At 40.8% G+C, this 127,360-nt stretch overlaps 2 protein-coding genes and 13 non-coding genes across 15 annotated transcripts; 8 read left to right on the plus strand and 7 right to left on the minus strand.

The window, feature by feature from the left end:
* Positions 1 to 13,526: 13,526 nt before the first annotated feature.
* si:ch1073-13h15.3 (inactive all-trans-retinol 13,14-reductase) lies at positions 13,527 to 27,761 on the minus strand. Its single transcript, XM_063003574.1, has 11 exons — positions 27,605 to 27,761; positions 26,495 to 26,677; positions 24,501 to 24,742; positions 24,202 to 24,397; positions 22,840 to 23,037; positions 20,960 to 21,079; positions 20,714 to 20,852; positions 18,710 to 18,819; positions 16,663 to 16,829; positions 15,654 to 15,813; positions 13,527 to 15,356 (listed from the first exon to the last, which is right to left on the minus strand). The coding sequence occupies exons 1-11, from the start codon at positions 27,759 to 27,761 to the stop codon at positions 15,199 to 15,201; spliced, it is 1,830 nt and encodes a 609-aa protein (XP_062859644.1). The 3' UTR covers positions 13,527 to 15,198.
* A 14,923-nt stretch (positions 27,762 to 42,684) lies between these two features.
* LOC134321604 (E3 ubiquitin-protein ligase TRIM39-like) lies at positions 42,685 to 47,560 on the minus strand. Its single transcript, XM_063003411.1, has 7 exons — positions 47,494 to 47,560; positions 45,061 to 45,617; positions 44,885 to 44,980; positions 44,571 to 44,804; positions 43,768 to 43,930; positions 43,590 to 43,625; positions 42,685 to 43,244 (listed from the first exon to the last, which is right to left on the minus strand). The coding sequence occupies exons 1-7, from the start codon at positions 47,558 to 47,560 to the stop codon at positions 42,685 to 42,687; spliced, it is 1,713 nt and encodes a 570-aa protein (XP_062859481.1).
* Positions 47,561 to 55,184: 7,624 nt separating this feature from the next.
* On the plus strand, positions 55,185 to 55,267 carry trnal-cag (transfer RNA leucine (anticodon CAG)). Its single transcript has one exon. It is a non-coding gene; the product is annotated as a tRNA-Leu (tRNA).
* Positions 55,268 to 59,104: 3,837 nt separating this feature from the next.
* Positions 59,105 to 59,177, minus strand: trnak-uuu (transfer RNA lysine (anticodon UUU)). The gene has a single exon. It is a non-coding gene; the product is annotated as a tRNA-Lys (tRNA).
* Positions 59,178 to 63,257: 4,080 nt separating this feature from the next.
* Positions 63,258 to 63,330, minus strand: trnak-uuu (transfer RNA lysine (anticodon UUU)). The gene has a single exon. It is a non-coding gene; the product is annotated as a tRNA-Lys (tRNA).
* Positions 63,331 to 66,887: 3,557 nt separating this feature from the next.
* trnal-cag (transfer RNA leucine (anticodon CAG)) lies at positions 66,888 to 66,970 on the plus strand. Its single transcript has one exon. It is a non-coding gene; the product is annotated as a tRNA-Leu (tRNA).
* A 25,168-nt stretch (positions 66,971 to 92,138) lies between these two features.
* trnah-gug (transfer RNA histidin (anticodon GUG)) lies at positions 92,139 to 92,210 on the plus strand. Its single transcript has one exon. It is a non-coding gene; the product is annotated as a tRNA-His (tRNA).
* A 1,967-nt stretch (positions 92,211 to 94,177) lies between these two features.
* trnal-cag (transfer RNA leucine (anticodon CAG)) lies at positions 94,178 to 94,260 on the plus strand. The gene has a single exon. It is a non-coding gene; the product is annotated as a tRNA-Leu (tRNA).
* A 2,044-nt stretch (positions 94,261 to 96,304) lies between these two features.
* trnaa-agc (transfer RNA alanine (anticodon AGC)) lies at positions 96,305 to 96,377 on the plus strand. The gene has a single exon. It is a non-coding gene; the product is annotated as a tRNA-Ala (tRNA).
* Positions 96,378 to 101,445: 5,068 nt separating this feature from the next.
* Positions 101,446 to 101,528, plus strand: trnal-cag (transfer RNA leucine (anticodon CAG)). The gene has a single exon. It is a non-coding gene; the product is annotated as a tRNA-Leu (tRNA).
* A 1,217-nt stretch (positions 101,529 to 102,745) lies between these two features.
* trnak-uuu (transfer RNA lysine (anticodon UUU)) lies at positions 102,746 to 102,818 on the minus strand. The gene has a single exon. It is a non-coding gene; the product is annotated as a tRNA-Lys (tRNA).
* A 2,260-nt stretch (positions 102,819 to 105,078) lies between these two features.
* Positions 105,079 to 105,151, minus strand: trnak-uuu (transfer RNA lysine (anticodon UUU)). The gene has a single exon. It is a non-coding gene; the product is annotated as a tRNA-Lys (tRNA).
* A 10,584-nt stretch (positions 105,152 to 115,735) lies between these two features.
* trnak-uuu (transfer RNA lysine (anticodon UUU)) lies at positions 115,736 to 115,808 on the minus strand. The gene has a single exon. It is a non-coding gene; the product is annotated as a tRNA-Lys (tRNA).
* A 952-nt stretch (positions 115,809 to 116,760) lies between these two features.
* Positions 116,761 to 116,843, plus strand: trnal-cag (transfer RNA leucine (anticodon CAG)). The gene has a single exon. It is a non-coding gene; the product is annotated as a tRNA-Leu (tRNA).
* A 1,472-nt stretch (positions 116,844 to 118,315) lies between these two features.
* On the plus strand, positions 118,316 to 118,397 carry trnal-aag (transfer RNA leucine (anticodon AAG)). Its single transcript has one exon. It is a non-coding gene; the product is annotated as a tRNA-Leu (tRNA).
* Positions 118,398 to 127,360: the final 8,963 nt, after the last annotated feature.

Below are 127,360 nucleotides of genomic sequence, written 5' to 3' on the forward strand. Positions count from 1 at the left end.
CAGTGAAAGGAACTCTTAATGCCTCAGCATACCAAAAGATTTTGGACAATTTCATGCTCCCAACTTTGTGGGAACAGTTTGGGGATGGCCCCTTCCTGTTCCAACAAGACTGCACACCAGTGCACAAAGCAAGCTCCATAGAGACGTGGATGAGTGAGTTTGGTGTGGAAGAACTTGACTGGCCTGCACAGAGTCCTGACCTCAACTCGATAGAACACCTTTGGGATGAATTAGAGCGGAGACTGTGAGCCAGGCCTTCTAGTCCAACATCAGTGTCTGACCTCGCAAATGCGCTTCTGGAAGAATGGTCAAAAATTCCCATAAACACACTCCTAAACCTTGTGTAAAGCCTTCCCAGAAGAGTTGAAGGGTGGGCCCACATCATATTAAACCCTATGGATTAAGAATGGGACGTCACTCAAGTTCATGTACGTATGAAGGCAGACGAGCGAATACTTTTGGCAATATAGTGTATTTGAACCACTTTCTATTTGAACCCCCTTCTAACTGGCTCTTATTTGAACCCTCTAATGGGACTAATGGTCCATGGCTGCTTGCTGTTTCTCTGCCCAGCCCACCAGCAGCCCACTCCCATACTCTAGGCATGGCCTAATGAAAGCGCTATACAACAAGATCAACAAGATCTTTAATAGCAAACTTGTTTCTTGCCAAGACAGTAAGAAGGTGCAGCTGCTTAGAAGCTTCTTTTACTGCCTCCTTAGAATGAGAATCTCCACTGAGTCGATTGTTCAGGTGAAAAGCCCAAGTATTTTGTGTTAATTACAACAGTCTGCATTACCACCATTGGTTAAAGGAGAAAGTTGGAGAGGATCTGTAATGGTTTTACACACTCGTAACTCGTAACTGACTTCTAGCTATTGAGGATCATGCCATTTGCTCTAGCCCATACTTTTGGTTTCCAGTAAGGTGTAACTGCCAGTAATGTTGCATACGACAGCCCTAAATAAAAGTTTTAAGATGTGCAACAGTACGGGGTCGTCGTTGTCGCTTTTTTTGTTTACAAATTCTCCACACATTCTTTATTGTTATCAGGTCAGGACTACAGGCAGGCCAGTCCAGTACCCGTACCCTGTTCTTCCGCAGCCATGCCTTTGTAATGTGTGCAGCATGGGGTTTTGCATCGTCTTGTTGAAAAATGCATGGACGTCCCTGGAAAAGACGACGTCTTGAAGGCAGCACATGTTGCTCTAAGATCTCAATGTACTTTTCTGCATTAATGCTGCATCACAGAAGTGTAAATGACCTTTGCCAAGGGCACTGACACACCCCTATACCATTACACACCTGGGCTTTTGGACTTGTTGCTGATAACAGTCTGGGTGGTCCTTTTTTCGTCTTTGGTCTGGAGCACTGAGCACAGTTTCCACTGTGTGATGGTCCATCCTAGATGCCTCCGAGCCCAGAGAAGTCGACGCCACTTCTGGACATGGTTAACATAAGGCTTCTTTTTTTGCACAGTAAAGTTTGAAGTGGTATTTTTGCCAAAGTAATCCCTCACATGTGGTTATATCAGCTATTGTTGAGTGGCGGTTCTTGATGCAGTGCCATCTGAGGGATCGAAGATCACGGGCGTTCAGCTTAAGCTTGCACCCTTGGCTTTTACGCACAGAAATTCCTCTCGATTCCTTGAATCGTTTAATAATATTATGCACTGTAGAGGGAGAAATATGCAAATTTAAACATTTCAAACATTTTCTCACACATTTGTTGACAAACTGGAGATCATCTGATCATCTTTGCTCATCAAAGACTCAGCCTTTCCTGGTGCTGCTTTTGTACCAAACCATGATTACAATCACCTGTTTGGAATCACATCATTATTTAGCTTTTTCACCTCATTACTATCCCTAAATTGCCCCCGTTGTTAAAAAAATCAGTAAATGAATAAATGAACAAACCAACTAGCTCCATGATGCTATTAGATGTGGTTAAACTGTCACCCTGTGAGCACTGTGAGTGGGTTTATGAAGGATATCAAAGATAATACGCAGGAGGAGAACCTAAATAGTGTAAATTTGTTTAACCACGTACTAGAGATCAAAAGCAGGAAACCATTTTTGCATCCCATGGCCGAGGATATTCATTTCTGGTGGAGTTGTGCTGTTTGATAGTACTTATTTTGGCCGTGTATAGTTCTAACAGAAATAGTAGCGGAGAAGAGTGTAGGAGGATGATCCTCTCCAAACACAACAGGCACCGTCTTCGGGTCCAGAATAAACATGGTGGCTGACCAGAGGGCCTGCAGGCATTAGAAATGTGACACACATACACACACTTTCTTTAGTGCTTCCCTACTGGGGGCAGTAAGTGAGTGGTAGACCGAGTTGGCTGATCAGATACAAGAAGACAAACACAAACACACACACTTGAACTGCAGCCTATATAACTATATAGGAGGGGTTTAGCACGGACCGAACCTTCTGCTCCCGATACGTAATGCTTCCCCGTGGCTGCCAGAAAATTAACGTGGGTAAATAAGGGCTTTGCCAGTTTGTGCATGCCTGCACATGCACATGCCTGTCTGTGGCAAAGTGAATACTGTGGACTACAATTAAATAGAACTGTGTCATGCAAAAGTTTGGATGCCTCTGATCAGCCATAACATTAAAACCACCTCCTGGTTTCTACACTCACTGTCCATTTTATCAGCTCCACTTACCATATAGAAGTACTTTGTAGTTTTACAATTACTGACTGTAGTCCATCTGTTTCTCTGCATGCTTTGTTAGCCCCCTTTCATGCTGTTCGTCAATGGTCAGGACCTCCACAGGACCACTACAGACCAGGTATTACTTGGGTGGTGGATCATTCTCAGCACTGCAGTGACACTGACATGGTGGTGGTGTGTTAGTGTGTGTTGTGCTGGTATGAGTGGATAAGACACAGCAGCGCTGCTGGAGTTTTTAAACACCTCACTGTCACTGCTGGACTAAGAATAGTCCACCAACCAAAAATATATCCAGCCAACAGCGCCCCGTGGGCAGCGTCCTGTGCCCACTGATGAAGGTCTAGATTCTAGAAGATGACCAACTCAAACAGCAGCAATTGATGAGCGATCGTCTCTGACTTTACATGTACAAGGTGGACCAACTAGGCAGGAGTGTCTAATAGAGTGGACAGTGGGTGAACACAGTATTTTAAAACTCCAGCAGTGCTGCTGTGTCTAGTCTACTCATACCAGCACAACACACACTAACACAGCAGTGCTGAGAATGATCCACCACCTAAATAATACCTGCTCTGTGGTGGTCCTAAATAATGATGTGATTCCAAACAGGTGATTGTAATCAGGGTTTGGTACTAAAGCAGCATCCAGGAAAGGCTGAATCTTTGATGAGCAAAGATGATCAGAGGATCTCAAGTTTGTCAACAAATGTGTGAGAAAATGATTGAAATGTTTAAAAACAATGAACCTTAAAGAAAGATTGGAAGGGATTTGCATACTTCTCCCTCTACAGTGCATAATATCATTAAACCATTCAGGGTATCGGGAGGAATTTCAGTGCGTAAAGGCCAAGGGTGCAAGCTTAAACTGAACGCCCATGATCTTTGATCTTCAATCCCTCAGACGGCAATGCATCAAGAACAACCACTAAACAACAGCTGATATAACCACATGGGTGAGGGATTACTTTGGCAAACCTTTGTCAAGCACAACAATACAGAGTTACATGCACAAATGCCACTTAGAACTTGACTGTGCAAAAAAGAAGCCTTATGTTAACCATGTCCAGAAGCGGCGTCGACTTCTCTGGGCTCGGAGGCATCTAGGATGGACCATCACAGAGTGGAAATGTTTATTGTGGTCAGATGAATCAGCATTCCAGGTCTTTTTTGGGAAAAATGGACGCCGTGTGCTCCGGACCAAAGACGAAAAGGACCGTCCAGACTGTTATCAGGAACAAGTCCAAAAGCCAGGGTCTGTCATGGGTCTGGTATGGGGGTGTGTCAGTGCCCATGGCAAATGTCATTTACACTCCTGTGATAGCAGCATTAATGCAGAAAAGTACATCGAGATCTTAGAGCAACATGTGCTGCCTTCAAGACGTCATCTTTTCCAGGGACGTCAATGCATTTTTCAACAACCTGCACACATTACAAAGACATGGCTGCGGAAGAAGAGGGCACGGGTACCTGCAGTCCTGACCTGTCCCCAATAGAGAACATGTGGAGAATTTTGAAATGAAAAAACGTCTTAAGTGTGGTGAAAAGGAACGGCAACATTACAAAGTGGTAAATGCTTTACTGTCCCAACTTTTTTTGGAATGTGTTGCAGACAAACCATGAAATATCTCAGGTTCATCTCTTAAAGGTTAAACGGTGATAAGGACTAGCTTGTCATCAAGTGTTTAGGTGTAGAGGGAGATTTTCTTTCCTTCTAGTGGTGTATGTTTACTGGGGAGGTAATTTGCAGTGTTGGAGCATTAAGGCGGGGTAAAGGCAGATTCCATCCTAAGGTTCACGGACTGACTCTTCATAAATCACCCCCCCCCCCCCCCCCCCCCCCCCCACACACACACACTCTCTCTCTCTCTCTCTCTCACACACACACACGCACAATACATTTTACTTTCCATTTCACTACCATTGGTTCTGCACCAAATGCCACGTAAGAAGCATCCAGCAAAAACGGATGGACATAGGATCAAACCATTTTATCGTCTTATTAACCACAAGGCAGCACAAAATAAAAGGTCATATATAAAATGTGATAAAGTCTTATGTCTTTTCTAGTCAGTCAGTCTTATTTGCCTGGATAGATTTGATTTTTACATTAGAGTTCACAAAGCTTGCAGTTCAAAAGTGACTCACTTTTTCTTTAGCTAAGCAGAAAGATCATGTAGCTGATGTTAATATCCAGTGCACTGCACATTGCTGTAGGCTAATAACTCTTTAAGCTGAAAATGGAAAAAAAGAGCCGCTGCCAAAAGGAATTCCAGTGTAGTGAGTCGGCCGGAGAGGGGGAGCTGCGCTCGGTTCCGTCCAGACTAACAGATCTCCATGATATAATGGTTAACACCATGTGTTTAAGAGAATAGAAAGTACACTGCTATCGCTAGCTGACCATATCTGCAATAATATAAGTACAGTTGCTAAAGAAAGTATGGAATGATTGATTTACTGTTTTACTGTTTAATCAAAGTCACCAATCAAAATCTCTTGATGCATGCTCAATAATCCACAAAGTTGAATCAGTTCATCTGGACACAAGTTTGCACAAACAGAAACATGGGTGTGCTATGGGGTCCCCAGTCTCACCTATTGTTGCAAACCTGTACATGGAGGAAGTGGAAAAGAAGGCACTAAGGTCCTACTCAGGCACACCACCGAGTCATTGGTTCAGATATGTGTACGACACCTGGGTTAAGATAAAATCCGAGAAAGTACCAAATTTCACGGACCACATCAACACAGTGGACAAACACATCAAGTTCACAAGGGAGGATGCAAGCAACAACAGTTTAGCCTTCTTAGACTGTGAAATTGCAATTCAAGATGGGGGATGTGTACCGCAAACCAACACACACGGACCAGTTTAACTTAAGGTTTGACTCCCATCATCCATTGGAGCACAAACTAGGAGTCATCAGGACGCTGCACCACCGGGCGAACAGCATCCCCACAGACACTACGGCCAAGGATAGAGAGAAATCTCATGTCAAGTAGGCCCTGGGTGAATGTGTTTATCCCAACTGGGCATTTGTAAAAGCTGTAAAAATGCCCAAACACGGCTCCAGTGGATCGAAGGGAGGAGAAGGACAACCGGGTTCTAAGCGCAAACCAGTGGTGATTCCGTAGCAGCAGAACAATTGAGACGGATATTCTCCAAACACAGCGTTTCAAAACACGCTACGCCAGAAATTAGTTCACCCTAAGGACCGGGTCTCTCGACACAAACAGAGTAACGTAGTGTATGCTGTTAGGTGCCGGGAGGATTGCCGGGAACTGTACATCGGGGAAACTAAACAGCCACTGGCTAAACTGATGGCCCAACATAGAAGATCGACCTCTTCTGGCCAGGACTCCGCGATTTACCACTCATTTAATGATGATGATGTGCAGCTCCTCGACAAGGAGCAACACTGGTTTGAATGGGGAGTCAAAGAGGCCATCTATGTGAAGAGGGAACGACCATCTCTGAACCGGGGAGGGAGCCTGAGAGTACATCTCTCACCATCTTACAACGCCGTAATAGGAGCTATACCCCAATCATGTGTGAAAGGCACACATGGCCATTGTAATTAACGGTCATTGTGATTTGCATATGGACCTGATCATAGGTTTCACTGTTATGCAATGGGGGGTGATCGGTCGTTATGCAAATCGTCTGCATATAAGGTTGGGGTATTCACCACCAGCTCAGACTGAAGAAGTCACTTGGATGAGTGGCGAAACGTATCTCTACAACAAACTTGTGTCCAGACGAACCGATTCAACTTTGTGGATGACCAATCAAAAGGTCACCACACTTTCACTCATTTACTCATCTACTCACACCTATAGACACAATAAGTGGACAGTCAACATTCTACATGTTTTGGGAGTGCTTGGAGAAAACCCAGTTCCATGTAATACCAGTGAGCCCTTGGCCAGTATGAAATGTTAGTGGTGGTTAGTGGTTAGTAAAAATAATTGAATGTTTCCAAAAAGCTCTTTATGCTCAAGCATTAATCCTTGATGCCCATTTCATCATGCATTTAAGATTTGATTTTAGAAGCACCATGAAGCTATTTTTTGTGGTTCTGTGATGATTTTACCCTTTGGATCATTTTTATCCTAAAGTTTATTCTAAAATTGTGCTTGGGGTGTGATCTTTGTGGAACTTCAAGAACTGACAAACATCCAAGTCTAGAGAAATGATTTGCATAAATCTCATGTCTGAAGGAAAACATCTTTATAATTTTAACAGTTTTTTTTTCCTCAGAGGAGTAGACAGGGAATCTTAACAACCTACAGCCTTTCTTTAGAAGAAGTCAGTAGACAAGAGGTAAACATTCATTTTAGGAATGATTTGAGAGTGATTAATCAACATTAGTGATTAATCAACAGTAAATAAGGCAATTCAAATGCCGTGCTCTTATTTAATTACAACTTGGTATGAAGTTCCTTGTAACTGTAAATGCAGGGAGGTGAATTCTACTGCTACAGAAGCTACTGGCTATTGTTACAGTCTAAATAGACATTTATAAGAGACATGTACACTGATCAGCCATAACATTAAAACCACCTCCTTGTTTCTACACTCACTGTCCATTTTATCAGCTCCACTCACCATATAGGAGCACTTTGAATTTCTACAATTATTGACATGACCACTACAGAGCAGGTATTATTTAGGTGGTGGATCATTCTCAGCACTGCAGTGACACTGACATGGTGGTGGTGTGTTAGTGTGTGTTGTGCTGGTATGAGTGGATCAGACACAGCAGTACTACTAGAGTTTTTAAATACCGTGTCCACTCACCGTCCACTCTATTAGACACTCCTACCTAGTTGGTCCACCTTGTAGATGTAAAGTCAGAGACGATCGCTCATCTATTGCTGCTGTTTGAGTTGGTCATCTTCTACATTTACATTTACATTTACAGCATTTAGCAGACGCTTTTATCCAAAGCGACTTACACAATGAGCGGAACACGATGAGCAATTGAGGGTTAAGGGCCTTGCTCAGGGACCCAACAGTGGCAACTTGGTGGTGGCGGGGCTTGAACCTGCAACTTTCTGCTTACTAGTCCAGTACCTTAACCACTGAGCTATCACTGGCCCATCTTCTAGACCTTCATCAGTGGTCACGGGCTGCAGCCCACAAGGTGCTCTTGGCTGGATATATTTGGTTGGTGGACTATTCTCAGTCCATCAGGGACAGTGAGGTGTTCAGGAGTGATCGTATCTGACTTTACATCTACAAGGTGGACTAACTAGGTAGGAGTGTCTAACAGAGTGGACAGTGAGTGGACGCGGTATTTAAAAACTCCAGCAGCGCTGCTGTGTCTGATCCACTCATACCAGCACAACACACACTAACACACCACCACCATGTCAGTGTCACTGCAGTGCTGAGAATGACCCACCACCTAAATAATACCTGCTCTGTAGTGGTCCTGTGGGGGTCCTGACCATTGAAAAACAGCATGAAAGGGGGCTAAAAAACATGCAGAGAAACAGATGGACTACAGTCAGTAATTGCATGTGAGTGTAAAAACAAGGAGGTGGTTTTAATATTATGGCTGATCAGTGTATATTATGGAAGCTTTGGGATTTTAGTATTTAGGCTTTTTTTGCATTTTTCTAAAAACACACACACACACACACACACACACACACACACACACACACACACACACACACACACACACACACACACACACACACACACACACACACACACACACACACACACACACACACACACACCTAGAATACAGACCCCTCCACAATTATTGGCACACCTGGTTAAGTTCAGGAAAAGGGGTTATAAGAAATTCATCTTTTGGTTGAACCTCTAACTGAAGTACATTTATTCCGAATTTAAAAATCTAAATTTGTCTGCCTCTGCTAAGATATTATAAATAGGTCATTATTGGATCTTCCAGCAGGACCAAAGCATATGTCCAGATCAATACAAAAATAGTTTACTAAATACAAGTAGTCTGCCATGGTTATCTCAGGCACCGATCTAAACTCCATAGAAAAACTTGGCCCGCCACATGATTTTACATGAGCTTAAAAGACGTACGATTGTTGTGATGGTTCGAGTAGTTACAGAGACGCACTTATAATTTAATGGGACACCTGCGGCTTTAAGCAGCAATCGTTGACATCGTAGTCATGCCAACTGACTTTGACTTTGCTAAGAAGCCATGTCACTTTTACGTTTTAGTGGCAAAAGAACGCGGGGTAAATAAATTCAGTAGCGTAAAAAATAATCTAATAAATAGAAGTTAATTCTCCTGCAATCCGATACAGAAGCATCGCTTGTTAGTAGTAGACGTTTATATTCTCAGTTGTTTAGCGAGTATGTTACAGCGTTTCAGTTACGAATTTATCGTAATTCCGTAATTAAATACGCTTGTTACGTTACTATAGCAATTAACTCGTTAGTGCTATTTTATAAAACCGACGTAACTGTATTTTGGAGGGAGTTGTCTGTCTGTCTAGCTGAGGGCAGAACGTTTGTCTTAAAATACCCTGTAAAATCGTACATAAACTGCATCTCCCACAATGCATGCCGATTTTGCGACCCGCAAAGTGACCGTATCCTGCCTTTAGATGGCAGTGTTTCCACATCAGTGTTTAAGTGAGGCGGTTTTCCAACAAGTGATGTTGAGAAATATTTACAAATAATCCCAACATGTACAGGTTTGTGCTTCAAGAAGAAAAACCTGTACGTCTCTTGTGTTATGAGGCGTGTCTGTGGTAAAGGAGTACAATATAAATATAGATTTACATTATAAATATACAGTATAAATTTGGCATTTTGACACCAAACTCAGAATTTAGCCTCCAAGAAAAACAAAAAATTGCCCCTTTGAGGACCACCATAATGCAGGTGTGGCCATAATGCAGGTGTGGCCCTCCAATTGACCTGACCTGACTGTGGGAGGTAACCAGAGCTCGCAGAGACAGTACGACAGTGCTACTGTGCTGCACAAAGTAAACCAATAAAACTAAATGCCCCTTTTAAATGATATATAAGAACTAAGCCGAGGTCAGACAGTTTACTTGTCTTTTACGGTCAGGCCCTTTTTCCATTCAGCGCAAACAAGGAGAAATTATCGTTTGCTGAACGTTACAGTATTTATGAAACCTCAACACAGACTCACTTAATATACTTAATACACTTAATATAGAAACAGAAAGAGAGAGGAATGAAACAGATGCAGGATGTGCAGTTTTGAGAAAGAATGTGAGAGAAAAAAGGAGGTGGAAGGAAGATAAAACATACAACCCCAAATCAGAAAAAGTTGGGACAGTATGGAAAATGTATTAAAATAAAAATGCAGTGTTCCTTATATTTACCTTGACATTTATTTGATTGCAGACAGAATGAACCCGAGATATTTCTGCATTTCAAGCCTGCAACACATTTCTAAAAAAGTTGGGACGGGAGCAATATAGGGCTAGTAATGAGGTGAAAGAACTAAATAATGATGTGATTCCAAACAGGTGATTGTGATCAAGAGTTGGTACAAAAGTCTTTGATGAGCAAAGATGATCAGAGGATCTCCAGTTTGTCAACAAATGCATGAAAAAAATGATTGAAATGTTTAAAAACAATGAACCTTAAAGAAAGATTGGAAGGGATTTGCATATTTTTCCCTCTACAGTGCATAATATCATTAAACCATTCAAGGAATCAGAAGGAATTTCAGTGCGTAAAAGCCGATGGTGCAAGCTTAAGCTGAACGCCCGTGATCTTCGATCCCTCAGACGGCACTGCATCAAGAACCGCCACTCAACAATAGCTGATATAACCACATGGGTGAGGGATTACTTTATCAAACCTTTGTCAAGCACTACAATACAGAGTTACATGCAAAAATGCAACTTAAAACTTTACTGTGCAAAAAAGAAGCCTTATGTTAACCATGACCAGAAGCGGCGTTGAATTCTCTGGGCTCTGAGGCATCAAGGATGGACCATCACACAGTGGAAACGTGTATTGTGGTCAGATGAATCAGCATTCCAGGTCTTTTTTGGAACAAATGGATGCCGTGTGCTCCGGACCAAAGACAAAAAGGACCATCCAGACTGTTATCAGGAACAAGTCCAAAAGCCAGGGTGTATCATGGTATGAGGCTGTGTCAGTGCCCTTGGTAAAAGGTAACTTACACTTCTGTGAAGGCAATGCAAAATCACATGCTGCACACATTACAAAGGCATGGCTGCAGAAGAAGAGGGTACGGGTACTGTTGCACATCTTAAGACGTGTTTGCAGGAAGAACGAGACAAAATAAAAGCTGAAACACTAAATCACTTGGTCTCCTCGGTGCCAAAACGTCTTTTAAGTGTGGTGAAAAGGAATGGCAACATTACAAAGTGGTAAATGCTTTACTGTCCCAACTTTTTTTGGAATGTGTTGCAGGCCTGAAATACAGGAATGGATGTTTAATAATAAATGAAATACATGAAATATCTCGGGTTCATCCTGTCTGCAATGAAAAGTCGAAGGAGAATCGGGTTTCAGTGTTGGGCTGCTTGATCTTCTGCTTATGTTCGGCCGACCTTACAAAGCGAGAATGTTTTCTTCTCCTGCCTCTTATCCAGTTCTCCCTCCCAGCCTTCTTCCCATTCCCCTCCCCCTACCTTCCTATTCCTCGCCCTCTGTCTCTGGCTTTGCTGATTGAAAACATCTGGCTCTGCTGGCCTCCGCACAGCTGAGAAACTCGGAGAGGAGAAGAGCAATGCCGAACCCTGCGAATGGGAGGGACATCTGGAGGACAGAAAGGATGAAGGCGAGAGAGAGAGAGAGATAGAGGGATGGCAATGTTCCTCGAACGACACCTTGAGTCAATCACTCACATAGTTTCATGGTAGAACAACAAAAGCTGACCATGTTCTTCAAGTTTTACACGCTAAAAGGCCTTTTTTATTCAGCCACCATTTTATTTTTGCGTACTATGTTTTGCTGTTGTTTAGAAAATCTAATTATCAAGAGTTTATGACATTTCCATTCCCTGAGTGTTGCTCAACTCCTTTTGAAATGTGAACCGTGTTTAACCATGTTAACTATGACATGACTATGACTACGACACCATGTACACGTCTCTACATTAGGACCCAGCAGGCTTATTCACTGATCAGCCATAACATTAAAACGACCTCCTTGTTTCTACACACTCCATTCCATTTTATCAGCTCCACTTACCATATAGAAGCACTTTGTAGTTCAACAATTACTGACTGTAGTCCATCTGTTTCTCTGCATGCTTTGTTACCCCCCTTTCATGTTATTCCTCAATGGTCAGGACCCCCACATGACCACTACAGAGCAGGTATTATTTGTGTGGTGGATCATTCTCAGCACTGCAGTGACACTGACATGGTGGTGGTGTGTTAGAGTGGATCAGACACAGCAGTGCTGCTGGAGTTTTTAAACACCTCACTGTCACTGCTGGTCTGAGAATAGTCCACCAACCAAAAATATCCAGCCAACAGCGTCCTGTGACCACCCATGAAGGTCTAGCAGCAGAAGATGAGCGATCCTCTCTGACTTTACATCTACAAGGTGGACAAACTATGTAGGAGTGTCTAATAAGAGTGTTTAAAAACTCCATCAGCGATGCTGTGTCTGATCCACTCATACCAGCACAACACACACTAACACACCACCTAAATAATACCTGCTCTGTGGGGGTCCTGACCATTGAAGAACAGCATGAAAGGGGGCTAAAAAAGTATGCAGAGAAACAGATGGACTACAGTCAGTAATTGTAGAACTACAAAGTGTTTCTATATGGTAAGTGGAGCTGATAAAATATAGTACCTTGTACCGTCATCAAAGTGCGAATATGAGAACATTTTTTTTTTAATAAAACAATAATAATTAAATAACTAATATTAAATAAATAACAAATAAATAACAATTTTAAAATACATTTATATATTACACAATATTATATTATATATAATACATTATAGTATTATACTAATTATATATATAATTAATATAAATTAGTTTAAATTATAAATAATAATAATAGTAATAAAATCCCCTCATTTTCTAGCTTTATGGATTTGGCTGGGAATGGTTTTAACCATTTTATTCATATTAACAAATTATTAATTATCTTATTAATTGGAGCACCTGTATCTAAGTCTGCAGTGGTCACTTGTATACATAAACTGCATGAAAAGTTAATTCAGAAGAGCAGCGAGCTGGACGAGAGCCTGAATCTGACTACAACCTCAAACAGTGACTGCATTCATCCCTCCATCGGGGGTTGTTAGGCCGACAAATCTACACAGTTTTCCCAGAGGATGTGTCCACTTTGTGTCGGAAGTCTGAGGTTTCCCACAGTCTTTGATTTTTGGTGGTGAAGAAAGCGAGCAAGGGATGAAACACAGGTAAAAACAACACATTTACTTAAAAAAAGAGGGTGGGGGGGGGGGGTCTACTTTGTTTCTGACGACGTTGTTTCTGAAGATCTCGATGTACTTTTCTGCATTAATGCTGCCATCACAGAAGTGTAAATTAACTTTGCCAAGGGCACTGACACTTCCCCATACCATGACACACCCTGGCTTTTGGACTTGTTGCTGATAACAGACTGGATGGTCGTTTTCTTTGGTCCGGAGCACACGGTGTCCATTTTTTCCAAAATAAGACCTGGAATGCTGATTCATCTGACTAAATTGCCCCTGTCCCAACTTTTTTTTTGGAATGTGTTGCAGGCCTGAAATGCAGGAATGGACGTATATTAACATATGAAATTAAGTTGAGCAGACAAAACATGAAATATCTCAGGATCATCCTGTCTGCAATCCAATAAAAGTCAAAGTAATTGTAAGGAACACTGCATTTTTATTTTATTTGCATTTTCCATACTGTCCCAACTTCTTCTGATTTGGGGTTGTACATGGACCATTCATATCTCCCACAGCCAAAGAAGTTCAATAGCAAAGTCCTGAAATTGTTCGCAAATGGTGTGTGCTGAAGTATGGTGATGACCTGTATCCTGGCATCATTACAGATTACACATACTGTATATGTATTCACATACAGAAACATTCCTGTTACCCAGTGTTCAATCCTGTTACTAAATAGTTTTTTCCCCAAACAAAGACAAACCACTTTTTTGTTCAGTTATGTTTGTTCCATCGTTTGTTCAATTGTATAATGGATTACGGTGGATGGATGACAATGGATGGATTACGATAGATAGATAGATAGATAGATAGATAGATAGATAGATAGATAGATAGATAGATAGATAGATAACAATGGATGGATGGATTACGATGGATGGATGACGATGGATAATGATGGATGGATGACGATGGATAATGATGGATGGATGGATTACGATGGATGGATGGATTACAATGGATGGATGGATTACAATGGATGAATGACGATGGATAGATGGATGGATTACAATGGATGGATGATGATGGATAATGATGGATGTATGGATTATGGTGGATGGATGGATTATGATGGATGGATTACGATGGATGGATGGATGACGATGGATGGATGAATGACAATGGATTACAATGGATGGATGGATGGATTACGATGGATGGATGGATGACGATGGATGGATTATGATGGATGGATACATTACGATGGATGGATACATTACGATGGATGGATACATTACGATGGATGGATACATTACAATGGATGGATGGATTATGATGGATGGATGAATTACGATGGATGGATGGATTGCAATGGATGAATTACGATGGATGGATGGATAGATGGATGGATGGATTATGATGGATGGATGGATTATGATGGATGGATGGATTACGATGGATGGATGGATTACAATGGATGGATTACAATGGATGGATGGATGGATTACGATGGATGGATGGATGGATTACGATGGATGGATGGATAGATGGATGGATTACGATGGATTGATGAATTATGATGGATGGATAGATAGAGGATGGATGGATTACAATGGATGGATGGATGGATGGCTTACGATGGATGGATGGATAGATAGAGGATGGATGGATGGATGGATGGATGACAATGGATGGATGGCTTACGATGGATGGATGGATAGATAGAGGATGGATGGATGGCATTATTAATCTCAAAGGGAAAGTCAAGCATTACAGCAGCTCAAGGTACATTAAAAAATATTAAGTACGAAAAAGGCTCAAGGTACTTTATAAATGTACAAGATAAAAAATATAAACTTGATGTTAGAATAGCCTGCATTTGCAATAATATTAATTATTCAAACAAGCAACCAACCATTTATTTGTTTGTTTGTTTGTTTTAGACAATGTGTGTGTTCGAAAACCTAGCAAGCTTCCCTGCTGTCTACTGCTTACATAGGCAGCTTTCTCAGTAGAGAGGATTCCAATAAGGCATCGACTTATAAGTCAGGTTATTCGGATGCGCTACTTAGACAGCGATTTGGATTCCAGACGGCTGTTATTTCCATGATCACATAATTACCGGCTGCTATAATCATTGGTTCATTCTCACTGCCGCTTTTTTGAGAGTTCTCTCACTTTTCTTCTCTTCAGCTTCTTCTTAAGCAGGAGGAGATCTATATAAACAATGTGGTTAAGTACTGTAGAGGCACAGAGGAGACCTCCATGTAACGCCCCTACAATACCACAGCTGAACACGTCCTGACCTACAAAACAAATGCACAAACAGAAGACAAGCTGAATGAGCTGGAACACAAACAAACGTATCTTTATGGATGTAATGATTAGCATGTAAGCTTAAACTGACTTCCAGTCAAATTAATGTGTTATTATTTAATGGGTTCATGTTAGGGATAAGGGTTTAAGGCTGAATCCTCGGTCATTGTAAATCATTTAAAATCATGGTAACAGTAGTTCCAGAATTGTTTGCACCACCTCAGTCTACCTCATATACTGTAGCATCTAACATTTAGCCAGAACTAAATCTGAGGATCTGGCGATACCTGAAATGAAAAGATTTTTGACAGGAGTGTCACAACGATTTGTGGCCAGCAACTTCGTCTGAAAGCGGTCCAGGTTATGCTCAGCCGAGTACATGGCTCCCAGGTGAGCACCAAGATAGTGGATGTTAGACAAGGGTGTGGCAACTTCTTGATACACCAACTGGAATAGAAGAAAAACAGACTTAAATAACTAAACATTGCATAATCTTATTTAGTTAGCGATAATAAAACACACCTACACTGATCGGCCATAACATTAAAACCAGCTCCACTTACCATTTAGAAGCACTTTGTAGTACTACATTTACTGACTGTAGTCCATCTGTTACTCTGCATGCTTTGTTAGCCCCCTTTCATGCTGTTCTTCAATGGTCAGGACCCCCACAGGACCACCACAGAGCAGGTATCATTTAGGTGGTGGATCATTCTCAGTACGGCAGTGACACTGACATGATGGTGGTGTGTTAGTGTGTTGTGCTGGTATGAGTGGATCAGACACAGCAATGCTGCTGGAGTTTTTAAACACCTCACTGTCCCTGCTGGACTGAGAATAGTCCACCAACCAAAAATATATCCAGCCAACAGCACCCCATGGGCAGCCTTCTGTGACCACTGATGAAGGTCTAAAAGATGACCAACTCAAACAGCAGCAATAGATGAACGATCGTCTCTGACTTTACATCTACAAGGTGGACCAACTAGGTAGGAGTGTCTAATAGAGTGGACAGTGAGTGGACACGGTATTTAAAAACTCCAGCAGGGATGCTGTGTCTGATTCACTCATACCAGCACAACACACACTAACACACCACCACCATGTCAGTGTCACTGCAGTGCTGAGAATCATCCACCATCTAAATAATACCTGCTCTGTGGTGGTCCTGACCATTGAAGAACAGCATGAAAGGGGGTTAACAAAGAATATATGGTAGGTGGAGCTGATAAAATAGACAGTGAGTGTAGAAACAAGGAGGTGGTTTTAATGTTGTGGCTGTTGTAATGCCCATACCTTGTCTCTCAGTTTGGGGTAGTGAGTACAGGCCCAGTTGAAAAGGTGGTTGGCGAATCTCCTCTTGTACTCTAAATAGTCATCACCTCTTTTTCTGACGGTAGTGTCCTTCCACTCTTCGAACCATTTATAACTGACCATTGCTAGAATGGTCATGCAAGATTTACCTACAAAAAAAGAGAACTAGCTTGTAAATTAGGTACAGAAAACAAACTGTTGTGTATTGATCACACCAATACACCAATGCTGCGGTATCATTCATTTGACAAAAGGTATATCAACCTAATCAGGCTTTGGCTAGTCATAAATGGCTGTCTATCCTTTTATTGGTCATTACATGAACTTCAAAATCATGTGCTTGTGAACATTTGCATCCCAAATCATATCCTACCATACTAAACACATGTAACACATTAATATGGCCAAAAGCCAAATGAGATGTCTAACAAGCTTATGGTCAGGTATTCACAGACCATTGGTCATATAGTGTATGTAGACATAGTATGTGGTTTGAGATGCTTAACAGGAAAGCACATTTATGCATTTTGTTATAGATATCAAGAATATCAAGCCCATGTGTTTTAGGCCAGTCCTAAAATTCCCACTGTAAAGCATTACATCACTTTGGTTTTAACTACAACCCCAAATCAGAAAAAGTTGGGACAGTATGGAAAATGCAAGTAAAATAAAAACAGTGTTCCTTACATTTACTTCGACTTATTTGATAGCAGACAGTTTGAACCCGAGACATTTCATGTTTTATCTGCTCAACTTCATTTAATTTTTTTTAATATAACTTCATTTCTGTATTTCAGGCCTGCAACACATTCCAAAAAAAGTTGGGACAGGGGGCAGTTTAGGGCTAGTGATGAGGTGAAAGAACTAAATAATGCTGTGATTCCAAACAGGTGATTGTAATCATGGTTTGGTACAAAAGCAGCATCCAGGAAAGGCTGAGTCTTTGATGAGCAAAGATGATCAGAGGATCTCCAGTTTGTCAATAAATGCGTGAGAAAATTATTAAAATGTTTAAAAACAATGTACCTCAAAGAAAGATTGGAACGGATTTGAATAATTCTCCATCTATAGTGCATAATATCATTAAACGATTTAATGAATCGGGAGGAAATTCAGTGTGTAAAGGCCAAGACGGCACTGCATCAAGAACCACTCAACAACAGCTGATATAACCACATGGGTGAGGGATTACTTTGACAAATATTTGTCAGGCACTACAATACAGAGTTACAAGCACAAATGCCACTTAAAACTTTACTGTGCAAAAAAGAAGCCTCATGTTAACCATGTCCAGAAGCGGCGTCGACTTCTCTGGGCTCTGAGGCATCTAGGATGGACCATCACACAGTGGAAACATGTATTGTGGTCAGATGAATCAGCATTCCGGGTCTTTTTTGGAAAAAATGGACGCCGTGTGCTCCGGAAAAGGACCGTCCAGACTGTTATTAGGAACAAGTCCAAAAGCCAGGGTCTGTCATGGTATGGGGGTGTGTCAGTTCCCTTAGCGAAGGTCATTTACACTTCTGTGATGCAGCATTAATGCAGAAAAGTACATTGAGATCTTAGAGCAACATGTGCTGCCTTTAAAACGTCCATGCATTTTTCAACAAGACAATGCGAAACCACATGCTGCACACATTACAAAGGCACGGCTGCGGAAGATGAGGGAACGGGTACTGGACCGGCCTGGCTGCAGTCCTGACGACCCCGTACTGTTGCGCATCTTAAGACGTGTTTGCATGAAGAACGAGACAAAATAAAAGCTGAAACACTAAATCACTTGGTCTCCTCGGTGCCAAAACGTCTTTTAAGTGTGGTGACAAGGAACGGCAACATTACTAAGTCGTAAATGCTTTACTTGTGCCAACTTTTTTTGGAATGTGTTGCAGGCCTGAAATGCAGGAATGGATGTTTATTAACAAATAAAATGAAGTTGAGCAGATAAAACATGAAATATCATGGTTTATCCTGTCTACAATGAAATAAAATTTGGGTGTGTACAAAGTTTAAGTCACGTTTGAAGCTATACCTGGGTGACGGATCTGTGAAGTGGGGTCTTTGGCAGAGGGAAATGTGATCACCATCATGGGTATGTTTTCTGGCGCGTCATCTTTTCCCATACTAAAAAACTCATCCATCCTACAAAAATAAACATTTTTAAGAGAAGCAAAGAACTCCAAAACTTATTACAGTGCCGCTTTACCATGTATTCAAGTGCAACTATGTATAACATTAGTAAAGAATACAAATGCTGGGTTCAGTCATGTTCTTCTCAGTGCCTGTAATAAAACTGTTCCAGCTTGAACGCAGAGTACAACAAAATTATGTCGAAATGGAAGAATGGCAGGAAGCCCAGAGTGGGGATCCACTGTGGTTATGCTTGCTGCAAGGTTTAGGCAACTGCACCACCCTGTGTAGGCTTTAAGCAAGAACAAGTCTGAACAGAAACCCATGCAATGATTCCATAATAATTGTTTCTCTGCTGACCTAGTCGGGACTAAAGTACAACCCCAAATCAGAAAAAGTTTCTTACATTTACTTTGACTTTTATTTGATTGCAGACAGGGATGAACCTGATATATTTCATGTTTTATCTGCTCAACTTCATTTCATTTATTAATAAACATCCATTCCTGCATTTCAGGCCTGCAACACATTCCAAAAAAAGTTGGGACGGTAAAGCATTTACCACTTTGTAATGTTGCGTTCCTTTTCACCACACTTAAACGACGTTTTGGCACCGAGGGGACCAAGTGATTCAGTGTTTCAGCTTTTATTTTGTCTCATTCTTCCTGCAAACACGTCTTAAGATGTGCAGAATTCTCCACACATTCTCTATTGGGGACAGATCAGGACTGCAGGCAGGCCAGTCCAGGACCCGTACCCTCTTCTTCCGCAGCCATGCCTTTGTAATGTGTGCAGCGTGTGGTTTTGCATCGTCTTGTTGAAAAATGCTGGACGTCCCTGGAAAAGACGACGTCTTGAAGGCAGCACATGTTGCTCTAAGATCTCAGTGTGCTTTTCTGCATTAATGCTGCCATCACAGAAGTGTAAATGACCTTTGCCAAGTGCACTGACACAGCCCCATACTATGACAGACCCTGGCTTTTGGACTTAACAGTCTGGACGGTCCTTTTCGTCTTTGGTCCGGAGCACACGGTGCCCATTTTTTCCAAAAAAGACCTGGAATGCTGATTCATCTGACCACAATATACTGTATGTTTCCACTGTGTGATGGTCCATCCTAGATGCCTAAGAGCACAGAGAAGTCGACGCCGCTTCTGGACATGGTTAACATAAGGCTTCTTTTTTGCACAGTAAAGAATTAAGTGGCATTTGTGCATGTAACTCTGTATTGTAGTGCTTGACAAAGGTTTGCCAAAGTAATCCCTCACCCATGTGGTTATATCAGCTATTGTTGAGTGGCAGTTCTTGATGCAGTGCCGTCTGAGGGATTGAAGATCACGGGCGTTCAGTTTAAGTTTGCATCCTTGGCCTTTATGCACTGAAATTCCTCCCGATTCCATGAATGGTTTAATGATATTATGCACTGTAGAGGGGGAAATATGCAAATCCCTTCCAATCTGTCTTTGAGGTTCATTGTTTTTAAACATTTCAATCATTTTTCTCACACATTTGTGGACAAACTGGAGATCCTCAGATCATCTTTGCTCATCAAAGACTTTTGTACCAAACCATGATTACAATCACCTGTTTGGAATCACATAATTATTTAGTTTTTTCACCTTATTACTAGCTCTAAATTGCCCCCGTCCCAACTTTGGTTGGAGGTATACTAAAAAATTAAATGAAGTTGAGCAGACAAACCATGAAATATTTTGGGTTCATCCTGTCTGCAATCAAATAAAAGTCAAAGTAAATGTAAGGAACACTGCATCTTTATTTTATTTGCCTTTTAAATATCGTCCCAACGGTTTCTGATTTGGGGTTGTACTTCTACCACTAAAAGGCCAAATTAACTAATAAAGAAAAAAATGTATGCATGTGGATCTGAATTTGCATTGATACTAACATTCCATCCATATCATTAGACTTAAAAAGCCAAAGGTTAGTCGAACTGATGCCCAGTTCTTCCTGTGTGGCATCGAAACCCGAGAACACTAATAAGGATCCTTGTCCGGGTGTCATGGAAGTCAGCCGATTCTGAACCTCTGCAAGGTAAGAATCAGATTTAGAGATAAATGTAATGTTTCTAACGTTCTTATTGTACTAAACACATAGATATTGATGTTGTTATGATGTATAGTGGATAACTGACCTGGTTTGGCACTTATTTCCGGTGGTAAAAGCTTCTGAAAAGTGTTGAAGACTCCACAGTTAGAGATGATAACAGGAGCTCTCACTTCCACATCTTCTTGACCTTTCCTTACAGTCACACCTATTAAGAAGCAACAAGTACGTCTGTTTTAGCACTGATCCATCCACCTCAGGGTCACGGCAGGTACAAGTCATCAAGCTAAAAGCAGGAAACACCCCGGACAGATAGCCAGTCCATCACCAGGCACACACGTTCACATCTAGGGCAATTTAAGTATGTATCTCCAATTAACCTGACTGCATGTCTTTGGGTCTTTGGACTGTCGGAAGAAATCAGAGCTCCCACATGGACAAGGGGAGAACATGCAAACTCCACACAGTAAGGACCTGGACTGCTTTAACTGGAACTCAAACCCAGGACCTTTTTGCTGTGAGATGACAGCATTACCCAAAGAGACGTGTTTAATTAATGCCAGTCCTGTTGAATCTAAACATATTTAGCACCGCTCAATGGTTAGATGTCTGTGAATACACTCACTAGCTAATACCACCACCGAGATTCGAACCCCAGATCTCAGCTTAGGTGTACTAGCAATATTTACAGCAGCTGTTAAGGCAAAATAAGGCTTTTGTTCAATGTAAATAACTGATGAATAAATTCACATCAACTAAATAATTGTTAATATAATAAACTTATTTGTATAATATATATAATTCCTATCCAGTAATGTAACATAGACTAAAAGGTCTACAACACTATGCTTATGAGGAAAAGATAAAGGATATTAAGATATACACCGATCAGCCATAACATTAAAACCACCCCCTTGTTTCTACACTTACTACCCATTTTATCAGCTCCACTTACCATATAGAAGCACTTTGTAGTTCTACAATTACTAACTGTAGTCCATCTGTTTCTCTGCATGCTTTGTTAGCCCCCTTTCATGCTGTTCGTCAATGGTCAGGACCACTACAGAGCAGGTATTATTTAGGTGGTGGATCATTCTCAGCACTGTAGTAACAATGACATGGTGGTTGTGTGTTAGTGTGTGTTGTGCTGGTATGAGTGGATCAGACACAGCAGCGCTGCTGGACTTTTTAAACACCTCACTGTCACTGCTGGACTGAGAATAGTCCACCAACCAAAAATATCCAGCCAACAGCGCCCCATGGGCAGCGTCCTGTGACCACTGCTGAAGGTCTAGAAGATGACCGACTCAAACAGCAGTAATAGATGAGCGATCGTCTCTGACTTTACATCTACAAGGTGGACCAACTAGGTAGGAGTGTCTTTTAGAGTGGACAGTGAGTGGACACGGTATTTAAAAACTCCTGCTGAGAATCATCCACCACCCAAATATTACCTGCTCTGTGGGGGTCCTGACCATTAAAGAACAGAGTAAAAGCAGGCTAAAAAAAGTGTGTAGAGAAACAGATGGACTACAGTCAGTAATTGTAGAACTACAAAGTGCTTCTATATGTCAAGTGGAGCTGATAAAATGGACAGTGAGTGTAGAAACAAGGAGGTGGTTTTAAATGTTATGGCTGATCGGTGTATATCCATTCAAATCCACAACACAATGAAGTTCACAAAAGGAAAGAGGACTGAATACTTTGTAAATCCAATTACAAATCCAATTATGGGTTAATTTTAGCAGTGCAATTGAATAGAGCAGTTTATAAGCTGAACCAGGTAAAGACTGACTAAAAAAAGCTGGAAGGTTTACAATCAAGACAGTTAACAGTTTTAACAGTTCAGTAAATGTATTACACTTCATTGAAAATAGTTAAGGGATTTGTTCTAAAGAAAATAAAGGACACAGGAAAATAGAATGGTTTTCTTGCCTTGTGACATCAATGATGGATCTACAAACTCACCATATGCAGCTCCATTGTCGTCAACCAGGATGTGATTCACGGGTGCACGGACGAGCACGTTTCCACCAAACTTTTTAATGACTTTGATGATGTGGAATGGGATTTCGCTGGCACCCCCTTTTGGGTAGTACGCGCCACGCTTGTAATGGTGCAGCAGTAACGCATTGATCACGATGCTGGAGTCTCTGGGAGGAACGCCTGTCGGAATAAAAATAGCTTCAATCAAAGACTGCTCCCCAATGTACCGATTACGTCTCACTATCCCGAGCCATCTTTTCGAAATATTATCTTGATTCTTAATTATCAACAGCATACACAATAGAAATAATAAAAACGTGTGGACTTTCCACTTTTGAGGATGTTCCTGAGGCAGAAATAAGAGTGTAAATCCCAGATTGTGATACCTTGTTTAAGAGTTAAAGTAACGACAAGAAAAATCATTTTAAATTACGTTTACAAGTTTAACAAATTTTCCATGACTTCCTGTTTCACTGGTTTATAAATACAGTGGCACAGAGACCTTATTCCCTGAGTCGTTCATTAACATGTTGGAGATTAGAGAATAAAAAATAAATTATATACATAACATATTTCAAGTAATAATGATTCAATTAGCCTGGAAAAACATGCAGGTGACTATAGTGAGATCTACTATCTACAAATCCCCATACCAACAAAGTTTTAGAATTTACATGCCAAAAGGAAGCCATTGGACCCTGATGTCACAAATAAGTTATACAGACAAATTGACAACACACAATTAAGGTGGGTTGGTGTAAAAAGACAGATAGTAATGATCTAACACACTTCCTTTCTCCAAAACCACTGGGATCCTTCTTATGATACATGGCATTACAGACTCAATCAAGTATAAGGATTAGAATTATTTAATTTGAAATAAAAATCTTTTGTTCTATGCCAATTACTGTAACAGGGACAGGGTTGGATCTGCCAACAGAGCGACAAACTATGCACAGAAAACCTAAGATCAGATATTTTTAAATGTTTTATTGAGGAAGACTCTATGCTATTATGCTGGCAGTGGGGGAAAATGGTCCACAACAAAATTAAAGCAAGCAGTGCCGATGTGGGACTGTGTCATGTGGGGGGAGTATTGGTGCATGGACCAAAATTGACTGGACCAAATACGACTTAGGTCCTGCACGCAGCAAGTAGTGCTGAGGGAATCATATGAACGCTTATATGAATGGAAACATTGTAGAAATAAAAAATTATCATTTATAAACATAGTTTTAAAAACAATGCGTTGACTTAAAATATTGACAAATACGTCAACGTCATGGACTAGGTCAACCGATCGTGGCAGCCCTAGTTGCAGGGATCATAATCTATTAACCTTACCATAAAAAATATAGGAGAATATCATTTGGAGATCCTTGTTGGAGGTCAGACTGTCGGCGACTGTTTTAGCGCTAGTGCCTACAAGCCGAAAGATAGAGGAGCAGAGATCAGCAATGCCACTTTTTAACAGGAACAACGCCACCCACTGGGGAATCAGCTTCAGTGTAGCCAGGTATTGTGTTTGTCTAGCTGAGATCTTCAAAGATCCAACAAAAAAAAAAACATTTTTAAGATTAAACAGATCTTTCAAAGTAAGGGAAGACCACTTTTGAGGATACAAGTGATAAAAAGTGCCTTACCTTCATGAGCTTGAAAAACTTCTCTAAAGCTTCTTGGTCATTGGGAAACTGCTTCTTTAGGTGTTCTTCCATCTCATGTTTGCCACTCCAGACGGTGTATTTCCTTTGTTGCTCTCCACTACCAATCACAATGGTGTCAAAATGATCGTCCAGTTTTACAAACTCCACTTGGCCTTCAGTAATTTGATCAAGGATGACCTTAAACAGACTGTTCTCATGCAACTGACCGACGTAATGAAGCCCTGCAAAATAACATTTGATAACATTTCCGAATTTGTGCATGAAAAAGCTTATTTTAACTATTTAAATATACAAAATTGCATTTATGTTACACTATATGGACAAACCTATTGGGACACACCTTCTAATTAAAGAATTCATGTGTTTCAGCTAAAGAAAAGCTCGATTTGAAGAAACTCCAGTCAGCTTTGGAATGAACTGGAACATCAGTTGAGGCTTTTCTGACCAACATCAGTGCCCAGCCATACAAATGCTCTTTTAACTGAATGGGCACAAATTCCCAAATACATTTAAGTCTTTTTTAAGCCTTTTGAAGTCATTTTAAAGATCACATAAAGGCCACAATTTTTTTTAATACCATTTGTTTTTAAAATGGGATGGTAAGGCATCCAAATACTTGGTCAGATAGTGTACTTTTGTGTTTCACCTTTGGAAAGAAATTTATGTACAAGCCCCATTTTCAGAAAAGTTGGGATATTTTGAAGAAAGAAAAAAGAAAGAAAAAAAGAAAGAAAGAAAGAAAAGAAAGAAAAGAAAGAAAGAAGGAAAAGGAAAGAAAGAAAGAAAGAAAGAAAGAAAGAAAGAAAGAAAGAAAAGAAAGAAAGAAAGAAAAAAAGAAAGAAAGAAAGAAAGAAAGAAAGAAAGAAAGAAAGAAAGAAAGAAAGAAAGGGAAAAAAGGAAAGAAAGAAAAAAACAGAAAAGAAAGTTAAAGAAAGAAAGAAAAAAGAAAGAAAAAAAGAAAGAAAAGGAGAAAAAAGAAAGAAAGAAAGAAAGAAAGAAAGAAAGAAAGAAAGAAAGAAAGAAAGAAAGAAAGAAAAAAAACAGAAAAGAAAGTTAAAGAAAGAAAGAAAAAAGAAAGAAAAAAAGAAAGAAAAGGAAAGGGAAAAAAAGAAAATGAAGAGAAGGAAAAAAGAAAGAAAAGAAAAAAGAAAGAAAAGAAAGAAGGAAACAAAGATAAAAAGAATGAAAGAAAGAAGAAAAGGAAAGAAAGAAAGAGAAAAGAAAGAAAAAAATAAAGAAAGAAAAGGAAAGAAAAAAAAACAGAAAAGAAAGTTAAATAAAGTTAAAGAAATAAAAAAGAAAGAAAGAAAAGGAAAGAAAAAAATAAAATAAAGAAAGAGAAGGAAAAAAGAAAGAAAAAAACAGAAAAGAAAAAAGAAAGAAAAGGAAAGAAAAAAGGAAAGTAAGAAAAAAAGAAGGAAAGAAAGAAAGAAGAAAAGAAAGAAAAGGAAAGAAAGAAAATAAACAAAGAAAAGGAAAAAAGAAAGAAAGAAAGAGAAAAGAAAGAAGAAAAGGAAAGAAAGAAAGAAAAAAACCCAGAAAAGTTAAAGAAAGAAAAAAACAGAAAAGAAAGAAAAAAGAGAAAAAAACAGAAAAGAAAATTTAAGGAAAAAAAAAAACAGAAAAGAAAGTTAAAGAAAGAAAAAAAAACAGTAAAGAAAGAAAGAAAGAAAAGGAAAGAAAAGGAAAGAGAAAAGAAAGAAAAAAGAAAGAAAAAAACAGAAAAGAAAGAAAGAAAAAAAAGAAAAAAACAGAAAAGAAACTTTAAGGAAAGAAAAAAAAACAGAAAAGAAAGTTAAAGAAAGAAAAAAAAACAATAAAGAAAGAAAGAAAAGGAAAAAACAGAAAAAAAAAAGAAAAAAAAGAAAAAACAGAAAAGAAAGAAATAAAAGGAGAGAAAAAAAGAAAGAAAGAAAGAAAGAAAAAAGAAAGGAAACGTGTGACTGGACAGCACAGTCCTCGATCCTCCTTACCTGCGTCAAACTCAAACCCTTTCTCAGTGAAAGAGTGACAGCAGCCTCCAGCTTTGTCATGTTGCTCCAGTACGAGCACTCTCTTGCCCAGTTTGGCCAGCGTAGCTGCAGCCGTCAGGCCACCAATTCCACTGCCGATTACTATAGCATCGAGATTCTCTGGCACCTTTGCCCTGGTGAAGCCTATACGAGTAAATCAGTGACAAAGGACTCAAATGTGTAATTTAAATTTTCATCACCGCTTTATCCTCATCACAGTCACGGTGGGTCCAGTTTTACCAGCAACACTAGGCACAAGAAAGAAATGCTGGAAAGGGCGCCAATCCGTCCCCCTTGATATAGTTAATACTGTCTGTGTAGACAGCTGATAGCTGAGAGTATTAAACTTTTAAACCGACATCTCTCCAGCCAGTAGCCCAAAGCTCTACCACTGTTCCTATATAATACTTACAATATAGTATGTACACTGATCAGCCATAACATTAAAACCACCTACTGGTTTCTACACACACTGTCCATTTTATCAGCTCCACTTACCATATAGAAGCACTTTGTAGTTCTACAATTACTGAATGTAGTCCATCTGTTTCTCTTCATACTTTTTTTAGCCTGCTTTCTCCCTGTTTTTAATGGTCAGGACTTTCCCAGGACCACCACAGAGCAGGTATTATTTAGGTGGTGGATCATTCTCAGCACTGCAGTGACACTGACATGGTGGTGGTGTGTTTGTGTGTGTTGTGCTGGTATGAGTGGATCAGACACAGCAGTGTCCACTCACTGTCCACTCTATTAGACACTCCTACCTAGTTAGTTCACCTTGTAGATGTAAAGTCAGAGACAATCGTTTACACACTAACACACCACCACCATGTCAGTGTCACTGCAGTGCTGAGAATCATCCACCACCTAAATAATACCTGCTCTGTAGTGGTCCTGACCATTGAAGAACAGGGTGAAAGCAGGCTAAAAAAGTATTAAGAGAAACAGATGGACTACAGTCAGTAACTGTAGAACTACAAAGTGCTTCTATATGGTCCAGTTAAATGGACAATATGTGTGGATACGGTGTACATACACATTACACATAAATACTACAGATAATACACTCACCTTGCATTAGAACCGTGTTCCTTTCCTTCGGGTCTAGCTCCAACGGTCCTGGAGGTCTAACAGACTCTAATGAAAATGGGCTTCGTTTGCCAAACAGGTACCAATAGGTAACGCCAGCCCAAACCAGAAAACACACCAAGACCACCAGCATCCACATCGTGAAGAAGCCTGTCATAAGAAAGGAACAATTCACAATGGGATCGAAAATGATGTTAGATATAAGTACCTTTTAGTGCTAGTAAGTGCTAAAGGTCTTAGTCAGCAATAACCCTGACAATATGATGTTACAGCAGCAGTAAAGATAAGGAATGAGATTATTGAAGGTCTTGAGAACAATCAGTTATGTTAACCTATTTATTATATCATTAAAAACTGTTAGGTGGCAAGGTGGCTGAGTGGGTAGCACTGTCGCCTCACAGCAAGAAGGTCCTGGGTTCGATCCCCAGGTGGGGCAGTCCGGGGCCTTTCTGTGTGGTCTACAAAAACTGTTCTACCAGTGTCCGTGTGGGTTTACTGCGGGTGCTCTGGTTTCCTCCCACAGTCCAAAGACATGCAAGTGAGGTAAACTGGAGACACTAAATTGTCCATGACTGTGTTTGATATAACCTTGTGAACTGATGATCTTGTGTAATGAGTGACTACCGTTCCGGTCATGAATGTAACCACAGTGTAAAACATGACGTTAATATCCTAATAAACAAACACATTAAAGATTGTTACATCAAAACCGATTATTTACTCATTTTCTGTAACTACTTTATGGTAATCAGTATAATGACTATTATATATTATATACTGTATATACACTGATAATGACCACCCTCCTAATATTGCTCCTCCTTTTGCTGCCAACCAGCCCTGACTCGTCAAGGCATGGACTCCACTAGACCCCTGAATGTGTGCTGTGGTATCTGCCACCAAGTTGTCAGCAGCAGATCCTTTAACTCCTGTAAGTTGTGGATCGGACTTGTTTGTCCAGCACATCCCATAGATTGTGGCAGGGCGCATTATCCTGCTGAAAGAGGCCCCAGCCATCAGGGAATACCATTTCCATGAGGTGGTGTACGTGGTCTGCAGGTAGGTGGTACGTGTCAAAGTAACATCCACATGGACGGCAGGACCCAAGGTTTCCCAGCAGAACATTGCCCAACGCATATCACACTGCCACCCCCCGGCTTGCCTTCTTCACATAGTGCATCCTGGTGCCGTGTGTTCCCCAGGTAAGCGACGCACACGCACCCGGCCATCGACGTGATGTAAAAGAAAACGTGATTCATCAGACCTGGCCACCTTCCTCCATTGCTCCGTGGTCCAGTTCTGATGCTCACGTGCCCATTATCGGCGCTTTTGGTGGTAAACAGGGGTCAGCGGGTATGCAGCCCCATACGCAACAAACTGCCATGCACTGTGTATTCTGACACCTTCCTATCAGAACCAGCATTAACTTCTTTAGCAATTTGAGCTACAGTAGCTCGTCTGTTGGATCGGACCACACGGTCCAGCCTTCGCTCCCCTCGTGTATCGATGTGCCTTGGCCGCCCATGACCCTGTCGCAGGTTTACCACTGTTCCTTGGACCACTTTCGATAGATACTGACCACTGCAGTCGTCTAGCCCTTGTCAAACTCGCTCAAATCCTTACACTTTTCTGCTTCTGACATCAACTTTGAGGATACAATGTTCACTTGCTGCCTAATATATCCCACCCACTAACAGGTGCCGTGATGAAGAGATAATCAGTGTTATTCTTTTCACCTGTCAGTGGTCATAATGTTATACCTGGTCGGTGTGTGTGTGTATGTATGTATATAATCTTTTAAAATATTAAAAGCTTTAAGTACAAAGATTGAAAGACACTTAATCTTATCATGCATGCCACACACGCATGTACAATAGTACTTTGTGCTCCTAGATAACAGCTTATTGTCTTTTCCTACATTGTTTAATGAGACCGCAAGGGATCTTAGACCTGTCCTTTATACAGAATCTTTCCAAATACATTAATGCATTCTTCACTTCAGCTCATCCCACAGATTTCCTATGGGGTTTAGGTCCGGGGCTGGGATGGCCAACTCCACAAAGATTGGGCCTGGCTGAGAAACATGAAAACAGCCCATAATAAACATTCTTTATTGATAATCCTTTCGTTCTTTTACTTTGGAAGCAATGGGCGGTGTGGTGGGTAGCACGGTCACCTTAGATCAGGGGTGCACAACTTCTTTTTACCAAGGGCCGATTTTACATGAACACCTAAACCAGAGGGCCACACAAATCATTTTTACAGATCTGTCCACATGAATTTGTAATAGTTACGGCTGGGTGATATTGAAATTCGATTATTTTCAAATGTATTATTGATTCTCGATTGCGATTGCAATTTTTTTTTTTTTTTTTTGTATAATGCAATTGAAACATTTTAATTTAAAAGACTGCAGAAATGCAAAAATAGAAACAGCACCACCTAATTATCCTTTCAAGGAACTCAAACTTTATAACAATAACAATATAACAATAATTATCAATAATTTGAACAAAATAGAAATCTTAATTAGCTATATCCTTTATATAAAAAACTCACAAACAACTCACTTTAAATAATGTGCAGCATAAGAAAAGTGCAAAACCACAAACATTTCTTTACATGTTTTTTAAAAGGAACTCGAGCATGTTTACTGTTTCCACCATATAAGTGAGTCTGTATCAGTATCTACACTGGGGGACATCGAATAAGCACTCAGCTCAGCTTTGATTTTGTCCTCTTGTGATTGGGGAGTGGATGGAGGGGGCACATTCCACGTCTAACCATATGGACTACAATTCCCATGAGCCCCTGGACTGTCACGTGACTATCACATGTCAGCCAATCCTGATCGCGCTCACCGTCTCCGGAGTTTTGATTCAGTTCAGCTGTGTTCGGTTCCATGAATCTTATTTAAACTCTTCTGTTTGTGTGTCTCGTTGTGAAGTTTTGTTGATCGTGTTTGTGTCCTTATTAACCGTTACCGTGTATAATCCTTCCTGTCTTCCGTTTGCTGCCTGTCTGTTTATCCTCTGGTTTTGGACTCTGCAGGGTTTTGTACCCTGTTTTTGCCTTTTTTATATTAAACTTTCCCTGATTTATATTCCGCGAGCGTCTGGTCAGTTTCTGCCTCGTGACATGTTGGTATTTTAATTACAATATAAAGTATGTAAACAATCGCGATTGTCACATTTCTAACATCATGTGAAAACGTTCATGCGAATTAACCGAATTAATCGTGAAAATCGCCCAGCCCTAGTTCCAGTATAAAAGTATTATGGATTCATTGATCTTAAGTATAAATTAAAATAATAAAAAAATAAAAGCATTATCTATAATACAAGGTTTGTAGGTTGTGAGGGAAATTAATATGTGTTTATAAAAAATAGTTTGACTTTATTATATTAAATCATATTAGAGTTTAATAGATTTATTTATTTACAATATAAAAGTATAATAGATTTATTGATCTTAACTATAAATTAAAATAAATTTAAAATAAAAGCAGTAATTATAAAACAAGGTTTGTAGGTTGTGAGGGACATTAACATGTGTATATAAAAATAGTTTATTTTTATTATATTAAATCATATCAGAGTTTCATAGATTTATCTCTGATACACACTTATTACGAATTCATTGATCTTAACTATAAATAAAAATAAAATAAAAATAAAAGCAGTATCTATAAAACAAGGTTTGTTGGTTGTGAGAGACGTTAACATGTGTATATTAAAAATAGTTTTGGTTTATTACATTAAATCATATCAAAGTTTAATAGATTTATAAGTATAAATAAAAATAAAAGCAGTATCTATAAATCAAGGTTTGTAGGATGTGAGGGACACTAATATGTGTATTTAAAAAATATGTTGGGTTTATTATATTAAATCATATCAGAGTTTAAAAGATTTATTTAGTTCCAATTAAATAATAATAATTAAATAATAAGTAAATTAAAATAATAAAAAAAATAGGTTTGTAGGTTATGAGGTACATTAATATTTGTATATAAAAAAAAATTGGGTTTATTATATTAAATCATATCAGAGTTAAGTATAAATTACTTAAGTATAAATTAAAATAAAATTAGTAATTATAAAACAAGGTTTGTAGGTTGTGAGGGACACTAATATGTGTATTTAAAAAATAGTTTGACATGAATCCATGAATACATTACAAGACTTGAATGGATTTATTTCTCTGTAATAAGTGCAGAGTAAATGTTTTCTATACGTTTTTCTGTTAGTTTGATGACGCTCCCTAACGCGTTGGCTGAAGTTGGCGCTTGATCAGCGGTTTCATTTTAATCTTTCTTTAAATAAATACATTTAACCTTAAAATTATTTTAAAAGAGTTTTTGTAGTATGTTGTCCACTTTAATCTGTGTAAGAATTCGTAAAATAAGTAGGTGTTAGGTGTTTTTTCAACCATTTACATAGATCGGAATGGCGAATGTTAAACGAATGTTGAATATTAAACTAACTTTACCGCAGTGTACAACACAGTTTTGTCCGTAGCATCCAAAAATATTCAGAAGCTAATATACACAAAAAAACGTTTATTTTAATAAACCTACCTTGTTAATAAAGTATGACCACATAATCAAAACAAACACAGTATCCGCTGCTGCAGTCTCTACACAAACTTTTCTGCACTTAAATCGCAAGGACACATTTTTTACGGATATTACGGTAATGCACTGATGAACAGCGAAGATGAAACAGCGTTTATTTAATCATCTGTAGGCTGAACTAAACATTCTTGATCATTGAGTCAAGTCAAGTCAACTTTATTTATATAGCGCTTTTTCAGAGGTGGAAAGTAACGGATTACATTTACTCGCGTTACTGTAATTGAGTAGTTTTTTGTGTACTTGTACTCTTTAAAGTAGATGTTACAGCCTCTAATTTTACTTTTACTTAAGTATGTTTTGTATTAAGAATTGTAATTCGCTACATTTTAAATAAGATCCGTTACTGAGTAAATAAAAACGCTAAAAAAAAAATCGCGTCTGGGAAACTGCTGCAGTAAATTATGCAATGGAGAGTCGGATCTTTTTGCTCGGTTCCTTTTAAAGAGCCGTATATATATAAAACGACTGCCAGAAGCGCGACTCAGTTCCTTTGTTTCATTTTAAAGGGCCGTTCAATAGAATCGAATCATTCTAAGACACATCACTAGTGGTTATACAGTTTGAAAAAGTTTTATGGGACTAAAATGACACATGGCACACCCCTAAATGTTTGAAATGTTGTATCAACATGTTTTTTTTCTATTATATTTTAATTGAAAACAACTATTGTGAGATTTATATCCAATTGTCCTGTTTGCATTACACAGAAGAGACTTCTGTCCCCGGTCTTCCAGATACTAACCGGGCACGTTGTCTCCGCGCTATAACAGCGCGGGTGAATAAGAGTGGCAGAGCGCTTAAGGCGCTACAGCCTAGGAACACGGGAGAAGATAACTCACGGTAATCTCTAGCCCCAGCACAGCGGAAGGCTAGGAATGAACGCGATCGGCGTCTACTTCGCTGAGGGTCGCAGCTGAGGAAGTTCGCCGATCTGAAAAGAGAGAGTTAAGAGTTAGTTTAGACAGGCTGAGTGCGGATTCGAACCGGGAAATACAGCGCAAAAGCCGAATGCTTAACGGCGTCGCCACCCAGCGGTTGCTGAAACCGATAACTATTTAGATACTAGAGGTTGCACGGATACTGAACCAAGCACTATCGCTTGCTGTGTAGCAGCACCGCTAATGCTAACCGATTAAACAAAAGGCAGCGCAAGGGCTGCACGGCGTCACACCACGCTAATCCTAAAAGGCAAAATAAAGACAAGTACCTCGACCTTGCAGTCTACACACCCGAATGGTGTATGCCACCAGGGGATACCGTCTAAACCTATAAAGAGCGTGGACGAGCTGCCACTTGAGAACAGGGAAACAAACAAAAGGTGCGACACCCGCTGCTGCACAGAGCTGGCTTAAATAACCAGCCCCGCAGCTGCGGGTGATCAGCCCTAATTAGTCCTCCTCCTATTTAAGGCCTTAGTTTGCTTGGCTCTGTAAGACCTGCTTCGCTGGGAACTCGGGGTGCATTCACCAGCTACCGCAGGTCTCCTAATAAGTAATAGTACTTTTACTTGAGTACAATATTTTAGTACTCTGCTCTTTTTACAATAGACATTGTCTCAAAGCAACTTTACAAAATCCAGGACCAACAGATACAAAACCCCCTGTTGAGCAAGCCGAGGGCGACTGTGGCAAGGAAAAACTCCCTGAAAATTACAGGAAGAAACCTTGAGAGGAACCAGACTCAGCAGGGCCCATCCTTCTTGGGTGGCCTTGAGGATACTTTAAATAAATAGGATTTACACAAATCATACAAACACAGAATTAAATGAACTAAAAGTTATAACTGGCAATAAATAAATAATAATAATAGAGTTGTTATTCGGTCTAGTCTTCAATACTGAGCAGGTTAAGCCCAGCGTTTGTTTTCCAAATCCACAGTGGTATAGATGACCACAAAGTGTCAAACTAAGTTTCTGTAAAATCTGTAAATACATATAGTTTTACTCATCATTCATTTATCTTGAAGATTGGTGAAAAAGAAAAGTTCTAACAAACATGTTATCAAACACATATTTATGTTAATGAATAGATTTAAATATTTGTCTACAACAATTTAAATGAATAGACCTAAACTAAGTAGCCTATTTTTCAAGACTGTCTATTGAAACATTTCACATGAAAACGTGTGAATACATAATTCCAAATATACGGTTTGTTCAAGGTAGAATCAGTGAATATGATAAACAATGTATATAAAAGTGTTCTAGAAATAATTAGATGGAAATTATGAAGTGCACTCAATCAGACCTTCATCATTATGGTTGTGTATATGGTAAATAGACTGCAATTATATTGTGTCAAAGTGGCTTAAAGTCCAAACTGTCTACATAATTATTTTTTCTACGTAAAGACTTAATCACATTTACCCTTATTTAGGCTTGTTCCAAAAATACAACATTTTGTAGAGGATGTTGTCCCCCTCTATAGTCAGAACTTAGAGGTAATTGTCAAAGGACAAGTGGAGGTACGTAGAGTATGTGGAAGCCACATAATCATCCAGATGGTTTTAATGTTATTATGATAACCTTCTTTTCTCTCACTTACTATTTAGGATCTTATAAACACCCTTGGCCCCATCTATATGAATCCACAGCAGACAAAATTGCCACTGAAAAAGAATGTCCTAGCCTGTCTATGGACACTGTCGAACCAGGAGTCATATAGGGGTATTTCAGACCGATTCAATATCAAAATCCACTCTTGCCAAACATCTTCATGAGTTTTGTACTCTGGTAAATATGCACATGGCACACCACATTTCCTGGCCTTTAGGACAAACCCTGCACAATTCTTTGTTAGGCTTTCAAGCAGCTGGATTTCCAAACACTATCTGTGCAGTAGATGGATGCCACATTCATATTCAGAAGCCACACTGTGACAACCCCCTGGCATATTTTAACAGGAAACAGTTCTATTCTATCATTCTCACTGGATTTTGTGACAGTCGCCGGCGGTTCAGCCCACCCTCTATTGCCCCAACTGATGAGGCCTTACAGAGACAATGGGCACTTGACAGCTAGGAAAATGCGCTTTAATAGAAAACTAAACACTGCACGCGTGGTCATTGAGCATGCCTTTGGCATTCTGAAAGCAAAGTTTAGGAGACTCCGATGCCTGCACATGAGGAATGTCCAATCCATCTGCTCAGCAGTGTCAGCTTGTTGCATTCTACACAATGTTTGCTTGGAGCCAGGAGACCAAGGTGATGATGTGCAGAATGAAGATGATGATGAACAGCATCCACTACAACCCCCCCAACCAAGATGCAGTTCATTATAGAGACGTAATTTGTTCACATATCTAAATATTCATCACCATATTTTTCTTTTTCTTTTACCCCACTTTTCTATTTATTTTTGTGAGCTGGTGGGAATTATACCACAGGGTGATGTGAAGCACTTTTTATCCAACGTAAAATTTAGCATAGATGTTACACACTTCTACTATGGCTAGACTAATAGGCATTAAGGTCATTCAATTTTAAAGTGCCTCTCCATCATCGAGACTCCTGCTGTGCCTCCATGTGGCAGCTCATCGAAACTGGGTGACAAGCACCCAGGCTAATTCAGCAGGGGATCTCGGAGTACCAGTGGTCCCCAGAGGTGCAGTCACATTAATTTGGATTGTGACCAGCCAACCACTGCCCCGTCGTGGGGACTGTGTGAAGGTAGCTGGTAGCAGGCCTTTAAATTGATAAGGATGTTGTCCATATTGTGACATTATAGCACATGTAACAAGAAACATGGCCTTATATACCAAAAGGAATAATGGATAAATAGTGCACACCTGTTCCAAAGGTGTAGATTGTTATTCCAATGTATTTGTATTTGTGTCAATATGCCAAATTGCCACTCAAAACACATCTTTCCATTAAGTATTGATTGCTTTTTAGATTTAGTGAGTGGTCTTTAGCCTACACAAAATGAACACATTTCAATTAGCAGTGAATGCCATTGTGCAGCCATTTGGGTACATTATCCTTCTCCTAAGTGGTGTGTAGAAAAAAAAAAGTGAATATATTTATGAATTATCCACATCAGTGATGAAATTAGTGTGATAATTGTTTGGAGATAAAACTAACCTTTTATGACTAAACACATAACATGCAATGGGGAAATATTGGATGTTACCATGGCATGCGAAAGTTTGGGCACCCCTGGTCAAAATTACTGTTACTGTGAACAGTTAAGCAAGTTAAAGATGAAATGATCTCCAAAAAGCAGAAAGTTAAAGATGAAACACACTTTTCAACATTTTAAGCAATATCAGTGTATTTTTTTTAATTTTTTTACAATTGTAGAGTGGAAAAAAGGAAAGGAGTATGTTGCAAAAGAATGGGAACCCTAGGAGATTTGAGCACTCAGATAACTTTGACCAAGATCTTAGACCTTATTAGCATGTCAGGGTTATGGCTTGTTCACAACTGAAAAAAAAGCCAGGTGATGCAAATTTCAAAGCTTTATAAACACCCAGACTCCTCTATTTTATCTTCAACTTGCTTAACTGTTTACTTTGTTTAAGCCGGTGTGTCTCATATATAAAATGTATGGACACTCAGGGATCCCAAATTTGACAAACTATCTTCAAATTTGTAAACAAATTTAAAGCACTTATAATGAAATACATACTGACAAAGAAAAAGCAAAACTCAATATAAAAATGGAAAGATCTGAATTACTAATAATAAAGAAAGCATTGAGAGCATTGAGCAATTTTCTGAGTGTGTTGCAGGTATTTAAGGACGTGTTTATGTTTACAAAATAAAATGATGTTGATCAGTGAAGCACTAAAATACTGATGATATTTTAGAAACCTTTTCCAAAAATGTGGTTTGTATTTATATTTAATTCTATATATATATAAAAAAAAAAAAAAAAAACTATGTATCTGTAACGATATGTGGGCTAGACGGACAGGAGGGGCGGACACAAACGCAGAGATGTGTAAACAACAGATTTAATATAACAAAAGACAGGACATACCACGCTAAGAGGACTAACAAAGCTAACAAGGCTAAACAAAGACTAAACAGGACTAAACAGACTAACAGGACTAAACAGATTAACAGGACTAAACAGACTAACAGGCTAAACAGACCAACAGGATTAAACAGACTAACAGGACTAAACAGACTGGACAGGACTAAACAGACTAACAGGCTAAACAGACTAACAGGATTAAACAGACTAACAGGACTAAACAGACTAACAGGCTAAACAGACTAACAGGATTAAGGACTAAACAGACTAAACAGAACTAAACAGGCTAACGGACAGGCTAATACACACAGGCTAACAAACAAGGACTAAGCTAACAGACAGGGGCTGAACAGTGACTAAACTAAACAGGCTAACAAAGCTACACAGGCTAAACAGACTAAACAGGTTAAACAGACTAAACAGACAGGACAGGACTAAACAGACAGAACAGGACTAAACAGACTAACTGGCTAAACAGACTAAACAGGTTAACGGACAGGCTAAACAAAGACTAAACAGGACTAAACAGACTAAACAGACTAAACAGGCTAACGGACAGGCTAAACGGACCGGATGAAACGGCAAGGAGCAAGGAGCAAGGAGCAAGGAGCAAGGAGCAAGGAGCAAACAGTCACCAGAGCAAACAGACAGAGTTACCCTCAATAATCTCCAACCAGCCTTTCCCTGAGCCTCTCCTAAATAGTAGCAGCTGGGGCTAATTAGCCCCAGCTAACCAATCAGGAGAGGGAGGCTGGCTGGAGACTGGGGAGAGAAGGGCGTGGCACACTGGAGCACAGGATCACCCTGAGGCTCCAAGCGTGACAGTAGGCCCCTCCCTGAAGGCACGACTCCTGGCGTGCCCAAATAAAAAAACCAAAAACAAAAAGGAGGTCCTGGACCCTGAGGGGCATATTTGAAGTAATTTAATATGCCTTGCGGTAGGCATGATAGGAGACCAGAAGCGCTGTCGGGGAGCGCCGACGAGAGTTCAAAAGCGCCGTCGGGGGGCGCCATCGCCGGAACAGAAGTACCATCGGAGGGCGCCAACACAGAAACAGGAGCGCCATCTGGGGGCGTCATCTCGGAAACAGGAGCGCCATCTGGGAGTGCCAACGAGGAAACAGAAGCACCTTCAAAGGACACCAACTCTGGAACAGGAGCGCCATCAGGGGGCGCCAACTCAGGAACAGGAGTGCCGTCGGAGGACACCAACTCTGGAACAGGAGCGCCATCAGGGGGCGCCAACTCAGGAACAGAAGTGCCGTCGGAGGACACCAACTCAGGAACAGAAGTGCCGTCGGAGGACACCAACTCAGGAACAGAAGTGCCGTCGGAGGACACCAACTCTGGAACAGAAGTGCCGTCGGAGGACACCAACTCAGGAACAGAAGTGCCGTCGGAGGACACCAACTCAGGAACAGAAGTGCCGTCGGAGGACACCAACTCAGGAACAGAAGTGCCGTCGGAAGACACCAACTCAGGAACAGAAGTGCCGTCGGAGGACACCAACTCAGGAACAGAAGTGCCGTCGGAGGACACCAACTCAGGAACAGAAGTGCCGTCGGAGGACACCAACTCAGGAACAGAAGTGCCGTCGGAGGACACCAACTCAGGAACAGAAGTGCCGTCGGAGGACACCAACTCAGGAACAGAAGTGCCGTCGGTATGCGCCAACTCGGGAACAGGAGCGCCGTCGGGATGCGCCAACTCGGGAACAGGAGCGCCATCGGGATGCGCCAACTCGGGAACAGGAGCGCCATCGGGATGCGCCAACTCGGGAACAGGAGCGCCATCGGGATGCGCCAACTCGGGAACAGGAGCGCCATCGGGATGCGCCAACTCGGGAACAGGAGCGCCATCGGGATGCGCCAACTCGGGAACAGGAGCGCCATCGGGATGCGCCAACTCGGGAACAGGAGCGCCATCGGGATGCGCCAACTCGGGAACAGGAGCGCCATCGGGATGCGCCAACTCGGGAACAGGAGCCAGCTGCGTGGAGCCTGGCGAAGAGGTTTCGGGAGTCAGCTGCCGTGAGCCTGGCGAAGAGGCTTCGGGAGTCAGCTGCGGTGAGCCTGGCGAAGAGGCTTCGGGAGTCAGCTGCGGTGAGCCTGGCGAAGAGGCTTCGGGAGTCAGCTGCGGTGAGCCTGGCGAAGAGGCCTCGGGAGTCAGCTGCGGTGAGCCTGGCGAAGAGGCTTCGGGCGTCAGCTGCGATGAGCCTGGCGAAGAGGCTTCGGGAGTCAGCTGCGGTGAGCCTGGCGAAGAGGCTTCGGGAGTCAGCTGCGGTGAGCCTGGCGAAGAGGCTTCGGGAGTCAGCTGCGGTGAGCCTGGCGAAGAGGCTTCGGGAGTCAGCTGCGGTGAGCCTGGCGAAGAGGCTTCGGGAGTCAGCTGCGGTGAGCCTGGCGAAGAGGCTTCGGGAGTCAGCTGCGGTGAGCCTGGCGAAGAGGCTTCGGGAGTCAGCTGCGGTGAGCCTGGCGAAGAGGCTTCGGGAGTCAGCTGCGAAAATCCTTGAGAAACTCCTTGAAACAGCTGTGAGGACCCTGAAGAGGCGTCCGAAGTCACTAGCGAAAACACTGGAAAAACGTCATTCAGCTGCGAGGACCCTGGAGAGGCGTCCAAAGTCAGCTGCAAAAACACTGGAGAAACGTCACTCAGCTGAGAAAACACTGGAGAGGCGTCCGAAATCAGCTGCTTGGACCCTGAATATGCATCAAAAGCCAGCTGTTTGGACCCTGGAGAAACTGGACTCAGCTGCGAAAACACTGGAGAGGCATCCGAAATCAGCTGCTTGGACCCTGGAGAGGCGTCAAAAGTCAGCTGTTTGGACCCTGGAGAAACTGGACTCAGCTGCGAAAACACTGGAGAGGCATCCGAAATCAGCTGCTTGGACCCTGGAGAGGCGTCAAAAGTCAGCTGTTTGGACCCTGGAGAAACTGGACTCAGCTGCACCTGAGTACACGGGACTGGAGCCGGCAAACAAACAGAGAGACCCTCGGAGCCCTTGGGGTCGAAACAGGAAATAGGACCTAAATAATTTTGGCTGGCTCCTAACATGGACTTGGGACAGTCACGAGCTTTATAAGCGGGCACTGGCTCCTGGACCACATCCGCAGTGGGCACTGGGGAAAACTTAACCTCCCCAGTGGGCACTGGATGCCAGGTATAAGCTGCAGTGGGCACTTTGCTACATGAAAATTGGGTTCTCATGAGGCCCTCAAAATCCTTCACCGAGTTCAGCACAACTCCCCTGTCAGACCAAAGCTGCTTAGCCCACTCACGAGCAGCACCCCTCAGTCTAGACATCATAAATCGTACCTTGTCGATTTCAGTTGGCTGGGGGTCCAGAAGGTTCTGCAGGTAGAGCTGGCTCTGTAGAAGGAAGCCTTCAACCCTATGGTTGCTTCCATCATAAGGAGCCGGCCTACTAAGCGGGAAGACTAGAGGAAACCTCATAGATCCCAAGTCTGGGAAAACATGAACAAGCAACATCTCGCTGTGTCCTAAATGGGGAGATTATTCTGTAACGATATGTGGGCTAGACGGACAGGAGGGGCGGACACAAACGCAGAGATGTGTAAACAACAGATTTAATATAACAAAAGACAGGACATACCACGCTAAGAGGACTAACAAAGCTAACAAGGCTAAACAAAGACTAAACAGGACTAAACAGACTAACAGGACTAAACAGATTAACAGGACTAAACAGACTAACAGGCTAAACAGACTAACAGGACTAAACAGACTGGACAGGACTAAACAGACTAACAGGCTAAACAGACTAACAGGATTAAACAGACTAACAGGACTAAACAGACTAACAGGCTAAACAGACTAACAGGATTAAGGACTAAACAGACTAAACAGAACTAAACAGACTAAACAGGCTAACGGACAGGCTAATACACACAGGCTAACAAACAAGGACTAAGCTAACAGACAGGGGCTGAACAGTGACTAAACTAAACAGGCTAACAAAGCTACACAGGCTAAACAGACTAAACAGGTTAAACAGACTAAACAGACAGGACAGGACTAAACAGACAGAACAGGACTAAACAGACTAACTGGCTAAACAGACTAAACAGGTTAACGGACAGGCTAAACAAAGACTAAACAGGACTAAACAGACTAAACAGGCTAACGGACAGGCTAAACGGACCGGATGAAACGGCAAGGAGCAAGGAGCAAGGAGCAAGGAGCAAGGAGCAAGGAGCAAGGAGCAAGGAGCAAGGAGCAAGGAGCAAGGAGCAAACAGTCACCAGAGCAAACAGACAGAGTTACCCTCAATAATCTCCAACCAGCCTTTCCCTGAGCCTCTCCTAAATAGTAGCAGCTGGGGCTAATTAGCCCCAGCTAACCAATCAGGAGAGGGAGGCTGGCTGGAGACTGGGGAGAGAAGGGCGTGGCACACTGGAGCACAGGATCACCCTGAGGCTCCAAGCGTGACAGTATCACACAAGAACAATCATTACTTTTAAATATACTATTCCTAAACTTAAAATACATATAATAAAAATTATAATATATATATACAGTATATATATATATAATAAAAAAGTCTTGGGACCTCAAGTAAAAATGCTTTTATTTTGCACTTTTCTTAAAATGTATCACAATGTATTTTATTACAAATTATATAATTAACAAAATGAAATGAAATACACATTTCTTTTAGCCTATAATAGTACCAACACAACTAGAGGTTGTCGTGGAAAAATAAGGTCAGATGATCAAAGCAGATTACAGTTGACTGGATTGAAGAATTTATAAGCACAGTCGTGGGTTCCTACAGCAGTACATCAGCAGAAGAACAAAGAACAGGAATGTGGGCCTCCCTTTATACTGCTCTAGTCATATTACAGTTTCAGCTCTTTCTCTAAAGCTTGAGTGTAAGCCGTTCTGTGGCAATCGTCCTTCCTTATTTTGCTTACAACATCCTGCTACAGCTTAAGACAGACACTCCGGCCACGTTTGCTCAAGTAACAATATGACTATGAGGATTTAATGCACTAACAGTAAAATACTGATATTCTAACTTTTGCACTAGAAGGTTCACTTATTAGGACTGACTGGTTAGTGAGATCGTCCAGTGCAGCATTGTCCTGTTTGTCTTTGTGTGCAGCAGTGACAGTGAGCAGCTTCACTCCATTTTTATAATCAAACACAATGAAGTAAACAATTGTTTATTTATTTATGAGATAACGAAGGGCGATGAACATTTATTGGAGTAAAAGAAGCAGTTTGCTTGGAATGGAAATGTGAAAATAAAAGTTGCCAAAATATGTTTTACTCCTGTAAAGTCTAATTACACAGATTAATTAATGTACAATAACAAGTAAAAAGTTTATTTACTAAATTACTTTACACCTCTGTTCAAAAGTAATAGACTTTATGATGTTACGTTAAGGTTTGTGTTTGTCATGAAAAAAGTTTATTTAGTCTTATAATTTACTGAATAACACATTTCATTTTCTTTATTACAGGAGTGATGATGAGTGGTGCTGGGTTTTTAGCTACATCATTATTACAAGGACTGAAGTATGGATAGAGTCTCTCAGTGAACGTCTGACCAGTATACGAGTAGATATGAACCCTGTTCTCTACATCATAAAACGAGACCAGACCCTCCTCATAATCCACAAACACTCCGACCTTCTGAGGTTTCTCTTTCAGCGAGAGGAGGACAGAAGGACCAGCAAAAGCTTTATACTCATCCCCATTCCTCAGAATCACAGTCCAGAATCCATCCTGTGGAGTCAGTGTATACTCATCTTTCCTGTTTACAGACTCTCTGATGACTCCTAAACTCCAGGTCTTCCCACTGACCTGCACCTCATAGTAAAATCTACCTGAGGAGAAACTTTGCTTTCCTAGGATGGAAATGTACCTTGTGAATCTTTTTGGGGTGTCGGGGAGATTCTGCTTTGTGTTTCCATATGTGACTTGTTTTCCATCATTAGACAGAACGAGATTAGGATTTGCTGTATCAGGATCCAGAGTCACGTCCACTGAAATAAACACACAGTATGTGAGATCATTAATAAATTGTTTATTATATCATACTGTATTTGTATCAAAGTGGGTTCATTCTTTTAATCATGATCACTGTCTGTAAGGCATTTGGTATGTTCTCCTTTTGGTATTGTAAAGGCCTCTTATATTCCAAACACATGCAGAGGGTGCATTGGCTATTACAATCTTCCATGGTGTGTGAGTGAGTGAATATGTGAGTGTGTGTTGCCCCGTGATGGATTGGTACCCTGGTGAATGTTTGTTCCTGTTTAGCAACTGTGACCCTGACCAGGGTGAAAATGAATGGATGATTAAAGAGAAGAACAGAAGCTGCTCTGTACCTGCATACTGCTGAATCCTCTTCAGTTCTGTGGAGACTGTTTACAACAAAATCATTGATGTGATTATAAAGATGTGATTTTAATGTAAACACAGAATCTGCTAAAGCTTTAACATTAAAGACGTGAACTACATTTACTGTCCACCAACGTCTAAACACTGGAACATGAAACTTCTCACCAGTTTTTCTCAACATCTCATTCAGAGTTTTATTGAGCTTCTCGTCCAGAGTTTTCTGAAGCTGAGAGAGAGATGTTTTCAGAATCTCCACATCTGGATTAGTGTTGATACTAATATCAGTCCAGTTCTTGGTGGTTGGAGGGCTGCAGATTGTTGGATAAACCTACAGCAGGTCAGGAAAAAGGAGAAATTTCTCAGTATAGTGAAAGATGTTCAGTGATGTTCTGCAGCAGCATTGAGCAGATAGAGGAACACTGACAGAGAGGAACACTGACAGATAGAGGAACACTGACTGATAGAGGAACACTGACAGATATAGGAACTGACAAATAGAGGAACACTGACAGATAGAGGAACATTGAGCAGATGGAGGAACATTGAGCAGATGGAGGAACACTGACAGATAGAGGAACACTGACAGATAGAGGAACATTGAGCAGATGGAGGAACACTGAGCAGATAGAGGAACATTGAGCAGATGGAGGAACATTGAGCAGATGGAGGAACATTGAGCAGATGGAGGAACATTGAGCAGATGGAGGAACACTGACAGATAGAGGAACACTGACAGATAGTGGAACATTGAGCAGATGGAGGAACATAGAGCAGATGGAGGAACACTGACAGATAGAGGAACATTGAGCAGATGGAGGAACAGATAGAGGAACACTGAGCAGATGGAGGAACATTGAGCAGATGGAGGAACACTGACAGATAGAGGAACACTGACAGATAGAGGAACATTGAGCAGATGGAGGAACACTGACAGATAGAGGAAGACTGACAGATAGAGGAACACTGACCTGTAGAATGTTGAGATGTTCCTCAGTGTTCAGAAGCTTCTCCAGTTCAGTTTCTCTCCTCTGTAGTTCAGTGATTTCCTGCTCCAGATCTTTAATGAATCGTTCAGCCTGATTCTCTACGACTTTCTGCTTCTCTTCTATCATCCTCAGCATCTCATTCTGACTCTTCTCAATGGAGTGAATCAGATCAGTGAAGGTTTTAATGCTGTCAGATTTTTCTTTCTCTGTGTTTCTCTGTAGGAAGAAGAATTTTATTTTAACTATTATTATTTTAATGTTCCTTTGTTAAAGTGTACTACATTATATTTACTCACTTTGCTGAGCTCTACTGAGTGGTTGATCTTTTTGATCTTCTTCAGTCGATCCTGGATCATCTGCTGCACCTCCGTCTGTGTCTGACCCAGCTGAGTCTGAGAAGATAATAGTAAATGTTCAATTGCTTCTCTGTTTCATAAAGACTGATTTACACTATTTTACTAGTGTTTCTTACCTTCTTATTATCAATCTCCTCCTCTATAGGAATAATGTTGTGGTTCTTGTGGTCTCCCTCAGTGCAGAACTGACAGACACAGGTCTGATCATCTCTACAGAACCGTTCAAAAGGTTTCTCATGTTTCTGACATATGTAGTGCTCCAGGTTCTTCACAGAAGTTATGAGTTTGTGTTTCTTATATTTTGGGACATTAATGTGAGGCTCTAAATGAGACTCACAGAAAGTCACACCACAATCCAGACATGATCTCAGAGCTTTCTGCTTCTCTCCAGTGCAGACATCACAAAGAACCTCAGGTTTATCAACTTGACTTTTCTTCTTGAAGTGATCAGAAACCTCCCTCAGTGTTGTATTGATCTTGAGTTCAGGTCTCTTGGTGAATTTCTCTTTACATAATGGACAGTAACATTGTGGACTTTTATCCCAGTATTGTGTAAGGCAGCTCCTGCAGAAGTTGTGTCCACATGGAGTGGTGACTGGATCAGTAAACACATCCGGACAGATGGAACACTGTAGCTGATCTTCAGACAGGATGGAGCTGGATTTATGAGTGACTGACAGATTTTTCAGAAAAATAAAAGAAGCAAAAGATCATTTATACACTTTATACAACTGTGTAACTGAAGAGATTTACCTCATATATACACTACCGCTCAAAAGTTTGGGATCACTTGCAAAATTTTAAAGAATGAAAATGTTTGCATTAAAGCCTATTTTTGTATAGAGGCCTATTTTGCATATAGTCCTATTATCAGCAATTCTCAGTCCTCTGCCTCAACCTCCTGGTATGGCTGCGAATGCAAGTTAAGAATGTTATTAGGCTAATTAATTGTTAGAAAATGCTTTTTCAATTTTGTTGCACAGCTATAAAATGTTATACTAATAAGGGAGCATAAAAGGGAGCACGACATTCTAGGTTAGTTTAGTATCTGAAGCATCAGCAATTGTTGGCTTGCTTACAGGCTCAAAATGGCCAGAAAGAAACAACTTTCTTTAGAGACTCGTCAGTCTATTGTTGTGTTAAGAAAGGAAGGCTACTCAATGCAAGATATTGCAAAGAAACTGAAAATATCTTACCATGCTGTTAACTACTCCCTTCAGAGAGTAGCACAAACTGGCTTTAACAAGGACAGAAAAAGGAGTGGGAGGCCCCGGTGCACAACTGTACAAGAAGATAAATATCTTAGACTGTGCAATTTAAGACAAAGACGCCTCACAGGTTGTCAACTGACATCTGCACTAAATGGAACCCGTCAAACACCAGTGTCAGCATCAACGGTAAAGACGCGACTTCAGGATGCTGGACTTCATGGCAGAATTGCCAAGAAAAAGCCATACCTCACACAGGCCAATAAAAAGAAAAGACTGCAATGGGCTAAAGAGAAAAAACATTGGACACTGGAAGATTGAAAGAAGGTGTTGTGGACAGATGAGTCCAAGTTTGAGGTCTTTGGATCAAACAGAAGAACATTTGTGTGGCACAGGAACAATGAAAAGATGCAAGACCAATGCTTGATGCCATCTGTCAAGCATGGTGGAGGCAGCGTGATGGTCTGGGGATGCTTTGGAGGTGGTAAAATAGGAGATTTATATAGAGTGGAAGGGACCTTAAAGAAGGAAGGCTACCACAAGATTATACAACGCCATGCCATACCCTGTGGACAGCGCTTGATTGGGGCCAATTTCATCCTACAACAGGATAATGACCCCCAAACGCACCTCCAAAATGTGTCAGAAATATTTAAGAAATAAGGAGTCAGCCAGAATTCTGACTGTAATGGAGTGGCCAACACAGTCTCCGGATCTGAACCCTATTGAGCTGTTGTGGGAGCAGCTGGACCGTATGGTACGGAGGAAGACTGCATCAAGCCAATCCATGTTGTGGGAGATGCTCCAGGAAGCATGGGGTGAAATCACATCAGATTACCTCGAAAAATTGACAGCTAGAATGCGCCTAGGGTCGGTCTATTAGGCTGTAATTGCTGCAAAAGGTGGCTTTTTTGATGAAGGCAAAATTTTAAGTACACAGTCATCATTTCCATTAAAATCAAAATTTCCTACTTTGACAATGTCTGCATGTCCTGCTAGATTTCCTAATCTCATGTGTGTTTCCATTGAAAACAAGAAAATTCACAGTGATCCCAAACTTTTGAGCGGTACATATAATACCATTTGAGCGGTATATATATATATATACACACACACACACACATATATATTACCATTAAGACGTGTTTATATTACAAACACCATTTCCAAAAAAGTTTGAACATTTTGTAAAATACAGTGAAAAGAAGAACCTATGATTTGATAATTCTCTTGAATCTCTATTGAATTGATTTCCAGTGTTTTACTGACCAACCTAATTGTATATTGTTTATATACAAAAAATCATCCACACATCACTAGTACATGAACAGTGAAACTTACATGAATGTGTTTCACTCATGCTGTTTGAGCGACCTCTCCTTAGCGGTGGTGGTGAAGATTCTGCCATTCTTCTTTTGAATAAAAGCACATCATTTAGTTCCAGTAAAATCAATAGAAAACATGAGGTGTTACTGATAGTTGGGGTGTTAATGTCTTTTAAGTGTAGATTTTTTATTGAAACGTCTCTAAACATGAATGAGTTTTTACCTCCTGTTGTGTGTAGTAGTGTTTATGCTCAATATTGAAATTCATACTTTTACAGACAGAAAAAAACACTAAAGCTGATTTTAAATGATAATCTGCACAAATCGATCTGTACTGATCATTTCATTGTTTTTCTACTGAGCTGCTATAACCTTACTTACATAAAAACAGATAAAACTTTTTCTGTTTCTCTTAACCTGTACATCACTGAGCAAATAAAATAACTGATTCATTTATCAACAAGAATTCACTGCTTGTACAGGTAAGAACTGCGGGGAGAGAAAAGTGGAAATACAGGTTCAGCATTGTGACGAGCAAAGTGCAAAACATTATTAAAGTAACTGTTTTTTAAAAGAAAAATTATCGTGTTTTAAATGTTCAGGATTTAATATTACGTTTCTCTAAACTAATGTACAGGTTTGGTTACTGAGGTTAAATTTCTCTTTTTAAAGGACGAGTTAAAAACAATGTTATATAATCAAGTTCCTTCTGCTACAGAAGTGTATGAAATGACACAGTTCATACTTTACCTGTACAAAGAATCACCTGTACACATTCTACACTATACAGTAAATCAGCAGTAATTAAGGTACGTACCCTTTTCTCTCTTGTTGGGGTGTCAGAACTGTCTGTTGTATGCTGTTTTTCTGCTGAAACTGTAATTAAATTCAGTACAGATAGCGTTTCTCAAAGTGTGGGGCACGCCTCCCCTGGGGGGCGCAGAGGCATGATAGAGGGGGCGCGTCTGAAATGAAGCGCGGAACCAATGTTTAAACGTCGGAATCTTTTCACGGTGTACAATAAACAAACCGTGCTTTCAGGTTAGAAGTATTAATTCTGACAGAGTCTAGATCAGGGCTGCCCAATACACTTATCGCACTGTGCACGCTGGTACATCGCGCCTCATTCAAACAGGTCAACGTGACTGACATGAAATGTGGCCACATTATTTAATTTGCGGTTTGTTATCTGACATTCATATAAAACGCTTCACTTAGGTGAAACAAGCCACTTAAATTACAAATATAGAAAATTTCACTGGATCCTGTAAAAGCTAAATTTCTACAACTCTACATGAAAAGGTGCTGTAACCATAAAAGAATTAGATAGCATCAATTTTGGAACTTCCACATATTTGACTGCCAAATATTTGACAGCTGTTTCGGATCAACCTAGTTGTGTAAATCAACCTTTTCCCACATGAAAATTATGAAGTGTAAATATTGGTCCACCCTTACTGATGACTACTTGAAAAACTGCTTGAGAATCAGTATCAGCAGCTACTGTCCAGACCACATAAACCTGACTGATACTGTTTAGAGCAAATAATCAGAATAAGGTCAGTGTGATTTTTCAGTCACTTGCCCTGTAAAGCTGAATATCAGTACAGGAACTGAAGCGCATTTAAAAAGCTTCAAAGCTTTTTTGAAAAACGATGAGGCCGACCTTAAAAAGTAGATGGTGATGACCTGTCGACTGAAGCAGTAGATCTCAAGCCATGAAAGTGTGGGCACCCCTGGTCTAGATTTACAGAAGGTAAATGTGGATGTGGATACAGAGGTATTTGACAGGGATGAAAAGAAAAACAGCCACTAATACAGTGATAAGACCTGAACTCTCACAAATCACGTTTTTGGCAGAGATACAACTTTATCTTTTTTGCAAAGTGTTTGCAAAATTTATTTAATTTTTTTATATTTGAAATAGCAGACTGATTGAAGGAGCAGTTTAGTGATATGTCAAAAAGTGGTTTGATAATGCACAACAGAAATGACTGGAATAAAGGTGAAAGGAACATTCATGATCTTTGAAGATATTTCAACAAAGTTAAACTTGACCTACTTTTGTCAGCATTTTGTTGGGGGGGCATGAAAATTTTCATCTTCCAAAGGGGGGCGTGACAGAAAAAGTTTGAGAATCACTGGTTTACACTAATCAGCCATAACATTAAAACCACCTCCTTGTTTCTACACTCAGTGTCTATTTTATCAGCTCCACTCACCATATAGGAGCACTTTGAATTTCTACAATTATTGACATGACCACTACAGAGCAGGTATTATTTAGGTGGTGGATCATTTTCAGCACTGCAGTGACACTGACATGGTGGTGGTGTGTTAGTGTGTGTTGTGCTGGTATGAGTGGATCAGACACAGCAGCGCTGCTGGAGTTTTTAAATACTGTGTCCACTCACTGTCCACTCCATTAGACACTCCTACCTAGTTGGTCCACCTTGTAGATGTAAAGTCAGAAACGATCGCTCATCTATTGCTGCTGTTTGAATTGGTCATCTTCTAGACCTTCATCAGTGGTCACAGGACGCTTCCCACTGGGTGCTGATGGCTGGATGTTTTTGGTTGGTGGACTATTCTCAGTCCAGCAGCGCTGCTGTGTCTTATCCAGTCATTCCAGCACAACACACACTAACACACCACCACCTGAATTTCCTGCATAAATTTGTAATAAAATATTTTCTGCCTTACTCAGCTCTCTGCTTCCTTGTATAGAAATAGGCTAAAAACAGGGGGTAGTAAGTCCTGCTGTCCACAACAAAGGACATTGGATAAATGTTTTGTTTAGAAAGGGTTAAAATTGCTGTACATTTCTGTAATCTTTATAAACTGAAGTTACGACTCATATTGAACAAAACTGATCTCTTACTTTGCTTATTTCCATAAAACGTGAAATATGACATGGCAGCCATTTTTAAAAGAAAGTTCATGAGCTGCCACACACCCTCAAATGTGACATTAATAAAAAGCTCAGGATGTACTCTATAAAATACAGTAGTACTCAAATGGATTACATAAACGGTGCTTGAGTTAGAGATCTCGGACACATGTCCAGTAAAATTTATTTATAGAGCGCTTTTTACAATGAACATTGTCTCAAAGCAACTTTACAAAATCCAGGACCAACAGACCAAAAACCCCTATTGAGCAAGCCGAGGGCGACTGTGGCAGGGAAAAACTCAGGAAGAAACCTTGAGAGGAAACAGTCTCAGCAGGGACCCGTCCTTCTTGGGTGGCCTGGAGGATACTTTAAATAAATAGGATTTACACAAATCATACAAACACAAAATTAAATTGAACTGAAAGTTGTATCTAGCAAAAAAATAATGTAAGTTCTTCATTGTTCAGTCCAGTCTGTGATAAAGTCAGTTTTAAGTTCTGGACATTTTTGGTGCAAACACGCCAGGTTTCCGTCACATCTAGTAGTAGCAGCATTGTTGGCACTGCAGTCTCGACTTGCAGTCTTTAACCTCAAGAGGGTGAACAGGTTTCCGTCAGAGCCTCCTCGGGTTAAAACAACAGAAGATGTTGTTACAATGTGAAATCATTAAGAATAAAATATCAGAGAGTTTTACAGGTTTAGACTCCAGCACCCCTAACTATTACAGCATAACTAGGTTTGCTTGTTTAGTTTGAAAAGACCAATCAAAAGCCTGAGTAAATAAACATGTTTTCAATCTAGACTTGAAAATAGAGACTGTGTCCGAGTTCTGACAGCGGATCTCCCTAAGTTTGAAGCAGATCTGTGATGGAAATGTTGTGTTTCAATAAACAATAAAAGTTATCAGGAGCAATTCCTTGGAAAGACTCCAAAGGGGTTACCAAAAGTACAGTTGTTTTACATCAGGGGTGCCCAATACGTCGATCACGATCTACCAGTCGATCTCACAGTGCATGCTGGTACATCGCCCCTCATTTTAACAGGTCAACGTGATTGACATGAAATGTGGCCACTGTTTTCGTAAATTTGAGGTTTGCCTCCACCTAGTGGACATTTTGAGAAATGCAATATATTACAGGTTAGAACATAACATTAAAACAACCTCTTTGTTTCTAGACTCACTGTCCATTTTATCAGCTCCGCTTACCATATTAAAGCACTTTGTATTTCTACAATTACTGACTGTAGTCCATCTGTTTCTCTACATAAATTTAAAACCCGGAGGATGCAGGCATCGATCCCGCTACCTCGAGCGCTCTACCATTTGAGCTAATTCCCCTTACGAAGGACCCTTTGTAAATTGTAATGTACTAACAGAGCATTGATGCTGCATTATGTAGGGGCCACAATAGTGCAGGATATACCAGCTGTTTAGTGCAGTGCAATAACAAAGCGGCTCTGTGAAGCAAGAACTGAAGTCTGTTTGAAACAGCTGGGCGTACAACTAGTTGGTGTGGAGAACATGTTACACATACAGTGTGCTATTATTTCAAGCTGATGAAGTACATGCTATTTCACTTACAAACATCTCACAAAGTACAAATTCTTCATCATTCTAAACAAACCATGTAGTACGGGACATTACCGCTTACCTAATGCAGCAAGAAACAACTCACCCGAACAGGGACTTGAACCCTGGACCCTCAGATTAAAAGTCCGATGCTCTACTGACTGAGCTACCCGGGCTGTAAAGATCCGTGTTGTCTCTCTTGAAGGCGATTATATAAAGTTTTAAGTGAAGTATGTTGCTGCTTACACACACAAAGAAAAACATCTCTGGAGGAGAATTTTGCAGGTAGATTACAAACAGATTCCTTTCTTTCACCTTTTTCCTTTTTTCCTGTATCAATTGCACGATTGTTTTCCAGTCATTAAAATGTTATGTGCATTTATATGTGGCAAGAGAAAAAAAAATCCATAAAACTCAAACTGAGTTAGCAAAGAACCTTAAATTATACTAAAGGGTTCTTCAAGTAGAAACAGTTCTACCAAGAACACAAAAAGAACCCTTAAGAAACACTTCTTAGTGCTACATACATTAGTTGTATTCTAGAGGTCAGCATGCGATGAAACTGTGATAGAAACAGACATCGTTTTACTTTATACAACAGTTAGTTCCGACCTTACAATCTGATTGGTTGAGAAGCGTTCTAACCGTGCTGATATTCGTGATAACAGCACGGCCTTTTCACACCACAACTGTATTACTCCGCTGACGCGTTGCCAGTAACGACAAGCTTCATGCACACAAACGCGCACGCAGGCGACACAGACCTTTTTCCCGATCGCGTTTTAAATCCGTTATCTGATATACAATCTAGCGCACTGTGTAGGGAACATAAATCAGTTGTCTAATTCACTGTCTAGGGCACTATGTAGGGAACATAAATCCGTGATCTGATACACAATCTAGTGCACTATGTAGGGAACATTAATGTGTTTGTAACGCGAACAGTTAGTTTAATAGCCCAGTTAGCAGCTCCTAAAAGTTCTGTTATCACCAATATCCTTTGGTGTGTGCAAGAGGTTTTTTATTTCTTTTTTCCCTTCGGAGGTTCTTGCCTTTTTCTTCTTGTTGTTCTTACCTCCCTGAAATGAGTTTTTGCAACTTGGGATGTCTGCTTTGTAGTGTTAAACTTTATATTCGTTGTGGAACTACTTTTTGGCGGAAGGTATTGTCAATATTAAAGCATATTTATTATGAAATTCAGGACTTCTTTGATTTATTTTCTTTCTTTATTTTGTAAAAACTGTTGTATAAAAGCAATAGAACACTTGAGGTCGTGTGTTATCGCGAATAACACGCGTGCCTGCGACCGAATCACAGCCGTGATGTTATTCGCGATAACACACTCCCTCTCGTGTTCTATTGCTTGAGTCTAACGCAATATTAACTGTATTCATATTATGCCATCTAATGGAGGATTGAATAGCCTACAACAAGCACAAACAGGGTTTGAGTTCTTAACAAATAATCCAGTCAGTTAAAAACCCAACAAGAAGGCTGTACCTAATACACTCATACCAGAGAAAACACACCCTAACATGCTAGTGCCGTACAGTGCTAACAATGGTCCACCCAAAAACATTATTTGGTCAGTTGGAGATCTCATATGGGGCTCCCTTTCGATTGATATATGATTTACAACCTAGTGACAAAGTGTACAGTGCAGCAAATGGGTTACAGTCAGTACATTTACTATACATAATAATGTGAAAAGATTAAGCAGTTCGTACAAATATTAGTCCGTGTGGGGCGAGGGTGGTATCGATGGTACCCAAGCTAGTCAGGATGAGGTCTAAAACGCTAAGTTCAGGTCACAGTGTCCCATGGAGGTGTGGGTTTGAATCCCACTTCTGACTGCTAGTGCTTTATACACATTATGTCTTTAACCCTCTAAGATACAGGGGTTGGACAAAATAACTGAAACACCTGGTTTTAGACCACAATAATTTATTAGTATGGTGTAGGGCCTCCTTTTGCGGCCAATACAGCGTCAATTCGTCTTGGAAATGACATATACAAGTCCTGCACAGTGGTCAGAGGGATTTTAAGCCATTCTTCTTGCAGGATAGTGGCCAGGTCACTACGTGATGCTGGTGGAGGAAAACGTTTCCTGACTCGCTTCTCCAAAACACCCCAAAGTGGCTCAATAATATTTAGATCTGGTGACTGTGCAGGCCATGGGAGATGTTCAACTTCACTTTCATGTTCATCAAACCAATCTTTCACCAGTCTTGCTGTGTGTATTGGTGCATTGTCATCCTGATACACGGCACCGCCTTCAGGATACAATGTTTGAACCATTGGATGCACATGGTCCTCCAGAACGGTTCGGTAGTCCTTGGCAGTGACGCGCCCATCTAGCACAAGTATTGGGCCAAGGGAATGCCATGATATGGCAGCCCAAACCATCACTGATCCACCCCCATGCTTCACTCTGGGCATGCAACAGTCTGGGTGGTACGCTTCTTTGGGGCTTCTCCACACCGTAACTCTCCCGGATGTGGGGAAAACAGTAAAGGTGGACTCATCAGAGAACAATACATGTTTCACATTGTCCACAGCCCAAGATTTGCGCTCCTTGCACCATTGAAACCGACGTTTGGCATTGGCACGAGTGACCAAAGGTTTGGCTATAGCAGCCCGGCCGTGTATATTGACCCTGTGGAGCTCCCGACGAACAGTTCTGGTGGAAACAGGAGAGTTGAGGTGCACATTTAATTCTGCCGTGATTTGGGCAGCCGTGGTTTTATTTTTTTTGGATACAATCCGGGTTAGCACCCGAACATCCCTTTCAGACAGCTTCCTCTTGCGTCCACAGTTAATCCTGTTGGATGTGGTTTGTCCTTCTTGGTGGTATGCTGACATTACCCTGGCTCTTGATACATCACAAAGACTTGCTCTCTTGGTCACAGATGCACCAGCAAGACGTGCACCAACAATTTGTCCTCTTTTGAACTTTGGTATGCCACCCATAATGTTGTGTGCATTGCAATATTTTGAGCAAAACTGTGCTCTTACCCTGCTAATTGAACCTTCACACTCTGCTCTTACTGGTGCAATGTGCAATTAATGAAGATTGGCCACCAGACTGGTCCAATTTAGCCATGAAACCTCCCACACTAAAATGACAGGTGTTTCAGTTATTTTGTCCAACCCCTGTACATAATAATGTGAAAAGATTCAGCACTACAAATCTTTGGCCATGTGGGGGTGTTGTTGGTAATTGGCATTAAGAACTTGCAAGCATGTCAGGATGGCCGAGCGGTCTAAGGCGCTGCGTTCAGGTCGCAGTCTCCCCTGGAGGCGTGGGTTCGAATCCCACTTCTGACATCTCATGCTTTATGCAAGTTTACTTCTTTAGAGGACACAGCCATCAGGGAATACAGTTTGCATGATTGCTTGGTGTACATGGTCTATGACAATGCTGAGGTAGGTGGTACGTGTCAAAGTAACATCCGCGTGGATGCCAGGACCCTGGTTTCTGATTTCTAAAAATGTGAGAAATTTAAACGTATTTATTCTGATCATAAAGTATGTTTATTCAGCGTCTATTTACATTGTTACAGCAGTATTTTACAATTGAAATGTTCACATTATTTAAATGTATGTAAAGTACATTGTATACTAGCTGTTTACTTTTTTCCTAAGTAAAAACTGTCATTACCTCAACATGTCATTACCAACACATATCTTCTTGTGAGGGTAAAGACACTTAGTGATGGTAATAACAGGTTTTTAGTTTCACCATCACTATTTTATTAACTCTTTAATAATTAAAGCTAATTAGCCGCTCAGGTGGCGCAGCGGTAAAAAGAAACGCGCTGCAACCAGGGCTGGATTCTGAGAAGCGTCGTATCGAATCCAGCCTTGCTTTACCGGTTCGAAGCTGAGTGGCTATATGAGCAACGATTGGCCGGTTGCTCATGTGGGGGGTGGGACAAAGAACCGGATGTGGGTCTCTCTCTGTCAGAATGCGATTGAGTTCTCTGCCGGCTGATTGGAGGCGCTTGCACAGAGATGGGAGGGGGTGCCCTTAGGGTGTGTCTCTCCGCATGCAACGCTAGGTGGCGCCAAACTCGTCAATGTGTGGGTGGCAAAGATGCATCTGGCTGCTGCTCGTGTTTCGGAGGGGATACGGGTTAGCTTCAATCACCTCCGTCAGGGCAGGGTTCGGCATAGACAGAGACGATGCTAATTGAACAATTGGATGCGCTAAAAGGGGAGAAAAAGGGGTAAAAAAAAAAAAAAATTATAATTAAAGCTAAATAAGCATAATGGTTTTATTATACAAGGAAACATTAATTTTCACTGATTAGTCAACATGGCCCACAAGATATCAGCAGAGATCCAGTAAAATATCAGTAATTACATGAAAAAGAAAAGTTAAGCTTAAAGTAATATCACAACCTTCAAAATGGGAACAAAGACGCAAATGCACATGAGGTAGTAAAGTTACATATAATCACAACCCCCTTCCCCTAACCACCACCACCAGAAGTCCAACAAAATCAAAGAGAGAATGCACTTCATAAAAGACCTCACATTGTTCATCCTAAATGCTAAGATCAACATTTAAATAAAGTGAGTCTTAGATCGTTTAAAAGCAACGCATAATATAAACAAGAGTACGTGAGTTTAAACACGTTGCACCCTCACTTTATAATGCAGCATCAACGCTCTGTTAGTACATTATACAGTTTGGTGGGTTCTTTGAAAGGGGAATTAGCTCAAATGGTAGAATGCTTGCTTAGCACGTGAGAGGTAGCGGGATCGATGCCCACATTCTCCAGAAACATTATGATTATTTAAGGGTAACATGTAATATGAAACTTGTTGCGGCATTGCTTAATGAAACACAGCATCAAAAATTTGGTCAGGATTTAAGTGAGTCTTTAAGGCAACATAAAATACGTGGGTATTAATATGTAAAACTCAGTGCATTATTAGGCTGCACATAAATATAGATTTAAACTGGGCGTAAGGCAAGGCAAGGCAAGGCAAGTTTATTTGTATAGCACCTTTCATGCACAGTGGCAATTCAAAGTGCTTTACATAAGGAAAAATTAAAAGCATTAAAACATTCCTGAGATCTAGAACCTCAGAAAGACTTCTTGCAAACATTTAGTTACAATTAAGACAACATGAAATTCTAACAAGAGAGATAAAAATTAAGAACATGAAAAATTAAAAGAAAATATTGTAAAATATACCCTACAATTTGGGAAATACGAAATTAAAACAAGAGAGATAAGCAATTAAAACATGAAAACTAAAAGAAAATATAGTAAAATATACACTACAATTTAGAATGTACACTACTCTATAAAAAGAATTATTAAGAGCATGAAAAACTAAAAGAAATAGGGTAATAGCAAAAATTTCGAGCTCAATCATAGGCACAAGAAAAAAGAAAAGTTTTTAACCTGGATTTAAACATTTCTACATTTGCGGAACATCTAATATCTCCTGGCAGTCTGTTCCAGTTATATGCAGCCCAACAGCTAAATGCTGCTTCACCATGTTTAGTTTGGACTCTGAGCTCAACTAGCTGACCTGAGTCCATGGATCTAAGAGATCTACTAGGTTTATATTCTCTAAACATATCTGAGATGTATTCTGGGCCGAACCCATTCAGTGATTTATAGACCAGTAGCAGCACTTTAAATTCTATTCTGTAACTAACCGGAAGCCAGTGTAGAGATTTTAGAACTGGAGTGATGTGCTCAGTTCTCTTCGTCTTAGTTAAAACTCTAGCAGCAGCGTTCTGAATGAGCTGTAACTGTTTAATTGTCTTTTTGGGAAGTCCAGTTAAGTGACTATTACAATAGTCCACCCTACTGGAGATAAAAGCATGGATCAGCTTCTCTAGGTCTTGTTGGCACACTAGACCCTTGATTTTGGCTATATTTCTAAGATGGTAGAAGGCTGTTTTGGTGATGGTTTTAATATGGCTGGTGAATGTAAGATCTGAGTCTATTAGCACGCCAAGATTTCGGACTTGGTCTTTGGTTTTTAGAGCCCGGGAACTGAGGTGCTCACTGACACTAGACCTCTTTTCTTTGCTGCCAAACACCACAATCTCTGTTTTGTCCTTATTTAACTGTAAAAAATTCTGGCTCATCCAGTTATTGATGTCCTCCAGACACTGACACAGTGAATCTATTGGGCTGTAATCATCTGGTGAGAGAGCCAGATATATCTGTGTGTCATCTGCATAACTATGGTAATCAATGTTGTTAGCCTGTAGCATTTGGCCTAATGGCAGCATATAAAGATTGAACAGAAGAGGTCCGAGAACTGATCCCTGGGGGATTCCACATGTCATAGCCACCCTGTCAGATTCACAGCTGCCAATAGTGACGAAGTAACTCCGGTCTTCTAAATAAGACTTGAACCAATTAAGGACTGTTCCGGAAAGTCCAACACAGTTTTCCAACCTATCCAGCAATATTCTGTGATCTACAGTGTCAAAGGCAGCACTAAGATCCAGTAAAACCAGAACTGATATTTTACCCGAGTCAGTATTCAGCCGTAGATCATTTAACACTTTTATGAGAGCCGTTTCAGTGCTGTGGTGAGCTCGAAAGCCTGACTGAAATTTGTCAAAATAACCACTGGAATTCAAAAAACTGCTGACTTGATTGTAAACAACTTTCTCAATGATCTTAGCTATGAAAGGAAGATTTGAGATCGGCCTGTAGTTGTTTAACACAGACGCATCCAGAGTTCTCTTTTTTAGGAGTGGCTTAATGGCAGCTGTTTTCAGTGACTTTGGAAAAACGCCTGATGCTAGTGAGCCATTAACTATTTGTTGCAAATCAGTTTTTACAGAGTTAAAAATAGTTTTAAAAAATTCAGATGGCAGCATGTCGATGATTTAAGATGCTGAACTGTTTTCTCCAGAGTTTTTTGGTCTATTGTATTAAATTGTGACATAATAGTCATGTTATTTTTAGGTGTCTGTAGGGGCGGCATGGTAAACGTATGCACGTATGCGTACAACTAGTTGGTGTGGAGAACATGTAACACATACAGTGTGCAATTATTTCAAGCTTATCAAGTACATGATATTTCACTCAATGATATCTCACAAAGTACAAATTCTTCAACTTTCTAATTAAACCACGTAGTACGGGACATTACCGCTTACCTAATGCGGAAACAACTCGCCCGAACAGGGACTTGAACCCTGGACCCTCAGATTAAAAGTCTGATGCTCTACCAACTGAGCTATCCAGACTCTGCAAGTGGTTGTAACTTTAACAAATGTTGTCCTGTAGAACAGTTCCAGAAAGCACACCCAAAAAACCTTTAAGAAACACTTCTTAGTACTACATACATTAGTTGTATTCCACACAGATCAGCATGCGACATAGTTTTAATTTATAACTGTATTCATATTATGCCATCTAGTGATCGATTGAATAGCCTACAACCAGCACAAACAGGGTTTGAGTTATTAACACATAATCCAGTCAGTTAAAAACCCAACAAGAAGGCTGTACATAATACACTCATACCAGATAAAACACACCCTAACATGCTAGTGCCGTTGCAGTGCTAACAATGGTCTACCCAAAACACTTTATTAGGTCAGTTGGAGATCTCATATGGGGCTCCCTTTCGATTGATATATGATGTGGTGTCAACGTTACCCAAGCTAGTCAGGATGCGGTCTAAGGCGCTGCGTTCAGATCACAGTCTCTCATTGAGGCGTGGGTTTGAATCTCACTTCTGACAGCTCATGCTTTATACAAATTTACATCTTTAACCCTCTACCATACATAATAATGTGAAAAGATACAACAGTTCGTACAAAGCTTAGTCCACGTGGGGGTGTTGTGGGATTCACTCAAACTACCATCAGTAATATTCAAAATATAATTAATCCCTCCTAAGCCGGCAGTTAGGTAAATAACTAACTAACTAAAAAAAAGGGTACCCAAAATTACCGTTGCAGGCCTGATCCAACCTAATAGTCCCAATCAGCACAGATCACGAAGTATATTTGGTCGGTTGTGGTGGAGCTGTCCACGTTCTTTGTTTACATGGCTGGAACAGAAAAAATCCACCAGTCTTTTTCCTTTTGATCTTGGATGAAACAATCAGAGTTTATCCGATGCTTTTAATGCACTGTAATCGTCACAGTTGCTGAGGAAGCATACTGCCTTCAATGTCCATGCGTGAAACTCAAGAGACGAAGTTCACGGCTGATACAGCATAAACAATGTCACTAATCGACTGCAAGATGTTAATATAAGACTCACTGTCCGTTTGTCTTAACGCATCAAGAGAGATAAATCCTAAACAGGTGTTTTACCCGCTTCCATGACACTTGTTTCACATCACGCTATTTTCTCCACTTTTTTCTTCTTTTTCCACCCACTTTCTCCCGCTCTTTTCCCGACCTGTGACAGTTCATGCTGATTGGCTTAAAAATAAATCAAGGGATGGTTATACATACACTTTACTTTAAACAGCATAAAACAACCAGAACATTATTTACAGAACAAATAAGAACAACTTATTTACTAGTTATAAATTAACATAAACAAAATATTAGTAATCCCCAAATTTTAATTGGGCTACACAAACACACAATAACTTATAATTCTCCAATTTTGAAATGTCTCGGAGTTTTATCTAAAACAACATTTTTTTTTAAGTAGAGGTACGTGACTTTTTAATGGTTTTTTATCTGGTGAACTGTTTTGTAAAAGATGAACAGCTGAAACTCATGACATCCCCTTTAAAATGCAGCATCAACCCTTAAGTCCGTCTATCAGTGGTACAAAGACAGTTTTGATTGGGTTTAGTTCGTCCTAAAGGCTGCGATAAACGGAGTCTGTGATGGTTTAAAAGCAAGGCATAATACAGAAAAGAGTATGTGAGCTTAAACACGTTGCACCCTCACTTTATAATGCAGCATCAACGCTCTGATAGTACATTACAATTTACAAAAGGCTAAAGGGGGTTCATCGTAAGGGGAATTAGCTCGAATGGCGTTCGCTTAGCATGCGAGAGGTAGCTGGATCGATGCTCGCATTCTCCAATGCAGAAGCATTGCAAACTCTTAACCCTCTATGGTACCGTGTTGCCTCCAGGCAACATAGCCTATTTTAGCTTTTTTAAATAAAATTAGACACCCATTTAATTGATCATTGCTATCTCAGGGGAGGGGAACTCAAAGACTAACCAATGAAAATGCAAAAAAGTGGTCGCATGACCCACAGGAGTCAATTTTGCTTCATCTTTCAGCACATGTGAGCAAGACAGACAGCCCTGTATTCTCTCTAATAAAAAGTGCATTTTTCACACATTTTAATCCAGATAATCACCAACAAAAAATCTGACTCACCTTCACTGGTAAGTAAAGAAGTATTTTCAAAAACATTACATTACATACCATCAAATATATCATAGAAAATTACAAAAAACTGCATGTTGCCTTGAGGCAGCATTGTACCATAATAGAATACCATAATTGCATAAGGCCATACCAGGTCTAGAACTGTTTACATGTATGTGCCATGAATAAGATTTTGTAATGCATTTATAAAAATATGTAATTCAAATACTACATTTACACTTATTATGATTTAATACAGAAGATGAATCTGCAAGTTTTCTATGGCACTTAAAAAGGGTATAAAGAACAGGTGGTACTTCCAGTTGATGAGAGTGAGGATGAGATGTTATATAGTGATGAGGAAGATGAGGTCATAGTGACAATCCGGCAGGGAGAGAGTGAGAGTGAGGATGGAGATGAGGATAGAAATGAGGATGAAGATGATGCAAAAACCCAGGTTGTTCAGGCATTGTAAAAGTGCAGTGCTCAAAATGTGCTACTTACCTGTGTTTTTCTATTGAGAGGAATTGCTTCCTCAACTTTTGTAAGCAGTGAGGGCCATTAGTGATACAGGAGATGTTGTGTATGTACATGCAGGTCCGTGTGTGTGTATGTGCATTCTTGTAAGGATGAGGTGTATATTAGGATGAGGTTATTGTGGTTTTTAATGTTTTACCATGAAAAAAACATCTGATTGTAATGTTTTGATACAATAATTTGATGATATGATGATTTGGTTATATTTGTGTTCCACGATGGTACAATGTTGCCTAAGAGCAACAGATGGATGTGAAATGTGACGTTTTATTAAATACGAAATGTGTAATACATTGAAAACTAGATAAATATGTTTGTTCAAGTGTTTGGTAAAAGAAATTGATGTTTTCAATAAATCTATTTCTTTTTTCTGCATGAAAATATAAAATATTTTAATTTGTCCATTATGGTATGGCAACAAACTTTTAATAACTAAATACATTTAAAAATAATTAAAATGTTTTTTGATATTGTTATAGTGACCAATTTTAAGAAGGAAAAACATCACAAATATTTTTTTCCTCATTGGTATCATAATGCGTACCATAGAGGGTTAAGTACATTCTCCCGTGATTCATTAGCTTTTAACTATTCATGCAAACGAATGACTTTTTATATTTCTATATTGCTCATTGTAGTACTTGTGTCTGCATGGACTTGAACATCACATGACTAAACATTAGGTAGAACTATAGAGACTTATTTACTGTCTTGCCCAAAAACAAATTGGCATAAAGTATTCGACGAGTACAACACACTGAACAATAAAATATAGATGACATACTATAGGCCAGTGAGGTGGCTGCTGCTTCTGGGTGTGTAGTTTCTAAATGATCAAGTCAGCACAGGCACAAGCACTACAAGTATTTATAATAAAGATCCTTTTATGTTCAATATTGTGTATATACTGTATCCTTTCCCTACGCCCAGAAATTCCCCGTGAAAAAATGACCCACCACGACCCCGTCCAAGATAAAATGTTTGATGAAAACAAAATAAAATAAAAGAATATGCTGCACTTACACGCACCTGAGATTAATCTACTTTTGGTTTAAACTAGACTGTGCTGGTGTTATGTTGGGTTAGTCTGTAACTGAGCAACAGTGTATGCTACAATGACAACTATAACAATGGTTATCACTGCACACTAAGCTATTCAGTTTTTTGTGATTGTCGTTTTCAGATAATACTGAATCAGTCATCAATAAGAGGTCAGTCAGGACACAGAAAGAACTCATTATGTAAGCGCCAAAATAGTGCAGGATTTACCAACTGTTTAGTGCAGTGCAATAACAAAACGGCTTTGTAAGGCAAGAACTGAACAAAAAAAAAAAGCATGTAATTCGACATAAAATATGTACAAATTCTTTAACTTTCTAAACAAACCATGTAGTACGGGACAATGCTGCATACCCAACACAGTAAGAAACAACTCGCCCGAACAGGGACTTGAACCCTGGACCCTCAGATTAAAAGTCTGATGCTCTACCGACTGAGCTATCCGGGCTGTAAGGATCTGGGCTGTCTCTCTTGAAGGCGAATATATAAAGTTTTAGGTGAAGGCTGTTGCTGTTTACACACAAAGAAAAACATCTCTGGAGGAGAATTTTGCACGATGGTTTTCCAGTCATTAAAATGTTATGTGCATTTATATGTGGCAAGAGAAAAAAAATCCATAAAAATCAAATTGAGTTAGCAAAGAACCTTGAATTCTACTAAAGGGTTCTTCAAGTAGCAACAGTTCTACCAAGAACACAAAAAGAATTCTTAAGAAACACTTCTTAGTGCTACATACATCAGTTGTATTCTAGAGGTCAGCATGCGATGAAACTGTGATAGAAACAGACATCGTTTTACTTTATACAACAGTTAGTTCCGACCTTACAATCTGATTGGTTGAGAAGCGTTCTAACCGTGCTGATATTCGTGATAACAGCACAGCCTTTTCACACCACAACTGTATTACTCCGCTGATGCGTTGCCAGTAACGACAAGCTTCATGCACACAAACGCGCACGCAGGCGACACAGACCTTTTTCCCGATCGTAGTGTTAAACTTTATATTCGTTGTGGAACTACTTTTTGGCGGAAGGTATTGTCAATATTAAAGCATATTTATTATGAAATTCAGGGCTTCTTTGATTTATTTTCTTTCTTTATTTTGTAAAAACTGTTGTATAAAAGCAATAGAACACTTGAGGTCATGTGTTATCGCGAATATTCGCGATAACACACTCCCTCTCGTGTTCTATTGCTTGATTCTAACGCAATATTAACTGTATTCATATTATTCCATCTAATGGACGATTGAATAGCCTACAACAAGCACAAACAGGGTTTGAGTTCTTAATAAATAATCCAGTCAGTTAAAAACTCAACAAGAAGGCTGTACCTAATACACTCATACCAGAGAAAACACACCCTAACATGCTAGTGCCGTTACAGTGCTAACAATGGTCCACCCAAAAACATTATTTGGTCAGTTGGAGATCTCATATGGGGCTCCCTTTCTATTGATATATGATTTACAACCTAGTGACAAAGTGTACAGTGCAGCAAATGGGTTACAATCAGTAAATTTACCATACATAATAATGTGAAAAGATTAAGCAGTTCGTACAAATGGTGGTGTCGATGGTACCCAAGCTAGTCAGGATGAGGTCTAAAACGCTAAGTTCAGGTCACAGTGTCCCATGAGGCGTGGGTTTGAATCCCACTTCTGACTGCTAGTGCTTTATACAAATTTATGTCTTTAACCCTCTAACATACATAACAATGTGAAAAGATTCAGCACTTTGTACAAATCTTTGGCCATGTGGGGGTGTTGTTGGTAATTGGCATAAGGACCTCGCAAGCATGTCAGGATGGCCGAGCGGTCTAAGGCGCTGCGTTCAGGTCACAGTCTCCCCTGGAGGCGTGGGTTCGTATCCCACTTCTGACACCTCAAGCTTTATACAAAGTTACTTCTTTAGAGTCAACAGCCATCAGGGAATACAGTTTGCATGAAAGGGTGTACATGGTCTGCAACAATGCTGAGGTAGGTGGTACGTGTCAAAGTAACATCCACATGGATGCCAGGACCTTGGTTTTTGATCTCTAAAAATGTGAGAAATTTAAACATGTATTCATCCTGATCATAAAGTATGTTTATTCAGCGTCTATTTACATTGTTACAGCAGTATTTTACAATTGAAATGTTCACATTATTTAAATGTATGTAAAGTACATTGTATACTAGCTGTTTACTTTTTTCCCTAAGTAAAAACTGTCATTACCTCAACATGTCATTACCAACACATATCTTCTTGTGATGGTAAAGACACTTACTGATGGTAATAACAGGTTTTTAGCTTCACCATCACTATCTTATTAACTCTTTAATAATTAAAGCTAATTAAAGCTAAATAAGCATAATGGTTTTATTATACAAGGAAACATTAATTTTCACTGATTAGTCAATATGGCCCACAAGATATCAGCAGAGATCCAGTAAAATATCAGTAATTACATGAAAAAGAAAAGTTAAGCTTAAAGTAATATCACAACCTTCAAAATGGGAACAAGGGAGCATCGTAAGGGGAATTAGCTCAAATGGTAGAGCGCTCGCTTAGCATGTGAGAGGTAGCGGGATCGATGCCCGCATTCTCCAGTGCAGATACATTATGATTATTTAAGGGTATCATGTAATATGAAACTCGTTGCGGCATCGCTTAATGAAACGCAGCATCAAAAATTATGATCAGGATTTAAGTGAGTCTTTAAGGCAACAAAAAATATGTGGGTATTAATATCTAAAACTCAGTGCATTATTAGGCTACACATAAATATAGATTTAAACTGTCCTCTATTTACTACAGTCTGTTTGAAACAACTAGTTGGTGTGGAGAACATGTTACACACACAGAGCGCTATTATTTCAAGCTTATCAAGTACATGATATTTCACTTAATAACATCTCACAAAGTACAAATTCTTCAACTTTCTAATTAAACCATGTTGTACGGGACATTTCCGCTTACCTAATGCAGTAATAAACCACTCGCACAAAGAGGGACTTGAACCCTGGACCCTCAGATTAAAAGTCTGACGCTCTACCGACTGAGCTACCCGGGCTCTGCAAGTTGCTTTAACCCTCACAAGGATGTGACTTGAATTACAAACTTTAACATACGTTGTCCTGTAGAACAGTTCCAGCAAGAACACACAAAAAACCCTTAAGAAACACTTCTTAGTACTACATACATTAGTTGTATTCCACACAGGTCAGCATGCGACATCGTTTTACTTTCTAACTGTATTCATATTATGCCATCTATATTACGGTGGCCCGCTGAGTTAAAACACAATAACATTTACAAAACAAACAAAAGCTGACAACACAACAACAATAAGGACAAACGCGAATATATTAAGAGACAACACAAATTCTTTAAGGTGGAACGCAATTACATTAAGGGAGAACACAACGAAATTAAGGAAACACGAATACACACTACACTACATCTAGTGGTCGATTGAATAGCCTACAACCAGCACAAACAGGGTTTGAGTTATTAACACATAATCCAGTCAGTTAAAAACCCAACAAGAACGATGTACCTAATACACTCATACCAGAGACAACACACCCTAACATGCTAGTGCCGTACAGTGCTAACAATGGTCCACCCAAAAACATTATTTGGTCAGTTGGAGATCTCATATGGGGCTCCCTTTCGATTGATATATGATTTACAACCTAGTGACAAAGTGTACAGTGCAGCAAATGGGTTACAGTCAGTAAATTTACCATACATAATAATGTGAAAAGATTAAGCAGTTCGTACAAATGGTGGTGTCGATGGTACCCAAGCTAGTCAGGATGAGGTCTAAAACGCTAAGTTCAGGTCACAGTGTCCCATGAGGCGTGGGTTTGAATCCCACTTCTGACTGCTAGTGCTTCATACAAATTTATGTCTTTAATCCTCTAACATACATAATAATGTGAAAAGATTCAGCACTTTGTACAAATCTTTGGCCATGTGGGGGTGTTGTTGGTAATTGGCATTAGGACCTTGCAAGCATGTCAGGATGGCCGAGCGGTCTAAGGCGCTGCGTTCAGGTCGCAGTCTCCCCTGGAGGCGTGGGTTCGAATCCCACTTCTGACATCTCATGCTTTATGCAAGTTTACTTCTTCAGAGGACACAGCCATCAGGGAATACAGTTTGCATGAACTGGGTGTACATGGTCTGCAACAATGCTGAGGTAGGTGGTACTTGTCAAAGTAACATCCACATGGATGCCAGGACCCAGGCTTTTGATCTCTAAAAATGTGAGAAATTTAAACATGTATTCATCCTGATCATAAAGTATGTTTATTCAGCGTCTATTTACATTGTTACAGCAGTATTTTACAATTGAAATGTTCACATTATTAAAATTTATGTAAAGTACATTGTATACTAGCTGTTTACTTTTTTCCTAAGTAAAAACTGTCATTACCTCAACATGTCATTACCAACACATATCTTGTTGTGATGGTAAAAACACTTAGTGATGGTAATTACAGGTTTTTAGTTTCACCATCACTATCTTATTAACTATTTAATAATTAAAGCTAATTAAAGCTAAATAAGCATAATGGTTTTATTATACAAGGAAACATTAATTTTCACTGATTAGTCAATATGGCCCACAAGATATCAGCAGAGATCCAGTAAAATATCAGTAATTACATGAAAAAGAAAAGGTAAGTTTAAAGTAATATCACAACCTTCAAAATGGGAACAAGGGAGCATCGTAAGGGGAATTAGCTCAAATGGTAGAGCGCTCGCTTAGCATGTGAGAGGTAGCGGGATCGATGCCCGCATTCTCCAGTGCAGATACATTATGATTATTTAAGGGTATCATGTAATATGAAACTCGTTGCGGCATCGCTTAATCGCAGCTTCAAAAATTAGGTCAGGATTTAAGTGAGTCATTAAGGCAACAAAAAATATGTGGGTATTAATATCTCAAACTCAGCGCATTATTAGGCTGCACATAAATTTACATTTTCAGCAAACACTTTTATCCAAAGCAACTTACACAATGAGCAATTGAGGGTTAAGGGCCTTGCTCAGGGACCCAACAGTAGCAACTTGGTGGTGGGGCTTGAACCGGCAACCTTCTGTTTACTAGTCCAGTACCTTAACCACTGAACTCGATCCCGCTACCTCTCGCATGCGAAGTGAGCGCTCTACCAATTGAGCTAATTCCCCGTATAAAGAACTCGCCTTTACCCTTTGTAAATTGTAATGTACTAACAGATCATTGATGCTGCATTATAAAGTGGGGGTTCAACGTGTTTAAGCTCACGTACTCACGTTTATCGCAGCCTTTAGGACGAACTGAACCAAATCGTAACTTTGTACCACTGACAGACTGACTTAAGGGTTGATGCTGCATTATGTAGGGGCCAAAATAGTGCAGGATATACCAACTATTTAGTGCAGTCAAATGGTAGAGCGCTCGCTTTGCATGCGAGAGGTAGCGGGATCGATGCCCACATTCTCCAGTGCAGATACCTTATGATTATTTAAGGGTATCAAGTAACGTGAAACTCGTTGCGGCATCGCTTAATGAAACGCAGCATCAAAAATTAGATCAGGATTTAAGCGAGTCTTTAAGGCAACAAAAAATATGTGGGTATTAATATCTAAAACTCAGCGCATTATTAGGCTACACATAAATATAGATTTAAACTGTCCTCTATTTACTACAGTCTGTTAGAAACAACTAGTTGGTGTGGAGAACATGTTACACACACAGAGTGCTATTATTTCAAGCTTATCAAGTACATGATATTTCACTTAATAACATCTCACAAAGTACAAATTCTTCAACTTTGTAAATACAGCATGTAGTACAGGACATTACCGCTTACCTAATGCAGTAATAAACAACTTTAAGATTAAAAGTCTGATGCTCTACCGACTGAGCTATCCAGGCTCTGCAAGCTGCTTTAATCCTCACAAGGATGTGACTTGAATTACAAACTTTAACATATGTTGTCCTGTAGAACAGTTCCAGCAAGAACACCAAAAAAACCCTTAAGAAACACTTCTTAGTACTACATACATTAGTTGTATTCCACACAGGTCAGCATGCGACATCGTTTTACTTTCTAACTGTATTCATATTATGCCATCTAGTGATCGATTGAATAGCCTTACAACCAGCACAAACAGGGTTTGAGTTCTTAACACATAATCCAGTCAGTTAAAAACTCAACAAGAAGGCTGTACCTAATACACTCATACCAGAGAAAACACACCCTAACATGCTAGTGGCGTTACAGTGCTAATAATGGTTCACAAATGGTCCAAAATCATTATTTGGTCAGTTGGAGTGCTCATATGGGGCTCCCTTTCTATTGATATATGGTGTGGTGTCAACGGTACCCAAGCTAGTCAGGATGCGGTCTAAGGTGTTGCGTTCATGTCACAGTCTCCCCTGGAGGCGTGGGTTCAAATCCCGCTTCTGACAGCGCATGCTCTACACAAATTTACATCTTTAACCCTCTACCATACATAACAATCTGAAAAAATATAGCTTCAGTGAGCAATGAGATATTGACTTTCGTATTACATGATGCCATTAAATTAAATGCAGCTGTTTAACGTAGTGCAATTACTACAGTCTGTTTGAAACAGCTGGGCGTACAACTAGTTGGTGTGGAGAACATGTTGCACATACAGTGTGCTATTATTTCAAGCTGATCAAGTACATGCTATTTCACTTAGAAATATCTCACAAAGTACAAATTCTTCAACTTTCTGAATACCATGTAGTATGGAACATTTCCTCTTACCTAATGCAGTAAGAAACAACTCGCCCAAACAGGGACTTGAACCCTGGACCCTCAGATTAAAAGTTTGATGTTCTACCTACTGAGCTATCCGGGCTGTAAATCTCTGTGCTGGCTCTCTTGAAGGCGATTATATAAAGTTTTAGGTGAAGTATGTTGCTGCTTACACACACAAAGAAAAACATCTCGGGAGGAGAATTAAGCAGGTAGATTACAAACAGATTCCTTTCTTTCACCTTTTTCTTTTTTTCCTGTATCAATTGCACGATTGTTTTCCAGTCATTAAAATGTTATGTGCATTTATATGTGGCAAGAGAAAAAAAAATCCATAAAACTCAAATTGAGTTAGCAAAGAACCTTAAATTATACTAAAGGGTTCTTCAAGTAGAAACAGTTCTACCAAGAACACAAAAAGAACCCTTAAGAAACACTTCTTAGTGCTACATACATTAGTTGTATTCTAGAGGTCAGCATGCGATGAAACTGTGATAGAAACAGACATCGTTTTACTTTATACAACAGTTAGTTCCTTACAATCTGATTGGTTGAGAAGCGTTCTAACCGTGCTGATATTCGTGATAACAGCACAGCCTTTTCACACCACAACTGTATTACTCCGCTGACACGTTGCCAGTAACGACAAGCTTCATGCACACAAACGCGCACGCAGGCGACACAGACCTTTTTCCCGATGGCGTTTTAAATCCGTTGTCTGATATACAATCTAGCGCACTGTGTAGGGAACATAAATCAGTTGTCTAATTTACTGTCTAGTGCACTATGTAGGGAACATAAATCCGTGATCTGATACACAATCTAGTGCACTATGTAGGGAACATTAAAGTGTTTGTAACGTGAACAGTTAGTTTAATAGCCCAGTTAGCAGCTCCTAAAAGTTCTGTTATCACCAATATCCTTTGGTGTGTGCAAGAGGTTTTTTATTTCTTTTTTCCCTTCGGAGGTTCTTGCCTTTTTCTTGTTGTTCTTACCTCCCTGAAATGAGTTTTAGCAACTTGGGATGTCTGCTTTGTAGTGTTAAACTTTATATTCGTTGTGGAACTACTTTTTGGCAGAAGGTATTGTCAATATTAAAGCATATTTATTATGAAATTCAGGGCTTCTTTGATTTATTTTCTTTATTTATTTTGTAAAAACTGTTGTATAAAAGCAATAGAACACTTGAGGTCGTGTGTTATCGCGAATAACATCACGGCTGCGACCGAATCACAGCCGTGATGTTATTCGCGATAACACACTCCCTCTCGTGTTCTATTGCTTGAGTCTAACGCAATATTAACTGTATTCATATTATGCCATCTAATGGACGATTGAATAGCCTACAACAAGCACAAACAGGGTTTGAGTTCTTAACAAATAATCCAGTCAGTTAAAAACCCAACAAGAAGGCTGTAAAACACACCCTAACATGCTAGTGCCGTTACAGTGCTAACAATGGTCCACCCAAAAACATTATTTGGTCAGTTGGAGATCTCATATGGGGCTCCCTTTCGATTGATATATGATTTACAACCTAGTGACAAAGTGTACAGTGCAGCAAATGGGTTACAGTCAGTACATTTACTATATAATAATGTGAAAAGATTAAGCAGTTCGTACAAATATTAGTCCGTGTGGGGCGAGGGTGGTGTCGATGGTACCCAAGCTAGTCAGGATGAGGTCTAAAATGCTGAGTTCAGGTCACAGTGTCCCATGGAGGCATGGGTTTGAATCCCACTTCTGACTGCTAGTGCTTCATACAAATGTACAGTATGTCTTTAATCCTCTAACATACATAATAATGTGAAAAGATTCAGCACTTTGTACAAATCTTTGGCCATGTGGGGGTGTTGTTGGTAAATGGCATTAGGACCTTGCAAGCATGTCAGGATGGCCGAGCGGTCTAAGGAGCTGCTTTCAGGTCGCAGTCTCTCCTGGAGGCGTGTGTTCGAATCCCACTTCTGACATTTCATTATTTATGCAAGTTCACTTCTTTAGAGGACACAGCCATCAGGGAATACAGTTTGCATGAACTGGGTGTACATGGTCTGCGACAATGCTGAGGTAGGTGGTACGTGTCAAAGTAACTTCCGCGTGGATGCTAGGACCCTGGTTTCTGATCTCTAAAAATGTGAGAAATTTAATCATGTATTCATCCTGATCATAAAGTATGTTTATTCAGCGTCTATTTACATTGTTACAGCAGTATTTTACAATTGAAATGTTCACATTATTTAAATTTATGTAAAGTACATTGTATACTAGCTGTTTACTTTTTTCCTAAGTAAAAACTGTCATTACCTCAACATGTCATTACCAACACATATCTTGTTGTGATGGTAAAAACACTTAGTGATGGTAATAACAGGTTTTTAGTTTCACCATCACTATCTTATTAACTGTTTAATAATTAAAGCTAATTAAAGCTAAATAAGCATAATGGTTTTTATTATATAAGGGAACATTAATTTTCACTGATTAGTCAATATGGCCCACAAGATATCAGCAGAGATCCAGTAAAATATCAGTAATTACATGAAAAAGAAAAGTTAAGCTTAAAGCAATATCACAACCTTCAAAATGGGAACAAAGACGCAAATGCACATGAGGTAGTAAAGTTACATATAATCACAACCCCCTTCCCCTAACCACCACCACCACAAGTCCAACAAAATCAAAGAGAAAATGCACTTCATAAAAGACCTCACATTGTTCGTCCTAAAGGCTAAGATCAACGTTTAAATAAAGTGAGTCTATGATCGTTTAAAAGCAACGCATAATATAAACAAGAGTACGTGAGTTTAAACACGTTGCACCCTCACTTTATAATGCAGCATCAACGCTCTGTTAGTACATTATACAGATAGGTGGGTTCTTTATAAGGGGAATTAGCTCAAATGGTAGAGTGCTCGCTTAGCATGTGAGAGGTAGTGGGATCGATGCCCACATTCTCCAGAAACATTATGATTATTTAAGGGTATCATGTAATATGAAACTTGTTGCGGCATTGCTTAATGAAACGCAGCATCAAAAATTAGATCAGGATTTAAGTGAGTCTTTAAGGCAACATAAAATATGTGGGTATTAATATGTAAAACTCAGTGCATTATTAGGCTGCACATGAATATAGATTTAAACTGTCCTCTATTTACTACAGTCTGTTTGAAACAGCTGGGCGTACAACTAGTTGGTGTGGAGAACATGTTACACATACAGAGCGCTATTATTTCAAGCTGATCAAGTACATGATATTTCACTTAATAATATCTCCCAAAGTACAAATTCTTCAACTTTCTAATTAAACCATGTAGTACGGGACATTACCACTTACCTAATGCAGTGATAAACAACTCGCCCAAACAGGGGCTTGAACCCTGGACCAGGGGTGTAGCACCAAGTTCTGGGTCCTGTGCACAAGCGGTGCCCATAGACCCCCCCTCCCCCCCCCCATCCCCCATCCCCCCCCCCCCCATCCCCCATCCCCCCCCCCCCTTCCAGATTGTACCACTGACAGACTGACTTAAGGGTTGATGCTGCATTAGGGGCCAAAATAGTGCAGGATATACCAACTGTTTAGTGCAGTGCAATAACAAAGCGGCTCTGTGAAGCAACAACTGAAATTATGATGCATGTAATTCAGCATAAAATATGTGGGTATTAATATCTAAAACTCAGTGCATTATTAGGCTGCACATAAATATAGATATAAACTGTCCTCTATTTACTACAGTCTGTTTAAAATAACTAGTTGGTGTGGAGAACATGTTACACATGCAGTGTGCTATTATTTCAAGCTTATCAAGTACATGCTATTTTACTTAGAAATATCTTACAAAGTACAAATTCTTCATCATTCTAAATAAACCATGTAGTACAGGGCATTACCGCTCACCTAATGCAGTAAGAAGCAACTCGCCCGAACAGGGACTTGAACCCTGGACCTTCAGATTAAAAGTCTGACGTTCAACCAACTGAGCTATCCGGGCTCTGAAACCAGCTTTAATCCTCACAAACATGTGACTTAAATTACAAACTTTAACATACGTTGTCCTGTAAACTTCAATTAATATAAAATGTTTTTATTTCTGTTTCAGCTCTCTTGAAGGTGATTATATAAAGTGTTACCTTTCCTGTTTAACGCCTCCCGACCGTGGTCGTGACGACTCAGGGGAGCTGTTCATCTATTAGCTCCTGGGCCAGAACAGTGTTTTACATTGCACCCATTCTGGGGTAATACCCAACGTTTTAGTTCACTTCTCCCCGCAAAAAATGAGTCGAAAGCAGGATTACCTCGAAGCACTTTGTTTATTAAAACAACTTGGTCATATCGCCAAAAAGAAAACTGAGCGGCCGTGTTAAATAAAATAAAATACGAACTGAGTGAAGGAGCGAGAGAGGGTTTCACGTGTTGCCCCCAGCTGCAGCACACAGCGACTACAACACATGTAATACATTACCCATAATGCCATGTATTCCCAAAGCCTTAACCCCTTACTTTCCCAACACTACCCCCACTCTGGATGGTGATTAAACCTAACACCACTCCAGCACAATTTCCATGGTACACATAGACATTACTTTTAAGACATTCAGTTACCCTTTTTTAGTCTCTTGTGGCAATCTTACTCCACTTAACGGGGCAAACAGTCCATATAGTCCATATAGTCCATTTTTAACGGCTTGAGTGTAGATGAGGTAGATGGGTAGCACAGTGTTAATTACTTTTGATCCAATGTAGGAAAGAATGGAGAGGAGCCAGTATTTAGAGCGCTTAAACAGTTCAAACTGAGCATGCACACACTCCTCTGTGTGTGAGAATCCCTGCTTGCTTCTGCTTCTGAAAGATGAGAAGTTAGTTCTTGCAACCTAAAACAACTCTTTCTTATTATACTTACAGCTTATTATCTATAACATGGCTCACATCCCATATTAATCAAACCTATGTATACAATTTTAAACATTTCGTCTTACAATGAAAACACGGGCCACTCCACCAAAAGTTTGCACAAAAGTACACAACTATGCATTTTGTTCACAGTTAACAATGCTTCTCAGTATTATTATTTTAAACTTTTTTTTTTTTTTATAACACTTTTTTTTTTCTTACAGAACAGAACTTTCTTACTTTTTTTTTTTTTTTTTGTCCCAGTTAACGTTCTGGTTTCAGTTCAGTTCAAAAGACTACCCAGTCCCCAAATCTCTTGGGTGGTTTAATGTTTCTTTTGGGTCTTGGACCCACAACAGGGTTACTAACAGTCCATGTATGTCCTTGTTGCACTGTGCTACCCCCACTAGACTGAAGATCAACTGAGCCTACCGGGCTAGATAGAACAGACGAAGGAAGGTCAGCAACGCTGTCTGTGTTGTCACCGCTTGGTTGGTTTGAGAACAGGCTGGGCAGATCCAGATGAGAGGTCAAGGTGTCGTCCTCAAGAGCAGGTGGTAAAACTTCCACTGGTTGCCACGCCTCAGCATGCTGGCGCACCCAGGAGGTGTCCAGTGGAGTGCGAGAGTGGTAGGGCTTGAGTTTGTCGTGGTGAACCACCTTAGCCTTTGCTTTTGGATTTTTCTGAATCCGATACACCAGATCGTCCAGCTGTCCTAAGATGAAATAAGGTCCCTCATATGACGGGAGGAACTTTCTGACTTTGTTTCGCACACGTTTAGTCCCTTTAACCAGATGCCATACTGCGTCACCAACATTGTAGTTCGCCAAAGTTCTTTCCACACCAAAATGTCCACCCACTGGACCATCATGCATCTGCTTCAGAACATCTTGCCGGAAAACATGAGGTAGAACGATTTGTGGATGGAACTCGTTGGTGGAATAGAAGCGTCGTGAGAGAACGCCATCTCGCATGTAAAGTCTCTTCCACTGGCTCCAATAAGCTTTAGTGGCTGGCCCTAAATGTGACGCATCCGCCCAGGTGGGGCGCTCACTTCCTTCCTCCAGCCATCGCCAGACTGGGGCGATATCAGGGTCAGCTTGCTGAGCAATGCATAGGTCTTCCAAAGTCCAGCCATTAAACAACGTGGTTGGTACGGTGTCAGCAACATACACACTCTCCACTGCCAGGGAGCTATTTACACTAGTTTGGCATTTCAGATCTGCTTTGGGGTCAACTTCAGACAGTCTGGTTTGAGAGCTAGGGCGTGCCACTACCCCCACTACACTGAGCTCCAGGGGATCAGTAACATCACCATGGAGTTCAAGATTGCACTGTACCCCCTGGTGATGGATCTTGCTACTTCCCTCAGCAGGGTCTGTCATGTTGCAAGGGCATGTTTGTCGACATGGTCTTCGTGACATAACATCCGCATTGTGGTGGTGACGTCCAGGTCGATGCACAACTTTGAAGTCATACTCTGCCAGTTTTTCGAGCCATCTTGCTAGTTGACCCTCAGGTTCCTTCATATTGACAAGCCACCGCAGGCTACTATGGTCAGAACGCACAATGAAGGGTCTTCCAAGAAGGTACTGACGGAAATGTCTGGTGAACTCCACCACTGCGAGTAATTCTCTCCGTGTTGTGCAGTAGTTCTGTTCGGTGGAAGACAATCTTCGGCTCCCATAAGCTAGTACACGCTCCGCGCCATTTTGCATTTGGGATAAGACTGCTCCAATGCCAAAATTACTGGCGTCGGTGTCGAGAATGAGATCGCCGCTGTCGCATGGGTAGCCCAGGACGGGTGTGGTGGTAAGTAAACTCTTTAGTGTCTCAAAAGCATCTCTGCATTCCGGTGTCCACCGGAAGCGAACATTCTTTTTGGTGAGCTCGTGGAGAGGCTTGGCTATAGCTGCAAAATCCCGTACAAATCGTCGATAGTATGCAGCAAGGCCTACGAACTGACGAACTTCGGTTACACAAGTAGGCTCAGGCCACTGCTGGACTTTTTGGACCTTTTCTGGATCTGTGGCTATCCCTTGTGCAGAGACGATGTGACCCAAATAAGCTACTTGGCGACGGAAAAGGCAGCACTTAGCTGGTTTTAACTTCAAGTTGGCTTGGAGGAGCCGGTCGAACACTTGAGAAAGGCGTTGAAGCATTTCCGGGACGTCTTTTCCCAGCACTATAATGTCGTCCAGATACACAAGACATGTCTCCCACTGCAGACCTGCCAAGACGCGATCCATCAAACGCTGGAACGTCGCTGGTGCATTGCAAAGCCCGAAAGGCATGACATTCCACGTGAATAAGCCTTTCCTGCTACAGAAAGCGGCGGCCCTACGGGCCCTGGGCGTTAGCGCCACCTGCCAGTAACCGGATGCCAGGTCTAGAGTGCTGAACCATTTAGCAGTTGAGAGGGTCTCGAGTGTGTCTTGGATGCGCGGGAGAGGATACGCATCTTTTACAGTACGCGCATTCAGGGCCCTGTAGTCCACACACAGGCGGTAAGTCTGGTCCTTCTTACGTACCAATACTATGGGTGACGCCCAGCTGCTGTTGCTTGGTGAAGCCAATCCGCCTTCAAGGCTCTGCTGGATCTGCTTATCAGCTTCGATCTGCTTCTCAAAGGCCATTCGTCGGGGCTGTTGTTTCACTGGCGGGCCTGGCAAGATCTGGATGTCATGCTGGACAAGACTGGTGCAACCAAGGTCAGTCGGTCCGGTAGAAAACACATCACCATAGGCACTGAGAAGTTGGGCCAACCCGCGACGTTCATCAGCCCTCAACGCAGCGGCACTTTCTTTATACAATGATTGCAAGTGGGGAGGAACAACTGGAAAGCTACGACTAGCTTGGAGTGGCTCAGCAGATGGAACGCTAGGAGGGGGCTGGACAACATCGGCAATCTGAAGAAAACCGGCAATAGCACCTTTCTTCACCGTTACTGGAGCTGTTCCAGGATTGTATAGCCTGATGGGAACTCGCTGGTTGGGCTGCGCAACGACCACCACTCTTGCCACTAGGAGGCAATGTTTTTCCACAAAGCCTTTGGTAGGATTCAGCAGGACATCACCTCGGACAGGTTCACGGAAGTGCGCATACCCAGGAACAATGTATTCACCTCCGGACTCAAGAACAGTTGTGCGCGCCACCCTGACAACATGCACTTTGGGTTTGTTGTGTAGGTTAAAGTAGGGCACCTGTTCCCCAAATAGCACAATCTTTCTGCTGCCAAAGTCAAGATACGCTTTTGATTGCTCCAGAAAAGGGTGACCAAGGATGGCTTCAGCATTCTCTGTGATGTCCGCTACGACGAAATTAACATTTACTGTGCGAGTGCCAATCTGGACAGGCAGGTTTACTTCTCCACACACACCTACATTTTCAGAACCAATACCCTGCAGTGACTCCACAGCTGACAACTGCAAGGGAGGCTTGACATCATCACCAATGTCATTATAGCATCTCAAGGTTAGCACATTCCTCCTGGCGCCAGTGTCCAACAAAGCACATACTTCCATATTATACATTAGCATGTGGATGCACATTTCTGGTCCTGTACCTTTAACATGAAGGCGAGTAGGTGCACTTGGGCTCTTAACAGTTCTTGGATTAGCTCTTGAATTAGCTGGCAGTCTTGGTGAAGGACAGCTACGCTGCATGTGTCCAATGCCTTGGCAGTTGTGGCATATAACGTCGCTCCGATTTATGTTTCCATCCTCACTTGACTTTGGTCTATGTGGCCTAGAGCTAGATTTTTGGGGCTTCCGAAAAGAGTTTACAAATGATGTTATCTGGTTCTCACCCTCAACTTGTTTGGTGTGCTCATGAACAGCGGCTGTTCTCACTCTACGATCTGTTGTCTGCGCACCAGGTTGCATAAGACGAGTGACATGGGCAGCTGCACGTTTTGTTGTTTCGTACCTGTGAGCAAGCTCATAAGCTCGTGCCAGGGTGCGTGGACGCTCCTCCAATAACCTCTGGACCATGCCCGCGTCATCCATGGCGTTGGTAAACACCTCCACACCGATACTATCTTGCTCGGCCTCGGAACGATCTGCATATACAATAGACACTTTTTCATAGATATCATCTCTCAGCACATGTAGTGGCTCACCTGGCTTTCGCACTCTTTGTCTCAGCGCGATGCCTATAGCAGCAGCATGCTCCGATGATGGACCATATGCAGCTTCTATTTCGTCCACAATGCGCGTGTAGCTCCAGCGCGAAGACCTTGGATTTTTGTGGACAACAGCCCCTGCAGCTCCTACCAAACAAAACCTCAACTGGACAGCCATTGTCTTTTCTGACCAATGATTAGCTTTAGCACAGCTCTCAAAGCGATGTAAAAACTCCTTCCATGACCCAGTACCATCAAACTGACCTGGTCGAAGTGTGGGAATCCTCTCTCTCTGAGCTGCATTCTCACCCTCGCTGTCAGATGAATTGTCGTAGTGCACACGTCTGGGCCGCCTGTCACGAGAACTGGACATTGAATGCTTTAAGAGAACATGTTCACTTTCAGAATAAACTCCAGTGGGCTTAACATCACACCGGACGCATCGACACTGTCCCTGTAGCTGTGCATCTTGAGTTTCAGTTCGGGGTATTTCTGGAGTGAAAAGTGGATGAGCTGGTACTCTACCTGGTGCGGGATGGTAATTAGCATTAACAGGTGTGCTCTCTGTGAAACACCTGTGCTGAGCAGAGCTGAAAGGGTTAACATGCGGTGGATACGATATCTCCATCACAGGCTGAAAAACATTTCCACAGTTAGCATTTTTGCAGCAGCACTGGGTGTAATAATTAGTATCATTTTCATTTTGGCTCAGCTGTGACTCCATTCCACTATCACACCACATTTCAGTGTCCTTACACATCCTAAACGGATTCGTCTCTCTCATTACACGGTGTGAGTGTGTAGCTGTTTGTGCTGGCTCACATGCGCTGGTTTCACTCGGTTTATAGTTGCACACTCGGTTGCCGTTTTCGTCAATAAACTGCTTTAACCAGCCGTCGAATGCGATTTGTGACTGTTTGTTTTCGTTCACAACTGCCGGTGAGGTGAACGGGTTTGAGCGAGTTGTTACATTCTCAAACTTGTGCGCTGTTATATCCGTGGTAGCCGCCATCTCGTCTCTCTCGCTCCTAAACTCACCGCACACACCGCTCGCCATTTTGTTTTCCACTCGGGTTCGTAACATTACTAACAGTCCGTCTCACTTTCAAAACGCTGCTTTCACTCACCAATGCAGGCGAAAATCCCGGACGAGCCCCCAGTGTTACCTTTCCTGTTTAACGCCTCCCGACCGTGGTCGTGACGACTCAGGGGAGCTGTTCATCTATTAGCTCCTGGGCCAGAACAGTGTTTTACATTGCACCCATTCTGGGGTAATACCCAACGTTTTAGTTCACTTCTCCCCGCAAAAAATGAGTCGAAAGCAGGATTACCTCGAAGCACTTTGTTTATTAAAACAACTTGGTCATATCGCCAAAAAGAAAACTGAGCGGCCGTGTTAAATAAAATAAAATACGAACTGAGTGAAGGAGCGAGAGAGGGTTTCACGTGTTGCCCCCAGCTGCAGCACACAGCGACTACAACACATGTAATACATTACCCATAATGCCATGTATTCCCAAAGCCTTAACCCCTTACTTTCCCAACAAAAGTTATAGGTGAAGTATGTTGCTGCTTACACACACAAAGAAAAACATCTCGGGAGGAGAATTTTATGTTATGTGCATTTATATGTGGCAAAAATCCATAAAAATCTAATTGAGTTAGCAAAGAACCTTGAATTATACTAAAGAGTTCTTCAAGTAGAAACAGTTCGAGCAAGAACACAAAAAACCCTAAAGAAACACTTCTTAAGACTTCTTAGTCTTAGTTTTTTATTATTTCAAATCCCATTCATTATTTCAAATGCCATTAATCATTTATAATCACTGATTTGTGAGATATCAGCAGTAGTAGATCATGTTTAACTGGTTTAATATTGTTTAAGCGCTGATTATCGGCTGTTTTTCCTGAGTATGTTGGGCGGTTTTCCATGCATTTTGGCGGACTTTGAGATGCGAAATCTGGCAACCCTGACTGAAGCGTTCATTCATATTTTGGAGCGATTTATGTTTGTATGCTAGAATATAAATAACATCTTTTACAAACTGCTGTCTATTTACATTGACAATTTCCCTTCTGTCTAAACCTTGAAATTGGGTTTGTAAAAGTAAGCGATACTGTGGATAATATATTTAATGAGCTAAACTAACTGAGAGAAGCGCTAACGGTGGTGGAAGAGTCTAAAAGGGTTTGGAACATAGTCGTATCATCATAGCAGTACAACACAGTTTCGTCCGTAGTATCCGAAGATATCCAGAAGCTAATATACAAAAAACGTTTATTTTAATAAACTTACCTTGTTGAAAAAAGTATGACCACAATTTCTAAACAAACACAGTATCCGCTGCTGCAGTCTCTACACAAACTTTTCTGCACTAAAATCGCAAGGACACATTTTATGGATATTACGGTAATTCACTGAGAACTCGTCCTACAGTCATGCAAGCACATACAACAGTGTGTGAGTTTACACTAATCAACCATAACATTAAAACCACCTCCTTGTTTCTACACTCACTGTCCATTTTATCAGCTCCACTTACCATATAGAAGCACTTTGTAGTTCTACAATTACTGACTCTAGACTGCTCACTCTGTTCTTCAATGGTCAGGACCCCCACAGGACCACCACAGAGCAGGTATTATTTAGATAGTGGATGATTCTCAGCACTGAGAATCAAGGCAGTGGTTCATTATTCCTGGTTCCACAAAGTTGAATCAGTTCATCTGGACACAAGTTTGTTGTAGAGATACGTTTCGCCACTCAATCCGAGTGACTTCTTCAGTCTGAGCTGGTGGTGAATACCCCAACCTTATATAAGATAAGATAAGATAATCCTTTATTAGTCCCACAGTGGGGAAATTCACAGTGTTGCAGCAGCGAAGGGACAGTACAGCACTCAGTACAAAAAATAGACAATAAAATGTACAGTGTATAACAATAATAATAATAAAAAGTCAAAAACTCTGAAAAAACTAAATATTTACAAATAATTACAAACAATAATTGCACATGGGAAAAAATATTGCACATATTGCACATTGCACATTGTAATAATTACATGGGGAAGAAGTTGCACATTGTTATGAATAATGAATTATTTAGAGTGTGTGCGTGATCTGTCTGGAGCAGTGCTGGTTATACAGTCTAACAGCAGCAGGAAGGAAGGACCTGCGATACCGCTCCTTCACACATTTGGGGTGAAGCAGCCTGTCACTGAAGGAGCTGCCCAGTGCTGCCAGAGTCTCATGCATGGGGTGCATAACAATTTGCAGCCAATTTGCATAACGACCGATCACCGCCCATAGCATAACAATGGAACCGGTGATCAGCTCCATATGCAAATCACAATGACCATTAATTACAATGGTCATGTGTGTCTTTCACTATGATTGAGGTATAGCTCCTATTACGGCGTTGTAAGATGGTGAGAGATGTACTCTCAGGCTCCCTCCCCGGTTCAGAGATGGTCGTTCCCTCTTCACATAGATGGCCTCTTTGACTCCACGTTCAAACCAGCCTTCCTCCTTGTCAAGGATCTGCACATCTTCATCATTAAATGAGTGGCCGCTGGCTTGCAGGTGGGTGTAAATCGTGGAGTCCTGGCCAGAGGAGGTCGATCTATAATGTTGGGCCATCCGTTTCGCCAGTGGCTGTTTAGTTTCCCCGATGTACAGTTCCCGACAATCCTCCCGGCACCTAACAGCATACACTACGTTACTCTGTTTGTGTCGAGGAACCCGGTCCTTAGGGTGAACTAATTTCTGGCGTAGCGTGTTCTGGGGTTTGAAAGCAACTGAAACACGGTGTTTGGAGAATATCCGTCTTAATTGTTCCGATACTCCCTCCACATACGGAATCACCACTGGTTTGCGCTTAGCCCGCGGTTGTTCTTCTCCTCCCTTCGATCCACTGGAGCTGTGTTTGGGCGTTTTCCCGCTTTTACGAATGCCCAGTTGGGATAACCACATTTACCCAGGGCCTTCTTGACATGAGATTTCTCTCTATCCTTGGCCATAGTGTCTGTGGGGATGCTGTTCGCCCGGTGGTGCGAGCCTGATGACTCCTAGTTTGTGCTCCAAAGGATGATGGGAGTCAAACCTTAGGTACTGGTCCGTGTGCGTTGGTTTGCGGTAAACATTTACTTTCAACCGTCCCCCATCTTTACTAGCAATTTCCTCCATGTACAGGTTTGCAACAATAGGTGAGACTGGGGACCCCATAGCACATCCATGTTTCTGTTTGTAGAACTGTCCTCCTGTGCACACCTGGTCCGTGGTAAGGGTGGTCCTCTTGCTCAGGGTGGGGTCGCCTTGTAGTTTCCTACGGACCACCTCCACTGCCTCAGCAACCGGAATGAACATGAAAAGGGATGTAACATCATACGTCATCATAAGATTCCTCCGTCTCCATGAAGACGCCCTTCACCTTGTCCACAAAATCCAACCAACGGGTTGAGAATTGATGCTAGATACTTAGAAATGTTATGTCACAGAGTTAATCATACAAACAATGGGTCGTAAAGGCACAACCTGTTTGTGTATCTTAGGTAACCCATACAGACTAGGTGTAGCCTCTCCTGGATATCATTTTTAGTACAAAGCCCTGTCAATAGCATTGTTCTGTTCTAAAACTTTCAGACAATCTATCACCTTTTTCTTGTAGCTACTACCTGGATCTCGTTTTAGCAGTTCATAAGTGTTAGTGTCACTACAGAACAGTACATCTACCCTTGTCAGCAGGAAGTATGATGATGTTATTGTCCTTATTATGTGTAGTAAGTGCATACCTCTCGTCTCTGCTGATGTTGGATGGAGGTGGCTTTGCTTTACTAAGGCAAGCTGACACTTTCATCCGAAACTGTTCCGCTTCCAGATCGGAGATGTTGTTGTTGCGGATTGCTGATTCTGTGGCTGTGATCAGTTCCACTAGTGGGACTTGCTTCAGTGTAACAGCGAAATTCAACCCCTTAGCCAAGATGTCTTTTTCCGCTTGTGTGAGTTGTCTGTCTGACAAGTTCTTCACCCGCTTGTCCACATCACCAGTGTGTGTTTGCCCTTCATTCCTCTTTCGGCCATCCATGGTCTGTTGGTGTTTCTGTCCTGCAGCAAGCAAGTCAAACTTTTTTCGCTGCCTGGTTTTTGACTTTTCATGTTGTTCTAGACGAGCCTTCTGCGTGAAGTTAATCACCTGTTGGAGAGTGGGCTCATCTAGACCTGATGTAAGTCTTTGTACGATCTGCTCCTCTCTAGTTTTCACCCATTCATTCAGTAGCTGGTTCTGTGCCTTCTGAATGATCTTGCTAGCTCGGTGACCCTTGACAGAAGATCAGGCTCTTTGGTGTGATCCTGCTCTGTCTGCATCTGATGTTAAATCACCAGCTCAGACTGAAGAAGTCACTCGGATTGAGTGGCGAAACGTATCTCTACAACAAACTTGTGTCCAGATGAACTGATTCAACTTTGTGGATTTGTGTACCTGGATTATGATTATTCCTGGTTCAGTTCATTAAGACTCCCATGAAGTCATTCAAATGTCAAATCACAATATCAATATCACAATCACACTGCCACCACTGGTGGTATGATGTTCATACATTCATTCATTCACTGCCTGTTTTATCCTGGTAATGATCACTGTGAGCCTTTTTTTTTTTTAAACTTCAAAAAGTAAATAAAAAAGATAACAATAATATCATTTCAGTTATATCAATAGCAGCCATCAAACTAGGAATCCTGACCGCTAGACCATATGGGAAACTGCAAGGCTCAGCACCGGCTGACGCCAGAATCAGCCACTTCATTCCACTCTGCCAAGTCTTTGTCACCTTGACAAGACCTGCATTGTTGGATCTGGGGTACAGAGAACCATACACAAGGAGTTAGAGAGACAAAAAAAGAGAGAGAATAGAAACCTTCGAAGCATGGCATACAAAAAGATAGTGCCGTGACCCGGATCCGAACCAGGGTTGCTGCGGCCACAACGCAGAGTACTAACCACTATACGATCACGGCTTACCAGCAGTCTGCCACTGGTGGCTCACGTCGGCTGCCCCCTGATAGACTGCAGTCATAGTTCCAACAGAACAATGTGCTTGAGCTACAGCAACAAGGCGCCAAAGAAGTAATAGGCAAAGTTTTGCTCAAGTCCAATTCCCATACCGGGAGTCGAACCCAGGCCGCCTGGGTAAAAACCAGAAATACTGACCGATAGACCATACGGAAACTGCAAGGCTTAGTGTCGGCTGGTGCCAGCATCAGCCACTTCTTTCCGCTCTGACAAGTCTTTGTCACCTTGACAAGACCTGCATTGTTGGATCTGGGGTACAGAGAACCATACACAAGGAGTTAGAGAGACAAAAAAAAGGCATAAGGTAACCAAACAGCTGAACTGTTTTCTCCAGAGTTTTTTGGTCTATTGTATTAAATTGTGACATAATAGTCATGTTATTTCTAGGTGTCTGTAGGGGCGGCATGGTTTCATCGTTTGACTGAGTGGCGTTGATGGTCAGTCTAATAGTTTTGATTTTTTCACAGAAGAAATGAGCAAATTCATTACATTTCTCTGTGGACAGAAGTTCTGGCGTGATCTGTTTTGGAGGATTTGTAAGCTTGTCGACCACGTTGAATAGAGTGCGGGTGTTGTTGATGTTCCTGTTAATGATCTTAGAGAAGTGCAGCTGTCTAGCCCTGCCTAACTCCGAGTTAAAACTACAAAGGCTTTGCTTATAGAGATCATAGTGGATTTGAAGTTTAGTTTTCCTCCACTTACGTTCAGCTCTCCTGCACTCTCTTTTCAGAGCTATTACCATCATTGTGTTACGCCATGGTGCTTTCTGTTTGCTCAACGTTTTCATGACTTTTACCGGGGCAACCACATCCATGACAATATAGCTATGGCCTCCATAAACTGAGAACTAGTACTTTAATTTATGCACCTTTTCTTAACAGAAACAGTGCTAGTTTGAGCATCTGGAGTGATCAGCATTTCAAAGAAGACACAAAAATGATCAGAGAGGGCCAAGTCCTTGACCATAACAGAAGAAATGTTAAGACCTTTAGTAATAACTAGATCCAGAGTGTGCCCTCGAGTATGTGTAGGCCCTTTCACATGTTGCAATAGACCAAACGTGTCAAAAAGTCCAAAAAGTTCTTTGGTGTTATTGTCCTTGTTATTATCTAAGTGGATGTTAAAATCCCCAGTTATGATGAAAAAGCTGTACTCAGTGGAGATAACTGACAGTAGTTCAGTAAATTCATCTATAAAATGTGCAGAGTACCTTGGAGTTTTATAAATGGTTAAAAATAAAATGTTGGGAGTACCCTTCAAAATAAAACAGAGGTATTCAAAAGACATAAAATTGCCAAGCACAGTCTCTTTGCACTGGAATACATCTTTAAATAAGGCAGCTACTCCTTCAGCTATCCTACCACTTCGACACACATTCATAGAACTGAAGTTAACTGGTGCTGTTTCGTTAAGAACAGTGGCACTGCTGCCTTCTGCTAACCATGTTTCAGTTAGAAACAGAAAATCTAAACTGTAAGATAGAATTATGTCATTCACTAAAAATGATTTGTTGGCTAGAGATCTAATATTAAGCAGAGCTAGCTTTAAAGGAACCACAGGAGCCACTGCGGCAGCCCGAGGTTGTTGTGGTACAGGTAAGAGGTTAGACTGGTTGGTGCCCTGGGCTTTTTGGGTGAAACCTGTGGACTGGCTGAGATGGAGTGTGAGAATTTAGTCCCAACACACACCAGTTTCTCCATTTTCTCTGTGAAATCCATATGTGGAGGTGATGTTGTTGAGAGAGAGAGAAGTTGGAGGATGACTGTGATGTCTCTGCTGTTGACTGCTGTGTCACTGCCTGATGATGAAGGTCGTAATAGCTTTCGTCAAGAGTCAGAAACTCAGCCTGAGCTGTGTTCTCCAGTGATGGGGATTGTATGTTTGATGGTCCTTCATGGTTAAAGGCAGGTGAGGGAGGTTGAGAAGGCACGTATTGTGTCGAGTCAGTCCAAGAAGCAGATGGGTGGCGAAGAGCAAAATGGAGGTTGTCCTTTAGTGCCTTCACTCCAGTCTTGCTTAGGTGGGTGCCATCTGGGTAAAAAAATTCTCTGCGCCCCCAGAATAGATTAAAATTGTCAATATAATCCATACCTTTCAAACTGCTTATGCCTAGTTCACACTACACGATTTTTGCCCTGATTTTCGTTCGGCGACTGGTCGGCGATTGATTTTCCGGGTCGGGAGCAACTCAGCGTTCACTCGGCGATCAAAACTCGGCTCTCAGTCGCTATGTGTGAACTATCCAACAACTCGACCCAACCGGCTTGCCGACCGCTCGGCGAATGGATTGAGTTTTCTAGCATGTCAGATATCTGATCTCAGATGGGCAACTGGGAATGAGTGACATGTCGAACAGCCAATGAGAACACAGGATACGGTGTGAGGGGAAATGCAGAAGAGGATATAGTTTATATCAGGATACACCGGCACACACACGTAGTATTTCTGATTTGATCGTCCTCTACAAAACATAACACCCACGCTGCATTACAAAATTATTAATTAACATCCACTTTACTGCAGAACAAGCCATATACTGTTTGTGTTGCCAAATCCACTCAGATTCATTTATTTTTCTCTTTGATTTTACGCTGCACATCAGACCACAAACACTTTGATCACTCGCTACTTGTTGACGTGCATTTTTGGACGTGGTGTCATTAAAACTCTCGTCACTTCTTACGTGTGTTTTTGTTTAAAAGAAGAAAAAAAGAAGACCAGAGAAGCTCGCCTGCGATTCCAGTTGGTGATGGATTGTGTAGTGTGAAACCCCCTATCGCCGATCAGTCGTGTAGTGTGAAATATACACCGACTGAAAGACTCCCGGGTGCAGAAGATTCAGTCGTGTAGTGTGAACTGTACAGCGACCTGACGACTTGGAAAGTCGTGTAGTGTGAACTTGGCATTAGCCACGTGTTGAGGTTGAGTAGCCGTGAAAATAGTATTAGATCCTCGGGCTGGGAGAGGCCCACTGATGAACTTCTGAGCAGTCAGCTTCTCAAGTATATTAAACAGTTCAGTGAAGTTGTTCTTTAAGATTTCTGACTCCTCTCTGCGGATGTCACTTCTGCCCACGTGCAGAATAATTTGGTCGATCGCTCCATGCTGGGAGAGAATGTTGGGAAGTTGAATCTTGGGCTGTGGACAATGTGAAACATGTATTGTTCTCTGATGAGTCCACCTTTACTGTTTTCCCCACATCCGGGAGAGTTACGGTGTGGAGAAGCCCCAAAGAAGCGTACCACCCAGACTGTTGCATGCCCAGAGTGAAGCATGGGGGTGGATCAGTGATGGTTTGGGCTGCCATATCATGGCATTCCCTTGGCCCAATACTTGTGCTAGATGGGCGCGTCACTGCCAAGGACTACCGAACCATTCTGGAGGACCATGTGCATCCAATGGCGGTGCCGTGTATCAGGATGACAATGCACCAATACACACAGCAAGACTGGTGAAAGATTGGTTTGATGAACATGAAAGTGAAGTTGAACATCTCCCATGGCCTGCACAGTCACCAGATCTAAATATTATTGAGCCACTTTGGGGTGTTTTGGAGAAGCGAGTCAGGAAACGTTTTCCTCCACCAGCATCACGTAGTGACCTGGCCACTATCTTGCAAGAAGAATGGCTTAAAATCCCTCTGACCACTGTGCAGGACTTGTATATGTCATTTCCAAGATGAATTGACGCTGTATTGGCCGCAAAAGGAGGCCCTACACCATACTAATAAATTATTGTGGTCTAAAACCAGGTGTTTCAGTTATTTTGTCCAACCCCTGTACATTAAACTAGACATTTAGTTAACTGAGTTTTCCACTAGCCGTCAGACTAAACTCGGGCACAGTTATCAGGACTACCATGGCTCCTATCACTACAGCGGGTTCTTCGTGCTGCTCCAACTGCTACAGACTCCTACGGAAAATTGCTGTGCTGGAGACAAAAATGCTCACAATCCTACCTGGAACGGATAGGAGAAATGGTTTCAGATCACTCGAGGGTGAGTCAAAATCTAACACAGAACAACCAGCTAAACTAAGGCTAGACAGCTTAACAGACTTCCCGAAGCTTGACAGAAGTCAATCAAAACAGGGGAACAGAAACGAGCCATGTGAGAGTATAAGTCGGTGGCACAAACTTGGAGCAAAACCAAAAGCACAAAAGCAGCAGGTGGCTGTCTTAATGTCTTCCACGCCAGACTGTTCATCATGGGCTCGGAAAGCTAAAACTATTCCAAAAGCTAGCACAATTGCACCCCGTGGGAAAATAGCAGGGTCGCAACAAAAACCGATCCCTTTGCTGAATCGTTTTGAACCGCTCAGAAATCTGATCGAGGTTATCCCCAGTGGTAATGGTAACGAATCAAAACCAGCGAAGCTGACTATAAAAGGGGTCTCAAAGCGGGCTAGCAAAAACACGAGGCTGATTAAGCAGAGGCCCTCGCCTGACGCAGAGAACGCTCCGAAAACTCTGATCGTCGGTGACTCTGCCATCAAGAATATAGGCAGCAGATCAATGCTAACATGCTGTCTCCCGAACTTGACTGTCTCGGAATTAAATGAGGAACTTCCCAACATTCTCTCCCTGCATGGAGCGATCGACCGAATTATTCTGCACGTGGGCAGAAGTGACATCCGCAGAGAGGAGTCAGAAATCTTAAAGAACAACTTCACTGAACTGTTCAATACACTTGAGAAGCTGACTGCTCAGAAGTTCATCAGTGGGCCTCTCCCAGCCCGAGGATCTAATATGTTTTCACGGCTACTCAACCTCAACACGTGGCTAAGCAGAACCTGCAGTTTGAAAGGTATGGATTATATTGACAATTTTAATCTATTCTGGGGGCGCAGAGAATTTTTTTACCCAGATGGCACCCACCTAAGCAAGACTGGAGTGAAGGCACTAAAGGACAACCTCCATTTTGCTCTTCGCCACCCATCTGCTTCTTGGACTGACTCGACACAATACGTGCCTTCTCAACCTCCCTCACCTGCCTTTAACCATGAAGGACCATCAAACATACAATCCCCATCACTGGAGAACACAGCTCAGGCTGAGTTTCTGACTCTTGACGAAAGCTATTACGACCTTCATCATCAGGCAGTGACACAGCAGTCAACAGCAGAGACATCACAGTCATCCTCCAACTTCTCTCTCTCAACAACATCACATCCACATATGGATTTCACAGAGAAAATGGAGAAACTGGTGTGTGTTGGGACTAAATTCTCACACTCCATCTCAGCCAGTCCACAGGTTTCACCCAAAAAGCCCAGGGCACCAACCAGTCTAACCTCTTACCTGTACCACGACAACCTCGGGCTGCCCCAGGGGCTCCTGTGGTTCCTTTAAAGCTAGCTCTACTTAATATTAGATCTCTAGCCAACAAATCATTTTTAGTGAATGACATAATTCTATCTTACAGTTTAGATTTTCTGTTTCTAACTGAAACATGGTTAGCAGAAGGCAGCAGTGCCACTGTTCTTAACGAAACAGCACCAGCAAACTTCAGTTCTATGAATGTGTGGCGAAGTGGTAGGAAAGGTGAAGGAGTAGCTGCCTTATTTAAAGATGTATTCCAGTGCAAAGAGACTGTGCTTGGCAATTTTATGTGTTTTTTATTTTGAAGGGTACTCCCAAAATTTTATTTTTAACCATTTATAAAACTCCAAGGTACTCTGCACATTTTATAGATGAATTTACTGAACTACTGTCAGTTATCTCCACTGAGTACAGCTTTTTCATCATAACTGGGGATTGTAACATCCACTTAGATAATAACAAGGACAATAACACCAAAGAACTTCTTGGACTTTTTGACACGTTTGGTCTATTGCAACATGAGAAAGGGCCTACACATACTCGAGGGCACACTCTGGATCTAGTTATTACTAAAGGTCTAATCATTTCTTCTGTTATGGTCAATGACTTAGCCCTCTCTGATAATTTTTGTGTCTTCTTTGAAATGCTGATCACTTCAGATGCTCAAACTAGCACTGTTTCTGTTAAGAAAAGGTGCATAAATGAAAGTACTAGTTCTCAGTTTATGGAGGCCATAGCTATATCACCAACTTTAATTGCAGAGTCAGTTGATGAACTCCTGGATAACTTTAACGTGAAAATATTGACTGTCATGGATGTGGTTGCCCCGGTAAAAGTCATGAAAACGTTGAGCAAACAGAAAGCACCATGGCGTAACACAATGATGGTAATAGCTCTGAAAAGAGAGTGCAGGAGAGCTGAACGTAAGTGGAGGAAAACTAAACTTCAAATCCACTATGATCTCTATAAGCAAAGCCTTTGTAGTTTTAACTCGGAGTTAGGCAGGGCTAGACAGCTGCACTTCTCTAAGATCATCAACAGGAACATCAACAACACCCGCACTCTATTCAACGTGGTCGACAAGCTTACAAATCCTCCCAGATCACGCCAGAACTTCTGTCCACAGAGAAATGTAATGAATTTGCTCATTTCTTCTGTGAAAAAATAAAAACTATTAGACTGACCATCAACGCCACTCAGTCAAACGATGAAACCATGCTGCCCCTACAGACACCTAGAAATAACATGACTATTATGTCACAATTTAATACAATAGACCAAAAAACTCTGGAGAAAACAGTTCAGCTGTTCGGTTACCTTATGCCTTTTTTTTTGTCTCTCTAACTCCTTACTTACGTTGCACATTCTCTGTACCCCAGATCCAACAATGCAGGTCTTGTCAAGGTGACAAAGACTTGTCAGAGCGGAAAGAAGTGGCTGATGCTGGCACCAGCCGACACTGAGCCTTGCAGTTTCCCATATGGTCTATCGGTCAGTATTTCTGTTTTTTACCCAGGCGGCCTGGGTTCGACTCCCGGTATGGGAATTGGACTTGAGCAAAACTTTGCCTATTACTTCTTCGGCGCCTTGTTGCTGTAGCTCAAGCACATTGTTCTGTTGGAACTATGACTGCAGTCTATTGGGGGCAGCCGATGTGAGCCACCAGTGGCAGACTGCTGGTAAGCCGTGATCATGTAGTGGTTAGTACTCCGCGTTGTGGCTGCAGCAACCCCGGTTCGGATCCGGATCTCGGCACTGTCCTTTTGTATGCCGTGCTTCGAAGGTTTCTATTCTCTCCTCAGTCAAGAGACAGAAATGGGGCTGGAGCTTCAGGAAAGTCACGACCGCATACTCACAGGGGCCAGTAGTTCCCATATGGTCTAGCGGTCAGGATTCCTGGTTTTCACCCAGGCGGCCTGGGTTTTACTCCTGCTATGGGAATTGGTCTTTATGATTGGACTGGAGCAAAACTTTGCCCGTTAGTTTCTTGGCGCCTTGTTGCTGTAGCTCAAGCAGCTTGTCCTGTTGGAAGTATGACTGCAGTCTATCAGGAAGCAATTGACGTGAGCCACCAGTGGCAGACCGCTGAAAAGCCGTGATCGTATAGTGGTTAGTACTCTGCGTTGTGGCCGCAGCAACCCCGGTTCGAATCCGGGTCACGGCACTGTCTTTTTGTATGCCGTGCTTCGAAGGTTTCTATTCTCTGTCTTTTTTTGTCTCTCTAACTCCTTGTGTATGGTTCTCTGTACCCCAGATCCAACAATGCAGGTCTTGTCAAGGTTACAAAGACTTGGCAGAGCGGAATGAAGTGGCTGATTCTGGTTCCCATATGGTCTAGCGGTCAGGATTCTTGATTTTTACCCAGGTTTTCGACTCCCGGTATGGGAATTGGTCTTTATGATTGGACTCGAGCAAAACTTTGTGTATTAGTTCCTCGGCGCCTTGTTGCTGTAGCTCAAGCAGCTTGCAGTTCAAATCTTAGGCCATGTGCGGGTGTTGAGGAAAATTGGCATTGGTAATGTGCAAGCAAGTCAGGATGGCCAAGCAGTCGTTCAGCTCGCAGTCTCCCCTGGAGCCGTGGGTTAGAATCCCCCTTCTGACAGCTCATGCTTTATACCTTCAAAATGGGATCAAAAATGCAAATGCACATAAGGTATTACAGTTACATATAATCACAAACACCCCCTCCCCCCACCACCACCACCATCAAAAAGAAAATCCTTCAGCAGCACTGCAACAAGAACAGGACAATCTCCTACAAGTCCAACAAAATCAAAGAGAATGCACTTCATAAAATACCTTATCCCAGAATATGGCTGCATGTTGGCGCTGTTGGCTGACTGAGACTTTTTGAACTGCACTAAACAGTTGGTATATCCTGCACTATTTTGGCCCTTACATAAAGCAGCATCAACACTTAAATCCGTCTGTCAGTGGTACAAAGACAGTTATTATTTTTTTCAGTACGTCCTAAATGCTGGGATGAACGTTTTAAATAAACGTCTCTGATGGTTTAAAAGCATATAGCAAGATATACCGTACTTGTACTCGGTTGGGAAAAAATGGTATCGATGCATCCCTAATCTCAAGTACAAATTCTTCAACTCTCTAAATAAACCATGTAGTACGGGACATTACCGCTTACCTAATGCAGTAAGGAAGAACTCGCACGAACAGGGACTTGAACTCTTGAACCTCAGATTAAAAGTCTGATGCTCTACCGAATGAGCTATCTGGGCCCTACAATCTGTTCTTTTCCTCACAAGGATGTGAGATAAATTACAAGCTTTAACATACGTTGTCCTGTAAAACTTTAATTAATATAAAATGTTTTTATTTCTGTTTCGGCTCTCTTGAACGCGATTGTATAAAGTAATGTTATATAATGTTGCTGCTTACACACACAAAGAAAAACATCTCTGGAGGAGAATTTTGCAGGTAGATTACAAACAGATTCCTTTCTTTCACCTTTTTACCTTTTTTCCTGTATCAATTGCACGATGGTTTTAAAGTAATTAAAATGTCAAAATAAAAATAAAAAAATCCATAAAAATCAAATTGAGTTAGCAAAGAATCTTAAATTATACTAAATGGTTCTTCAAGTAGAAACAGTTCTACCAAGAACACCTAAAAGAACCCTTAAGAAACACTTCTTAGCGCTACATACTGTACATCAGTTGTATTCCACACAGGTCAGCATGCGATGAAACATTGCTCGAAACAGACATCGTTTTACTTTCTAACTGTATTCATATTATGTCATCTAGTGGACAATTGAATAGCCTACAACCAGCACAAACAGGGTTTGAGTTCTTAATGAATAATTATTAATCTTAATAAATAATCCAGTCAGTTAAAAACCCAACAAGAAGGCTGTACCTAATACACTCAGACTAGAGAAAACACACCCTAACATGCTAGTGCTGTTACAGTGCTAAGAATGGTCCACCCAAAAACATTATTTGGTCAGTTGGAGATCTCATATGGGGCTCCCTTTCTATTGATTTTTGGTTTACAGCCTAGTGACAAAGTGTACAGTGCAGCAGATGGGTTACAGTCAGTACATTTACAAAACATAATAATGTGAAAAGATTAAGCAGTTCATGCAAATATTATTCCATGTGTGGTGAGGTCAGGATGGCCGAGTGGTCTAAGGCGCTGCGTTCAGGTCACAGTCTCCCCTGGAGGTGTGGGTTCGAATCCCACTTCTGACAGTTCATGATTTATACAAATCTACAGGGGTTGGACAAAATAACTGAAACACCTGTCATTTTAGTGTGGTAGGTTTCATGGCTAAATTGGACCAGTCTGGTGGCCAATCTTCATTAATTGCACATTGCACCAGTAAGAGCAGAGTGTGAAGGTTCAATTAGCAGGGTAAGAGCACAGTTTTGCTCAAAATATTGCAATGCACACAACATTATGGGTGACATACCAGAGTTCAAAAGAGGACAAATTGTTGGTGCACGTCTTGCTGGCGCATCTGTGACCAAGACAGCAAGTCTTTGTGATGGATCAAGAGCCACGGTATCCAGGGTAATGTCAGCATACCACCAAGAAGGACAAACCACATCCAACAGGATTAACTGTGGACGCAAGAGGAAGCTGTCTGAAAGGGATGTTCGGGTGCTAACCCGGATTGTATCCAAAAAACATAAAACCACGGCTGCCCAAATCACGGCAGAATTAAATGTGCACCTCAACTCTCCTGTTTCCACCAGAACTGTCCGTCGGGAGCTCCACAGGGTCAATATACACGGCCGGGCTGCTATAGCCAAACCTTTGGTCACTCGTGCCAATGCCAAACGTCGGTTTCAATAGTGCAAGGAGCGCAAATCTTGGGCTGTGGACAATGTGAAACATGTATTGTTCTCTGATGAGTCCACCTTTACTGTTTTCCCCACATCCGGGAGAGTTACGGTGTGGAGAAGCCCCAAAGAAGCGTACCACCCAGACTGTTGCATGCCCAGAGTGAAGCATGGGGGTGGATCAGTGATGGTTTGGGCTGCCATATCATGGCATTCCCTTGGCCCAATACTTGTGCTAGATGGGCGCGTCACTGCCAAGGACTACCGAACCATTCTGGAGGACCATGTGCATCCAATGGCGGTGCCATGTATCAGGATGACAATGCACCAATACACACAGCAAGACTGGTGAAAGATTGGTTTGATGAACATGAAAGTGAAGTTGAACATCTCCCATGGCCTGCACAGTCACCAGATCTAAATATTATTGAGCCACTTTGGGGTGTTTTGGAGAAGCGAGTCAGGAAACGTTTTCCTCCACCAGCATCACGTAGTGACCTGGCCACTATCCTGCAAGAAGAATGGCTTAAAATCCCTCTGACCACTGTGCAGGACTTGTATATGTAATTTCCAAGACGAATTGACGCTGTATTGGCCGCAAAAGGAGGCCCTACACCATACTAATAAATTATTGTGGTCTAAAACCAGGTGTTTCAGTTATTTTGTCCAACCCCTGTACTTCTTTAGAGGACACAGCCATCAGGGAATACAGTTTTCATCAAAGGGTGTACATGGTCTGCAACAATGCTGAGGTAGGTGGTACGTGTCAAAGTAACATCCACATGGATGCCAGGACCCAGGCTTTTGATCACTGAAGATGTGAGAAATTGAATCATGTATTCTTCCTGATCTTGTTCTGTTTATTGTTGCAGCTCTGCTGGAGGGTTATTTTTTTGGTGCTTGTGGTGGTGGTGGGGTCTTTGTTCCCATTTTGGTTTATTTAGTATATGATGTACTTTACATCCATTTAAATATGTATTTAAATACTTAAATATCCATTTAATGCACAAGTATGGATATTCAGCGTCCATTTACATTGTTACAGCAGTATTTTACGACAAAAATTGAAATGTTCACATTATTTAAATGGATGTAAAGTACATCATATACTAAACAAACCAAAATGGGAACAAAGACCCCACCACCACCACCACCACCACAAACACCAAGAAAATAACCCTCCAGCAGAGCTGCAACAAGAACAGGACAATCTCCTACAGGTCCAACAAAATCAAAGAAAAAATGCACTTCATAAAAGACCTCACATTGTTCGTCCTAAAGGCTAAGATCAACGTTTTAAATTAACTGAGTCTGTGATGGTTTAAAAACAACGCATAATATAGAAAACAGTACGTGAGCTTAAACACGTTGCACTCTCACTTTATAATGCAGCATCAACACTCTGTTAGTACATTACAATTTACAAATCATAAAGGAAGGTTCTGTGTAAGGGGAATTAGCTCAAATGGTAGAGCGCTCGCTTAGCATGCGAGAGGTAGTGGGATCGATGCCCACATTCTCCAATGCCGAAACATTATGATCACTTAAAGGCAACACATAATATAAAAGTCGTTGCTCACTGAAACGCTGCATCAAACATTAGGTCAGTCTGTAAGTTCTACAGTGACAGTTATGCTCTATTTTTACTCAAATCATTTGGTTTAAAGACCTTTTTTGACATGTTTAAATTGACAAATGTAGCGCCCCCTAGCACCCCTGGCTGTATTTGGAAAGCGCTACCCGACTTCTTTTATTTGTTTAAGAAATCTCTTTCTTTGTGGTAATGTAAGGATTTAAAAGGGCCACTACTTATCAGTACTTACGATTATTTTATATTTAAGCTATACTCTTATTTAAACCGAAAAAACTACTTCAATTACCCTATATATATGTGGTACTAACCTTGCACAAAAACACCTGCGACTAACACCATTTACAGTAGCTGTATTAACATTATCCCTGACTCACATACCAAACTTGTATACGTTAATAATACTTAAACAAATTAACTATTTACTCATTTACACAATCATTAATATGCATTTCAAACCCCAATATATTTTACAAAAATGTTATAATACAATAAAAAAAGGGTATCCAAAATTACCGTTGCAGGCCTGATCCAACCTAATAGTCCCAATCAGCACAGATCACGAAGTATATTTGGTCAGTTGTGGTGGAGCTGTCCACGTTCTTTGTTTACATGGATGAAACAGAAAAAATCCACCAGTCTTTTTCCTTTTGATCTTGGATGAAACAATCAGAGTTTATCCGATGCTTTTAATCCACAGTAATCATCACAGCTGCTGAGGAAGCGTACTGCCTTCAATGTCCATGCGTGAAAACTCAAGAGACGAAGTTCACGGCTGATACAGCATAAACAATGTCACTAATCAACTGCAAGATGTTAATATAAGACTCACTGTCCGTTTGTCTTAACGCATCAAGAGAGATAAATCCTAAACAGGTGTTTTACCCGCTTACATGACACTTGTTTCACATCACGCTATTTTCTCCACTTTTTTCTTCTTTTCCACCCACTTTCTCCCGCTCTTTTCCCGACCTGTGAAAGTTCATGCTGATTGGCTTAAAAATAAATCAAGGGAGGGCTATACATACACTTTACTTTAAACAGCATAAAACAACCAGAACATTATTTACAGAACAAATAAGAACAACTTATTTACGAGTTAAAAATTAACATAAACAAAAATATTAGTAATCCCCAAATTTTAATTGGGTTACACAAACACACAATAACTTATAATTCTCCAATTTTGAAATGTCTCGGAGTTTTATCTGAAACGACTTTTTGTTAAAGTAGAGGTACGTGACTTTTGAATGGTTTTTCATCTGGTGAAACTGCTTCATAAAAGATGAACAGCTGAAACTCACGACATCCCCTTTAAAATGCTGAAAAATGACATCCCCTTTAAAAAGCACGAATGCTGTTTTTTGACTTCAGCTCAGCATTTAATACTGTAATCCCTTCCAAGTTAGTCACTAAACTTGGAGATCTGGGTATTAACAACTCCCTTTGTCACTGGATTATGGACTTTCTTACCAACAGACCTCAGCATGTTAGGTCAGGCCACACCTACTCCATCAACATCTCACTCAATACAGGCGTACCACAGGGCTGTGTGCTGAGCCCATTCCTCTACTCCTTTTTCACCCACGACTGCAGGCCTGTGCATGGATCCAACTCCATCATTAAGTTTGCTGACGACACCACGGTGATTGGACTCATCAGTAACAACGATGAGACAGCCTACAGGGAGGAGGTACAGCATCTGGCCACATGGTGTGAGGACAACAATCTGCTCCTCAACAACAACAAAACTAAAGAGCTCATCGTGGACTTCAGGAGGGAAGGAGGAGGCACGCATGACCCCATCCACATAGACGGAATAGCTGTTGAACGTGTCTCCAGCTTCAAGTTTTTGGGGACCCACATTTCGGAGGACCTGTCCTGGACCACCAACACCTCCAGCTTGGCCAAGAAGGCTCACCAGTGCCTCTTCTTCCTGAGGACACTCAGGAAACACAATCTGTCTTCGGCCATCCTGGTGAACTTTTACCACTGTGCAATAGAAAGTATCCTGACCAGCAGTATCACAGTCTGGTATGGAAACTGCACTGTTGCAAACCGCAAGGCACTGCAACGAGTGGTGAAAACGGCCCAGCGCATCACAGGGACTTCACTTCCACCCATTGAGGACGTCCAGAGGAAACGCTGTCTGCGTCGAGCTCGCAGCATTCTTAAGGACTCCTCCCCCCCCACACACACACACACTACAAACATGATAATTTTTATCCTTTTTCCGCTTTGTATTTCACTGGTACATACCTCATTTGTACATAAATCTCATAAATACTGTATATATCTGTTTATTATGTTTTTACGTACTCATTCCTTGATCGTGTCCATAGCACCTTAATCACTTTAACCTGCATAGCACCTTAATATTAATCTGCACCTTAATATGTATATTGTTTTCAGCTACATATCTTGTTTATAGTATAGTTTATAGATCCTGTTAATACCACTGCTATTTACCCACTGTAAATAATGTATATCATAAATACTGTTTATTCTGCACTTTCTGCTTATTGCACTTCTGGTTAGATGCTAAACTGCATTTCGTTGCATTGTACTTGTACATGTGTAATGACAATAAAGTTGAATCTAATCTAATCTAATCTAATCTAATCTAAAAAAATGCAGCATCAACCCTTAAGTCAGTCTATCAGTGGTACAAAGACAGTTTTGATTGTGTTTCGATCGTCCTAAAGGCTGCGATAAACAGAGTCTGTGATGGTTTAAAAGCAAGGCATAATACAGAAAAGAGTATGTGAGCTTAAACACGTTGCACCCTCACTTTATAATGCAGCATCAACGCTCTGATAGTACATTACAATTTACAAAAGGCTAAAGGGGGTTCATCGTAAGGGGAATTAGCTCGAATGGTAGAGTGCTCGCATAGCATGCGAGAGGTAGCTGGATCGATGCTCGCATTCTCCAATGCAGAAGCATTGCAAACTTTTAAGCACATTTTCCCGTGAGCTAAGTAGGGACTTGTAAATAACATTTAGACTTGTAACGCACTGTAGTTAAAAACATGGTCTTCATACTATTTATTTTGTTCTTCTGTCTGTGTAGGGTTTTTACCATGAAGTAAAATCGAGGGAATCTAAATGCAATTATCCATCCAACAATCCATTCATTAGCTTTTAACTATTCATGCAAACGAATGACTTTTTATATTTATATATTGCTCATTGTAGTACTTGTGTCTGCATGGACTTGAACATCACATGACTAAACATTAGGTAGAACTATAGAGACTTACTTACTGTCTTGCCCAAAAACAAACTGGCATAAAGTACTCGACGAGTACAACACACTGAACAATAAAATATAGATGACATACTATAGGCCAGTGAGGTGGCTGCTGCTTCTGGGTGTGTAGTTTCTAAATGATCAAGTCAGCACAGGCACAAGCACTACAAGTATTTAGAATAAAGTTTATGTTTAATATTGTGTATATACTGTATACTTTCCCTCCGCCCAGAAATTCCCAGTAAAAAATGACCCACCACAACCCCGTCCAAGATAAAAATGTTTGATGAAAATTAAATAAAATAAAAGAATATGCTGCACTTACACGCACCTGAGATAAATCTACTTTTGGTTTAAACTAGACTGTGCTGGTGTTATGTTGGGTTAGTCTGTAACTGAGCAACAGTGTATGCTACAATGACAACTATAACAATGGTTATCACTGCACACTAAGCTATTCAGTTTTTTGTGATTGTCATTTTAAGATAATACTGAATCAGTCATCAATAAGGTCAGTCAGAACACAGAAAGAACTCATTATGTAAGGGCCAAAATAGTGCAGGATATACCAACTGTTTAGTGCAGTGCAGTAACAAAACGGCTTTGTAAGGCAAGAACTGAAAAAAAAAAAAAAAGCATTTAATTTGACATAAAATATGTGGGTATTAATATGTACAACTCAGTGCATTATTAGGCTGCACATAATTATAGTTTCAAACGGTCCTCTTTTTACTACAGTGTGTTTGAAACGGCTGGGGGTACAATTTGTTGCTGTTGCTGTTTACACACACAAAGAAAAACATCTCTGGAGGAGAATTTTGCAGGTAGATTACAAACAGATTCCTTTCTTTCACCTTTTTCCTTTTTTTCTATATCAACTGCACGACTGTTTTCCAGTCATTAAAATGTAATGTGCATTTATATGTGGCAAGAGAAAAAAAAATCCATAAAAATCAAATTGAGTTAGCAAAGAACCTTGAATTATACTAAATGGTTCTTCAAGTAGCAACAGTTCTACCAAGAACACAAAAAGAATCCTTAAGAAACACTTCTTAGTGCTACATACATCAGTTGTATTCTAGAGGCGACCGAATCACAGCCGTGATGTTATTCGCGATAACACACTCCCTCTCGTGTTCTATTTCTTGATTCTAACGCAATATTAACTGTATTCATATTATTCCATCTAATGGACGATTGAATAGCCTACAACCAGCACAAACAGGGTTTGAGTTCTTAATAAATAATCTAGTCAGTTAAAAACCCAACAAGAAGGCTGTACCTAATACACTCATACCAGAGAAAACACACCCTAACATGCTAGTGCCGTTACAGTGCTAACAATGGTCCACCCAAAAACATTATTTGGTTAGTTGGAGATCTCATATGGGGCTCCCTTTCTATTGATATATGATTTACAACCTAGTGACAAAGTGTACAGTGCAGCAAATGGGTTACAATCAGTAAATGTATCATACATAATAATGTGAAAAGATTAAGCAGTTCGTACAAATGGTGGTGTCGATGGTACCCAAGCTAGTCAGGATGAGGTCTAAAACGCTAAGTTCAGGTCACAGTGTCCCATGAGGCGTGGGTTTGAATCCCACTTCTGACTGCTAGTGCTTTATACAAATTTATGTCTTTAACCCTCTAACATACATAATAATGTGAAAAGATTGAGCACTTTGTACAAATCTTTGGCCATGTGGGGGTGTTGTTGGTAATTGGCATTAGGACCTTGCAAGCATGTCAGGATGGCCGAGCGGTCTAAGGCGCTGCGTTCAGGTCGCAGTCTCCCCTGGAGGAGTGGGTTCGAATCCCACTTCTGACATCTCATGCTTTATGCAAGTTTACTTCTTCAGAGGACACAGCCATCAGGGAATACAGTTTGCATGAACTGGGTGTACATGGTCTGCAACAATGCTGAGGTACAGTAGGTGGTACGTGTCAAAGTAACATCCACATGGATGCCAGGATCCAGGCTTTTGATCTCTATAAGTGTGAGAAATTTAAACATGTATTCATCCTGATCATAAAGTATGTTTATTCAGCGTCTATTTACATTGTTACAGCAGTATTTTACAATTGAAATGTTCACATTATTAAAATTTATGTAAAGTACATTGTATACTAGTTGTTTACTTTTTTCCTAAGTAAAAACTGTCATTACCTCAACATGTCATTACCAACACATATCTTGTTGTGATGGTAAAAACACTTAGTGATGGTAATTACAGGTTTTTAGTTTCACCATCACTATCTTATTAACTATTTAATAATTAAAGCTAATTAAAGCTAAATAAGCATAATGGTTTTATTATACAAGGAAATATTAATTTTCACTGATTAGTCAATATGGCCCACAAGATATCAGCAGAGATCCAAAAAAATCAGTAATTACATGAAAAAGAAAAGGTAAGTTTAAAGTAATATCACAACCTTCAAAATGTGAACAAGGAAGCATCGTAAGGGGAATTAGCTCAAATGGTAGAGCGCTCGCTTAGCATGTGAGAGGTAGCGGGATCGATGCCCGCATTCTCCAGTGCAGATACATTATGATTATTTAAGGGTATCATGTAATATGAAACTCGTTGCGGCATCGCTTAATCGCAGCTTCAAAAATTAGATCAGGATTTAAGTGAGTTTAAGGCAACAAAAAATATGTGGGTATTAATATCTAAAACTTACACAATGAGCAATTGAGGGTTAAGGGCCTTGCTCAGGGACCCAACAGTAGCAACTTGGTGGTGGTGGGGCTTGAACCGGCAACCTTCTGTTTACTAGTCCAGTACCTTAACCACTGAGCTATCACTGGCCCAGTGATAAATATAAATATAGATTTAACCTGTCCTCTATTTACTACAGTCTGTTTGAAACAACTAGTTGGTGTGGAGAACATGTTACACACACAGAGTGCTATTATTTCAAGCTTATCAAGTACATGATATTTCACTTAATAACATCTCACAAAGTACAAATTCTTGAACTTTCTAATTAAACCATGTTGTACGGGACATTACCGCTCACCTAATGCAGTAATAAACAACTCGCCCAAACAGGGACTTGAACCCTGGACACTCAGATTAAAAGTCTGATGCTCTACCGACTGAGCTATCCAGGCTCTGCAAGCTGCTTTAATCCTCACAAGGATGTGACTTGAATTACAAACTTTAACATACGTTGTCCTGTAGAACAGTTCCAGCAAGAACACCAAAAAAACCCTTAAGAAACACTTCTTAGTACTACATACATTAGTTGTATTCCACACAGGTCAGCATGCGATATCGTTTTACTTTCTAACTGTATTCATATTATGCCATCTATATTACGGTGGCCCGCTGAGTTAAAACACAATAACATTTACAAAACAAACAAAAGCTGACAACACAACAACAATAAGGAAAAACACGAATATATTAAGAGACAACACAAATTCTTTAAGGTGGAACGCAATTACATTAAGGGAGAACACAACGAAATTAAGGAAACACGAATACACACTACACTACATCTAGTGGTCGATTGAATAGCCTACAACCAGCACAAACAGGGTTTGAGTTATTAACAAATAATCCAGTCAGTTAAAAACCCAACAAGAAGGCTGTACCTAATACATTCATACCAGAGAAAACACACCCTAACATGCTAGTGCCGTTACAGTGCTAACAATGGTCCACCCAAAAACATTATTTGGTCAGTTGGAGTGCTCATATGGGGCTCTCTTTCTATTGATATATGATGTGGTGTCAACGGTACCCAAGCTAGTCAGGATGCGGTCTAAGGTGCTGCGATCTGTAACCCTCTACCATACATAATAATGTGAAAAGATACAACAGTTCCGCCAAAGCTTAGTTCACGTGGGGGTGTTGTGGGATTGGTATTAGACCATACGCAAGCAGGTCAGGATGGTTGAGTGGTCTAAGGCGCTGTGTTTAGTTCGCAGTCTCTCCTGGAGGCGTAGGTTTGAATTCCACTTCTAACATTTTACATTTACATTTTCTGCATTTAGCAGACGCTCTCATCCAGAGCGACTTACAGAAGTGCTTCCATAGTAAACATTTCATTTCTCAAGTTTTAGTAAACAACAGTCAAAGAACACAAATCTGCTGAAACCTGTTAGAAGTGTTTTTTTTTTTTTTTTTTTTTTGGAAATGGAAAAAAAAATGTTAGTAAATAAGTACAAGTCAGCTTAAGTGCTTAGTAAAAAGGTGAGTTTTTAATCGTTTTTTAAAGACAGCAAGAGACTCAGATGTTCGGACAGACAGAGGAAGTTCATTCCACCACTTGGGTGCTAGAACAGAGAAGAGCCTTGATGCTTGTCTTCCTTTAGTCCTGGGTGGGGGCTCAAGTCGAGCGAGACTAGTGGCTCGGAGGTTGCGTGGTACAGAGCGGGGTTTGATTAGACCACGATGGTAGCTTGGGGCTGGTCCATTTTTGGCTTTGTAGGCGAGCATCAGTGTTTTAAACTGAATGCGTGCAGCTACAGCTCATGCTTTATACAAATTTACATCTTTAACCCTCTACCATACATAATAATGTGAAAAGATTTGTTTCAAGATTGTTTCAAAGTTATTGCATGTTTGTCAATTAAAAAAAATTAATAAAGGTCTTTAAACTAAACGATGAATGAAAATAGAGTGTAAACTGACCTCATTTTTGACGCAGCGTTTCAGTGAGCAATGACGAAAGGAGTCTGATGTTACGTGTTGCCTTTAAACGATCATAATGTTTCTGCATTGGAGAATGCGGGCATTGATCCCGCTACCTCTCGCACGCGAAGCAAGCACTCTACCAATTGAGCTAATTCCCCGTATAAAGAACTCGCCTTTAACTCACCTTTGTAAATTGTAATGTACTAACAGATCATTGATGCTGCATTATAAAGTGGGGGTTCAACGTGTTTAAGCTCACGTACTCGCGTTTATCGCAGCCTTTAGGACGAACTGAACCAAATCGTAACTTTGTACCACTGACAGACTGACTTAAGGGTTGATGCTGCATTATGTAGGGGCCAAAATAGTGCAGGATATACCAACTGTTTAGTGCAGTGCAATAACAAAGCAGCTCTGTGAAGCAAGAACTAAAATTATGATGCATGTCATTCAACATAAAATATGTGGGTATTAATATCTAAAACTCAGTGCATTATTAGGCTACACATAAATATAGATTTAAACGGTCCTCTATCTGTTTGAAACAGCTGGACGTACAAACAGTCGGTGTGGAGAACATGTTACACATACAGTGTGCTATTATTTCAAGCTGATCAAGTACATGCTATTTCACTTAGAAATATCTCACAAAGTACAAATTGTTCAACTTTCTAAATAAACCATGTAGTACGGGACATTACCGCTTACCTAATGCAGTAAGAAGCAACTCGCCCGAACAGGGACTTGAACCCTGGACCCTCAGATTAAAAGTCTGATGCTCTACCGACTGAGCTATCCGGGCTCTGCAACCAGTTTTAATCCTCACAAGGATGTGACTTGAATTACAAACTTTGTACAACAAAAGTTGTCCTGTAAAACTTCAATTAATATAATTTTTTTTTATTTCTGTTTTGGCTCTCTTGAAGGTGATTATATAAAGTTTTAGGTGAAGTATGTTGCTGCTTACACACACAAAGAAAAACATCTCGGAAGGAGAATTTTGCAGGTAAATTACAAAATGATTCCTTTTTTTCACTTTTTACCTTTTTTACTGTATCAATTGCACGATTGTTTTTCAGTCATTAAAATGTTATGTGCATTTATATGTGGCAAAATAAAAAAATCCATAAAAATCAAATTGAGTTAGCAATAACTATATTCAGATTTTGCCATTTAGTTGACGATTAAATAGCCTACAACGAGCACAAACAGGGTTTAAGTTCTTAAGAAATAATCCAGTCCGTGTGGGGTGGTGTGGTGTGGCGTGGGGTGGTGTGGGGGTGGGGGTGGGGGTGGGGGTGGGGGTGGGGGTGGTGTTAAGGGTGACTTAGCTAGTCAGGATGGCCGAGCAGTCTAAGGCGCTGCTTTCAGGTCGGAGTCTCCCCTGGAGGTGTGGGTTTGAATTCCACTTCTGACAACTCATGATTCATACAAATTTACATCTTTAACCCTCTACCATACATAATAATGTGAAAAGAATGATACAACAGTTTGTACAAATCTTAGACCTAGTTAGTCTTAGTTTTTAATTACAAAAAACATCCTTTACCCTTTGAAAATTTTAATGTATTAACAGAGCGCTGATGCTGCATTGAATCATGAAACACCGGACGTGATGGTAAACTTGTCCATTGTGCCAGTAAATGGTATGCACATGAGGTTTGCCTTGGTGTTGCGAGAGCTGTATCTCAGATGTGGAAAGATGTAAATTTCAAGACACATCATCAGTAGTGTACCTTTGAATCAAGGGGTGTTTCAGCCTTTCAACACTAAACACCCTCATCAAAGGTGGCCAGCTACATGGTGATCAAACCTGAGCTTGTGTCCCATGTCCAATCATGAGAATTGCCTGGTTATTTAAGTGGCGCAGCCCACGGGACTATGCAAGGCAGGTGGTGTCCTCTTCCTCGAGTCAAGCCTAGCGCTAATCGTATACCTTGTTCATCCTCCTCCTGGAGGGCTGTGACCTGGGTTCTCTAAAGGGATGGGGTGTGGGGGAAATTAGTGAGCGGGTCCTGTCGATGCTTTTTGAGCCCAGCAATGGTCCTTCCGCTTGATCCATATCCACTGGCTGCTTCTTTCGGCCGCTTCAGAGACTGATCTAATTGTTTGTCGCAGAGCCTGTCCATGGATGCCAAGTTCTTTCAGCAGCCTGATGGTGGAAGAAGCCACAAAACCTCTGCATCCCACTTCAACCGGATAGACTTTCGCATTCCATCTGAGCATCTGCTGCCAGTTCTGTGTAGCGCAGTTTCTTGCGCTCATAGGCCTCTTCTGTTGAGTTCTCCCATGGAACTGTGAGCTCTGTGATGTATACAGACTTCAATGAAGGGGACCAGAGTACCAAGTCTGGCCTAAGGGTGGTGGCTGCAATCTCAGGTGGAAAAATTAGTTGCTGGCCAATATCGACTAGCATCTTCCAGTCCCGGGCCATGGCTAGCTGTCCAGCTTCTTGTTTAGTAGGGGGATGGCTAGGCTTTTCCTGTCCCTCCCGAATGAAGATTGGGGCTGTAATGGAACTGGTTGCTCTCTTGGGCAAGGAGTTGATGGCATTCCTCTTGCTCTCATGAGCTGCTGCCAGACTCTTGAGGACCTGGTTGTGCCTCCATGTGTAGCGGTCTTGTGTGAGGCTGGTCTTACAGCCGGTCAAGATGTGTTTGAGTTGCTGGAGTTGGGCAGAGGGCACAGGTTGGAGCCTCGCCATCCCACTGGTGGAGGTTTTTTGGAGATGGGAGCACATCATACGTGGCTCTGATAATGAAGCTGATGTTGCTTGCCTCCATCTCCCAGAGCTCCCTCCAGCTGAGCTTTCTTCTCTCCAAGCCTTCCCACCTCATCCATTGTCCCTGCTTGGCAAGCGAGACAGCTTTTGTCCTTCTTTCTGCCTCCTCCTGACGGCACACCTCCTCAACCACCATTTTCCTCCTCTCCGATGCTGTGGCCCTATGCCAGGTTGGCTTACTTGCCGTAAGGCCAAAGCCTCCCCTTCCCAACTGGACATGCCCTACAATATCGCTGTGCCTCAGGGCTGACGTAGCATGCTGCACCGTGTCGGATGGTGTCCATTTCCGTCCAGTTATCAGGGGTGGAGCAGTATTGCTAATGGTCTGGTCTCTGGAGTCCTTCAAAGTCATCTGGAGTCTTACTTTAGCGCACTTGTACTCTTCGGTGAGGCTCGTGATAGGCAGTTCCAGGACCCCTTTGCCATAGAGGCTCATGTAAGTCATACAGCGTGGGACACCGAGCCATTTGTTATTGCCTTACCTGCTGCACTTGGTCTTTGTCCTTGAGGCTTGCGTTGTACCATCTGCCCAGGCTTTTGACAGGTTGCTCAAACACTGTTGGTATTGGGTCGTCACCAATGTAGAACTTCATGTTTTTTAGCTGTCCCTTGACTATTGAAATACTTCGTGACTTGTTCGGCTTGATTTTCATCCGGGCCCACTTTATGTTCTCCTGCAGTTTACCAAGTAACCGCCTGGTACATGCTGCAGTAGTGGTCAGAGTGGTCATGTCGTCCATGTATGCTCGGATAGGTGGAAGGCGGATCCCGTTCTTAGCTCGCTCACTCCCCACCACCCATCTTGAGGCCCTGATGATGACCTCCATAGCCATTATGAAGGCCAGGGGTGCAAGAGTGTAAGAGTGCAATGTTTTAAAGCTCACGTACTCTTTTCTATATTATGTGTTGCTTTTAAGCGGTTACAGACTCGGTTTATTTGAAACGTTTATCGCAGCCTTCAGGACGAACTGAAACAAATCATAACTGTCTTTGTACCACTGACAGACTGACTTAATTAAAAGCCCAGGGCATACTCTATAAAGTACAGTAGTACTCAAATGGATTGCATTAATGGTGCTTGAGTTAGAGATCTCGGACATGTGTCCCCACAGGTGACAAAAATGAATTGCTCGGTCTCGGGAGGATATGTTAATTAAAGCTCATAATGTCACTCATTACAGTTTGCTGTTGTTATACACCAGGGCTGCCCAGTACGTCGACCACGATCTAGCAGTCGATCGCACAGTGCATATTGGTACATTGCACCTCATTCTAACAGGTCAGCGTGATTTACATGAAATGTGGTCACTGTTTTTGTAATTTGCGGTTTGCCTCCACCTAGTGGACATTTTGAGAAATGCAACAGGTTAGAACATAACATTAAAACCACCTCCTTGTTTCTACACTCACTGTCTATTTTATCAGCTCCACTCACCATATAGGAGCACCTTGAATTTCTACAATTATTGACAGGACCACCACAGAGCAGGTATTATTTAGGTGGTGGATCATTCTCAGCACTGCAGAGACACTGACATGGTGGTGGTGTGTTAGTGTGTGTTGTGCTGGTATGAGTGGATCAGACACAGCAGCGCTGCTGGAGTTTTTAAATACCGTGTCCACTCACTGTCCACTCTATTAGACACTCCTACCTAGTTGGTCCACCTTGTAGAGACAGTCAGAGACGATCGTTCATCTATTGCTGCTGTTTGAGTTGGTCATCTTCTAGACCTTCATCAGTGGTCATAGGACACTTCCCACAGGGCGCTGTTGGCTGGATGTTTTTGGTTGGTGGACTATTCTCAGTCCAGCAGTGACAATGAGGTGTTTAAAAACCTGCAGCGCTGCTATGTCTTATCAACTCATACCAGCACAACACATTAAGACACCACCACCATGTCAGTGTCACTGCAGTGTTGAGAATGATCCACCACCCAAATAATACCTGCTCTGTAGTGGTCCTGGGAGAGTCCTGACCATTGAAGAACAGCATAAATAAGGGGATAAAAAAGCATGTAGAGAAACAGATGGATTACAGTCAGTAATTGTAGAACTACAAAGTGCTTCTATATGGTGGAGCTGATAAAATGGACAGTGAGTGTAGAAACAAGGAGGTGGTTTTAATGTTATGATCGGTGTATACTCACCATGTATGCGTGGCTTTCCTCCGGGTATGAAAATGTGCCAGTAGGTGTAATTGCTGCTCTAAATTGCACCTGTATGTGTGAGTGAGTGGATAAATTAGTGTGTGATGCTTTGCGGTGGTTTGACGCGCCCTGTCCAGGGTGTATTTTTGTCTCGAGCCCGGTGTTTGTGACACTGGACTAACGCTTGCCCTGTAATGCTGAATATCAATACAGGCAAATGAAGCACATTTAAAAAAAGCTTTAAAGCATTCTTGAAAAATGATGAGGCCAACCTTTTTAAAAAGTAGATCCCGATGACCTGTTGACTGAAATAGTAGATCCCAAGCCACAGAAGTGTGGGCACCAGTTTTACATTGGCTACGTTTTAACAAGACGTACCAAGAATGGCCTGTAGATGGCGCACTGTGGTCGTTTTTAAAAGCAAGCTATGGCCAATTATGCCACCGAACTTAAATATGTACAATACTTTATAATGTATCAATTGTAACAGTATCAAATAATAAAACATTATAAAAAATTATAAGTTTATGCGTTTCTGTCAAAACAAAACAAAAAAGGTATGTAAACAAAACTGAGCGTAAATAGGGCATTACTGACATTGTACTGACAATCTTTACAGATTGCAAAATGATCATAATGTTTGTGAACTGGAGAATGTGGGCATCGATCTTACTACCTCTCGCATGCTAAGCGAGCGCTCTACCATTTGAGCTAATTCCCCTTACAAAAAACTTTCCTTTACCCTTTGTAAATTGTAATGTACTAACAGAGTGTTAATGCTGCATTATAAAGTGAGGGTGCAACATGTTTAAGCTCACGTACTCTTTTCTATATTATGCGTTGCTTTTCATTAAAATGTTATGTGCATTTATATGTGGCAAAATAAAAAAATCCATAAAAATCAAATTGAGTTAGCAAAGAACCTTAAATTATACTAAATGGTTCTTCAAGTAGAAACAGTTCTACCAAGAACACCTAAAAGAACCCTTAAGAAACACTTCTTAGTGCTACATACATCAGTTGTATTCCACACAGGTCAGCATGCGATGAAACTTTGCTCGAAACAGACATCGTTTTACTTTCTAACTGTATTCATATTATGTCATCTAGTGGACAATTGAATAGCTTACAACCAGCACAAACAGGGTTTGAGTTCTTAATGAATAATAATTAATCTTAATAAATAATCCAGTCAGTTAAAAACCCAACAAGAAGGTTGTACCTAATACACTCAGACTAGAGAAAACACACCCTAACATGCTAGTGCTGTTACAGTGCTAAGAATGGTCCACCCAAAAACATTATTTGGTCAGTTGGAGATCTCATATGGGGCTCCCTTTCTATTGATTTTTGGTTTACAGCCTAGTGACAAAGTGTACAGTGCAGCAGATGGGTTACAGTCAGTACATTTACAATACATAATAATGTGAAAAGATTAAGCAGTTTATGGGTTCGAATCCCACTTCTGACAGCTCATGATTTAAACAAATCTACTTCTTTAGAGGACACAGCCATCAGGGAATACAGTTTTCATCAAAGGGTGAACATGGTCTGCAACAATGCTGAGGTAGGTGGTACGTGTCAAAGTAACATCCACATGGATGCCAGGACCCAGGCTTTTGATCACTGAAAATGTGAGAAACTGAATCATGTATTCATCCTGATCTTGCTCTGTTTATTGTTGCAGCTCTGCTGGAGGGTTATTTTTTTGGTGTTTGTGGTGGTGGTGGTGGGGTCTTTGTTCCCATTTTGGTTTATTTGATGTACTTTACATCCATTTAAATATGTACTTAAATACTTAAATATCCATTTAAGTATGTTTATTCAGCGTCCATTTACATTGTTACAGCAGTATTTTACGACAAAAATGGAAATGTTCACATTATTGAAATGGATGTAAAGTACATCATATACTAAATAAACCAAAATGGGAACAAAGGCCCCACCATCACCACCACCACCACCACCACAAACACCAAGAAAATAACCCTCCAGCAGAGCTGCAACAAGAACAGGACAATCTCCTACAGGTCCAACAAAATAAAATAAAAAATGCACTTCAAAAAAGACCTCACATTGTTCGTCCTAAAGGCTAAGATCAACTTTTTAAATAAACTGAGTCTGTGATGGTTTAAAAACAACGCGTAATATAGAAAAGAGTACGTGAGCTTAAACACGTTGCACTCTCACTTTATAATGCAGCATCAACGCTCTGTTAGTACATTACAATTTACAAATCATAAAGGAAGGTTCTGTGTAAGGGAAATTAGCTCCAATGGTAGAGCGCTCGTTTAGCATGCGAGAGGTAGTGGGATCGATGCCCACATTCTCCAATGCCGAAACATTATGATCACTTAAAGGCAACACATAATATAAAAGTCGTTGCTCACTGAAACGCTGCATCAAACATTAGGTCAGTCTGTAAGTTTTACAGTGACAGTTATGCTCTATTTTTACTCAAATCGTTTGGTTTAAAGACCTTTTTTGACTTGTTTAAATTGACAAATGTAGCGCCCCCTAGCACCCTTGGCTGTATTTGGAAAGCGCTCCCCGACTTCTTTTATTTGTTTAAGAAATCTCTTTCTTTGTGGTAATGTAAGGATTTAAAAGGGCCACTACTTATCAGTACTTACGATTATTTTATATTTAAGCTATACTCTTATTTAAACCGAAAAAACTATTTACAGTAGCTGTATTAACATTATCCCTGACTCACATACCAAACTTGTACACATTAATAATACTTAAACAAATTAACTATTTACTCATTTACACAATCATTAATATGCATTTCAAACCCCAATATATTTTACAAAAATGTCATAATACAGATTCACTAAAATTACCATCAGTAATATTCAAAATATTATCAATCCCTCCTAAGTTAGGTAAATAACTAACTAAAAAAAGGGTACCCAAAATTACCGTTGCAGGCCTGATCCAACCTAATAGTCCCAATCAGCACAGATCACGAAGTATATTTGGTCGGTTGTGGTGGAGCTGTCCACGTTCTTTGTTTACATGGATGAAACAGAAAAAATCCACCAGTCTTTTTCCTTTTGATCTTGGATGAAACAATCAGAGTTTATCCGATGCTTTTAATCCACTATCATCACAGTTGCTGAGGAAGCGTACTGCCTTCAATGTCCATGCGCGTAAACTCAAGAGACGAAGTTCACGGCTGATACAGCATAAACAATGTCACTAATCGACTGTAAGATGTTAATATAAGACTCACTGTCCGTTTGTCTTAACGCATCAAGAGAGATAAATCTTAAACAGGTGTTTTACCCGCTTACATGACACTTTTTTCTTCTTTTCCACCCACTTTCTCCCGCTCTTTTCCCGACCTGTGACAGTTCATGCTGATTGGCTTAAAAATAAATCAAGGGAGGGCTATACATACACTTTACTTTAAACAGCATAAAACAACCAGAACATTATTTACAGAACAAATAAGAACAACTTATTTACTAGTTATAAATTAACATAAACAAAATATTAGTTATGCCCAAATTTTAATTGGGCTACACAAACACACAATAACTTATAATTCTCCAATTTTGAAATGTCTCGGAGTTTTATCTGAAATGACTTTTTGTTAAAGTAGCGGTACGTGACTTTTTAATGGTTTTTCTTCTGGTGAAACTGCTTCATAGAAGATGAACAGCTGAAACTCACGACATTCCCTTTAAAATGCAGCATCAACCCTTAAGTCAGTCTATCAGTGGTACAAAGACAGTTTTGATTGTGTTTAGATCGTCCTAAAGGCTGCGATAAATAGAGTCTGTGATGGTTTAAAAGCAAGGTATAATACAGAAAAGAGTATGTGAGCTTAAACACGTTGCACCCTCACTTTATAATGCAGCATCAACGCTCTGATAGTACATTACAATTTACAAAAGGCTAAAGGGGGTTTTAAAGGTGCTTTAAAGGTGAAGGCTGTTGCTGTTCACACACAAAGAAAAACATCTCTGGAGGAGAATTTTGCACGATTGTTTTCCAGTCATTAAAATGTAATGTGCATTTATATGTGGCAAGAGAAAAAAAAATCCATAAAAATCAAATTGAGTTAGCAAAGAACCTTGAATTCTACTAAAGGGTTCTTCAAGTAGCAACAGTTCTACCAAGAACACAAAAAGAACCCTTAAGAAACACTTCTTAGTGCTACATACATCAGTTGTATTCTAGAGGTCAGCATGCGATGAAACTGTGATAGAAACAGACATCGTTTTACTTTATACCACAGTTAGTTCCGACCTTACAATCTGATTGGTTGAGAAGCGTTCTAACCGTGCTGATATTCGTGATAACAGCACAGCCTTTTCACACCACAACTGTATTACTCCGCTGACGCGTTGCCAGTAACGACAAGCTTCATGCACACAAACGCGCACGCAGGCAACACAGACCTTTTTCCCGATCGTAGTGTTAAACTTTATATTCGTTGTGGAACTACTTTTTGGCGGAAGGTATTGTCAATATTAAAGCATATTTATTATGAAATTCAGGGCTTCTTTGATTTATTTTCTTTCTTTATTTTGTAAAAACTGTTGTATAAAAGCAATAGAACACTTGAGGTCATGTGTTATCGCGAATAACATCACGGCTGCGACCGAATCACAGCCGTGATGTTATTCACGATAACACACTCCCTCTCGTGTTCTATTGCTAGATTCTAACGCAATATTAACTGTATTCATATTATTCCATCTAATGGAGGATTGAATAGCCTACAACAAGCACAAACAGGGTTTGAGTTCTTAATAAATAATCCAGTCAGTTAAAAACCCAAAAAGAAGGCTGTACCTAATACACTCATACCAGAGAAAACACACCCTAACATGCTAGTGCCGTTACAGTGCTAATAATGGTCCACCCAAAAACATTATTTGGTCAGTTGGAGGGCTCATATGGGGCTCCCTTTCTATTGATATATGGTTTACAGCCTAGTGACAAAGTGTACAGTGCAGCAAATGGGTTACAATCAGTAAATTTACCATACATAATGATGTGAAAAGATTAAGCAGTTCGTACAAATGGTGGTGTCGATGGTACCCAAGCTAGTCAGGATGAGGTCTAAAACGCTAAGTTCAGGTCACAGTGTCCCATGAGGCGTGGGTTTGAATCCCACTTCTGACTGCTAGTGCTTTATACAAATTTATGTCTTTAACCCTCTAACATACATAACAATGTGAAAAGATTCAGCACTTTGTACAAATCTTTGGCCATGTGGGGGTGTTGTTGGTAATTGGCATAAGGACCTCGCAAGTATGTCAGGATGGCCGAGCGGTCTAAGGCGCTGCATTCAGGTCACAGTCTCCCCTGGAGGCGTGGGTTCGTATCCCACTTCTGACATCTCAAGCTTTATACAAAGTTACTTCTTTAGAGTCAACAGCCATCAGGGAATACAGTTTGCATGAAAGGGTGTACATGGTCTGCAACAATGCTGAGGTAGGTGGTACGTGTCAAAGTAACATCCACATGGATGCCAGGACCTTGGTTTTTGATCTCTAAAAATGTGAGAAATTTAAACATGTATTCATCCTGATCATAAAGTATGTTTATTCAGCGTCTATTTACATTGTTACAGCAGTATTTTACAATTGAAATGTTCACATTATTTAAATGTATGTAAAGTACATTGTATACTAGCTGTTTACTTTTTTCCCTAAGTAAAAACTGTCATTACCTCAACATGTCATTACCAACACATAACTTCTTGTGATGGTAAAAACACTTAGTGATGGTAATAACAGGTTTTTAGCTTCACCATCACTATCTTATTAACTCTTTAATAATTAAAGCTAATTAAAGCTAAATAAGCATAATGGTTTTATTATACAAGGAAACATTAATTTTCACTGATTAGTCAATATGGCCCACAAGATATCAGCAGAGATCCAGTAAAATATCAGTAATTACATGAAAAAGAAAAGTTAAGCTTAAAGTAATATCACAACCTTCAAAATGGGAACAAGGGAGCATCGTAAGGGGAATTAGCTCAAATGGTAGAGCGCTCGCTTAGCATGTGAGAGGTAGCGGGATCGATGCCTGCATTCTCCACTGCAGAAACATTATGATTATTTAAGGGTATCATGTAATATGAAACTCGTTGCGGCATCGCTTAATGAAACGCAGCATCAAAAATTATGATCAGGATTTAAGTGAGTCTTTAAGGCAACAAAAAATATGTGGGTATTAATATCTAAAACTCAGCGCATTATTAGGCTACACATGAATATAGATTTAAACTGTCCTCTATTTACTACAGTCTGTTTGAAACAACTAGTTGGTGTGGAGAACATGTTACACACACAGAGCGCTATTATTTCAAGCTTATCAAGTACATGATATTTCACTTAATAACATCTCACAAAGTACAAATTCTTCAACTTTCTAATTAAACCATGTAGTACGGGACATTTCCGCTTACCTAATGCAGTAAGAAACAACATGCCCAAACAGGGACTTGAACCCTGGACCCTCAGATTAAAAGTCTGATGCTCTACCGACTGAGCTACCCGGGCTCTGCAAGTTTCTTTAACCCTCACAAGGACGTGACTTGAATTACAAATTTTAACATACGTTGTCCTGTAGAACAGTTCCAGCAAGAACACCAAAAAAAACCCTTAAGAAACACTTCTTAGTACTACATACATTAGTTGCATTCCACACAGGTCAGCATGCGACATCGTTTTACTTTCTAACTGTATTCATATTATGCCATCTATATTACGGTGGCCCGCTGAGTTAAAACACAATAACATTTACAAAACAAACAAAAGCTGACAACACAACAACAATAAGGAAAAACGCGAATATATTAAGAGACAACACAAATTCTTTAAGGTGGAACGCAATTACATTAAGGGAGAACACAACGAAATTAAGGAAACACGAATACACACTACACTACATCTAGTGGTCGATTGAATAGCCTACAACCAGCACAAACAGGGTTTGAGTTATTAACAAATAATCCAGTCAGGTAAAAACCCATCAAGAAGGCTGTACCTAATACACTCATACCAGAGACAACACACCCTAACATGCTAGTGCCGTACAGTGCTAACAATGGTCCACCCAAAAACATTATTTGGTCAGTTGGAGATCTCATATGGGGCTCCCTTTCGATTCATATATGATTTACAACCTAGTGACAAAGTGTACAGTGCAGCAAATGGGTTACAGTCAGTAAATTTACCATACATAATAATGTGAAAAGATTAAGCAGTTCGTACAAATGGTGGTGTCGATGGTACCCAAGCTAGTCAGGATGAGGTCTAAAACGCTAAGTTCAGGTCACAGTGTCCCATGAGGCGTGGGTTTGAATCCCACTTCTGACTGCTAGTGCTTCATACAAATTTATGTCTTTAACCCTCTAACATACATAATAATGTGAAAAGATTCAGCACTTTGTACAAATCTTTGGCCATGTGGGGGTGTTGTTGGTAATTGGCATTAGGACCTCGCAAGCATGTCAGGATGGCCGAGCGGTCTAAGGCGCTGCGTTCAGGTCGCAGTCTCCCCTGGAGGCGTGGGTTCGAATCCCACTTCTGACATCTCATGCTTTATGCAAGTTTACTTCTTCAGAGGACACAGCCATCAGGGAATACAGTTTGCATTAACTGGGTGTACATGGTCTGCAACAATGCTGAGGTAGGTGGTACGTGTCAAAGTAACATCCGCATGGATGCCAGGACCCAGGCTTTTGATCTCTATAAGTGTGAGAAATTTAAACATGTATTCATCCTGATCATAAAGTATGTTTATTCAGCGTCTATTTACATTGTTACAGCAGTATTTTACAATTGAAATGTTCACATTATTTAAATGTATGTAAAGTACATTGTATACTAGCTGTTTACTTTTTTCCTAAGTAAAAACTGTCATTACCTCAACATGTCATTACCAACACATATCTTGTTGTGATGGTAAAAACACTTAGTGATGGTAATTACAGGTTTTTAGTTTCACCATCACTATCTTATTAACTATTTAATAATTAAAGCTAATTAAAGCTAAATAAGCATAATGGTTTTATTATACAAGGAAACATTCATTTTCACTGATTAGTCAATATGGCCCACAAGATATCAGCAGAGATCCAAAAAATATCAGTAATTACATGAAAAAGAAAAGGTAAGTTTAAAGTAATATCACAACCTTCAAAATGTGAACAAGGGAGCATCGTAAGGGGAATTAGCTCAAATGGTAGAGCGCTCGCTTAGCATGTGAGAGGTAGCGGGATCGATGCCCGCATTCTCCAGTGCAGATACATTATGATTATTTAAGGGTATCATGTAATATGAAACTCGTTGCGGCATCGCTTAATCGCAGCTTCAAAAGTTAGATCAGGATTTAAGTGAGTCTTTAAGGCAACAAAAAATATGTGGGTATTAATATCTAAAACTCAGCGCATTATTAGGCTACACATAAATTTACATTTTCAGCAGACGCTTTTATCCAAAGCAACTTACACAATGAGCAATTGAGGGTTAAGGGCCTTGCTCAGGGACTCAACAGTAGCAACTTGGTGGTGGTGGGGCTTGAACCGGCAACCTTCTGTTTACTAGTCCAGTACCTTAACCACTGAGCTATCACTGGCCCAGTGATAAATATAAATATAGATAAATATATAAATATAAATATAGATTTAACCTGTCCTCTATTTACTACAGTCTGTTTGAAACAACTAGTTGGTGTGGAGAACATGTTACACACACAGAGTGCTATTATTTCAAGCTCATCAAGTACATGATATTTCACTTAATAACATCTCACAAAGTACAAATTCTTGAACTTTCTAATTAAACCATGTTGTACGGGACATTACCGCTCACCTAATGCAGTAATAAACAACTCGCCCAAAGAGGGACTTGAACCCTGGACCCTCAGATTAAAAGTCTGATGCTCTACCGACTGAGCTATCACAAGTGTGGCGACTGCACTTGCAACCTCTTTGACTTCTATTGGAAAATGCATGTAGAAATTGCATACGTAGTTGCTCGTTTCGATCAGCACCTTACCCAGTGGTAGCGTGGCCGAGCGGTCTAAGGCGCTGGATTAAGGCTCCAGTCTCTTCAGAGGCGTGGGTTCAAATCCCACCGCTGCCAACTCAGGCTTTTCAACGCCGGCTCCATGTTTACCCACCCAATGCAACGTATACTCAATCACAATCCCAAGTGTGGCACACGCGATTGGCCCTTTTCGACCCACAACCTTTCTTAACTTTTTTTTTTATGTAACATGAAACAGTTCGACCGCACTGTGCACACAAACCTTAACTTGGTGTACCTTTGTATCGTTGCTGTTATCTCTAGCATCACTCCGACTACATGCAACTATGATATAATAGGAAGCATAATAAAAAAAAAAACTTGTACTCACCCAATAACTGTGTTTATACCTAAAATGAAACGCAGACACTGTGAAAACAGCATACGTTCTAAAGCCAATGAGCTTTTAAACAAGCTCAAACACACCGATGCACCACAGAGTCTTAAATTAAGCATACAGCACGATGGTTTAGCAGAAGAAATGTTGTAAGAAAGGAAGCCCTTAAATACTGACCGTCTTGTTGCTCTGCTTGCAAGCTTACTGTAACAAAAGAACGGTCGTGTATTTGATGGGTTAAGATTAGTCGCTACTCCAACAGTTCTTCGCTGTGGCTGGTTAAATGCTGGAAATTACCACTTACCTAATGCAGTAGGAACCAACTCACTCGAACAGGGACTTGAACCCTGGACCCTCAGATTAAAAGTCTGATGCTCTACCGACTGAGCTATCCAGGCTCTGCAACCTGCTTTCATCCCCACAAGCATGTGACTTAAATTACAAACTTTAACATATGTTGTCCTGTAGAACTTCAATTAATATAAAATGTTTTTATTTCTGTTTCGGCTCTCTTGAAGGTGATTATATAAAGTTTTAGGTGAAGTATGTTGCTGCTTACACCAGTGGCGGAGCCAGACAATTTTCATAGGGGTGGCCAGACTGAGACCATTGCTCACACAGGGGTGGCACAGAAACTGTCTGAAACCTTTTTTTTATGTGGCAAGTTGCTGTGGATCTAGTAGTGTTTTGGTCACTCACTCATTTACCTATACAGGCAGTGAGTGTCATGTAGAATTACATCAAGCCTAGCATAAAAAAAAAAAAGCCCAATTTAGAGGAAAACCGCCCAATCTGGCAACACTCAGGGCTCTAGACTAACTTTTTGCACTGGTTGCACTGGTGTGCCTAACTTTTTTTTTTAGGTGCACCAGCACAAAAGTTAGGTGCACCCAAATTTTCAACCGCATCGCATTTTACAGGTTCACTTTTTTTAATACTGACTTTGATTGATATTGATTAACTAACAATCTGGTCAACATAAAGTTCTTTATTTGAAGCACAATTCTACACGAAAGGTAACTTACTGAAAAAGTGTTGGTAATTAAAGTGCTTCACTAAGCTGAAATTTAAACTCAAGATAAATTAAATTAAAAGAAAATCTCAATTAAAAGTTCAAGTGTTTTAAGGGCTTCAAACTGAACATCTCATTTAATGATAAGAATATTACATATAATTAATGCAGTAACGAGACGCATATTATTGACATAGGCTACATGACATGACATTATTACATATTGAGTCAGTTTGTCGCTGATATTTTTAAAGTGCCTTAAAGAAAAGATGAACTGTGTGATGTGACGCGGTAAAAGTAACCCGGACAGAACGAACAACGTTTAACGTGAAATATAAACACCACACGTGAAGTAAATCCAGTTAAACACAGATACATGTGGAGCTGTTAGACTGGGTTTGATGGTTATTTCACACAGATGTTTGTTTGTATCATGGAACTTTAATGATGTTTTATCTCTCAAGTCGAGCGCTGAGCAAATCGGTTATTTAGGTCGAGAGTCGCGGTGAAAGCGAAGCGCAAAACTCTTCTCACGTCAGTGAACTAAAGAAAACAACAACTGAGACAAACACGTCACGTCTTCTTATCACCGATATTTGATTGATGTTTTTACATTAAAACAAACATCTGTAACAGCAGCACAGATGCTCACACATATTCTACACACTCCGTCATGATATTTCGCTGTGTAACGCCCGCCGGTGATGACGCTGGTCCCGCCCTTCACTATGTCTGATTGGTTTAGATTTATAGATATGATTAGATATGGGCCTAATGTGTGTCTGTTGGTGCACCGGAGACTTTCAGAGTCACAGAGACTTTTTTTTCCCCTCGAACGGCTGGTCGCAGATTGACTGTGGATGCTCGTTCACTCACAGCTGTTGAACTCATTTAGCCACTAATATCCACCGTGTTGTAGGTATTATAGTGTAATCAGAGCGGTAACTGTGGCGTACGTCATCATGCACTTACGTATGCATATCGATCGAATTTGTTTAAAAATCATATCACCGTTATTGAAACATTTTCTATCACGATATACAGTATATCGATATCGAACTATTGTCCAGCACTAGATATTCCCTTGCAATACTTTATCATTTGGCTGCCAACTTGTGTGTAATGATGAGACTCATTTGAACCCCAGAACATGCTAGTGTGAATGCATGGAAAACTAATTTTAATTTTCTTTTAACAATATGATACAGACTGACCAACACTATTAAGCCAAATCAGCATTGAAAATAGACTTTACTTTTAATATCCTTCTACAATGCTGGAGCTTCTTAAAACGGAATATATTCTTTTAAATAGAAGTGTTATTTAACTGCGATTAAATTGTTTTCCAACAAAATCCGCCCAATTAGGCGGATAACCGCCCAATCTGGCAACACTTGAACGCGCAGAGCCAGCTGGCGCCTTTACTCGTAGCTCGCCACAAATACTACTAAATAGTAATAGTAGTACTAGTAGTACTAAGTAGTACTACATCTGTAATTGTGTTGGTGGTTGACATTTATGTCGAGTGTATTACTGCACTGTTTTGGTGGAGAACTACTTCTTTGAGGTGCGCTGTTGAATTGCGTCCCTGTGAGAACACCTGCGTGCAGAAATGCTTCCGCAAAAAAAGTTGCCGGCAAAGCGGTGATGGGGGGGCCGGAGGGGTGGCCGAAGATTCATTTATGGTGGCCATGGCCACCACTATCCACCCCCTCTTACACACACACAAAAAAACATCTCAGGAGGAGAATTTTGCAGGTAGATTACAAACAGATTCCTTTCTTTCACCTTTTTCCTTTTTTCCTGTATCAATTGCACGATTGTTTTCCAGTCCTTAAATGTTATGTGCATTTATATGTGGCAAGAGAAAAAAATCCATAAAAATCTAATTGAGTTAGCGAAGAACCTTGAATTATACTAAAGAGTTCTTCAAGTAGAAACAGTTCTAGCAAAAACACAAAAAACCCTTAAGACTTCTTAGTCTTAGTTTTTTATTATTTCAAATGCCATTCATAATTTATAATCACTGATTTGTGAGATATCAGCAGTAGTAGATCATGTTTAACTGGTTTAATATTGTTTAAGCGCTGATTATCGGCTGTTTTTCGTGAGTATGTTTGGGCGGTTTACCATGCATTTTGGCGGGCTTTTAAATGCGCAATCTGGCAACCCTGGCTGAAGCGTTCATTCATATTTTGGAGCGATGTATGTTTGTATGCTAGAATATAAATAACATCTTTTACAAACTGCTGTCTATTTACATTGACATTTTCTCTTCTGTCTAAACATTTTTGGAATTGGGTTTGTAAAGATAAGGGATACAGTAGATAATATATTTAATGAGCTGAACTAACCGAGAGAAGCGCTAACGGTGGTGGAAGAGTCTAAAAGGGTTTGGAACATAGTCGTATCATCATAGCAGTACAACACAGTTTTGTCCGTAGCATCCGAAAATATCCAGAAGCTAATATACACAAACCTTTCTTTAAAAAATAAACTTACCTTGTTAATAAAGTATGACCTCAAAATCTAAACAAACACAGTATCCGCTGCTGCAGTCTCTACACAAACTTTGCTGCACTGAAATCGCAAGGACACATTTTATGGATATTACGGTAATGCACTGAGAACTCGTCCTGCAGTCATGCAAGCACATACAGCAGTGTGTAAGTTTACACTAATCAACCATAACATTAAAACCACCTCCTTGTTTCTACACTCACTGTCTATTTTATCAGCTCCACTTACCATATAGGAGCACTTTGTAGTTCTACAATTATTGACAGGACCACCACAGAGCAGGTATTATTTGGATGGTGGATCATTCTCAGTACTGCATTGACACTGACATGGTGCTGGTGTGTTAGTGTGTGTTGTGCTGGTATGAGTGGATCAGACACAGCAGCGCTGCTGGAGTTTTTAACTACCGTGTCCACTCACTGTCCACTCTATTAGACACTCCTACCTAGTTGGTCCACCTTGTAGATGTAAAGTCAGAAACGATCGCTCATCTATTGCTGCTGTTTGAGTTGGTCATCTACTAGACCTTCATCAGTGGACATAGGACGCTTCCCACAGGGTGCTGATGGCTGGATGTTTTTGGTTGGTGGACTATTCTCAGTCTAGCAGCGCTGCTGTGTCTTATCCAGTCATACCAGCACAACACACACTAACACACCACCACCTGAATTTCCTGCATAAATCTGTTCCATAAAATATTTTCTGCCTTACTCAGCCCTCTGCTTCCTTGTATAGAAATAGGCTAAAAACCGGGTGTAGTAAGTCCTGCTGTCCACAACAAAGGACATTGGATAAATGTTTTGTTTAGAAAGGGTTAAAATTGCTGTACATTTCTGTAATCTTTATAAACTGAAGTTACGACTCATATTGAACAAAACTGATCTCTTACTTTGCTTATTTCCATGAAATGTAAAATATGATATGACAGCCATTTATAAAAGAAAGTTCATGAGCTGCTTGCCACACACCCACAAATGTGACATTAATAAAAAGCCCAGGATGTACTCTATGAAGTAGAAGTACTTAAATGGATTGCATCAATGGTGCTTGAGTTAGAGATCTCGGACACATGTCAAGTCAAATTTATTTATTTAGCGCTTTTTACAATGAGCATTGTCTCAAAGCAACTTTATCCAGGACCAACAGACCAAAAACCCCTATTGAGCAAGCCGAGGGCGACTGTGGCAAGGAAAAACTCAGGAAGAAACCTTGAGAGAAACCAGACTCAGCAGGGACCCATCCTTCTTGGGTGGCCTGGAGGATACTTTAAATAAAAAGGATTTACACAAATCATACAAACACAAAAGTAAATTGAACTGAAAGTTGTAACTAGCAGAAAAATAATGTGAGTTCTTCATTGTTCAGTCCAGTCTGTGATAAACTCCGTTGTAAGTTCTGGACATTTTTGGTGCAAACACGGCAGGTTTCCATCACATCTAGTAGGAGCAGCAATCGTTAAGAGTAAAATATCAGAGAGTTTTACAGGTTTAGACTCCAGCACCCCTAACTATTACAGCATAACTAGGTTTGCTTGTTTAGTTTGAAAAGACCAATCAAAAGCCTGAGTAAATGAATATGTTTTCAATCTAGACTTGAACATAGAGACTGTGTCCGAGTTCTGACAGCGGATCTCCCTAAGTTTAAAGCAGATGGAAATGTTGTGTTTCAATAAACAATAAAAGTTATCAGGAGCAATTCCTTGGAAAGACTCCAAAGGGGTTACCAAAAGTACAGTTGTTTTACATCAGAGGTGCCCAATACATCGATCATGATCTACCACAGCGATTCTCAACTGGTGGGTCGCGACCCAAAAGTGGGTCGCGGACACGTTCTGGGCGGGTCGCGGACAGCTTGTAAAAAATAAATACATTTAAAAAATTTTTTAAATAATTAATGCTCATCTGATTTTGTACTCGTCTTTTATCTGGAAAAAAAAGAGACAGAGAGAGACACGCATCAGACGCGCGCAGCATTCTCGTTGCCATGGTAACCACCATTCGTTTGCCGGTTACCCTTCTCTTTAAATTTGTGATGATGTTCGGAGGCAAGATGGCGAAACGCAAATACAACCCGGAGTATTTGAAATGTGGATTTTCGTTCATTGAGGACAAACACGGACAGAAACCCAAGTGTGTTATTTGTAATGAAGTGCTGGCACAAGAGAGCATGAAACCATCCAAACTAATGCGACATTTACAAACGAAACATCCCGCATGTAAAGACAAGCCGGTGGAGTTTTTTCAAAGACGACTTCATGAGCTGAAGGTATCAGAGAAGTGTCTGACAGCATCTTGCTCCAAACAAGAACATGCGCTCCGGGCGTCTTATCACGTAGCTCACCGTATTGCGAAGGCCAAGAAACCCCACACAATAGCCGAAGAGCTTATTTTACCCGCTGCCATGGACATGGTAAGAGAGGTGCTGGATCAATCAGTGGCAGACAAGCTTAAAACAATACCCCTGTCCAATGATACTATAGCTCGGCGTATTGAAGACATGTCTGGTAACATAAAACAACAGACCACAGCTCGCGTCCAGGCAAGCCCTTACTACGCATTACAGATGGATGAATCCACGGATATAGCTCACCATGCCATTTTACTGCTTTATGTGAGACATGTGTGGGACGGTGATTTGCAGGAACAATTTCTCTGCAGCAGAGAACTCCCTACCACTACCAAAGCAGAGGACATTTTCAACTCCGTAGACTTGTATTTGAGCTCAGTGGGCCTAAGCTGGGAATACTGTGTTGGAATCACAACTGACGGCGCTGCCTCCATGACCGGGAAACATTCAGGTGTGGTGAAACAAATTCTGATGAGGGCACCTAATGCGACTTGGAACCACTGCTTTTTGCACCGAGAGGCACTGGCGGCTAAGAATATGGTTCCTGTGCTTGATGAAGCTTTGCAAAATGTCATCAAAGTGGTGAACCACATAAAACGGAGTGCGAAGAACAGCCGCTGCTTTTCAAATCTATGTAAAGATTTGGGTTCTGAGCATATGCAGGTTTTGTATCACTCCGAAGTGCGCTGGCTGTCGAGGGGTAAGGTCTTGTCACGCTTTTATGAACTGAAAACAGAAATCGCCACCTTCCTCTCAGAGAATAACTCCTCATATGCTGAACTGTTTGACAACCACACCTGGCTCGCACTTGTTGCATATCTTGCTGATATTTTTGAGCACCTCAACACGTTAAACGTGTCTATGCAGGGGAAAGGACACAACATTTTTGAACAGTCAGACAAAATTGTTGCGTTCAAGAAAAAGATCACACTGTGGGTAAATCATTTATTCAAAGACAGACTGGACATGTTTCCAAACGCTTGCCAGGAAGCACAGCAGCTGCACACCACGGCCAAAAATGACTTGAAAAAAACGATCAAGGTGCATCTCAATAAACTTCAAGCTCGGTTTGACGACTACTTCCCAGAGAGACACGGAGATAACATTAATGCCTGGATACGCGACCCTTTCAGCGTCAACATGGAAAGCGTCATGTTGCCAAGCAACGAAGAACATCAGCTGGTGGAGCTGTCATGTGACCAGACGCTGAAAAAGAGATTCGGCGACGTACGTTTTTCCCACTTCTGGTGCAGCGATGTGATGGCTGAGTATCCATCTCTCGCCACTCTTGCAGTCAAAACGATCCTACCATTCAGCACGACCTATCTTTGTGAAAGTGGCTTTTCTACCTTGGTCCAGCTCAAGTCAAAGCAGAGAAACAGGTTGAACACTGAGCATGACCTGAGAGTAACTCTGTCTACTGTCACCCCAGACTTTGAAACTCTGATCAGAAGTAAAGTACATGCCCAACTGTCTCACTGACTTCCACAAAAGACAGGTTAGGTGAAAGCATCTTGTTTTGTAGCCTTATTTATTTTATGCAGTTTTGATATTTAAATGTATTGTAGTAACTTTTATACATGCAGTTGGCATGATCCTCCTCAGTTTCTTACTAATGTACTCTGAATGCAGAGATATGCAGAGAAGTGAAATATCAAATTTTGTGGCCTTATTTATTTTGTGCAGTTTTGATATTTAATTTTATCAGTTTTGATATTTAATTTTATTGTAGTAACTTTTATACATGCAGTTGGCATAGTCCTCCTCAGTTTCTTTAAAAAAAATTGCTCTTAAATTCACTTTGCATGCATATATATGTTTAAATGTGTTTTTGAAGGCTATTTTTCAAAAATAAATTTGTTTGGTTTGTATTCTATAAAAGTGGGTCGCGACTTAATGACCATGAGAAAATGTGGGTCACGGGCTGAGACCAGTTGAGAACCCCTGATCTACCAGTTGTTCGCACAGTGCATACTGGTACGTCGCCCCTCATTCTAACAGGTCAGCGTGATTGACATGAAACGTGGCCATTGTTATTGTAAATTTGCGGTTTGCCTCCACCTAGTGGACATTTTGAGAAATGCAATTTATTACAGGTTAGAACATAACATTAAAAAAACCTCTTTGTTTCTAAACTCACTGTCCATTTTATCAGCTCCACTTACCATATAGAAGCACTTTGTAGTTCTACAATTACTGACTGTAGTCCATCTGTTTCTCTACATGAATTTAAAACCTGGAGAATGCAGGCATCGGTCCCGCTACCTCTCGCATGCTAAGCTAGCTCTCTACCATTTGAGCTAATTCCCCTGATGAAGGACCCTCCTTTACCCTTTGTAAATTGTAATGTACTACAGAGCGTTGATGCTGCATTATGAAAGGGCCAAAATAGTGCAGGATATACCAACTGTTTAATGCAGTGCAATAACAAAGCAGCTCTGTGAAGCAAGAACTAAAATTATGATGCATGTAATTCAACATAAAACGTGGGTATTAATATCTAAAACTCAGCGCATTATTAGGCTGCACATAAATATAGATTTAAACAGTCCTCTATTTACTACAGTTTGTTTGAAACAGCTGGGCGTACAACTAGTTGGTGTGGAGAACATGTTACACACACAGTGTACTATTATTTCAAGCTGATCAAGTACATGCTATTTCACTTAGAAACATCTCACAAAGTACAAATTCTTCATCATTCTAAATAAATCAGGGGTCCTCAAACTTTTTAACCAAAGGGCCAGATTACTGTTCTTCAGTGTTTCGGGGGGCCGGACCGCAGGTGAAATAGTAAACACACCC

Source organism: Trichomycterus rosablanca, chromosome 10 (assembly GCF_030014385.1).
Source record: "Trichomycterus rosablanca isolate fTriRos1 chromosome 10, fTriRos1.hap1, whole genome shotgun sequence".
NCBI lineage: Eukaryota > Metazoa > Chordata > Actinopteri > Siluriformes > Trichomycteridae > Trichomycterus > Trichomycterus rosablanca.

Bases quoted from the DNA above. Each gene is read 5' to 3' on its own strand.
- LOC134321604 (XM_063003411.1), bottom strand. From the start codon at position 47,560: ATGGCAGAATCTTCACCACCACCGCTAAGGAGAGGTCGCTCAAACAGC. The intron at 44,805-44,884 runs GTGAGTAAATAT...TTCTTCCTACAG, and splicing joins ACTCAGTAGAGCTCAGCAAA to AGAAACACAGAGAAAGAAAA. The intron at 43,626-43,767 runs GTGAGAAGTTTC...TGTTGTAAACAG, and splicing joins TGAGATGTTGAGAAAAACTG to TCTCCACAGAACTGAAGAGG.
- si:ch1073-13h15.3 (XM_063003574.1), bottom strand. From the start codon at position 27,761: ATGTGGATGCTGGTGGTCTTGGTGTGTTTTCTGGTTTGGGCTGGCGTT. The intron at 26,678-27,604 runs GTGAGTGTATTA...TTACTCGTATAG, and splicing joins GAACACGGTTCTAATGCAAG to GCTTCACCAGGGCAAAGGTG. The intron at 23,038-24,201 runs GTAAGGTTAATA...TTATTCCGACAG, and splicing joins ATTCTCCTATATTTTTTATG to GCGTTCCTCCCAGAGACTCC.